At 43.1% G+C, this 144,179-nt stretch overlaps 1 pseudogene; it reads right to left on the bottom strand.

The window, feature by feature from the left end:
• Positions 1-35,193: 35,193 nt before the first annotated feature.
• LOC109701845 (metaxin-3-like) lies at positions 35,194-115,786 on the bottom strand (annotated as a pseudogene).
• Positions 115,787-144,179: the final 28,393 nt, after the last annotated feature.

Below are 144,179 nucleotides of genomic sequence, written 5' to 3'. Positions count from 1 at the left end.
AAACAGAAGTTGCAGGTCGTATTCATCTCAAATCTGCCTCTACTCTCACCAGGAAAGAATGTGGTAGATGCTTCAGCTTCTAACATATGTCATTTTATTTGGAGAGATGCATGTGTCTTTTCAACTGAGCTGAACAGGGCTATTTATAACAAAGGGAGCCTACTTTCACCCTGAATATGTGACTTGCAGGAAATTTTCTTGAAAAACTAACTCAATTCTCACAGGGAAACAAATGCTATATGGTGCAGCTTCAAACATAGATGGTTTTCTTTGTAGAGATAAACGTGTCTCTTCAACTCAGGGAAAATCCCTAGTTGTAGGAAACAGGGCCTTTCTCAATCTTGAAACACCCCAGTTGCAGTAAGTATTTCCTACTATATCTAATGGAAATGTCACTGGGAAACAATGTGCTAGTTGCTGCCGCCTCTAACAGAGACGGTTTTCTTCGAGATATATGTGCATTTCCTCAAGTCAGCGAAATACGCCTATTTGGAACAAAAGGAGGCTTTCTCCACCTTGAGAATTTTGATTTGCAGGACTTATTCCTTTCAGAAACTAACTCATTTCTCACACGGAAAAAATGCTAGATGCTGGAGCTTCAAACATTGATGATTTCTTTTGTGCACCACCTGTGTTTCATCAACTCAGCTTAATAGGAGTATTTGGAACAAAGAGAGCCTAACTCTACTTTGAAAAACAGAAGTTGCAGGTCGTATTCCTCTCAAATCTACCTCTACTCTTACCGGGAAAGAATGTGCTAGATGCTGGAGCATGTAACATAGGTCGTTTTATTTGGGGAGATAAATGCGTCTTTTCAACTGAGCTGAACAGGGCTATTTGTAGCAAAGGGATGTGCAGGAAGTATTCTTTAAAAATTAACTCAATCCTCACTGGGAAACCCATTCTAGATGCTGCAGCTTCAAACATAGATTGTTTTCCTTAGAGAGAAACATGTATATTCAACTCAGTGAAAATACCTATTTGTAGGAAAAGAGCTTTTCTCAATCTTGAAACACTCCAGTTGCAGTAAGTATTTCCTTGTCTATCTAACTCAATTCTCACTGGGAAAGAATGTGCTAGGTGCTGCTGCTTCTAACAGACATGGTTTTCTTCAAGATATACATGTATTTCCTCAAGTCAGCTAAATAAGCCTATTTTGAACAAAATGAGCCTTTCTCTACCTTGAGCACTTTTATTTGCAGAACTTATTCCTTTCAAAATCTAACTCAATTCTTGCATGGAAAAAACGCCTCATGCTGGAGCTTCATACATAGATGATTTCTTTGGAGCGATTCATGTGTTTCATTAACTCAGCTTAATAGAAGTATTTGGAAGAAAGAAAACCTATCTCTATCTTGAAAATTCAAGTTGCAGAATGTATTCCTTTCAAAAACTAACTTTATTCTCACAGCATATTGCTAGATGCTGCAGCTTCTAACAAAGATGGTTATCTTTGGAGTGATTTACATGTGTTTCATCAAAGCAGCTGTATAGGAGTATATGGAAGAATGAGAGCCTATCTCTACCTTGAAAAACACAAATTGCAGGACATAGTCCTATTAAGCACTAACTTTATTCTCACAGGGAAATAACATTCTAGATGCTGGACCTTCTAACATAGATTGCTATCTTGGAGAGGTACAGGTGTTTCTTCAACTCAGTGAACAGTCTATTTGTAGCAAACAGAGGCTACCTCCACTTTCCAAAACTTAAGTTGCAGGAAGTACTCCTTTCTCAAAGTACATCTATTCTCACAGGGCAAGAATGTGCTAATACTTCTGCTTCAAATACATTTTGGTTTCTTTCAGACATACATGTGTTTCTTCCACTGAGCTGAGTAGGTCTATTTGAAAAAAATAACCCTATCTCCACCTTGAAAACTATGATTTGCAAGAAGTATTCCTTTCAAAAACGAACTCAATTCTCACAGGGAAATAATGTGCCAGATGCCACTGCTTCTAACACACATCAGTTTCTTTCAAGAGATATATGTCTTTCTTCAACTTACCTGAATAACTTATTTGGAGCAAAAAGAGCCTATCAACACATTGAAACATTGAAATTGCAGGAAATATTTCATTCCAAAACTGACACTATTCTCACAGGGAAACAATGTGCTACATGCTCTTTCTTTTTACACAGAAGATTTTCTTTGAGAGATTCATTTGTTTCTTCAATTTAGCTGAATGAGCATACTTGCAGCAAACTGAGACTTGTTCTTCCTTGAAAACTATGGTTTGAAGGACGTATTCCTTTCAATAAATCTCAATTCTGACAGGCAAATGATGTTCTAGATGCTACTGCTTCTTACACAAACGGGTTTCTTTCAAGAGATACATGTGTTTCATCATCTCAGCTCAATAAGCCTATTTGGTGCAAAGAGAGCCTATCTCCAGTCTGAAATACCCAAAATGCAGTAAGTATTCCTTTCAAAAACCAACTGAATTCTCACAGGGAAATAAAGTGCTACATGCTTCAGTTTCCAACAGATGATTTTCTTTGAAGAGACTCATGTGTTCCTTCAACTCAGCTGAATATACCTATTTGGAAACACACAGCCTATCTTTACCTTGAAAATTCAAAGTTGCAAGAAGGATTCCTTATCCTGGGTGGTTTCCTCTTTAATGTTATCTATTTTTGAGTTCATTTATCTGTTTATTAATTGTGTTCTTTGTTTTACTTTGGTGCTTTTACAATGCTTCTATGGTTTCCTTTATTTCTTCTTTTGCTTTCTCAAGTTCTCTATTTTTGTTGTCTTGGCAATATTTGATTGTCTCCTGTACATTTTGGTTGACCATATCCAGTATTATCTCTATAAAATTCTCATTGAGTACCTGTAGTGTGTCTTCTTTTAAATTATTCTTGTGGGCTTCATTGGGTTCTTTGGCATAGTTTATATTCATTTTGTTGGAGTCTTGATCTGAGTTTCTGTTTTCTTCATTTCCCTTTGGTTTCTCTACTAATTTTTTCCTGTGGGGAAACTGGTTTCCGTGATTTTTCTGTCTTCCCATCATTGCCCTTGGTGTTATTACTGTCACTGTACTGTGTGCAATTAAGTATTTTCTAGCTTGTAATAATAACAATGGTGATATTTAGAATGGAAGGGTAAGAGGAGATGGAAAGCAAAGAAGTAAAGAAAAAGGGAAAAACAAATAAACAGACAAATAGGAAAAAACAAAACAAAGAATCATACAAAAATGTTTCCAGGATATAAAGAGGGAGCGTTAGTGTACTAATCAACAGTAAGCTGAACAGGCATTAGAGAGACAAGGAGAGGATTGAAAATAAATAATAAAAAGAATAAAGGTAATAATAAAAATAAAAAATAAGTAAATGAAAGAAAAAATATAAATAAAATTAAATTAAACAATATGAAAAATAGAAAAAAAACCCTCCAAGTCAAATGCAATGAAGTTTCAGTCTTAATAATTTTGGTGTTCATCTCAGCCTCCAATCCTGGAGATGGTGCCTCAGATGTTGTTCTGTAGTTGTCTCATCAAAGGGTATGCATAAAGTAGAATAAAACTGCACACACACACACACACACACAAACCCCACAAAGTGTCCCAAGTTCAAATGCAATACAGTTTCAGTAAGTTTTTCAGCATGCAGGTGTAGTTCGCTTGTTTTCTCATCAAAGGTAGGGAGAGAGAAAAAAAAGAGTGTGGAGAGAGTTCTGTGAATGGCTATCTGCAGCTGTGGCTTGCCTGCCTGCTGCTGTCAGCCTGCATTATTTATGCAGATCTATGGCATGAGCTCAACACTCACTTGGCCCTGCAGGCTTTGTTTACTCAGAGTTCTCCTGTGCGTAAGCCACTGCTACAAACTTAGCCTTTCCAAGCACACTGGGGGGAGGTGACACTATACCTGCTTTTTCTGGCCTGCGTGTTTGTTTACAGCTTACATGGGAAGTGGTTCTTCCTCCTTCTCCAGTGGAGATTTCCTCCCACTGTTGCTTTTACAAGCTTTCCTGCTCCTGATTGCTGGGCAGTGCTGCTGCTCCTGCCAGCCACCATGTTTAATGCAGCTCCCGTGGGAGGTGAGTCTTCCTTCTCTCCTGTGGAGCTTTCCTCCCTCAACCACTCTCACAAGCTTTCCTGCTCCTGGTTGCTGGGTGCATGACCCTGCTCCCGCTGGGGCTTCTCTCAGAAAAAAGAATGAAACAGAACTGCAAAACAAAACAGAAGGCCAATCCAGGCGAATAGAACAAACAGAAGACAGAATCTCAGAACTTGAAGATGAAATGGTAATTAAAGGAAAAACTGAAGAACTATTAATTAAACAACTCAAGACCTGTGAAAAGAAAATGCAAGAACTCACCGACTCCATCAAAAGACCAAACTTGAGAATCATGGGAATCAAAGAAGGAGAAGAGGTGCAAGTGAAGGGAATGCATAATATATTCAACAAAATAATAGCAGAAAATTTCCCAAATCTAGAGAAAGATATTCCCACACAGATGCAAGAGGCCTCCAGGACACCAAACAGACCAAATCAAAATAGAACTACCCCACGACATATCATCATTAAAACAACAAGTTCAGAAACTAGGGAAAGAATATTGAAGGCTGTAAGAGTGAAAATACAACAACATACAAAGGTAAACCCATCAAAGTCACAGCAGACTTCTCAACAGAAACATTAAAAGCAAGAAGAGCATGGGGTGAGATCTTCTGGGCACTGAATGAAAGTAACTTCAACCCCAGGATACTCTACCCAGCAAAACTGTCATTCAAAATAGATGGATCAATAAAAGTCTTCCATGATAAGCACAGAAACTACAACAATATGTGACCAGAAAGCAACCACTACAAAAGATTCTTCAAGGGATTCTGCACACAGAAAGTGAAACCCAACTTAACCATGAAAACACAAGCAGCACCAAACCACAGGAAAAGAAAAAGCAAGAAAGTAGAGAGTAACCTCAACTTAGGTACACACAATCAAACCTTCAAACAACGAAGACAACTAAATGACAGGAATCACCACATGCCTATCAGTACTAACACTTAATGTTACCGGACTTAATTCACCCATCAAAAGGCACTGCTTGACAAAATGGATTAAAAAAGAAGATCCAACAATTTGTTGCTTACAGGAGACCCATCTCACTGACAGAAATAATCATAGGCTTAGAATGCAAGGCTGGAAGAAGATTTACCAAGCCAATGGCATCCTAAAACAGGCAGGAGTAGCAATACTTATCTCTGACAAACTAGGCTTCAAACCTACATTGATCAAATGAGATAAAGAAGGACATTCCATACTAATAAAAGGGGAAATAGACCAAAAGGAATTAATAATTATCAACCTGTATGCACCCAATGTCAATGCACCCAATTTCATCAAACATACCCTGAAAGACCTAAAAGAAATAATAACACCAACACAGTGGTTATGGGAGACTTTAACACCCCATTATCATCAATAGATAGGTCATCCAAACAAAAAATCAATAATGAAATCGAAGATCTAAAATATACAATAGATCAAATGGACCTACTTGATGTCTACAGAACATTTCATCCAACTTCTACACAATATACATTCTTCTCAGCAGCCCATGGAACCTTCTCCAAAATAGATCATATCCTAGGGCACAATGCAAGCCTCAGCAAATATAATAAAATAGAAATTATACTGTGCATACTATCTGAACACAGTGCAGCAAAACTAGAACTCAACAACAAAAGTAACTCAAGAAGGAACACCATGGAAATCCAGGAAATCATCAGAGACTACTTCAAGAATCTATATTCAAATAAATTTGAAAATTTTAAAGAAATGGACAGATTTCTAGATACATATCATCATCCAAAACTGAACCAGGAGGAAATTATTCACCTGAATAGATCTATAACACAAAGTGAAATAGAAGCAGCAGTCAAGAGTCTCCTCAAAAATAAAAGTCCAGGGCCTGATGGATTCTCTGCTGAATTCTATCAGACCTTTAAAGAACTGATGCCAACCCTCCTTAAACTGTTCCATGAAATAGAAAGGGAAGGAAAACTGCCAAACACATTTTATAAAGCCAGTATTACGCTTATCCCAAAAGCAGGCAAAGACACCTCCAAAAAGGAGAACTATAGGCCAATCTCCATAATCAACATTGATGCAAAAATCCTCAACAAAATAATGGCAAACAGAATGCAACAACACATCAAAAAGATTATTCATCATGACCAAAGAGGGTTCAACCCAAGAATGCAGGGGTGGTTCAAAATATGAAAATCAATAAACATAATAAACTACATTAACAGAAGCAAACACAAAAACCACTTGATCATCTCAATAGATGCAGAAAACGCCTTTGATAAGATCCAACACCAATTCATGATAAAAGCCCTAAGAAAACTAGGAATAGAAGGAAAGTTCCTCAACATTATAAAAGCTGTATATGACAAACCTACAGACAGCATTATACTTAATGGAGAAAAACTGAAACCATTCCCTCTAAAATCAGGAACCAGACAAGGATGCCCACTATCTCCACTCCTATTCAACATAGTACTGGAATTCCTAGCCAGAGCAATTAGGCAAGAAGTAGGAACAAAAGGAATGCAAATAGGTAAAGAAACTGTCAAAATATCCCTATTTGCAGATGACATGATCCTATACCTTAAAGACCCAAAAAACTCTACTCAGAAGCTTCTAGACATCATCAATAGCTAGAGCAAGTTAGTAGGATATAAAATCAACATGGAAAAATCATTAGCGTTTTTATACACTAATAATGAGCAAACTGAAAAAGAATGTATGAAAATAATTCCATTTACAATGGCCTCAAAAAAAAATCAAATACTTAGGAGTAAACCTAACAAAAGATGTGAATGACCTCTACAAGGAAAACTATAAACTTCTGAAGAAAGAGATTGAGGAAGACTATAGAAAGTGGAGAGATGTCCCATGCTCATGGATTGGTAGAATCAGCATAGTAAAAATGTCGATACTCCCCAAAGTAATCTACATGTTTAATGCAATTCCCATCAAAATTCCAATGACATTCATTAAAGAGATTGAAAAATCTACTGTTCAATTTATATGGAAACACAAGAGGCCACAAATAGCCAAGGCATTTACTCAGTCAAAAGAACAATTCTGGAGGTATCACGATACCTGACTTCAAACTATATTACAAAGCAATAACGATAAAAACAGCATGGTACTGGCACAAAAACAGACATGAAGACAAGTGGAACAGAATAGAGGACCCAGATATGAAGCCACACAACTATAACCAACTTGTATTTGACAAAGGTGCTAAAAATATACAATTGAGAAATAGCAGCCTCTTCAACAAAAACTGCTGGGAAAACTGGTTAGCAGTCTGCAAAAAACTGAAACTAGATCCATGTATATCACCCTATACCAATATTAACTCAAAATGGATCAAGGATCTTAATATCAGACCACAAACTCAACAAAACCCCAGCAGCACCACAACTTTGAAATAACATAGGTACATGGGACCACATAAAACTAAAAAGCTTCTGTTCATCAGAAGAAATGGTCTCTAAACTGAAGAGAACACCCACAGAATGGGAGAAAATATTTGCCAGCTACAAATCAAAGGACTGATAACCAGAATATATAGGAAACTTAAAAAACTAAATTCTCCCAAAACTAATGAACCAATAAAGAAATGGGCAAGTGAACTAAACAGAACTTTCTCAAAAGAAGAAATTCATATGGCCAAAAAACACATGAAAAAATGCTCACTATCTCTAGCAATAAAGTAAATGCAAATTAAAACCACGCTAAGATTCCACCTCACCCCTGTTAGAGCAGCCAACATTAGCAACACCAACAACAACAGGTGCTGGTGAGCATGTGGGGAAAAAGGAACCCTCTTACACTGCTGGTGGGAATGTAAACTAGTACAACCACTCTGGAAAAAAATTTGGAGGCTACTTAAAAAGCTAAACATTGATCTACCATTTGATCCAGCAATACCACTCTTGGGGATATACCCAAAAGACTGTGACACAGGTTACTCCAGAGGCACCTGCACACCCATGTTTATTGCAGAATTATTCACAATAGCCAAGTTATGGAAACAGCCAAGATGCCCCACCAATGACGAATGGATTAAGAATATGTGGTATCTATACACAGTGGAATTTTATGCAGCCATGAAGAAGAATGAAATGTTATCATTTGCTGGTAAATGGATGGAATTGGAGAACATCATTCTGAGTGAGTTTAGCTTGGCCCAAAAGACCAAAAATAGTATATTCTCCTTCATATGTGGACACTAGATCAAGGGCAAACATAATGGGGGATTGGACTTTGAGCACATGATAAAAGCGAGAGCACACAAGGGAGGAGTGAGGATAGGTAAGACACCTAAAAAATTAGCTAGAATTTGTTGCCCTTAAAGCAGAGAAACTAAAGCAGATAACTTAAAAGCAACTCAGGACAATAGGAAAAGGGGAACAGGAACTAGAGAAAAAGTTAGATCAAAAAGAATTAACCTAGAGGGTAACACACATGCATAGGAAATAATTGTGAGTAAACTCCCTGTATAGGTATCCTTATCTTAACTAGCAAAAACACTTGATCCTTTGTATTGTAGCTTGCACTCTCTCTTCTACAAAATTAGAGATAAGGGCAAAATAGATCTGCTGGGTATTGAGGGGGTGGAGGGGACAGGGAGGTGGCGGAGTGGGTGGCAAGGGAGTAGGTGGGGGGAGGCGGGAGAAATGACCCAAGAGTTCTATGCACATATGAATAATAAAATAATAAAAAATTACATCAAATTAAATTAAAAATAAATAAATAAATAAATGCCTGATAGGGACAATGGACCAAATCCTAGGAGAAAAAAAAAAAAGTATTCCTTTCCAAATATAACTCAATTTTCACAGATGCTCCTGCTTTTAACATAGATGGCTATCTTTTGAGACAGAGCTGTGTTTCTTCAACTTTGATGAATATATCTATTTGGAACAAAATGATCCTTTCTCCACCTTGAAAATTCTGATTTGCAGGAAGTATTCCTTTCAAAAACTAACTCAATTATAACATGAAAGCAATGTGCTAGTATTGCCTCCTTCTAACACTCAGGGTGTTCTTTGGAGAGACAAATGTATTTCTTCACCTTAGCTGAATAGGTCTGTATGAACAAAATAAGCATTTCCCCACCTTGAAAGCTATGATTCACAGGAAATTTTCCTTTCAAAAACTAAAGCAATTCTCACTGGGAAGCAGTGTGTTATGTGCGGCAGCTTCTAAAATGGATGGTTTTCTTTGGAGAGATATATGTCTTTCATTAATTCAGCTTAAGAGGAGTATTTGGAACAAAGAGAGCCTATCTTTACTTTGAAAATTGAAGTTGTAGAATGTATTCCTTTCAAAAACTAACTCTATTCTCCCAGGAAAACAATGCGCTAGATGCCGCAGCTTCTAACAAAGATGGTTATCTTTGGAGAGAGACCTGTGTTTCTTCAACTCAGCTGAACAGCTCTATTAGTAGCAAACAGGCTACCTCCACTTTAAAAAACCTAATTTGCAGGAAGTACTCCCTTCTCAATGTACATCAGTTCTCATAGGGCAGTAATGTGCTAGATGCTTCTGCTTCTAATACAAATTGGTTTCTTTGGGGACGTCCATGTTTTTCTTCAACTTAGCTGAATATGCCTATTTTAACAAACTGACCCTTTCTCCACCTTGAAAACTGTATTTACAGGAAGTTTTCTTTCCATAAACTAACTTAATTATACAGGGAAATAATGTGACTGATGCTAATCTTCTAACACAAATGGGTTTCTTTCAAGAGATATATGTGTTTCTTCAATTTACCTGAATAGACCTATTTGGAGCATAAGATCCTATGAAGATGTTGAAACATCACAATTGCAGGAAATATTCCATTCAAAAACTGAGACTATATTCACAGGGAAACCATGTGCTAGATGCTCCTGTCTTTAAGAGAGATCAATTCCTTTGATAGATTCTTTTGTTTCTTCAATTTATTTGAATAGGCCTATTTGGAGCAAATTGAGCCTTCTTCTACTTTGAAAACTATGATTTGCCGTTAAGTATTCCTTTCAATAAAATTCAATTCTCACAGGGAAGCAATGTGAAACAAATATATTTCTTTCAAGAGATACCTGTGTTTCATTTTCTCAGCTTAATAGGCCTATTTGGAATAAAAAGAACCTATCTCTACTTTGAAAACCCAAGTTTCAGGAAGTATTCCTTTCAAAAACCAACTGAATTCTCATAGGGAAACAAAGTGCTACGTGCTTTAGCTTCTAACATAAATGGTTTTCTTTGAAGATATTCATGTGTTTCTTCATTTCAGCTGAATATACCAATTTGGAAAAACACAGCCCATCTTCACCTTGAAAATTAAAAGTTACAGGAAGGATTCCTTTCCAAAAGTAAGTCAATTATCACAGGGTAAGAATATGCTAGTTGCTCCTGTTTCTAACACAAATGGCTTTCTTTCAAGAGATATATGCATTCCATCAACTTAGCTGAATAGACCAATTTGGAGCAAAAAGAGCCATTCTCCTACTTGAAAATTCTTATTTATAGGAAGCATTTCTTTCAAACACTAACTCAGTTCTCACAGGGAAAGTATTTTCTAGAACCCCCTGCTTCTAACAGACAGTTTTCCTCAAGACATTCACTTGTTTCATAAACGTAGCAGAATAGGCCTGCTCAGAATAATATTAGCCTTTCTTCACCTTGAAAACTGATTTACAGGAACTGTTCCTCTCAAGAAAACTCAATTCTCACATGGAAATGATGGGCTAGTTGCTACTGCTTCTGACACAAATGGGTTTCTTTCAAGAGATACATGTGTTTCATCATCTCAGCTGAATGGACCTATTTGGAACAAAGAGAGCCTATCTCCACTTTGAAAATCCTAAGTTGCAGGAAGTATTTCTTTCAAAATCCAACTCAGTTCTCACAGGGAAACAAAGTGCTACATGCTTCAGCTTCTAACATAGATGATTTTTTTTGAAGAGATTCATGTGTTTCTTCAACTCAGCTGAATATACCTATTTGGAAAAACACAGCCCTTCTTCACCTTGAAAATTAAAAGTTGCAGGAAGGATTCTTTTCCAAATGTAACTGAATTATCAAAGGGTAACAATATGCTAGATGCTCCTGCTTCTAACATAGATGGCTTTCTTTCACGAGATAGCTGTGTTTCTTCAACTTTGCTGAATATATCTATTCGGAACAAAATGAGTCTTTCTCCACCTTGAAATTTCTGATTTGCTAGAAGTATTCATTGAATAAACTAACTCAATTATAAGACAGAAGCACTGTGCTAGAATCTCCTGCTTCTACACAGAAGGTGTTCCTTGGAGAGATAAATGTGTTTCTTCACCTTAGCTGAGTAGGATTGTTTGAACAAAATAAGCCTTTCTCCACCTTGAAAACTATGATTCACAGGAAATTTTCCTTTCAAAAACTCATGCAGTTGTCACCGGGAATCAATGCGTTACATGCTGCAGCTTCTAACATAGATGATTTTCTTTGGAGAGATACATGTGTTTCTTCAATACAGTTGAACAGTCCTATTTGTAGCAAAAAGGGTCTATCTCCACCTTGAAATACTTAAATTTCAGAAAGTATTCCTTTCAAACACTAATTCAATTCTCTGACGCAACAATGTGCTAAATTCTCCTGCTTTTTACATAGATGATTTTCTTTCAACAAATAAATGTTTTTCTTCACCTTAGCTGAATTGGCGTATTTGGAGAAAAATGAGCCTTTCTCCACCTACATAATTCTGATTTGCAGGAAGTATTTCTTTCAAAAACTCACTCTAATCTCACACAGAACCATGTGCTCATTGCTGAAGCTTCTAACATGGATGGGTTTCTTTGGAGATATACATGTTTTCTTCAACTCAGCTGAATAGGACTCTTTGGAGAAAAGAGAGTCTATCTCCTCCTTGAAACACCTAAGTTGCAAGAAGCATTCCATTCAAAAACTACCTCAATTCTCACAGGGAAACAATGTGCTAGATGCTCCTGCTTCTAACACTGATGGTGTTCTTTGGAGATATACATGTGTTTCTTCAACTAAGCTGAATAGGTCTATATGAACAAAATGAGCCTTTCCCCACTTTGAAACTATGATTAGAAGAATATATTCCTTTTTAACAGTAACTCAATTCTCACAAGGAAGCAATGTACTAGATGCTCCAGCTTCAAAGGTAGATGGTTTTATTAGGGGAAATACCCTTGTTTCTTCAACTCAGCTGAAGATACCTATGTGCAGCAAAGAGAGCCTATCTCTGCCTTGAAACACTGAAGTTGCAGGAAGTATTTCCTTAAGAAACTATCTCAGTTCTCACAGGGAAACCATGTGCTAGATGGTGAAGCTTCTAACATGAATGATTTTCTTTGGAGAGATACATGTGTTTCTTCATCTGTGCTGAATATACCTATTTGGAGCAAACAGAGCCTATCTCTACCTTGAAATTCAGAATTGCAGAAAGTACTCCTTTCAAGAAGTATCTCAGTTCTCACAGGGAAACAATGAGCTATATGCTCCAGCTTATAACAGAAATGACTTTCTTTGGAAAGATACATGCTTTTTTTTTTTCAACTGAGTTGAATATGCCTATTTGGATCAAACAGAGCCTATGTCCACCTTGAAACACCTAAGAGGCAGGAAGTATTCCTTTCAAAAAGTAACTCAACTCTCACAGGGAAGCAATGTGCTAGATGTTCGTGCTTCTAGCAGATTGTTTTCTTTCAAGAGATACATGTGTTCCTTCAAATCAGCTGAACAGGCCTGTTTATAGAAAACAGAGCCTGTCCCCACCTTGAAACCCCTAAGTTGCAGGCAGTACTCCTTTCAAAATACCTCAATTCTCACATGGAAACAATGTGCTAGATGCCACTGCTTCTAACACACATGAGATTCTTTCGAGAGGTATATGTGTTTCTTCAACTTTGCTGAATAGAATTAATTGAATTAATAAGAGCCTATCACCGCCTTGAAACGTGTAAGTTTCAGGAAGTATGCCTTTCAAAAACTAACTCAGTTCTCACAGGGAAACAATGTGCTAGATGCTCCTGCTTCTAGCACAGATGGTTTTCTTCAAGAGATTCATTTATTTCTTCAACTATGCTGAATAGGCATATTTGGAACAAAATGAGCCTTTCTACACCTTGATAATTATGATTTGCAGGAAGTATACCTTTAAAAAACTAACTCAATTCTAAGAAGGAAACAATGTGCTAGATGCTTCCTTCTTCTAACACAGATGGTTTTCTTTCGAGAGAATCATGTGTTTCTTCATCTTATCAAATAAGTCTATTTGGAGAAAAATGAACCTTTCTCCACCTAGAAACTATGATTTGTAGTAAGATTTCCTTTCAAATACTAAATCAATTCTCACAAGGAAACAATGTGCTAGATGCTAGTGCTAGTAACATACATGTGTTTCTTTTGAGGATATATGTGTTTCAGCAACTCAGCTGTATAGGCATATTTGGAACAAAAAGAGCCTTAGAAAACCCATGTACCAGGAATTTTTCCTTGCAAAAACAAACTCAGTTTTTACACTGAAACAATATTCTTGATGCTGTAGCTTCTAACATAGAAGATTTTCTTTGGATAGATACCTGCGTTTCTTAAACTCTGCTGAATATACCTATTTGGAGCTAACAGAGCCTATCTCCACCTTGAAACACCTAAGTTGCAGGGAGAACTCCTTTCCAAAACTAACTCAGTTCTCATTGAGAATCAAATGCTAGATGCTGCAGCTTCAAACATAGATGATTTTCTTCAAGAGATACATGTTTTTCTTCAACTTAGCTAGATAGGCCTTTTTGGAAGAAAATGAGCCTTTATTCACCTTAAGAACTATGATTTGCAGGAAATATTCCTTTCAAATACAAACTCCATGCTCACAGGAAACCATGTGCAAGATGCTGCAGCTTCTAACATAGATAGTTTTCTTTGGAGAGACACGTGTTTCTTCTAGTAGTTGAATAGGCCTATTTGGAGCAAACAGAGCCAATCTCCACCTTGAAACACGTAAGTTGCAGGAAGTATTCCTTTCAAAAAAACCCTCCATGCTCACAGGGAAGCAATGTGCTAGATGTTACTGCTTCTAACATAGATGGGTTTATTTTGAGAATTACATGTGTTTCAGCTTAAGAGGCCTATTGAAACAAACAGAGCCTATCCCCACTTTGAAAAACCAAAATTGTTGAAAGTATTCCTTTCAAAAACTTACTATATTCTCATAGGGAAACAATGTGCTAGATGCTGCAGCTTCTAACATAGATGGTTATCTTTGGAGAGGTTCATGTTTTTCTTCAACACAGCTGAATATACCTATTTGGAGCAAACAGAGACTAACTCCACCTTGAAAATCCTAAGTTGCAGGAAGTATTCATTTCAAAAAAAAACTTCAATGCTCACAGGGAAGCAATGTGCTAGATGTTCCTGCTTTAACACAGATTGCTTTTTTCGAGAGATACTTGTGTTTCTTCAACTTTGCTGAATATGACTATTTAGAACAAAATGAGCCATTCTCCACAATGAAAATTCTGATTTTCAGGAAGTATTTCTTTCAAAAAATAACTCAGTTTTCACAGGGAAACAATATGCTAGGTGCTGCAGTTTCTAACATAGATGGATTTCTTTGGATAGACACAAGTGTCTCTTCATGTCAGCTAAATAGTCCTATTTGTATCAAACAGAGCCTATCTCCACCTTGAAACAACTAAGTTGCAGGCGGTAATCTTTTCAAAAAGAAACTCAGTTCTCCAGGGAAACAATGTGCTAGATGCTGCAGCTTCTAATATAGATGGTTTTCTTTGGAGATACATTGTTTCTTCAACTCAGCAGAATAGGCCTATTTGGAGAAAACAAGACTATCTCAACCTTGAAACACCTAACTTGCAGGAAGTATTCCTTTCAAAAACTAACTGAATTCTAAGAGTGAAGCAATGTGCTGCATGCTCGTGCTTCTAACACCAAAACAGTTCTTTGGAGCAATACATGTGTTTCTTCAACTTAGTTAAATGGGCCTAATTGGAACAAAAGGAGCATTTCGGCACCTTAATAAATATGATTTGAAGGAAGTATTCCTTTCAAAAACTAACTCAATAATCACAGGGAAATAAATTGCTAGATTCTACTGCTTCTAACACAAATGGGTTTCTTTTGAGAGATATATGTGTTTCATCAACTCAGCTGAATAGGCCTGTTTCAAACAAAGAAAGCCTATCTCCAACTTGAAAACCCCAAGTTGCAGGAAGTATTTCTTTAAAAATTAACTTAATTTTCCCAGAGAAACAAGGTGATAGATGCTCCTGTTTCTAACAAAGTGTGGTTTTTTATGAGGTACATATGTGTTCTTCAACTCAGGAGCCTAGGCATATTTGGAGAAAACAGACCTACATACACCTCCAAACACCTACGTGGCAGGAAGAATATCTTTCAAAAACAACCTCAATTGACACATGGAAACAATGTGCTAGATGCTCCTGCTTCTAAAGATTATTTTATTTTGAGAGATACTGTGTTTCTTCACTGTAGCAAAATAGGCGGATTGAAGAAATGAGCCTTCCCCACCTTGAAATTCTGATTTACAGGAAGTATTCCTTTCAAAATCACACTCAATTATCACAGGGAACAATGTTGTAGATGCCCCTGCTTCTAACATAGATTTTTTTTAAGATATATATTTGTTTGTTCACTCAGCCAAATAGGCCTATTTGGAGTAAACAGAGCATATCACAGCATGAAACACCTATGTTGCAGGAATTATCCCATTCAAAAACTACCTCAATTCTAACAGGGAAACAATGTGCTAGATGCTACTGGTTCTAAAGCAAATGGGTTTCTTTTGAAAGATAAATGTGTTTCATCACCTCAGTTGAACTGGCCTGTTTGTAACAAAGAAAGCCAATCTCCACTTTGAAAAACCCAAGTTGCAGGATGTATTCCTTTAAAAATTAACTCAATTATCACGGGGAAACAATGTAGATGCTGCAGTTTCTAAGATAGATGTTTTTTTTTTTTTTGAAGAGATACATGTGTTTCTTCAAGTAAGCTAAATAGGCCCATTTGGAAAAAAATTAGCCTTCCACTACTTTGAAAATTCTGTTTAACAGGAAGTATTCCTTTCAAAAACTAACTCATTTCACACAGGGAAACAATGTGCCAGATGTTGCAGCTTCTAACACAGATGATTTTCATTAGAGAGGTACATGTGTTTCTTCAACTAAGCTGAACAGGCCTACTTTGAGCAAATGGAACCTATCTCCACCTTAAGGCACCTAAGTGGCAGGAAACATTGCTTTCAAAAACTAACACAACTATAACAGGGAAGAAATGTGTTAGATGCTCCTGCTTCTAACACAGGCTGGGTTCTTTGGAGAGATACATAAGTTTCTTCAGCTTAGCTGAATAGGCCTATTTGTACAAAATCAGCCTTTCCCCACATTGAAAATGATAATTTGCAAGAAATATTCATTTCAAAAACAAATTCAATTCTCACTGGGAAACAATTTGCTAGATGATACACCTTCTAACACAGATGGTTTCCTTTGGAGATACACATGTGTTTTTTCAACTAATCAAGATAGGCCTACTTGGAGCAAACAGAGCCTGTGTCCACCTTGAAACACCTAACATGCAGGAAATACTACTTTCAAAAACTAACTCAATTCTCACAAGGAAACAACGTGCTAGATGCTCCTGGTTCTAACACAGATGATTTTCTTCAAGAGATTTTGTTGTCTCTTCAATTTACTGAAAAGGCCTGTTTGTAACAAAATGAGCCTTTCTCCACATTGACAACTCTGATTTGCAGGAAGTATTCCTTTCAAAAACAAATTCAATTCACACAGGGAAACAATGTGCTAGATGCTGCTGCTTCTAACACAAATTGGATTCTTCCAAGAACTGCATGTATTTCTTCAACTGAGCTGAATGCGCCTAATTGGAACAAAATAGCCTTTCTCCACTTTAGTAATGTAATATTTAGTAATATGCAGGAAGTATTCCTTTCAAAATCTAACTCAATTCTCACAGGGAAACAATGTGCCAGATGCTACTGCTTCTAACACAAATGGGTTTCGTTTGAGAGGTATATGTGTTTCATCAACTCAACTGAATATGCCTGTTTGGAACAAAGAAAGCCTAGCTCCAACTTGAAAAACCCAAGTTGAAGGAAGTATTCCTTTAAAAAATAACTCAATTCTCACATGGAAACAAGGTGCTAGATGCTTCTGTTTCTAATACAGATGGGTTTTTGTTTTTGAGAGACACATGTCAACTCAGGTACCTAGGCATATTTGAAGCAAACAAAACTACATCGACCTCCAAACACTCAAGTTGCAGAAAGAATTCCTTTAAAAAAAGTACCTCAATTCACACATGGAAACAATGTACTAGACACTTCTGCTTGTAAAACAAATGATTTATTTCAAGAGATACATGTGTTTCTTCACCTTAGATGAATAGGTGTATTAAGAAAAAAATCAGCCTTTCTCCACTTTGAAAATTCTGATTTGCAGGAAGTATTTCTTTCAAAAATTCACTCATTTATCACAGGGAGCAATGTGCTTCATTCTGCAGCTTCTGAATGAAACGGATTTCTTTGGAGAGATACATGTGTTTCTTCAACTCAGCCAAATAGACATATTTGGAGAAAATAGAGCCTATCTCAGCTTGAAACACCTATGTTGCAGGATGTATACCTTTCAAAAACAAACACAGTTCTCACAGGGAAACAAGGTGCTAGATGCTACTGCTTCTAATACAATTTGGATTCATCCGAGAACTACATGTGTTTCTTCTACTTAGCTACTTGGGCTTAATTCTAACAAAATAAGCCTTTCTCCACCTTGAAAAAAATTATTTGCAGTAAGTACTCCTTTCAAAAACAAACTCAATAGTCATAGGGAAAGAATGTGCTACATGCTATTACTTCAAACACACATGGGATTCTTTAGAGTGATGAATTTGTTTTCTACAACTTAGCTGAAGAGGCCTATTTGAAGCCAAAAGAGCCTATCAGCACTTTGAAACAACTTAGTTGGAATAAATATTCCTTTCACAAACTAACTGAATTCTCTCAGGGCTACAATGTGCTAGATGCTATAGCTTCTAACAAAGAGGTGTTTTTTAAACTCAGCCAAATAGGCCTATTTGTAGTAAAGAGATCCTATTTCCACCTTGAAACACCTAAGTTTGCAGAAATATTCTTTAGATATCCTAAGTCAATTCTCACAGGGAAACAATGTGCTAGATATTCAAGATTCTAACACAGATTGTTTTCTTTTGCGAGATACATGTGTTTCTACAACTCAGCTGATTAGGCATATTTGAAGCAAACAGACCCATTCTCCACATAGAATATTCTGATTTGCAGGAAGTACTCTATTAAAGAAGTAACTGAGTTTTCCCAGGGAAACAATGCACTATATGCTCCACCTTCAAACATACTGTTTTCTTTGAAGAAGCACATGTGTTTTTTTACTCATCAGAGTATGCCTATTTGCAGCAAACACAGTGTATCTCCCTCCACATTGAAACAACAAAGTTGCAGGAAGTATTGCTTTCAAAAACAAACTCAGTTCACACAGGGAAACAATGGGCTAGATGCTCCTGCTTCTAACACAAATTCAATTCTTCCTACAATTCCATGTGTTACTTCAATTTAACTGAATGGGCCTAAGTGAAACAAAAAAGACTTTCTCCACCTTAGTAACTGAGATTTGCAAGGACGTGTTCTTTTCCAAATCTTAGTCAATTCTCACAGGAAAAAATTGTGCTAAACACTCCTGCTTCTAAAACAAATGATTTATTGTGAGAGATACGTGTGTTTCTTCACCTTAGCTGAATAGGTGTATTTGGAAAAAAATGAGCCTTTTCCACCTTGAAAAATCTGATTTACATGAAATATTCCTTTCAAAAATTCACTCAATTATCACAGGGAACATTGTGTTAGATGCTGCAGCTGCAAACATAGATATTTTTCTTTTGAAAGTTACATGTGTTTCTTCAATTCAGCTGAACAGGCCTACATCGAGCAAACGGAGCCTATGCATACTTTGAAGCACCTAAGTGGCAGGAAGCATTCCTTTCAAAAACTAACTCAATTATCACAGGGAAGAATAGTGTTAGATGCTCCTACTTCTAACACAGACTGTGTTCTTTGGAGAGATACATGAGTTTCTTCAACTTAGCTGAATATGCCTATTTGTACAAAATCAGCCTTTCCCCACTTTGAAAATGATAATTCTCAGGAAACATTCTTTTCAGAAACAAGTTCAATTCTCACAGGCAAACAATTTGCTAGATGCTGCACCTTCTAACACAGATGGTTTCCTTTGGAGAGATACATGTGTTTTTTCAACTAACCCAGATATGCCTATTTGGAGCACACAAAGTCTGTCTCCACCTTGAAACACCTAACTTGCAGGAAATAATCCTTTCAAAACTAACTCAATTCTCACAGGGAAACAATGAGCTAGGGGCTCCTGCTTCTAACACACATGATTTTCTTCAAGAGATTTTGATGTCGCTTCAACTTACCTGACAAGGCCTGTTTGTAACAAAATGAGCCTTTCTCCATCTTGATAACTCTGATTCACAGGAACTAGTCGTTTCAAAAACTAAGTCAATACTCAGAGGGAACCAATGTGCTAGATGCTGCACCTTCAAACATAGATGGTTTTCTTTCGAGAGATACATGTGATTCTACAACTCAGCTGAATAGGCCTACTTGGAACGACAGTCCCTATCTCATCCTTGAAACACATAAGTTAAGGAAGCATTCCTCTCAAAAATGAATGAAATTATCACAGGGAAGCAAGGTGCTAGATGCTCCTTCTTCTAAACAGATGGAGTTCTTGGAGAGATGCTTGCTTTTCTTCAACTTAGCTGAATAGGCCTATTTGAAGAAAAAAGAGGCTATCACCACCTTGAAAAAACTAAATAGCAGGAAGTATTCCTTGCAAAAGTAACTCTATTCTCACAGGGAAACCATGTACTTGATGGTACTGCTTCCTAGAAACACCACTTTCTTTTGAGAGATACATTTGTTTCTTAAACTTAGCTGAATAGGCCATTTTGAAAAAAAGAGAGCTTATCACCTCCTTGAAACACCTAAATTGCAGGAAATATTCCTTTCAAAAACTAACTCAATTCTCACAGAGAAACAATGTGCTAGATGCTGTAGTTTCTGACATAAATGGTTGTCTTTGGAAAGATACGTGTGTTTTTTCAACTTAGCCGAATAGGCCTATTTGGAGCAAAGAGATCCTAACTCGACCTTGAAACACCTGTTTCCAGAAGTATTCTTTCGACATACTAACTCAATTCTCACAGGGATATAATGTGCTAGATATTCAAGATTCTAACACAGATTGTTTTATTTTGTGAGATACATATGTTCCTACAACTCATATGAATAGGCATTGAAACGAACAGACACAATCTCCACATTGAAAATTCTGATTTGCAGGAAGTACTGCATTAAAGAAGTAGGTGAATTCTTGAAGGGAAATGATGCACTGTATGTTCCAGCTTCTAACATAGACTGTTTTCTTTGAAGAAGCACATGTGTTATTTCACTCACCAAAGAATGTCTATTTGGAGCAAACACAGCGTATCTCCACATTGAAACACAAAAGTTGCATGAAGTATTGCTTTCAAAAACAAACTCAGTTCACACAGGGAAACAATGTGCTAGATGCTACTACTTCTAACACAAATTGGATTCTTCCTAAAATTCCATGTGTTTCTTCAACTTAGCTGAATGGGCCTAACTGGAACAAATAGCCTTTCTCCACCTTTTTAACTATGATTTGCAAGGAAGTATTCCTTGCAAAAACTTACATAGTTCTCACAGGAAAAAAAAAGTGCCAGATGCTCATGTTTCTAAAACAAATTATTTATTTCAAGAGATACATGTGTTTCTTCACCTTGCAGAATAGGTGTATTGCAAAAAATGAGCCTTTCTCCACCTTGAAAAATCTGATTTGCAGGAATTATTCCTTTCAAAAACTCACTCAATTATCAAAGGGGACAATGTGCCTCATTCTGTAGCTTCTGACCCCAGTGGTTTCTTTGGAGAGATAAATGTGTTTTTTCAACTCTTCCGAATAGGCCTATTTGGAGAAAATAGAGCCTGCTCAGTTTGAAGCACCTATGTTGCAAGAAGTATACCTTTCAAAAACAAACTCAGTTTCACAGGGAAACAAGGTGCTAGATGCTATTGTTTCAAACACACATGGGTTTCTTTGAGAGATATATTTGTTTTCTACAACTTAGCTGAATAGGCCTATTTGAAGCAAAAAGAGCTGATCAGCACCTTGAAACAACTAAGTTGCAATAAATATTCCTTTCAAAACTAACTGAATTCTCTCAGGGCAACAATGTTCAAGATGCTGTAGCTTCCAACATAGAGGTTTTCTTTGGAAAGACACATGTGTTTCTTCAACTCAACAGAATAGGCTTATTTGGAGAAAATAAAGCCTATCTCCACCTGAAACACCTAAGTCACAGGAAGTAATCCTCTCAAAGTATAACTAAATTCTCACAGGGAAACAATGTGATAAGTACACCTGCTTCTAACATAGGTGATTTTCTTCAAGAGATTCATTTGTGTCTTCACCTTAGCTGACTAGGCCAGTTTGAAACAAATTGAGCCTTTCTCCACCTTGGAAACAATTATTTGCAGGAAGTGTCCCATTCAAATATTAAAACAATTCTCACAGGGAAACAGTGTGCTAGATGCTACTGGTTCTACAGTAAATGGATTTCTTTCAAGATATACATGTGTTTTCATCAACTCAGTTAAACAGGCCTGTTTTTAACAAGCAAAGCTTATCTCCACTTTGAAAAACACAATTTGCAGGAAGTATTCCTTTAAAAAGTAATTAATTCTCATATGGAAACAAGGTGCTAGATGCTGCCATTTCAATGATAGATGGGTTTTTTTGAAGAGTTACATGTGTTTCTTCAACTCAATTGAATCGACCTATAAGAGCAAACAGACTTACCTCCACTTTGAAATACCTAAGTTGCAAGAAGAATTCTTTTCTAAAATTGTCAAAATTTCACAGGGAAGCAAGGTGCTAGATGCTCTCGCTTCAAGTCAGATGGTGTTCATTGGACAGATACACGTGTTTCTTCAACTAAGCTGAATAGGCCTATTTTGAACAAAATTAGCCTTCCACCACCTTGAAAATTCTGATTTACAAGATGTATTCCTTTCAAAAACCAACTCATTTATCACAGGGAAGAATAGTGTTAGATGCTCCTGCTTCTAACACAGACTGTGTTCTTTGGAGAGATATATGTCATTCTTCAATTCAGCTGAACAGGCCAATTTGAAGGAAAAAGAACCTATCATCTCCTTGAAACACCTAAGTTGCAGGAAATAGTCCTTTCAAACACTAACTCAGTTCTCACAGCATCTGTGCTAGATGCTGCATCTTCCAACACAGATAGTTTTCTTTGGAGAGATTAATGTGTTTCTTCAAGTCAGCTGAATAGGCCTATTTGTAGCAAGCAGAGCCTATCTCACTTTGAAATACCTACATTGCAGGATGTGTTGCTTTGAAAAACAAACTCAGTTCACACAGGGAAACAATGTGCTAGATGCTGCTGCTTCTAACACAAATTGGATTCTTCTGAGAACTGCATGTGTTTGTTCAACTTAGCTGAATGGGCCTAACTGGAACAAAATAGCCTTTCTCAACCTTAGTAGCTATGATTTGTAGGAAGTATTCTTTTCAAAAACTAACTCAATTCTCCCAAGGAAACAATGGGCTAGATGCTACTTCTAACACAAATGGGTTTCTTTTGAGAGCTATGTGTGTTTCATCAACACAGCTGAATATGCCTGTTTGGAATAAAAAAGCCTAATTCCAACTTGAAAAACCCAAGTTGAAGGAAGTATTCCTTTAAAAAATAAATCAATTCTCAAATGGAAACAAGGCACTAGATGCTCCTGTTTATAATACAGATGGTTTTTTTTTTAATAGAAACACGTGTTTCTTCAATGCAGGTTCCTAGGCCTATTTTGAGTGAACAGACCTACATCCACCTCCAAACACCTAAGTTGCAGCAAGAATTCCTTTGAAAAAGTACCTCAAATCACACATAGAGACAATGTGCTAGATGCTCCTATTTCTAATACAAATAATTTATTTCAAGAGATACATGTGTTTCTTCACCTTAGCTGAATAGGCGTATTTGAAAAAAATGAGCCTTTCTCACCTTGAAAATTCTGATTTGCAGGAAGTATTCCTTCCAAAAATTCACTGAATTATCACAGGAAGCAATGTGCTTCATTGTGTAGCTATTGACCTACATCGTTTTCTTTGGAGAGATACATGTGTTTTTTCAACTAAATCGTAGAGGCCTATTTGGAGAAAATAGAGCCTATTTCAGCTAGAAACAACTATGTTGCAGGAAGTATACCTTTCAAAAACAAACTCAGTTCTCACAGGCAACAAGGTACTAAATGCTATTGCTTCAAACACACATGGGTTTCTTTTGAGAGATGCATTTCTTTTCTATTTTCAGGCCTATTTTAAGCAAAAAGAGCCTCTCAGCACCTTGAAACAACTAAGTTGTAGTAAATATTCCTTTCACAAACTAACTGAATTCTCTAAGGGAAGCAATGTGCTAGGTGCTGTAGCTTCTAACATAGATGGTTTTCTTTGGACAGATACATGTGTTTCTTCAACTCAGCTGAATAGGTTTATTTGGGGAGAATACAGCCTATCTCCACCTGAAACACCTAAGTTGCAGGAAGTAATCCTTTCAAAATATAACTCAATTCTCACATGGAAACAATGTGATAGGTGCTTCTGCTTCTAACATAGATGATTTTCTTCAAGAGATTCATTTGTCTCTTCAACTTAGCTAACTAGGCAGGTTTGAAACAAATTAAGCCTTTCTTCACCTTGAAAATAATTATTTGCAGGAAGAGTCCCATTCAAAAACCAACTCAATTCTCACAAGGAAACAGTGTGCTAGATGGTACTGGTTCTACAGCAAGTTGGTGTCTTTTGAGACATACATGTGTTTCATCAACTCAGATGGACAGACCTGTTTTGAACAAACAAAGCCTATCTCCACTTTGAAAATCCCAATGTGCGGGAAGTATTCTTTTAAAAACTAACTCAATACTCACAGGTAAATAAAGTGCTAGATGCTTCAGTTTCTATGACAGATGGTTTTTTTTTTTTTTTGAAGAGATACTTGTATTTTTTCAACTCAATTAAATCGACCTATATGGAGCAAATAGACTTACCTCCACCTTGAAATACCTAAGTTGCAAGAAGAATTCCTTTTAAAAACTAATGAAATTTCACTGGGAAGCAAGGTGCTAGATGCTCTTGCTTCTAACACAGATGGTGTTCCTCACATGGATACATGTGCTTCTTCAACTAAGCTGAAAAGGCATATTTGGAACAAAATTATCTTTCAACCACCTTGAAAATTCTGATTTACAAGAAGTACTCCTTTCAAAAACTAACTTAGTTCTCACAGGGAACCAATGTGCTAGATGCTGCAGCTTCAAACAAGATGGTTTTCGTTTGAGAATACATGTGTTTCTTCAACTCAGCTGAATAGGCCTACTTGGAGTGAGCAGACCCTATCTCAACCTTGAACCACATAAGTTAAGGAAGCATTCATTTGAAAAAGGAACTCAATTATCACAGATTAGCAATGTGCTAGATGCTCCTTCTTCTAACACAGACGGTGTTCTTAGAGAGATGCAAGTGTTTCTTCAACTTAGCTGAATAGGCCTATTTGAAGTAAAAAGAGCCTTATCACCACCTTGAAAAATCCAAATAGCAGGAAGTATTCCTTGCAAAAATAACTCTATTCTCACAGGGAAACAAGGTACTTGATGCTACTGCTTCTTACACACATCACTTTATTCTGAGAGATACATTTGTTTCTTCAACTTAGCTGAATAGGCCATTTTAAAAAAAAAAGAGCCTATCACCTCCTTGAAACACCTAAGTTGCAGGAAATATTCCTTTCAAAAACAAACTCAATTCTCACCAGGAAACAATGTGCTACATGCTGTAGTTTCTGAAATAAATAGTTTTCTTTGGAGAGATACATGTGTTTCTTCAACTCAGCCAAATAAGCCTATTTGGTGCAAAGGGATCCTATCCCTACCTTGAAACACCTAAGTTTCCAGAAGTATTCTTTTGATATACTAACTCAATTCTCACAGGGAAACAATGTGCTAGATATTCAATATTCTAACACAGATTGTTTTCTTTTGCAAGATACATTTGTTTCTAAACTCAGATGAATAGACGTTGAAGCAAACAGACCCAATCTCCACATTGAAAATTCTGATTTGCAGGAAGTACTCCATTAAAGAAGTTACTGTGTTCTCCAAGGGAAACAATGCACTATATGCTTCAGCTTCTAGCATAGACTGTTTTCTTTGAAGAAGCACCTGTGTTTTTTTTACTCATCAGAGTATGCCTATTTGGAACAAACACAGCGTATCTCCACATTGAAACATGAAAGTTGCAGGAAGTATTGCTTTCAAAAACAAACTCAGTTTGAACAAGGAAACAATGTGCTAGAGCTACTGCTTCTAACACAAGTTGAATTCTTCCTACAACTCCATGTGTTACTTCAACTTAGCTGAATGGGCCTAACTGGAACAAAATAACCTTTCTCCACCTTAGTAACTATGACTTGTAAGAAGTATTCCTTTCAAAAACTTACTTAATTCTTACAGGAAAACATTGTGCTAGACCCTCCTGTTTCTAAAACAGATGATTTATTTCAAGAGATACATGTGTTTCTTCACCTTAGTTGAATAGGTGTATTTCGAAAAAATGAGCCTTTCTCCACCTTGAAAAATCTGATTTGCAGGAAGTATTCGTTTCAAAAATTCATTCAATTATCACAGGGCACAATGTGCTTCATTCTGTAGCTACTGACCAAAATGGTTGTCTTTGAAGAGAAACATGTGTTTTTTCAACTCAGCCGAATAGGCCTATTTGGAGAAAATAAAGCCTATCTCAGCTTGAAGCACCTATGTTGCAGGAAGTATACCTTTCAAAAACATACTCAGTTTTCACAGGGAAACAAGGTGCTTGATGCTACTGCTTCTAACACAAATTGGATTCTTCTGAGAGCTATACGTCTTTCTTCTTCTTAGCTAAATAGGCTTAATTCTAACAATATTAGCCTTTCTCCACCTTGAAAAATATGATTTTCAGTAAGTATTCCTTTCATAAAAAAACTCAATAGTCATAGGGAAAGAATGTGCTAGATGCTATTGCTTCAAATTCACATGGGTTTCTTTCAAGAGATGTATTTGTTTTCTACAACTTAGATGAATAGTCCTATTTTAAGCAAAAAGAGCCTATAAGCACCTTGAAACATCTAACTTGCAATAAATATTCCTTTCACAATCTAACTGAATTCTCTCAGGGCAACAATGTGCTAGATGCTGTAGATTCTAACATAGATGGTTTTCTTTGGAAAGGAAATGTGTTTCTTCATTTCAGATGAATAGGTTATTTGGAGAAAATAGAGCCCATCTCAAACTGAAAAGCATAAGTTGCAGGAAGTAATCCTTTCAAAATGTAACTCAATTCACACAGGGAAACAATGTGCTAGATACTCCTGCTTCTAAGATAGATGACTTTCTTCAAGAGATTCATTTGTGTCTTCAACTTAGCTGACTAGGCTGGTTTGGAACAAACTGAGCCTTTCTCAACCTTGAAAACAATTATTTGCAGGAAGTGTCCCATTCAAAAATTAAAACAATTCTCACAGGGAAACAGTGTGCTAGATGCTACTGGTTCTACAGTAAATGGATTTCTTTCAAGATATACATGTGTTTCATCAACTCAGTTAAACAGGCCTATTTTAACAAACAAAGCCTATCTCCACTTTGAAAAACCCAATTTGCTGGAAGTATTCCTTTAAAAACTAACTCAATACTCACAGGGAAACAATGTTCTAGATGCTGCAGTTTCTATGGCAGTTGCTTTTTTTTTGAAAAGATACATGTGTTACTTCAACTCAGCTGAATAGACCTTCTTCTAGCAAAGGGAGCCTATGTCCACCTTGAAGCACGTAAGTGGCAGGAAGCATTCCTTTCAAAAACTCAATTACCACAGAGAAGAACAATGTTGGATGCTCCTGCTTCTAACACAGACTGTGTTCTTTGGAGAGATACATGAGTTTCTTCAACTTAGCTGAATAGGCCTATTTGTACAAAATCAGTCTTTCCCCAACTTGAAAATGATAATTCTCAGGAAATATTCCTTTCAAAAACAGATTCAATTCTCAAAGGGAAATAATTTGCTAGATGATACACCTTCTAACACAGATGGTTTCCTTTGGAGAGATACTGTGTTTTTTCAACTAACCCAGATAGGCCTATTTGGAGCAAACAGAGTCTGTCTCCATCTTCAAACACCTAAGTTGCAGGAAATACTCCTTTCAAGAGCTAACTCAATTCTCACAGGGAAACAATGTGCTCGATGCTCTTGCTTCTAACACAGATGATTTTCTTCAAGAGATTTTGTTGTCTCTTCAACTTAGCTAACAAGGCCTGTTTGTAACAAAATGAGCCTTTCTCAACCTTGAAAACTCTGATTTGCAGGAAGTATTACTTGCAAAAACTAACTCAAGTCATAGAAGGAACCAATGTGCTCAATGCTGCAGTTTCAAACCTAGATGATTTTCTTTCGAGAAATACATGTGTTTTTTCAACTCAGCTCAATAGGCCTACTTGGAGCAAACAGAACCTATCTCAACCTTGAAACACATAAGTTAAGGAAGCATACCTTTCATAAAGGAACTCAATTATCACAGAGAAGCAATGTGCTAGATGCTCCTACTTCTAACACAGATGGTGTTCTTGGAGAGATGCATGTGTTTCTTCAACTTAGCTGAATAGACCCATTTGAAGCAAAAAGAGCTATCACCACCTTGAAAAACTTAAGTTGTAGTATTCCTTTCAAAAGTAACTCAATTCTCACAAGGAAACAATGTGCTCACTGTTACTGCTTCTAAAACACACTGCTTTCTTTCGAGAGATACATTTGTTTCTTCAACTTGGCTGAATAGGCTAATTTGAAACAAAAAGAGACTGTCACCTCCTTTAAACACCTAAGTTGCAGGAAATATTCCTTTCACAAACTAACTCAATTCTCACAGAGAAACCATGTGCTAGATGCTACTGCTTCTAACACAAATGGGTTTCTTTTGAGAGCTATGTGTGTTTCATCAACACAGCTGAATATGCCTGTTCAGAACAAAGAAAGTTTAGGTCCAACTTGAAAAACCCAAGTTGAAAGACGTATTCCTTTAAAAAATAACTCAATTCTCAATTGGAAACAAGGCAGTAGATGCTACTGTTTCTAATACAGATGGTTTTCTTTTTCTTTTTTTTTTTGATAGACATGTGTTTCTTAACTCGGGTGCCTAGGCATATTTGGAGCATCCACCTCCAAACACTTAAGTTGCTGCAAGAATTTTTTTGAAAAAGTACCTCAATTCACACATGGAAACAATATGCTAGATGCTCCTGTTTCTAAAACAAATGATTTTTTTCGAGAGATACATGTGTTTCTTCTCCTTAGCTGAATAGGCCTATTTGGAAAAAATGAGCCTTTCTCACCTTGAAAATTCTGATTTGCAGGAAGTATTCCTTTCAAAAATTCACTCACTTATCACAGGGAACAATGTGCTTCATTCTGTAGCTTCTCACCTAAATGGTTTTCTTTGGAGAGATACATGTGTTTTTTTCAACTCAGCCGTACAGGCCTATTTGGAGAAAATAGAGCTTATCTCAGCTTGAAACAACTATGTTACTGGAAGTATACCTTTCAAAAACAAACTCAGTTCTTACAGGGAGCAAGGTGCTAGATGCTGTTGCTTCAAACACACATGGGTTTCTTTTGAGAGATATAATTGTTTGTTACAACTTAGCTGAATAGGCATATGTGAAGCTGAAAGAGCCTATCAGCACCTTGAAACAACTAAGTTGGAATAAATATTCCTTTCACAACTAACTGAATTCTCTCAGGGCAACAATGTGTTAGATGCCATAGATTCTAACATAGATATTTTCTTTGGAAAGATACATGTGTTTCTTCAACTCAGCTGAATAGGCTTATTTGGAGAAAACAGAGCCTATCTCCACCTGAAGCACCTAAATGCAGGAAGTAATCTTTTCAAAATAATTCAATTCTCACAGGGAAACAATGTGATAGGTGCTCCTGCTTCTAACATAGATGATTTTCTTTAAGAGGTTCATTTGTCTCTTCAACTTAGCTGGCTAGGCCAGTTTGAAACAAGTTGAACCTTTCTCCACCTTGAAAACAATTATTTGCAGGAAGTGTCCTGTTCAAAAACTAAGTCAATTCTCACAGGGAAACAGTGTGCTAGATGCTACTGGTTCTAAAGCAAATGTGTTTGTTTCGAGATATACATATGTTTCATCAACTCAGTTAAACACTCCTGTTTTTAACAAACAAATCCTATCTGCACTTTGAAAAACCCAATTTGCAGGAAGTACTCCTTTAAAAATGAACTCAATACTCACAGGGAAACAATGTGCTAGATGCTGTAGTTTCTATGATAGGTAGTTTTTTTTTTTTTGAAGAGTTACCTGTGTTTCTTCAACTCTATTGAGTCAACCTATAAACCTTGAAATACCAAAGTTGCAAGAAGAATTCCATTCAAAAACTAACGAAATTTCACAGGGAAGTAAGGTGGTAGATGCTGTCGCTTCTAACACAGATGGTGTTCATCGGACGGATACATGTGTTCCTTCAACTAAGCTGAAAAGGCCTATTTGGAACAAAATTATCTTTCAACCATCTTGAAAATTCTGAATTACAAGAAGTACTCCTTTCAAAAACTAACTCAGTTCTCACAGGGAACCGATGTGCTTGTTGCTGCACCTTCAAACATAGATGGTTTTCTTTTGAGAGATACATGTGTTTCTTCAACTCAGCTGAATAGGCTTGCTTGGAGCTAACAGACCCTATCTCAACCTTGAAACACATAAGTTAAGGAAGCATTTCTGTCAAAAAGGAATTCAGTTATCACAGATTAGCAATATGCTAGATGCTCCTTCTAACACAGACGGTGTTTTTGGAGAGATGCATGTGTTTCTTCAACTCAGCTAAATAGACCCATTTGAAGGAAAAAGAGCTTATCACCACATTGAAAAACCTAAGTTGCAGGAAGTATTCCTCTGAAAAGTAACTCAATTCTCTCTTGAGCTCTGAGATTCTGTCCTCAACTTATTCTACTTTGCTGGAGTGCCCTTCCACTGTGCTTTTTGTTTGACAAAAGGGACTTTTTATTTACAGGATTTCCATTTGATTCTTTTTTCTGAGATTTTCCAGATCAGCTACTCTTTTATATCTTGTGCTGCCTTCGTTATTTCGTATACCTCTTCCTTCATAGTGTCCTTTGTTTTACTTTGGTGTTTGTTGAAGTCCACTCTGAGTTCATTTAGATGTTTCTGTGTGTTCACAAGTTTTTTATTTGTAATGTCTTGAAATATCTTGAGTGCGTCTTGTGCTTTCTGGTTAACCCTATCTCATAGCTTCTCCATGTGTTTCTCAGTGATCTCTTGCATGATTTCCTCTTTGAGAGATTTTAATGAGAATCACTGGGCTCATCAGTGATATTTATCATTATTTTCATTGGATCAGGAACTGAGTATCCATTTTCTTCTTTTCTCACTAAATCCTCCATTGAATTGATTTTTTGAGTAGTGTAGTTTCCTTCCCTCTTCTCCCCATTGATCCAATTGGTGCTATGAAACTATGTTCTTGATTGACTACTTGGTGGTTTTAATTGCCTGTTTTCTTTCCCCTGATTTGCTCTTTGTATTATGACTGGCTTACTTTTTAGAGAGGTTGAAGTACTATTTCTGCCCCTGGCCTGGAGACGTAAGTTAGCAGTAACAAATTCATAGGTCCAATGCCAGACCAATTGTTTACATATTATATAGAAATCTCCTTAGTGATAATAATTATAAAAAGTGGAAGTTGGGAGGAGATTGTTTATTTGGCTACAGGTAGAAACTTGGGTAATTAGTAAAGGTGATGCTAAAAGGGGGAACTGAAAGAGATATGGGGGCTGCTGTGTGTTATGTTCCTTGTGTGTGTTTATGTGTATTTCCACTCTTGTTGTTGAGTGTGCTTATGTCAGTGATTGTAGGGGTTACAGGGGGTGTATGGTTGGTATGGTGGCCTAGTCAATAGGTGGTGAATGTGTAGGAGGGAGAAGAAATATGTTGACAAGTTGGGGAATGATAGGAGAAGAAGGCAAATATAGTGAGAAGAGTGGATGAGAAGGGAAAGAATGGGCAGTTGGAAGGGAGAACAATGGATTGCAGCAGAAGAAAATGAGAGAAAGCGAAGGGAGTATGAATAGGGAGAAGAAAATAATAATGGAATAGCTAATACTATAAGAAAAAAAACAGATACAACAACAACAAAAGGTACAGTCTGCTTGGTAAAATTTCTGGACTTATTGCTGTGGCATCCAGTCCTGATATTGGTGTTTGGTATTCTGGGCTTTGTCGAGAAGGGTGCTGTCCCTGTGGTCAGACAGTTTTGGAGGAGATGGCTTTTTCTTCAGCATTCCTTGGTCTTATGAGCTGTCCATTACAGGTGGAAGCTCTGAAATAATCTCACCAGATGACTAGCTTGTGAGCAGTATTTGGTTTCTTCTGTTCACAGGGCAGGTTGTAATTGGGACCCGAGGTTACTCAATGCCAGCTTGTATCTGTTGTTGTTTTCACAAAGTGGCAGTGGCATTGCCCTACTACTGCAACTCTGTCTGGTCAGTTACTCCTGCAGCAAGGTGGAGCAATTCAGTTTTGAGTACCATCCTCAGCCCCACCAGACTAGCTCAGCAATCCACCACAGCCCTGTTTTGGGAGGTTAGCTTATCACTCCACCTCCACTCACAGACTTTGTGCCTCAGCCTACCTCTGCTCAGTGATAGTCCAGTTCTTAGGGAAGTTGGTTTGTCACACCACCTCATTCTTAGCCCTTGTTCCTTGTCTTACCTTAGTTCACTGAGAGCTCATCTCCTTGTGCCACCAGCATTCTCAGAGGCAGGATCAGTGTTCCACTCCACTCCCATGGTCAATGTTTGACTACAATTCCCTTTTTATGATTTTCAGTTTTGTTTGGGGGGGTTCAATATGCCCAGGAGTTGCTCTGTCTTATGTCTTCAGGGGGAGGTTAGGAGAGTCATGTGCAGTGCATGTTGGTCACCTGTTGGATCTGCAGGTTATGCACGCAGCTTTGAAAGCAGATGATGGAGAGAACTGGCATGGTTCTTTTCTCAAGGGAGACACTTATTGGGTCTGTGTTCCATCCAGCAGGTGTAGGTAGGCTTTACATGTGTTACTGGTTCAGGGTGTTGCAAGGTTTGATTCTCATTGATGCTCTATCTTCTACTCATTAAAAAAGAAAAAAAAAAGGGAGAAACATCCAGGTGGCTTTTCCCAGGGCAGACATGCCATATTGGCTGTGCCATGCCAGGATTTTCCTGGCTTTTAGGTGCAATTCCAAGCTGCTTTAAGGGACTGTTCTTGAATTATTTGTGCTCCTAATGTATTGGCAGTTATTACCTTGGCTAGAAATAATCATAATTACCCAAGTGTATCTCCCACATCACATAGTGTTTTCTGGGGTTGTGGAATTCAGGAATTTTGACTCCCCATCCTACCTGTCATCTTAGGTCTCCTCCAGATATGATAATACTTTTATAATTTAAAGTAAACATACAGACACAACACTTAGTGATGTACTTTTCAATTGCATAATGTTAATGAGTAGCAGCCACATATACATATGGAATATTTCAGACTTAAAAATGCTATTGTGGAAATATCTATAACACTTAATGAAACTGAAGCAGCAATAAAGTCTCCCAAAAAAGAAAAGTGCAGGACCTGACATAGTCTCAGCTGAGTTCTACCAGACCTTCAAAGAAGAACTAATACCAACATTCCTTAAACTTTTCCATGAAAAGAAAGGAAAGGGACAATGCCCAACTCATTCTACAAAGCCAATATAATACTCATTCCCAAACCAGAAAAGGATAGATCCAAAAAGAAAAACTACAGGTCAATCTCCTTAATGACCATTGATGCAAAAATCCTCAAAATAATGAAAAACTGAATCCAACAACATATCAGACAGATCATTCACTTTGACCAATTTGGCTTCATTCCAAGGATGCAGGGAGAGTTCAACATATGCAATGCAATAAAGGTAATACAGCACATTAATAGAAGCAAAGATAAAGACTATTTGATCATCTCTATAAATGCAAAAAAAGCCTGTGATAAGATTCAGCACCACTTCTTTATAAATGCTGTAAGAAAGCTAAGAATAGAAGGAATGTACCTCAACATTACAAAGGCCATATATGACAAATATATAGCTAGCATCATACTTAATGGGGACAAACTGAAACCTTTTTCCCAAAACTCAGGAATGAGACAAGTGTGACTATTCTCCCCACTCACTCTGGAATTCCTAGCCAGAGCAATAATGCAAGAAGAAGAAATAAAAAGAATACAAATTAGTAAAGAAACAGTCAAAATATCCCCATTTTTAGATGACATGATCCTATCCTCAATGACCCAAAAAAGTCCCCCTCAAAACTCCTAGACAGCATAAATAGCTTCAGTAAAGTAGCAGGATACAAAATCAACTTCCAAAAACCAGTAGAATTTCTATACATCAAAAGTGAACAAATTGAGAAATAGTATAGGAAAACAACGTCAGATACAATAAATTAAAAAAACCCACAAATATGTAGGAGTAAACTTATCAAAGGACATAAATGACCTCTATAAGGAGAACTACAAACCACTGAAGAAAGAGACCAAGGAAGACTACAGAAGACGGAAAGATCTCCCATGCTTATGGATTGGCAGAATCAATAGTAAAAATGGCTATGCTATCAAAATCAATGTACATGTTCAATACAGTTCCCATCAAAATTCCAATGACATTCATCCCAAAGATTGAAGACCTATCCTAAAGTTCATTAGGAAACAAAAAGGAACACTAAGAACCAAGGCAATACTGAGCAAAAAGAGCAATCTGGAGGTATCACAATACCCAAGTTCAAACTATGCTACAGAGTCATAGCAATAAAAACAGCATTTTACTGGCACAAAAACAGATATGAAGACAAGTGGAACAAAATAGAGGACCAGGATATGAATCCACACAACTGTGCACTTGGTTATCTACTTTTTTAAACTCTATTTCTATACCTAAAATGTAATGAAATACATGAGTGCAAAATTGGGGAATGGTTTTGAAGTGGCAACCTGTGGGAGGGAGTTATGACAGGAGATAGTGAAGAAGGTACTGAATATGATCAAAGTACTTCATAGGCATGTATGAAAATAGATTGAAGAATTCCATTAAAGTTTTTAAAAGTGGGGAGATAAGAAGAGTAATACAGATCATGAATTTAACTAAAGTAAATTATATCCATGCATACATGTAAAAATCACAGTGAAACCCCTTTGTACAACTGGTGCATGCTAAAAGAGAGAGAGAGAGAAGGAATTTATTATTTATATTCTCTTGTGGAAAATTTTTCTCATTCTTTATTTCTTTGTACAATGGTGATTGTAGATAGATAGACCGATCGATATAGATGTATGTCTGTATATTACAGCACAATTAAAAAGCACATTCGTCATTGCCTTTTAAGGTTAAATACATGCTTTTCTATTGAAATAATTTATATTCTTCCTAGTTCCTAAAATAAGCATCAGATTTCTAAACAGAAAATATCTCAGCCAGAGATCCATACATGATGTACTTAGGTAGGTATAAGAAAACTAAGTTAGTAAACTGAAAATTTAACTTCAATAAATTAGGAATAAACATTCAGAATAGAAATGTAGCTTTTTGTCAGCAATATGTGAACCAAAAGCAAAAATCTATTAAGATTAAGGCAGTTTTTCTGTATGTATACAGTACAATGTGTTTTCCCCCACACCTTCATTTACCATTCCCTTTTATTTAAAATGCATTGCCAAGCTAGAATACTAGCTTCCTAATTAAAAACAAAACAAACAAAAACAGATATTATAGAGTTTTAGAGTTTTCCACATACGTAGGAGCAGTATTTTCTTTTTGCCTTCACATCCTCAGTGTAAGAAATTACCTAGACAATCATAAGATTTAGGTTACAAAACATGATGACTGTCAGGGTGATTGATAGCTGGTGTAAGGAATTACTCTCTTCTTCTGCTGGAGTCAGTTTGAGTGTTAGCAGTTTCCAAGGAGGAAGCTGAGGGCCTTGGTGAAAATTGTCATCCATCTCTGAGACTATGCCTAATGTAACTCTTTAGGATGTCATCACAAAAGTGACACAGGTTGGAGATCTGTTTCAGATGTTCTTGTAACTGAATGTTAGGAACCCATACTTTATAAAGAGGTGTAAGAAAAACAAGCACATAAGTATCAAACATAGAAGGCATATCTCCAAAGAAAAACTGAGATATTTCCAATCTGTTTTACAAGATTTAGGCACTCCTTGGCATCTCTGTATACCTGTGCTTCCACTTCTTGGACATGATAAAGAGGAGGCTCCCCTGTTGTCAGTAGAATCCTATTCAGTGCTCCCCTAGACATCCTTCCAGAAAGGATTAAACTCAAGGGAAAACTCAAGGGAAAAGGAATTCGTGAAGCAAGCCATGGCTTTGTACCAGTAAAGTAATTGTCACCCTCAACCCAGAATGTGTGAAGCACAGCAGGGAGAAACTTCTCAAGGAGAAAAATGTAAGCCAGTGTATCCACCCCTTGCTTTGTGAAAAGCTCATAATCAGCATTATATTTAAGTTTTCTTTAAAAATTTAGTATTTTTGCAGGCTGAGAAACTGGTACATCACCTCTTGGTCATCGGATATTCTTCTTATGTAAGAATAAGAAGGTGCTGTCTATCATATCGAGTTTCAAGGGTGCCTGAAACAGTTTGCAGTAAAACATTTTAGACTGAGTACATAACGCAAAAGTGCCCAGCAGCTTTACTTCATGGTCCCACCCCCAAGGACAGAGATGGCAGACACCCAAGCTGGCTCCCTCCTCTGCTCTCAGTCCCATATTGTGCTCCAACTTCCTGATTTTCATAGACCATGCTCCCTCAAAATTCCTGAGGATGCCAAGCTGGGTGGGTTTTTACCTCTACCACAAACATGGTTTTGAAAGCTAAGAAATTGTGAAGCCAGACAGAGAAGCCACAATGCTTCCACCAGACCAATGCGGGGTTACAAGCCAGGCTGTGACTCACTGACAAAAGTGAGCTCAAGGTAGGCACTGACCAGAATCCCAGCCTGCCATGATAACACAGTGCAGCGGGGAAATGCGTGAAATGGCTAAATTTTTTTCATATCATATTTTTTCTTCAACCTTCCACATATACTAAGAAACACAAAGTAGTAACCATTAAAATCAGATTCACTTCTCACCAGAGTTTCGTTATTGCTGCTATTCTTATTAAACCTTTGTTTAATGTCTTCCCTGGACTAATTCTTTTAGATCTACATTATTTTCATGTGCAACCATGATAGTCTCCACTTAGTGACCAGTTATTGATTGCACAGGAAAATGAAGACAAAGTTGACCTGCTTGCCTTCCAACCTTTGCTGAGTGTCCTTTGGGTGTACTGGTGATTCGCTGGGTGCTCTGGAAATTTACAACTTTCTTAGCCTTCATTTCCTGCTTGCATAGAGCCTTCAAGCCAATGAAAGCTATGGGTTGGCATGTTTTAAAGTCTCTCTGTGCTGTGCACACAACTCTGTGGCTATGTGGGGCATATTAGATCCCCAGAAATACGTTGCAGCTTCTCAAAGCCTGCTGCAGACAACACATTTTCCAGTTTTCCCGTTTCATATTTTTGTTTGTTTGTTTCTATTTTATTAGGATTTATTTGTTGTACAGGGGAATTCATTGTGACACTTCCAAAAAGCCTTGTGTTTTACATTGATTAGATTGCCCCACCTTCTCTCCCCTCCCAGCACAAGTCCATTCCCACTCCACTTAATGCAATTGCAAGAGTTCTGTTTCTTATGTATATGTATATGAAGCTTGTCAACCACATTCCCTCACCTTCATCTCCCTTATTCACCACCCCCTCCCACAAGTACACCCCCACACAATGTACATATTTTGCATTTACATACATGTGTGTACATTATTTGATCCCCCCAACCTCCAGACAAAACCTGTTCTGCCCTCTTGTTCACAATTTTGTATAATAAAAAGCATAAAAGATAAGAGAATCAGTGTTTTTGATAGTTTGTGATAAACATAGCTATACAGGGAGATTCCTTGTGATGTTTCCAAGCATATATATATTACCACCCAAATTGGTTCATCTCCACCAGACCTCTTCACTGCTTGCTAGTCCCCTACCCATAGTGGCCCCTGTCCATTGAAGATTACTACATTCATTCCTATAAGTGAGCACATCAACCACATTCAAGTATTTGGTTTCCTTCCTATTCTGTATCCCTCCAGTGTGCAGTCTCCCCTTAGTGTGTGACCCATGTCCAATAATATTACTGCATTTTTTAGGTCTATAATCTGCATATGAGGAGTACATGGAATTTTTGTACTTCTGAGCCTGACAAACTTCGCTTAAGATTATACTCTCCAGTTCCATTCACTTACCTGTGAATGACAAAATTTCATTCTTTGTGGCTGAATTAAATTCCATTGTGTATAAGTACCACATTTTCTTAATCATCTTGGTTGTTTGCATAGCTTGGCTATTGTGGGTAGTGCTCCAATAATCATAGGTTTGCAGGTGCCTGTGTAATAACATGAGTCACATTGTCACTTTTGTTGGTATGAAGTGACCTTCTTTGTCTCATTTGACCAATATAAGTTTGAAATCTACTTTGTCTGATATAAATATTGCTACTCCTGGCTGGTTTTGGGGGCCATTGACTTGGTAAATCTTCTTCCAGCCTTTGACCTTAAGCCAATGTTTATTTCTGTCAATAAGATGGGTCTCATGTAAACAACACATTGTGGGATCTTCCTTCTTAATCCAGTTTACCAAACAGGGTCTTTTGATGGGAGAGTTGAGTCCATTGACATTCTGTGATATTATTGATAGGTATGTGGTGATTTTGTTGTTTTGTGGTTTCAGGATTTGATTGTGGGCAGCCAAGTCACTGCTGCTCTCTGATTACTTGTCTTTTCTTCTACTGCATTTTAATACTTCCAGTTCACTCATTGTTTTCTTTGCTTTCATCTTCTGTGTAAAGATTTCCTTATAGAATCTCCTGTTGTGGTGGCTTGGTGATCATGTATTGTTTTAGTTTCTGTTTATTGTGAAAGATTTTGATTACTTTGTCAATTTTGAATTATAATATTTCTGGGTAGAGTATCCTTGGACTGAAGTTATTTTCTTTCTGTGCCAGAAACACCTCACTCCATGCCTTTCTTGCTTTTAAGTTTTCTTTTGAGAAATCAGCTTTTATTTTGATCGGTTTACCTTTATATGTTACTTTTTCTCTCTTACATCTTTAATGCTCCTTCTCTATTCTCTGAGCTTGTTATTTTAATGGTAATATGCCATGAACAGGTTCTATTTTGGTCAAGTCTTTTTGTGTCCTGGAGGCTTCCTTTACCTGCCTGGGCAAGTCTTCCTCAAGATTTGGGAAATTTTCTATTATTTTATTGAATATATTATGTATCCCTTTGGCTTGCACCTTTTCTTCAATGCCCATGATTCTAAGGTTTGGCCTTTTGATGGATTCGGTGAGTTCTTGCATATTTTCACAGCTCTTGTGTTGTTTGACTAAGGGTTCTTCTGCTTTTTCTTTAATTTCTATTTTATCATCAAACTCTGCTATTCTGTCTTCCACTTGTTGTAGTCTGCTGGAGTGGCCTTCCTCATTAGTGAAATTTATCATTGTTTTGTTGTGGTTAGGAACTTGGTGTCCATTTTCTTCATTTCCCACTATATCCTCTATTAAATTGTTTTGTTTTGTTTTGTTTCTGAGGGGTGTAATTTTCTTCCCTCTTTTTCTCCCTATTGCTCCAGTTGCTGCTGTGCAACTATGTCCTTGATTGGCTAGTTGTTGGTTTTAATTACCTTCATTCTTTCCCTTGATTTAGGTTTTGGTTTTGTGTTTTGACTGACTTGGTTGTTAGCTAGGTTGATATGCTGTTTCTGTCCCTTGCCTGGAGTTTACAATTAGCAATAACAAATTCACATGTTCAATGCCAGACCAGTTGTTTACATATTATACAGAAAATGCTTTGGTGATAATATCTATAAACAGTGGGATTTTGGGGGTTGTTCTAATTATTAGGCTACATATCGAAATTTGGGTAATTAGTGAAAGTAGCACAAAAAGGGTTGGAAATTATGGGGGTGATTGGGAGAAGAGGTATAGGGTCTGCCGGGTTTTGTGTGTGTTGAGGTGCTTTTGAGAGATATTGCAGGGGGCCAGTGGTGTGTATGTTTGGTATAGTAGTCTAATCAGTGGGTGGTGAGTGTGTAAGAGGGAGGGGTAATGTGGTGACAGGTAGGAGAAGTATAGTAGGGAGAGGCAAAGATTGGTAGAGAGTGGATGAGAAGAAGAAGAACTAGTAGTTGGGAGGGAGAAGAATGGATTGTACCACAAGAAAAGCAGGGAACATGAAGGGGGTAAGAGTATGGATAAGAAAATAGTGATGGTAAGGTTAATAATACAAAGAAAAAGAAAAATAAAGAGAAAAACCAGGTATGCCATCAACCATAAAGTTCAGTCTGCTTGGTAAAAGTTTTGAAGTTATTCCTTTGGTGTCCAATCATGATATTGGATCTTGGTATCTTGGGGTTTGTGGGGAATGGGTGGAAATTGTTGAAGGAATTTTTTTTCTATTTTTCCCCACTTTCCTTTGTCTTATAGGGTGTACATTACAATCAGTAACTCTGAAGTGGTCTCACCAGGTGACTGGCTTGTGAGCAGTATTTGGTTCCTTCTGTCTACAGGTCATGTTGCAAATGGGGTCTGAGGTAACTCACTTCCAGTTCATGCAAGGTGGTCAGAGCTCTTGTTTTCACCAAGCAGCAGCTGCATTGCCCTATAGCTGCAACTATGTCTGGTCATCTCTTCCTCTAGCAAGGTGTGGAAATTCAATTTTAAGTACCTCCCTCACTCCCACAAGACCAGCTCAGGGATCCACCACTGGCCCCATTTGGGGAGGTTGGCTTGTTGCCCCACCCCTGCTTTCAGCCTTTTTGCCTCACCACACCTCTCCTACATGCTAATTCTGCTCCTCTGTGATGTTGGTTCCCAACCCTGCTCTCAGCCTTTGTTACTTTTCCCACATTCATTCTCATCCATTACCACCCCAAATACTTGTTTCCCATGAAGAACTGATATCTGTGACTACTTCTAGCTCCATATTCTGTTTCACATGGTATATAGCTTTAGTTTAATTTTTCTTATCATTATATTGTTGTACTGGATTTATATAGTGACATTTACAAAACTGTTTTCCATATAAAATAGTTAAATTCACCCCTCCATGATTCTCCTTTATCCCCAACATCCCAATTCTTAGAATACTTTCCATAGGTCTCATTTTTCCATTTGCATAAATGAGTACATAATATTTCCACCATATTCAACCTTCCACACACTTTCCTTACATCTTTTCCCTTCCCACTGTACCAACCCTCAGACAGCACCTGTTTTACCTTCCTGTCCTCTGGTTTTGAAAGAAGATATTTGTTTCTTTCAGATACCTATACAGGGAGTTTTATTATGACATTTCCATGTATATATGTATTATAAACTGAAGTGGTACATTCCCTCTGCTTTTCTCTTTTCTACCTTAGTACTCTTCTTATAGTGATTTCAACAGGTTAAAAATTTCATATTCATCCTGATATAGAAAGTACTTCAATCATATTCACCTTCACTACTTCCTTGTATTATTCTCCCTCTTCCATTAGTGACCTGCCCCTAGCATAACCTGTTTTTCATTCTTTTCCTTCATTGTTTAGGTGTCTGTTCATTGTTCACTGGGATTTTGCATTGGTATTTATATCTGTACATGCACAATACTTAAGGCAATGTAAGACCCTCTACTGCACTTCCTCTTCCTTTCCCCCATATTCTGCATTGTTTTCAGAAAAGTGGTCAATGTTTTTCAGCATGTTTCCTTTGTCTTGTTCTTACATAGATGTGATGTACTTCATTATTAATTGCTATCTTTCTCAGCTTCTTTTCCTTCTTTCTTGGTCTCCTCTAGAAGTCCAAGTTTTGCATACTTTTTCTGTGTATATTTCTATGTATATATAATATTGATTTTATTTGTATTGATTTTATTCCACATATGAGAGAAAAAAAGTGGACTTTGGCTTTCTGAACCTGTCTAACTTCACCTATGATAATGTTCTTCCCTAGCAAGCATAAAGCCCTGAGATCAATCTCCAGTACCATCAAAGAAAAAGATGAACCTCTCTGGTCCCATGACTTTACCAACAAATGACAAAATTTCCTTCTTCTGGGGCATATCAACTGTTTCCATAATAGTTGGCTATTGTGAATAATGCTGCAGTAAATATGGGTGTGAAGACATCTTCATTGTAACCTGACTCACATTCCTTCACATATATCCCTAGGAGTGGTATTGCTGGATCATATGGCAATTCTATTTTTAGGTTTTTAAACAGCCTTCACACAATTTTGTATAGTGTTTGCACTAATTTACATTCCCATGGGCAGTGAGTGAGGCCTCCTTTTTCTCCACACCCCCCACAACATTTATTGTTTTTTGTGTTCTTTGTTATAGCTATTCAAGGGGAGTAAACTGGAGTCTTAATTTGGTTTTGATTTGTATTTCTGAAGGTCAGAGATGTTGAGCATTTCTTCATTTTTTTTGTCATTTGTACTGCTTCCTTTGAAAAAACTCTGTTCAGTTCATTTGCCCATTTCTTCATTGGATCATTGATTTTTGTGACGAGTTTAGTTTTTTTTTAGCTCCTTGTACTTTATGGTTATTAATCCCTTGTTAGATATGCACCTGGGAAAGATTTTCTTTGGGAATACTTATTTCATCTAGTGACCACTTCTTTTGTTTGCCAGAAGCTTTTTAATTTCATGTCCTCCCATTTGTCAGTATTTTCTCTTAATTGGTAAGCCATTGGAGTTTTATTTAATAAGTTCTTGCCTATGTCTAGTAGTTCCTTTGTATTCCCTACTCTTCTGCACTAGTTTCCATGTTTCAGGTATTACATTAAGGTCTTTAAACCACCTTGAGTTGATATTATATAGGGTGAGAGTCACAGAACAAGTTTCAGTTTTCTGCATGCAGATATCCAATTTTCCTGGGAACAATTCTTGGAGAGGCTGTATTTTTGTCATTGTGTGTTTTTGGCATCCCTTCTAGTAGTCAGGACCACACCTACAGAAGTAAAGAAATGCTAAAAACTAGAGCACAAATCAATATGTTGGAAACAAAAAGCAATAGGAAAAATCAACAAAACAAAAACTGTTTCTTTGAAAAGATTAATAAATTTGATAGACACTTTGCCAGACTAAACAAGGAAGAAAGAAAAAGAAAAAAGAGACACAAGAAACATGTTGCCAATATGAGAAATTAAAGAAAGGAGCTTACTACTGATTCTATGGACATTAAATGAATAATAAAATGTAATAATTAAATGAGCTACACTCAACCTTAAATAGCAGGTTTAAAAATTTTTTTCTTTACTTCAGAACTGTCTTCATGTACAGATATTATGAAATGCACATACACTGGAGATTTTACATAGAATAGATATGGAAATAATATTTAAGGGCAATTGGGAGAAGTGGAATTGTCCAGAGAATTACTCAGGACCATTCCTCCTTAAATGTTCTTGATTAATTCCCCTTGAGTTCTTCCTTTGTGAACATGTGGAAATTCTCACCAGGCCACACTATGGCTAGCTCTATGTTCGTTGCATTCAGGTTCTACTTCATTACTTGTTTGAGGATGAAGACTTCATGACTTACTTCAGAGTTATAGACTTGAAATCCTGAGGGAAGCAGATGAGCCACTAATAATACATAATGCCGTCTTTCTTCAAAACATTTTCCTTTCTCACTCTTGTGGTAAACTTTATACAATGATAAATACCTTATTTTTAATGCTGGGGAAAAGAAAGCCTATGTGATCCTGAACAAAGTAGAAAGGAAGAGATAGTATAGAATATAAGATTAGATGTGGAAGAAGACAAGTGCACCACAAATAATGATTTTTAAGTCTTCATTGTACAAACATGAACCTGTACCAAACTGAGATTCTTTTAAAGTCAGTAAATGAAATTTGATAAAAAAGAAGAAAGAGCAGGGGCTTCTCTTACTAGCTTTTAAGAAAAGCTCATATCATATGGAAGCAGGAACAAATAAATAGGCCAGTAAAATAAAATGATGTATGGGTGTGTGTTGAAAACTGACATGTGAAATTCATACCCAAAACAATGGAGAAATGAAAAAATTCTTTCATCAGATTATGAAGAAAAGTGGTTCACTAGAAGTACATAAATTTGTCCCTTCCTTATGCCTATACATAGGTAGATAGGCAGTAGGTAAGTAACACAGCTAATGAAAGAAATTATAGGTAAATATATTAGTGATTGGTTGGGCAAAGTCTTTCTTGACAAGACCCAAGCTAGAAGATGAAAAATGGGTGTTGGCAACAGAGAAAATATGGAGAAAAATCAACAATGTCTTCTCAAGGTAAGGCATTACAGATAAGTAGACAAGGGAATGACATAAAAGATGCTTGCAGTATTCAGAACCCAAAACTCATGGCTGCTGATGTGATCTGTGGTAGAAAAATCATCAAAATATAGAAAATAATGAAGGCATGTAAAAGAAGTTATAATTGAAATGATGGAATAATTGAAAAAACAGGCATGGAGCATAAGTTAGGGGTTAAAAATGATGAGTCCCAGAATCCAGAAAACATACTAAAATATTCCCAAAGTCACTGGTAACCAAGGAAATGGAAATTTTTAACAAGAGTTCATATGACCTTATTATGTGACAAAAATTATGAGAATAGATGATGCCAAATTTTGGCAAGTAATGGTGCACTGCTGGTGGGAGTTCCATTCTCAAAGCTCTAAACATGCTCAAAATATGTATATGTTTGCTCTATGACTCATTGATCCCATCTAAGAAAAATGTTTTAATGTGTTCTTAATGGGCTATTAATTGAAAGTATTCTCTGTGACATTGCTATAGATCATAAAGAATGGAACCCAGGGAATGAATGCATAGAACATGGTAGATGGATTAATATGCATCAGATACATACAAATAGAACTAACAATGTGTAACAATATATTCATATAACTTCTGTCATATAGAGATATTTGTATTCATTTTTACCTAGCTAAATGTTATATTTATGTAAGGCAATTTATATGGTCACCAGAAATTAGTAAAGGAATTGAGGAAAGAAAAAGATTCTCAATACAAGGACATTTTTCCTTGCAATCATTTTTAATTAGAACAAAGACTTAAGGTCAGAGTGCATATGAGTAAGAATATGAAGATATAACTACAATGTATTAAGAACTAAGAAATAAGATAAGCTCAACTCCACCTCTTCTTGGACCAACAAAAAATAATAAACAAATACTACAAATGCATAAGTAGAGTAGGAATATTTAATTCTTATGCATAAGAATTACATAACTCTTTAAAGACATTTTAAGTCTGTTCTGTGAGATGTAGTAGCTTAACAAAGCAAGAAAATTATTTTGTTCAAAAAAGTAATTTGGCTTGCTAGTACTGTTTATGTAAATATTATCACAAGTGATTGTATGCAGGCTCATTTGGAAGATTTTCAAAAGAGAATTACAAATTTCTTGCTCAGGAACACTGAACAGCAAATAGCTCTAATAAAGACTTTGTGAAATGGGTTTTTAATTCAGCTCTTGACCTAACTGATGATATTGTATGTGGGTTCTATGAAACACATAAGGAGTGCACTGACCAACTGCCAAGGCTCCTTGCTTTCCTCTGAGTTTTAGTGGATATTTAGTGGATATTGTGTTCCAATGAGAAAAATAAATTAAATATTGCTCAATTCAAATATTTCTGAATGAAATAAGAATATGTTTTCTAAAAGTCAACATTCTCTAAGCAGCAACAAAATATTTTGCTAAAACAATAATTAATGCACATAAGTGTGAGATAAGAGTACAAAAAGTTTTTTCAATCCTGCCAATGACTGGAGGAAACTATTTTCAAGACTTATTCCTGCCCAGTTGGGGCTTATTATTGTTGAAGAAAACGTGTGAGTTTCATCACTAGTCTTATTTTTATACCTTCTGTAGCATTTCAAGCATCTGGAATAATTGCAAAGATTATTGTAGTGAACAGTTAGAGAAATTTTACACACAATGGTCTGGCTTCTCTCCTTAGTAATGAGGTGATAGAGAAGTTACAGATGAGGAAGTGGATTGAAAGATTGAATTGGAAAGACACATAGAAAGAAAGGATATGATGGCACAATTCTTGAAATAAAGTAGATATCAAAACCTTTATTGACCAGTTTTCTCATATTGTTCTATCAAAAAGGCCCAGGAAAATTTTGCACTCAATTATCAACCCATAACTACAACAGAAAAGTTAGAAAACTGTCTTAAACCATTGACCTTGCTAAAATATTGTAAAACTCATGAAAGACAAGTAAGGCTGAGCTAAGCTATTTGCTGCTTGTATACCAAAGTTTTATCCAATAAATCCATTTTCAGTGGTGAAGAAAGCTGTTGTCCAGACCACTAAAGGAATACAATGCCTATAAGTTAAAATTCACACAAGGAAAAAGCATAGATAATTAAAAGATAGTTTCCATTTCATTATGAAAGAGTCCATCTTCCTCAGATGGAATATCAGTACTGAATTATGTGATGGACCCTGGGGTGGGCAAAAACACATGTTTATGTTGTTAAATTTTCCTAAATTTGTTGAGAAAAAAATAATATGCTGAGGATAATGGAATATTTATGCAGCAGAAAAAAAGTAAATTAGATGCTAAATGTATCATGATTTGTTTCGTGTCTAGAGGAAGATAGATGAGTTTCCAAAACTTAGTGTTATAGTTAGGAATCTCTGCCTCTCACTGCTTAAGAAATGCTGAGTTTTCAATAATTTGTCCCAAACATTAATTCATGCACAGCTGGTATCTCAGAAGTTTTCTTCAGGCTTGTGAAAAAACAATCTTCCTGAACCTATGATTCAAAAAAAAGGATGATCCTAGATCTTATGTTTGCACTAAGGTGGAAACTTTGACTTTTGTATAAGAAAAAAACAAGAGGAAAAACCCTGTCTCAAAAATGAGAATCAAGCCCCAGGAAGAGATGAACAAAGGAATTTTATGTTTCACTGTGTCAGTGGATCACTTCCTAGAAGTTATACAAATTAATAGAAGCAAAGAATGCTGACAGTCATAATACCTTAATAGTTCCTCCTTCTGCCTTTTCCTTCCTTTTCCCTTATGCTACCCTCACCCTTTTGCCACAAGCTTCCTACCCTGCTAGGGCAGAAGGTGTAGATCTTAGGGGCAGTCCTATTAAAATATTTCTGCACACTATGTTCCCTTCAGCTACAGTAGTGGTCGATAAACCAAGGTCAGGCTTTGTCCTCATCCTTCCTCTGTGAGAGGACCACTCTTTCAACAATAATGGGAACCATGCGGGTTTGGCTTACTTGCACACACGGAGCTTCTTGATAGCTCTCTTTCTCCCATGAATTGACTCTAACTATTTTAAGTTTTTCCTCATGCCAGACATTTGCTTTGAGCTTTGTCTATACTGCACACTGTCATTTTAGATATTTTCTTTAAAATTGATCTAATTTGCATTCTAATAACACAAAACCATTCCTGCAATGTCTTTGAATAGATGGGATTTTTTGGAAATTTTTCCTTCTTTTTTTAGTTCTTAATTGGCAGCACTGGGGTTTGAACTCATGGCCTTAAGCTTTCTAGGCAGGCTCTCTTATTAATTGAGCCATGCCCCCAGTCCTTCTGCTGTAGTTGTTTCTCTGAATAGGGTCTCCAGTTTTTCCCAGGTTAGTCAGGACAGTGATCTTCCTTATGACTACCATATAGCTCGGATGAGAGGATCATACCACCACACACTTAGCTTATTGGTTGAGATGAGGCTTGATAAGTTTTTGTCTAGGCTGGCTTTGAACCATAATGCTCTGAATGTGGGCCTTCCAAGTAGCTGAGATTACAGAAGTGTGCCTCCCTGCCCTGCTATATTTTTGTCCCTGATGCTTTATTTTAAGAAAACTTCAACCCCTCAGAAAGTTGCACAAATAGTAAAATTAACTATTTATCTGTTTAACTAACTGTTCTTTCAACCTGAGTTACCCAAGGTTAACATTCCTAAATAATTGAATAAGCTATCTACTATGGACTAAATGCACTTGGCTACGTAACCACAATATCATTATTATACACACAAAATTGAACACCAGCACATAGTCTTATCTAATATTCTTTCCAACACTCAGTTTTCTTCAAGTAGTCCCAAAATAAGCCTTCTACATGTTGAGTTGTTTTTCTATTGTTGTCATCCTGTGGATTTTTTTGCTTCTGTGGAAGTAGTCTTTGAACTCTGTTCTTCATGCTTTTGAGTCAGGGTATCTATTGCTTGAGCATGCGTCCAGCTTAGGCAATGAGTTCGGTTTCAGCTTTCATTTCTGTTCCACTATCCTAGATTGACCTCAAAATTGAGATTCTCGTGTTTCTGTTTCCTGAGCACTTGGGTTACAAGTGTGTACCATTACAACTGGCCTCAATTTGCCATCTCAAAGTAGGGGTCTCAAATATATATATTTGTGAAAAAAGTGAGGCCACCTGGCTCCTTCCCACATATTTCACTGGGCCTGGGATTCTCAGTAAACTAAGAGCTCTCTGATCTGCTACAGTTAGGTTCAAGATGACATTCTCCATGGAATGCAGAAAATCCTTTACAAATCAGGAAACTGCCACTGATGAGTGAGGACCAAGGCTGTGAACTCCTAAAAGGGAGACTGGGAAAGCACAGAAGAGCCAAGCCCTAGGCCGCCGACTGCAGAGGATTAGCCCAAGACAAGAACTTCCAGCATTCATAACTTTTTGTCCCAGAAACACAGTATATGAGGTTTCTACTGAGCACACAGTATATACTTTCTTCTCAGGACAAGAGCAAAGCAGGGCATTACCAAGTCTCAGCCATTAGTTGGGGAGCCATCTAGTTTTTGAGACAGTGCTCTCAATGTGTAAAACATATCCATTACTGCTGGGGCACAGTGTAATATCAGCTGATGGCTATAAATGTGGGGACAAAGATGATGTCCTCGAACATCACCAAAGGCAAAAGGCGGTCCAAAAAATTGTCCCTGTGCCTACCTTGAGGATCTCCTTGCTTCTGAGCTCAACCACTATGGATAAGGACTAAGAAAGGAGTTCAAACATGGAAAACTTGAATGAGACTGCTGTAGACTGAAATGAGCTACCTGCTTGAGACTGAAGGTGCCTGAGCACCAGGGTTCTATGTTGTCTGTGGTCCTTAATGCCTAAAGTGAGGTTATCTGTAAAGGTTTTCTCAACTGAGCCTTTGCCTCAGAAAAAACTTTTTCAAGGTCCACTGGTATGTTGATCCACCTACCTTTCTTCTCCAGGTGGAAATCTAGATACAGTTGGGTCCACACCTTCCACCATCCTGTCATAAGCCAGGCCTAGCACACCAGTGCCCCACCATTAAGGATACAGAGCCAGATTCACACTTGGCCCCTAATTCCAACCAGTTGCTTGACTGTGCATTGGTCATAGGGCATCTTGTTTCTTTCCCAAACTTCAGGTTTACTCACTAGGAATCATCCTTTTATCTCTTACCTAGGAAGTCCTCACTTTTACTTGCCTAATAGGCTGTATTAATCTTGAGGACAGCCCTGACATTAACACACTGATTTTCCCCTCTATTCAATTGTAGGCTCCAGAGAAGCTTCTTTCTCTGCTTCAGATCAGATTATATTCAGAATTTTAATTACCAAGAAAATGCTCATGAATCTCAATCTCTTTCAAACAATGAATTTTCTAAGTTTTGTCTAAAAACTGACATAAGCTTTCATGACCCTGGAGAGAACTGCCACTACCTAGTACTCCAAGGACAAGGCAGAAACCACAGAATACAGCGATGGACGTTGATGTATCATACTGTGCAGATTGTGGCCATCCAGTGGCTCCTAGATTAGATGGTACATGTACCTGCCATTCATCAATCAACTCTTTCTGAGTAGCCAGTGAGGGGCCGTTGAGCTGAGCTTTTCCAAGTAGTGTGTCATCTAGGAGGTTCCCTGTCTGCCCAGCCCCTCCCACCCCTTGATGATACAGAATAGCTGAGTTGACTAGGTATGTGGGGCATCATTCCTGGATGTGGATTCACTTTTCATTGCTGTCCACCCTACTGAAGGCTAATTGGACTTCATGCCAAACAGGATGCTGCCCAGAATCCATGACTTCCTCTAATGACAAATGCAATCCATTGGTTTATAAATTCTGATATCAAAGTCATCGCAGTATTACTCAAAAGTCCTTTCCTCAACCAGGGAGCTGTCCATTTGTCAGTCATGCTCACAGACTCCTGAGCCTGGTGAACACAACACCCGTCTCTTTCACACAAATTCCTGCACTCTAAATTCCATGTTATACTCACAAAAGGTGTGGGTCAGCCATATCTGGCCTCAACCAAAGGCCTGAGGTCCCAGCACAGGAGATAAATGTGTGCATAGCTGCATCTCTAGCATATCCTTGAGTTCACACAGTAACTGGAGGGAGTCCACATGGACAGTCCAGAGATTGACCTGAAGTGTTGCATTAAGGAAATGGCCTGGGATTCCAAGATGGCAGCTAGAGGGAGGAAGCAGAAAGCAAGCCTCCTATAGTGAAATCTTGGAGAGATGCTGCAGACACACTTTGCAGGCATAATCACTGAGAAAAGGAAAAACTTTGACATCTCCACATCTCCAGCCGGTGCAGAGAAGCTCCATCTCATATTAAATGGAGAAATAAGGAGGACCCCTGGGCCACCAGTGGCTGGCACCCAGACGGCTTGGAAAGACGCAGACCAGGTGAGCTTCGTGGTACCGTGGTTCTCCCACAGACAAGCCTGGGCCAGAGCAGCATAGCCCCCTGGACAGACCGACCTCCACCTGGGGAAAAAAAGAGAAACTGAGTAATAAGCAATAAGAACAATTAAGACATGCTGGAAAGAGGGTGGGGCGCCCTAAGCACTGAAGATTGGGGGAAGGGAATCCTTCCTGGGACTGTAAATAAACAAGCCGGGCGGGCCGGAGAGCCTCTGGCGGGAGCAGGGTGCGCTCCCAGCAACCAGGACCAGGAAAGCTTGTGAGAGTGGCAGAGGGAGGAAAACTCCACAGGAGAGGAGGGAAGACCCACTTCCCACGTGAACTCTAAATAAACATGGCGGCTGGCAGGAGGAGCAGCATTGCCCAGTAATCAGGTGCAGGAAAGCTTGTGAAAGTGGTGGTGGGAAGAAAACTGCACAGGAGGGGGGGAAGACCCACCTCCCACATGAACTGTAAATAAACACACAGGCCTGACAACGCAGGTGCAGTGTCACTTTCCCAGTACTTGGAAAGGGGAAAGCCTGTAGCAGAGGCTCCCGCACAGGAGAACTCGGATCAAACAAAGCCTGTGGAACCAAGCTCACCCCAGGGATCTGCATAAAAAACGACTGCAGCTACAGCAGGCTGAGAGCAGCAGGCAGGCAAGCCACAGTTGCAGATTCCACTCTCAGAACTGTCTCCAGACTCTTTTTTTTTCTTTTTCTCCCTACCTTTGATGAGAGAACAACTGAATTACACCTGCAAGCTGAAAAACTTACTGAAACTGTACTGCATTTGAACTCCAGACACTTGGTGGGGATTTTGTGTGTGTGTGCATGTGTGTGTGTAGTTTTGTTCTACTTAATGCATCCCCTTGGACGAGACAACTACAGAACAACATCTGAGGCACCATCTCCAGGACTGGAGACTGAGACGGACACCCAAATTATTAACACTGAAACTGCATTGCATATTAACTTGGAGGTTTTTTGGGTTTTGTTTTTTTTTTATAATTTTCATTTTCCATTTTATTTTAATTCATTTTATATATAGACATTTCTTTCATTTACTTAGTTTTTATTTTTTTATCTTTGATTTTCAATCCTCTCTATGTCTTTCTAATGTCTGTTCAGCTTACTGTCAATTAGTACACTAACGCTCTCTGTTTATACCTTTGAAATTTTCTTATCTGAAACCTTGTTCTGCTTTCTCCCTCTTGTCTGTGTATTTGTTTTCCCCTTTTCTTTAACATCTTGCTTTCCATCTCAGCTCAACCTTCCATTCTAAATATTACCATTGTTATTATTACAAGCTAGAAAATACTTAATTGCACACAGTACAGGGACAGTAACAACACCAAAGACAATGACGGGAAGACAGAAAAAACAGGGAAACCAGACTCTCCACAGCAAAAAATTAGTACAGGAACCAGTGGGGAATGAAGAGAACAGAAACTCAGATCCAGACTCCAACAAAATGAAGATAAATTATGCCAAAGGACCAAATGAAGCCCACAAAAATAATTTAAAAGAACACATATTACAAGTATTCAATGAGAATTTTATAGAGAGATACTGGATAGGGTCAACCAAAATGTACAGAGGACACTCAAGAAATTCCAAGACAACAAAAATAGAGAATTTGAAAAAGCAAAAGAAGAAATGAAGGAAACCATAGAAGCACTGTATAAACACCAAAGTGAAAGAGAGAACACGATGAATAAATGGATAAATGAAGTCAGGGCAAAAATAGACAACATTAAAGAGGAAAACAGCCAGGATATGGAAAACCTCAGAAAAAAGAACAAAACAGAACTGCAAAACAAAAGGGAAGGCCAATCCAGCAGAAAAGAACAAACAGAAGACAGAATCTCAGAACTTGAAGATGAAATGGTAATTAAAGGAAAAACCAAAGAACTATTAATTAAACAAATCAAGACCTGTGAAAAGAAAATGCAAGAACTCACTAACTCCATCAAAAAACCAAACTTGAGAATCATGGGCATCAAAGAAGAAGAAGAGGTGCAAGCGAAGGGAATGCGTAATATATTCAACAAAATAATAACAGAAAATTTCCCAAATCAAGAGAAAGATATTCCCATACAGATGCAAGAGGCCTCCAGGACACCAAACAGACCAGATCAAAATAGAACTACCCCATGACATATCATCATTAAAACAACAAGTTCAGAAACTAAAGAAAGAATATTGAAGGCTGTAAGAGAGAAAAAACAAGAAATATACAAAGGTAAAAACAAAAAAATCACAGCAGACTTCTCAACAGAAACATTAAAATCAAGAAGGGCATGGGGTGAGATCTTCCGGGCATTGAATGAAAATAACTTCAACCCCAGGATACTCTACCCAGCAAAACTATCGTTCAAAATAGATGGAGCAATAAAAGTCTTCCATGATAAGCAGAAACTACAACAATATATGACCACAAAGCCACCACTACAAAAGATTCTGCAAGGGATCCTGCACACAGAAAGTGACACCCAACTTAACCATGAAAAGGCAGGCAGCACCAAACCACAGGATAAGAAAAAGCAAGACAATAGAGAGTAACATCAAGTTAGGTACACACAATCAAACCTTCAAACAACTAAGATAACTAAATGGCAGGAATCACCACATACCTATCAGTACTAACGCTTAATGTTAATGGACTTAATTCACCCATCAAAAGGCACCATTTGACAAAATGGATTAAAAAGGAAGATCCAACAATTTGTTGCTTAACGGAGACTCAACTCACCGACAGAAATAAGCATATGCTTAGGATGAAAGGCTGGTAGAAGATTTACCAAGCCAATGGCCCCCAAAAACAGGCAGGAGTAGCAATACTTATCTCTGACAAAGTAGACTTCAAACCTACATTGATCAAATGAGATAAAGAAGGACATTCCATACTAATAAAAGGGGAAATAGACCAAAAGGAAATAATAATCATCAATCTGTATGCACCCAATGTCAATGCACCCAATTTCATCAAACATACCCTGAAAGACCTAAAGGCATATATAAACGCCAACACAGTGGTTGTGGGAGACTTTAACACCCCATTATCATCAATAGATAGGTCATCCAAACAAAAAATCAATAACAAAATCCAAGATCTAAAATATACAATAGATCAAATGGACCTAGTAGATGTCTATAGAACATTTCATCCAACCTCTACACAATATACATTCTTCTCAGCAGCCCATGGAACCTTCTCCAAAATAGATCGTATCCTAGGGCACAAAGCAAGCCTCAACAAATATAAGAAAATAGAAATAATACCATGCATACTATCTGATCACAATGCAGTAAAAGTAGAACTCAACAACAAAAGTAAAGACAAAAAACATGCAAACAGCTGGAAACTAAATAACTCATTACTTAATGAAGAATGGATCATCAAGGAAATAAAAGAGGAAATTTAAAAGTTCCTGGAGGTCAATGAAAATGAAAACACAACCTACTAGAACCTATGGAACACAGCTAAGGCAGTTCTGAGAGGAAAGTTTATAGCCGTGAGTGCATATATTAAAAAGACTGAAAGATCCCAAATCAATGACCTAATGATACATATCAAACTCCTAGAAAAACAAGAACAAGCAAATCCCAAAACAAATAGAAGAAGAGAAATAATAAAAATAAGAGCTGAAATCAATGAAATTGAAACCAAAAAAACCATACAAATAATTAATGAAACAAAAAGTTGGTTCTTTGAAAATATAAACAAGATTGATAGACCCCTGGCAAACCTGACTAAAATGAGGAGAGAAAAAACCCAAATTAGTAGAATTAGGAATGCAAAGGGGAGATACCAACAAAAACCATGGAAGTCCAGGAAATCATCAGAGAATACTTTGAGAACCTATATTCAAATAAATTTGAAAATCTAAAAGAAATGGACAGATTTCTAGATACATATGATCATCCAAAACTGAACCAAGAGGAAATTAATCACCTGAATAGACCTATAACACAAAATGAAATTGAAGCAGCAATCAAGTGTCTCCCCAAAAAGAAAAGTCCAGGACCTGATGGATTCTCTGCTGAATTCTATCAGACCTTTAAAGAAGAACTGATACCAACCCTCCTTAAACTGTTCCACAAAATAGAAAGGGAAGGAAAACTGCCAAACACGTTTTATGAAGCCAGTATTACACTTATCACAAACCAGGCAAAGACACCTCCAAAAAGGAGAACTATAGGCCAATCTCCTTAATGAACATTGATGCAAAAATCCTCAACAAAATAATGGCAAACCAAATTCAACAACACATCAAAAAGATTATTCACCACTACCAAGTAGGCTTCATCCCAGGAATGCAGGGGTGGTTCAACATATGAAAATCAATAAATGTAATAAACCACATTAACAGAAGCAAAGACAAAAACCACTTAAAAAGCCTTTGATAAGATCCAACATCATTTCATGATAAAAGCTCTAAGAAAACTAGGAATAGAAGGAAAGTTCCTCAACATTATAAAAGCTGTATATGACAAACCTACAGCCAGCATTATACTCAACGGAGAAAAACTAAAACCATTCCCTCTAAAATCTTGAACCAGACAAGGATGCCCACTATCTCCACTCCTATTCAACATAGTACTGGAATTCCTAGCCAGAGCAATTACGCAAGAAGAAGGAATAAAAGGAAGACAAATAGGTAAAGAAACTGTCAAAATATCCCTATTTGCAGACAACATGATCCTATACCTTAAAGACCCAAAAAATTCTACTCAGAGGCTTCTAAACATCATCAATAGCTATAGCAAGGTAGCAGGATATAAAATCAACAAAGAAAAATCATTAGCATTTCTATACACTAACAATGAGCAAACTGAAAAAGAATGTATGAAAACAATTCCATTTACAATAGCCTCAAAAAAAATCAAATACCTAGGTGTAAACCTAACAAAAGATGTGAAAGACCTCTACAAGGAAAACTATACACTTCTGAAGAAAGAGATTGAGGAAGACTATAGAAAGTGGAGAGATCTCCCATGCTCATGGATTGGTAGAATCAACATAGTAAAAATGTCGATACTCCCCAAAGTAATCTACATGTTTAATGCAATTCCCATCAAAATTCCAATGACATTCATTAAAGAGATTGAAAAATCTACTGTTAAATTTATATGGAAACACAAGAGGCCACGAATAGCCAAGGCAATACTCAGTCAAAAGAACAATGTAGGAGGTATCAATACCTGACTTCAAACTCTATTACAAAGCAATAACAATAAAAACAGCATGGTACTGGCACAAAAACAGACATGAAGACCAGTGGAACAGAATAGAGGACCCAGATATGAAGCCACACAACTATAAGCAACTTATCTTTTACAAAGGAGCTAAAAATATACGATGGAGAATTAGCAGCCTCTTCAACAAAAACTGCTGGGAAAACTGGTTAGCAGTATGCAAAAAACTGAAACTAGATCCATGTATATCACCCTATACCAAGATTAACTCAAAATGGATCAAGGATCTTAATATCAGACCCCAAACTCTTAAGTTGATACAAGAAAGAATAGGAAATACTCTGGAGTTAGTAGGTATAGGTAAGAACTTTCTCAATGAAACCCCAGCAGCACAGCAACTAAGAGATAGCATAGATAAATGAGACCTCATAAAACTAAAAAGCTTCTGTTCATCAAAAGAAATGGTCTCAAAACTGAAGAGAACACCTACAGAGTGGGAGAAAATATTTGCCAACTATACATCAGACAAAGGACTGATAACCAGAATATACAGGGAACTTAAAAAACTAAATTCTCCCAAAACTAATGAACCAATAAAGAAATGGGCAAGTGAACTAAACAGAATTTTCTCAAAAGAAGAAGTTCAAATGGCCAGAAAACACATGAAAAAATGCTCACCATCTCTAGCAATAAAGGAAATGCAAATTAAAACCACACTAAGATTCCACCTCACCCCTGTTAGAATAGCCATCATCAGCAACACCACCAACAACAGGTGTTGGCGAGGATGTGGGGAAAACGGAATCCTCTTACACTGTTGGTGGGAATGTAGACTAGTACAACCACTCTGGAAAAAAACTTGGAGGCTACTTAAAAACCTGGGCATCGATCTACCATTTGATCCAGCAATACCACTCTTGTAGATATACCCAAAAGACTGTTACTCCAGAGGCGCCTGCACATCCATGTTTATTGCGGCACTATTCACAATAGCCAAGTTATGGAAAGAGCCAAGATGCCCCAACACTGACGAATGGATTAAGAAAATGTGGTATCTATACACAATGGAATTTTATGCAGCCATGAAGAAGAACGAAATGTTATCATTTGCTGGTAAATGGATGGAATTGGAGAACATCATTCTGAGTGAGGTTAGCCTAACCCAAAAGACCAAAAATCGTATGTTCTCCCGCATATGTGGACATTAGATCAAGGGCAAACACAACAATGGGATTGGACTTTGAGCACATGAAAAAAGGGAGAGCACACAAAGGAGAGGTGAGGATAGGTAAGACACCTAAAAAACTAGCTAGCATTTGTTGTCCTTAACCCAGCGAAACTAAAGCAGGTACCTTAAAGCAACTGAGGCCAATAGGAAAAGGGGAACAAGTACCAGAGAAAAGGTTAGATCAAAAAGAATTAACCTAGAAGGTAACACCCACGCACAGGAAATCAATGTGAGTCAATGCCCTGTATAGCTATCCTTATCTCAACCAGCAAAAACCCTTGTTCCTTCCTATTATTGCTTATACTCTCTCTACAACAAAATTAGAAATAAGGGCAAAATAGTTTCTGCTGGGTATTGGGGAGGGGGAGGGGAGGGGGCGGAGTAGGTGGTAAGGGAGCGGGTGGAGGCAGTGGGGAGAAATGAACCAAGCCTTGTATGCACATATGAATAATAAAAGAAAAATGAAAAAAAAATTTAAAAAAGGACAAAAAAATAAAAAAGAGAAGTACCTGGAGCTCAAGAGCCATATACTTTGATTAAGGTGGAAATTTGTATGCTTATATGCAGGGTGAGAAAGATGGGGAGAATTTGGGTATTACTTAGGAGTAGCTTTAGGTAAATGATGGATTTGATTGATAGGCATATTGTGCATGTGAATTCACTCATTATAATAGTAGGCATGAGTTGCAGTCCATACCCATTAGGTTGTAATTAGGTGGTCTGGGACAAATAGGTAACTTTGCACCAAGAATTTTCCCTTATGTGCATGACTTTCTTGGGCTAAACCCTTGTAGTCATCATCCTTCTCACTCTGGATGCTTCAGTTAGTTGTTACTTTTACCACAAAAGGGGCATTTTTGAGTCATTTTGGGGGGAAGTAGACCACTTGTTACCTACCAGGCAATCTTCAACAAAGCCACCTGTTCCCAATGTGCTGGTTTGTGTACTCTCCCTGAATTTGCTGCTTCAGCAGCAACATACTTTTACTTTATCCAATACCAAATGATTGCTATTCCTTATAGGAGAACTGTTTATGCTCAATCTTGTAGTGTGGTATTAAGTAACACCTTAATTTTCTTTTTGGTTTTCCAGGAAAACAAAATTAAAATTCAAACTTAGCTACATGATTATGTATAACAAACATGTGAATCACCTATAACCTATTTTAATTTCATTAAAACTCTAGCATTTTAATATTTGAAAAATAGCAGATAAATGGCAGTGAATGCTATACTGTATTTTGTTAAACTCAGACTTTCCCATCTATGGTTGGGATGATGGTGTTATTATCCTTTTGTCTTTTCATATTCATGTTTAAATATATATGTACTGACATAATGTTTGTAACTCTAGTGTACAGACACAATTTGTATTAAAAATTAAAAATTAAGAATCAGACACTGTTCTCATTTGATACACAGTAATAAATATGCATTCACTACTTCTTGAGTACCTTCTTTTTACTGTCATCTTTCTAGTCATATATCTCTGTAACTTAGGGATAAAAGATTTAAAATTTACATAGAATCAAAGAATGAAGTGTTAGGACTCTAAAACTTTTTAAAATCATCATTCAAAATGACAGCATAATATTTCATCAACAGGATCTACAGCAATGTACTTAACCATTGTCTTCTTCATCTGCTTTCAATGCTTTCTTCTTTTATGTTTTGGTGCTGAGATTGAATCCAGGCCTTGTTCATGTTGAGCATACACTACACATCCCCAGTATCCTTCCCAATATTTTCCATGTAATAACTCCTAATTTAGCTCTCATGTACAAATTCTTGCTCTTGGTCACTGTTCCAAAGGACTTCTTGTCCTTTTCCCATGAAATAACATGTTTTCTCAGCCCTTTGCGACCTAGTTCCAATAAAAAGATGTGCTGTTGCTGGGCAGCAGTGGCTCATGCCTGGAATCCTAGCTACTCAGAGACTAGGAAGAGTGTGGCTCAAAGCCAGCCCTGGACAAATTATTCATGAGACCCTATGTTGAAAAACCCCATCACAAATAATTGGCTAGTAGAGTGGCTCAAGCGATAAGAGTGTCAACTGTCTACCTAGCAAGAGTGAGGCCCTGAATTCAAACCCTGGTGCTGCCAAAAAAAATCACATAAACAATAATTTATACCTTATACATAATGTATCAAAATTATACTGTTTTTACCCCATCATTCTCACAGGACTTTGGCTGTGTTTTATGCACTGTGGGCCACCTCTAATTCTAAATTGGGATTACACAAATTTTGTCTTGTACAACTGTAGAAATAAAGGGGTCTGTTAGCTGGGTAGTGTTTAATCTTTGTGTTCTTTACTCATATCTTACTATGGCCACTAAAAATTCCATTCTAGTAGTCAATTCCTGGGTATGTGAAGAAATTGGATGTGTGTGGAGGGGGGTTGGCAATCCATTCTCCCTAGATGGTCTTGGCAAGTATCCAAGATACTCACAATGATGTAGTAGTTTGGCGGCTTTGATCATACAATCAAGGAGCCATTTCAGTTTGCAAAAAAAAAGTTTCCTGGGCTGCCTATCACCAGTGTAAATCCTACACTACAGCAATCACTGTTCTTTTCCAGGACTAACATCAGTCAATGTAGATAATCTGATGCTGAAAATATCAACTCATTTTTTCATGTCATCAATAACGTGTCCCAGGCTTGTTGATGAATGACCTCTGGTAGGATCTGCAATAACAGCACTTTTTTCCCCAACAGCAAAAAACAAATTTATTCAGCAGACATTTTAATTAAAAAACACTATAAATCAGACACTCATTTGTGAAGTGTGTGCTCAATAGCTACACCTGGAAGATGAACAAACTTTAAAAAATTGGCTTAGCTACATTAAAGTTGGGAAGGGGGATAACTTACTAAAGGGTTAAGTTGGTATAAAACCAACCCAACTCCTGCTTTCCAGTCTCCCTCAGCTGGCAAGCAGGTGGGTGGTGCACAGCAGAGACTCCATCTGTCCTGGGCATTTTTGTGAGCTTTGAGTGACTGGGTCATGATGAATTCTAGGATTCTGATATTATAAGGCTTCAGAAGGCAAGTAGTTTACTGTTTGTAAAAATAAGAGAGGTTCCCAAACTTTCCTGGTTTGTGGTGTCTCTACAGTCTCAGCCCACGTAAGCCCACACCTATACGCCTAGCTTCTTGGGAGACTAAGATGGAGAAGCCAGGGATTTGAGGTCAGCCCCTGCAAACAGTTTGAGAGACCTCCTCTCCAAAATAAGCAGAGCAAAATGGACTGGAGGTGTGGCTCAAGTGGTAAGCCCTGAGTTCAAACCCCTAACATGGGCAAGGTCCTGCATTCCATATCCACCACCACCAGGAAAATCCACCCCACCAAACAATCCCCCTAAAGGAAACCTGACACTTTTCTAAACTGATAAAAATACATTGCATTTTCCTAATGTGATAAACAATGGTGGAACTGGATGATGCATAAAGGAGTGCCACTCACTCTAATTTCTCTTCAACTTTTTATGCATGTTTAAAATTTTCACGATAAAATGTTGGAATTTTAATTGAAAACTGTACATAAGATCTGCGTTGTGCTGTGTTAATGATATCTAAGAGAGAGCAAGACAGAGAGAAAACTTGGACCTAGTTAAGGGGTGGGTAAAAAACTAGTGAAAGGAAAAGCATCCTATGGGATCATAGGTATGGTTGTCCTGAGTAGGAAATTCGTTTTTATGTGCTCTGTGCCTGGGTTTTTGGAGTAGGACTAATGTTGGTGCAAGCAGCTGTGGAGAATGGTGCTGACTTCTTCAACAGGGCCCTAGGATGGCCTCCCTTTCCCTACCCTGAGAAGCTGAGTCCCAAAACCCACCAGCATTCCACACTGACAGCACTACAGTGCAAGCAGAGGACTTGAAATAAGGACTCACTTGACTTCAGCCTCTGCATCACCTAAGGTGCTCCCCCACCCACCCCTTCAGTGTAACACCAATCCTGGTTGTTCTGCTCCGTGCCTACCCACCCCTCTCACCCCACCCTGTTTTAAGAAAATTGGCCATTTGATCCTTATAAAAATGAATGGCTAATATTTTCCCAATCTCACCAAATGGAAAAGAGAAACATTTTATATAAATGACATATCTTGCTTGGTGACAAGCTAGATCACTGTTTGTTTTTGTGTATCACAAGATGTCTGCCTTCACTTTTAAATTTCAAAGTTCACTTATTCTCTAACACTGAGGTACATATTTTAAATTCTAGGCACAGACTATTTTTCTTCTCTGGATTTTTGGATTTTAATACATATATCAAATATAGTTCTGGACAAACTTCCCAGGAGAAGCATTTCTGTGACTGCACTGTTTTTAGGTTTTCATTTTACACTTACCTTCATTGTTGCAACAAATAGCCCCAAATGTCAGAAAATCACAACACTAAGTATTTGCTTTTGTTACTGGAGGGACATGGGTGCTGGAGTATGTGGATTGTGCATAGCTAAACTGACTTCTGCAAAGCTCCAAATAATCTTATGCTGATCTAATGTCAAAGAAGGGGAAATATAAGAATATGTCTAGGGAGTGGGTACCAGTGGGAAGGAGGAGGATGTAAGGAAAGGGGGGTCAGAGGGTGAATATGGTGGGAATATTCTGTACATATGTATGTAAATAGAAAAACGATACCTGTTGAAACTGTTCCAAGAATGGGAAGGGGGGGATAAAGGAGAAAGATGGAACGGGTTAATTAAACTATGAAATATTGTAAGAAATGTTAATGTCACAATGGATGCCCAGTACAATAATAACAAAAATAAAGTATTAAAAAAGAATATCTCAGACATCTATATGATTATATTTGCTGAAAATATGCAATGCATTCAGGATGGTAGGTAGACCCAAATTTTATCTAACCACAAATGATAGCATGATCTGAGTCCATATATGGGTTTTATATTCATTAAAAAACTAAGCAGCACCACAACAAAATCCTTCAGAATCCTAATAACAATATAGGGTGGAGAAAGTTAAATTGTGGAAATGAATCTGGAAGAGGAAAAATTACTAATGTCATCAGACTAACATATCATAGTCAATTAATATTCACTTGCTCTCTCTTGTCTTTTTTTTTCTATATTCTGATTTAAATTACTTACTAGTTCCAGCCTATGTTAACTTTCAGGTACTATTTTCAAATTAAGTATTATTAGTTCTGCAATTTTTATTTGCCACAAACAATGGAGTCCTCAAAGACCTTAAGTGAGTTCTGAAATACTATGCATGTACTTTAATAGCGTGCATTCAGGGACTTCTCTATGGGTTGGTTCAACTGAATAATTTTTTAGACATACTCAAATTAATTTATGAATATTTTGTTTTACTAAATAGTTACATTGAAGAACTAGCAATCTTTGGATAATCTCACAATTTAATAAAAAATTTAAAATTAGCAAAAAGGACTTGAGTAGTTTAGATAGACTTTCCACTTAATATTGAATGATAATCTGATTGAACAGTGTTACTTCTCAGTATCCTCTGTCTAGTGCCCTCAGCAAAGCCTCCCCCAAGATGCATCTAGTTAAATGTAATCAGCTTCAAATTCACAACCTCAGAGTTTTGTTTTGTTTTTTTAATATACATCAGAATATCTCAGGACAAAAATCTTCTCCTACGGCTTCACCTAATTATCTGGGCAAAAAATCATGATGTGTTACATGGACTACTTCATAATGATTTTGTATAACAGCCTTCCTTGATTGGAGGAAGCCAAAAAACAAAATGAAACAAAACAAAAAACAAACAACAAATAAGCAGTACCAAACTGAAAGAATATTCTTTACATACACAACATGGATTTATGCTTGTGACTGAATACTGTTGAAGAAATTATTTGCCTTTGTGTTTAGAATTTTACTCATAAAGATCTTAATATTTGTGTAAGGCTGGCTGTTTCAGAAAGGGATAAGAGATTGAATATCCACTGAATTTTATACTATGTAACTTGTGATTCCTTAATAAACAGTGCTTTTAAAAGTCTAAGAATTCAGCAAGCTTCAAAGTTACCAGGATCATTAACTGTTCATGGAAAAACAGCACTTGACCTCACTTTGCATATGTCACTTTTGTTTCATTTTCTTTTATCACATAAATGTCAATTTAAAATTAAGATGTTATATCAAATAAATATTTATACTGATTCTTAGAGGCCTTAGTAACACAAAATTTGGAAAATTTGTTGCTGTTCAGGTCTCCACTCTGACACATTACTGCATGTTAAAGCAACCAACACAATATGGAAGCTGTGATTTTGGTTTTCATGATATTTGGAGTTTGCTCATCTATTGCATGTTGCTTAAACATAACCTACCAGCAGTTATTTCTTTAGGATTAATTGTGGTGAAAAAGTAAACATAACAGGGTCAAACAACACTAAATTTCATTCAGCACATTTCCTCATGTGTAAGCAAATCAATTTGAAAAATGTTAGTGACAGAATCAGGATAACATTAACAGAAAGTGTTTAGCAAAGAAATGGTGCTTACTCTTCATGGTAGCAGGTCTTCATGACTGTTAATGATGGAGCCTTTAAACTGTGAGATCTTTTAAAACAAAGCCAGTGTGATTTTGTTTGCTAATGATTATATACATATATACTGATACATTACCTTCTAATAAGACTGTTTATAATTTGTACATATGATTTAATAACCTCTAGCAACTCTCCTATTAATAAATTTAAGGCTACAGAAACACATGTACATATATGTATTCATATACACAATACATATACATATATGCAAACATGAAAGTTTGTAGCACATTGATTAGATCTTCAACATATTATTGACATTGAATTTATTATTTTGTGATATCAAGAAAATAAAAATAATTTTGAACAATTGAATACAAACTGAAATGCTTAAGCTTCTTTTTTGGAATAAATGAGAGATATTTCTTAAATATAATTTTAGAAATATTATTTGCATTAATTATGGGAGGCTAGATAGCATCATAATGATTGAGGACATTTAACTCATATAATTTATGGGGAAATGCAGATTTTTTTCTATAAATGATATATATTTCATGTTATATGTTATTTAAATATATGACAAATATATCATTAAATATTAATATAACAATATATGCCATATTGGTTCAATATTGTAACCACACAATAACATGGTAAACATTTTTATATTGTTTACTATAAACTATTACACATTTAAGAATAATATATTTAGCTAAATTCATCTTCTGGTTTCATGGTGTCCTTCCATTTTTACTTTCTTCTTCAAAATTTGCCTCCTGATTTCAAGTCATGACAACTAGGGGTGTCTCTAACTCATGCTCATGTGATTCCCTAATCTCTGCAATTTCTTTTATGATCAATTGCCATACTGGTCTAGTGATTCAGGGTTGTGGGGCAAGTGATGCTATTCATTGTCAGTTTCTGTATTTATGGAGCTCTGCTATGACCAATGTCACTATTTACATTGAATAATTTCTGACTCCATTCACTGAGCTGACATTAAATCATCCTAGGTATTGTGATACCCAGTACTGCTATCATATTCATCACTATCACTAACAGTCTTGATCCTCTACTTGTATCACAACATAGGGGTGTAACTTTGGCCCAATTATTTCTGTTGAATTACAAACTAATTGGGTTACTATCTTGACTCTGCTATCACCAGTCTTGTACCATCTACTTTCTTATTCACAGCAAATTTTCTGCCACTTAGAAAAATTATTTTTAATTGACACAAATTAGTTGTAACATCCTTAGTTGGTACAGTAAGATGATTTCATACATGTACACAATATGTTATGATCAAATCAGGATCATTAGCATTTACTACTCTTCAAACATCATTACTATTTGTTTGAAAACTTGTATATTTTTTCCAATGATTTTGAAATATATTATAAATTGCTATAGGCTATATTCATTTTACTGTTTTGAAACATTAGAACTAATTCCTCCTACCTGACCATATTTTTGTACTCATTGTCTAACCTCTCTCTATCACCTCATCCTGCCTTTCCTGTTCTATAGTAGACCATGTTCTACTCTTTTTTCCATGACTTTGATTTTTTGTTGTACTGGTGATTTAACTTAGGGTTTCACACTTGGTAAGCAAACACTTTAGCACTAGAGCACTCCCCTACCACATATGAGTTTAACACTTTAAGCTTCTATATTAGTGAGAACATTCACTAGTCATCTTCCTGTGCATGGTGTGGGTCATTTAATATGATTTCCTACTTTTGTGTTCACATTGCCAATAGTAATAAGCTTTCATTTTCCTTATGGTTGAAAATATCACATTTTCCTTATCTTCTTATCCATTGATAGACACATTGGTTGATTCCTTATATTTTCTTTTTTGAACAGTGCTCCAATAATCATGCTAATGCACATATCACTTAACATAGTGAATCTATCTAGTGATAGATTTTTGAGAAAACCACATACTTTTATCTATAATGGTTGTATTAATTTATAGTCTGGTAAATAGTGCATGTTAATTTCCCTTCCTCCACATCCTCAACAGCACTTTCTAGTTTTGCTTTTGATAATAGATATTCTAATGTGGTAAGACAGTTTTAGGTTTTGCAGTTTTAAATTGTTTTTACCTGATGATTAAGGGATGTTAAACATATTTTCAAATACTTATTGGTCATTTGTATCCTTTCTCCTGAGATATGTCTATTTACATGATTTGCCTATTTCTAATTGAAATTTTTCCTACATTTTTTTGGCTGTCTGGTTGATTATATATTCTGAATATTAGCCCTTTGATGGATGAATCAATTGCAAATAACTTGTCCCATTTTGTATTGTGTGTCTTAAGTGTTGTTTTCCTTACTGTGCAGATGCTTATTAGGCATAATCTTATTTGCCCCTTTTTGCTTTTGTTTCCTTCACTTTGGGGTTTTATGTAAAATCATTACCCACATCAATGTATTGAAACGTTTCCCCTATGTTTACTTCAAGAAGTTTCATCACTTAAGGTCTCACATTTAAGTGTTTGATCCATTTTGTGTTGATTTTTTGTATTTAGGGAAAAGTACGAATCTGGTTTTATTCTTTTACATATGTATGTCCAGCTTTTCCATCAGAGTTTATTGAAGAGAAGGATCCTTCCCAAGTGTGTTTTCTTGATGCCCTTTTGAAAGTTAGTTTTATTTGTTCAGACTAATTTCTGGGTTCTTCCTAAACCTAGCCGTCTCTCACTTGACCTCTTTTCTCAGCACATAGGTTTTTAATCTTTTTTTTCATAATAAACTTTCAAATCCAGATTGATCTTTATTACTTTTTTCATTTTATTTACTTTTTCCTTTATTGTGCTGAGTGAGGGTGCATTGTAGCATTTACAAAGGTTCTTACAATTTATCAAATATATCATTCTTGAATTTATTACTTTTTATATCTTTTATTTTTCAATAAACTCTGTGGGAGGAAAATATGTATGTAGATGTATTCCAGTTGCTATTTCTATTCTTTCATGTAGTTTGAACTCCCAGTTGCATCACAAGGAGTAAAAACTTTTATTTTTCTTGGAATACCTCATCATGATACTTCATTTTTTATTTCATTTTGTTCTCCCTAGCTCCTCTACTTCAATGACTTTGTTAATTCCATCTCTTCTTATTGTTTCCTAAAACTTAGAAGCACCAGATTTCACTATCTGCTAATGACTCAAGTTATTTCTTCACCCTCTTCTATTGTTGTCCTCCACTATAGGTATGGGTTCCTGTCACAATTTTCAATCGTTCTTTTGAAAATGGCATGCTCACTCATACTTTAAAGGTTTTGTAGTGTATTTTCTCTAACTGGTTGATGTGTTCCCTTTCTCTTTGAATGTGTTCCTCTTTTTTGTCTTCTATGATTTTGCTTAAATGCTAGCATCTCATTATGGCATTTTCTCCCATGTGCAAATTGAGTAGGACCTTAAGTTATGTACTGCTGTATATTCTTATGATATTTGCATATTTTGCAACACTCTGGTTTGATGTATTACTCATTTTCTTTCTGTTTTTGGTGTGTCTCATTACAGTAGAAGTACTAGAAACCAGTGCTTTGTAGAAGCAGGGATCTTTTCTATTATACTTATTTTTTTTTATCTGGAGTACAAAGGAAATCTTGGTGCATTTCAGCTTTCCTGTACATTTGTGTTGAATGAATTAATGAATAAAGACACAAATGAATAGGAATGTATTTCCCATTTTAGTTGAACTATCAATGATATTTCTACTCTTTCACTATGTGATAAATTTGTTCAGGAAAAATAACTAATTTTTTGGTAAAGTTATGGGTTTAGAATACAATTCAGGTGTTCAGGAAAAACTAAGAATTACTATAGGACTAAATTTAAATTATGTTTTTTGAATTCTCATTTCAATATAGAGTAGAACTAAATATCAGTTTTGCTGTCCCTTCAAGTTTCCATGTTGTCTTTAAGTGTAGGCAATTTTATGTAAGGCAATGGAAAGGTACACTATTTTTTTTTACTATTCAATTCTGTATTCATAGCCTATCCATTCCAACACCTGCTGGGAAATCTCTGTTTCTATCTCAATGATTATCATGAGTATAAAAATGACCTGGTGTGTAAACCATGGAGTGGATGCTTAAAGAATTGACTATAAATATTTGCAAGTGAAATTATTTTGCAATTTTTCTAAGGAATTTAGAAAATACTCAGATACAGAGGGTAACAGTTCATTATATCTCAAGCTTAACATGTCTAAAATAGAGCTCTTCATTCCTGTCCCCAACCTCCTCCTGTCCCTCTTCCTTGGCTTAACTACTCATGAGACCACCACACATCACTGCCCTTTATCTCTCCTTCATCTAGAACTATCCAGTGTGTCTTCCCACACTAACTACTGGGCCCCACAAGACCCTTCATCTGGACTCAATGTGGGACCACTCTCTATACTTCCCCTCACCCAGACACATCATCTTTTTCTCTCCACACTGCCAAGGTTCATCCTGCCTTAGGGCTCTGACATTGAGCTATTCCCTTTGCCTGGAATCCTCTTCTGCAAGGTCTGACCCTTTCTCGTTTAGGTGTAAACTTAAATACGATGTCTGATAGTGGCTCTTCCTTGACCACCCAAACTAAAGCAGGCCCCTATGGCTCTAGTCATGTCATCTTGATTCTGTCTCACCACAATGCTCATCATTATTGCAACTCTCTTGTGTCTTTCTTCCTTCGTTTATGGACTGCTTCCTTCTCTTCCCCTAAAACTGAAGCTTCATGAAAGTGAGTGTCTGTCACTGCCTTCCCAGAGTACCACATGGCCTCCTGTGCATGCATGAGAAAATGCCTGGATACAAGGAGTGGGTTCTGTGCCCCAATGTTTTACCATCACATCCTAGATACACTGAAACAGGAAGACTGGAAACCATCAGGGGATCAAATGCTAGGTAGAGGAGACCCTGAAGCACAAGAGGGGAGCAAGGACACAGTGAAGAGAGGCAACAAAAACATTTGGTGTGGAGGGTGGGGGACAATGAAGGAGACAGGAACAGTATGGAATAGCTCTAAGATGGATTCTAAAAAAACGCATCTTAAAACACATGAATGGCAGCACACAGAATAGTGTCTCAGTGCTGGCTCTGTGCCTTCATGTGAAAGGACGCTTTTCCTGGTAGAGATGCCCTTGGCTCTGGTGTCCAAGAGTCTGGTTCAGAGGTTGGGGTGGGGCCTATGTGCCTGTGGCTGTGGAATACTTCCAGGCAGGGTTCATTCTAGGACAGCAAGGCTGCAGTAATGCTCACAGCTGGGAGGGAACAGTGGGAACAGAGGCTCTGTTAACCACCACATAGTTTATATGAAAAACAATCTAATTTTTATATTAATAACAATGAAGAACAAATTTGCTTCTGTGACACTGACAACGTGGCTCAGACATCTCTTCTCACACTAGGTTGGATTTGAGTAGTTAGGGATGAGGGAGGAAAATATCATTGGTGCTCAGGTTAAAACAGAAAAAGAAAAGAAAGGAAAAAATAGTGCTGGGAGTGGCGGTGTGCACCTGTAATCCAAGCTATTCAGGAGGCAGAGATAAGAGGGTGGAAGTTTGATGGCAGCCTGGGCAAAGTTAGCAGGAGACCCTGTCTGAAAAACAAACTAAAAGCAAAGGGGCTGGAAGTGTGGTTCAAGTTGTTCAACACTTGCTAGTGTGAGGCTCTGAGTTCAAACCCCAGTACTGCCAAAAAAGAAAAAAGAAAGAAAGAAAGAAAAAAACCTGGAGTGTAGACTTTCATCCTTTCATGGAATCTTACTTTCTCCCCATTGGTTAGTCCACTTCCTGCCTTCTGAGCACTCTTTCTTTTTTTTCGTTACTGGGATTTGAACACACGGCCTACATCTTGAGCCACTCCACCAGCCCTTTGTTGTGTATTTTCAAGATAGGGTCTCATGAACTCTTTGCCTAGGCTGGCTTTGAACCATGATCCTCCTAATCTCCACCTCCTGAGTAAATAGGATTTCAGGTGTGAGCCACCAGTGCCCAGCCAGATTTTCCTTATATGTTTGTGTACACTGGGGTGGAGTGGGGTGGATTTGCACACATCCCAGGTTCAGATAAGATCTTGGTATGAAGTGCTACACAAAGTCAGAGCTGGAAGAGATGGTTGGGGCTGCATCATTTTTGTTTTTGTTTGTTTTTGTTTTTTTTTTTTGATACAGGGCCTTGCTAGCAGCCCAGGCTGTCCTCAAACTCCCAGTCCTCCTGCTTCCACCTCCTGAATGTTGGGATTATAGGTGTGCACCCCCATGCCCAGCTGGGATAATCTTGATATACATAAAGGAAAGTATGATGTGGCATGTTTTCATAATGGTGACTACACATGAATTGAGTTATCTATAAACCCATTTCACGTGTTTATTAATAAATGGTGACATTTTTCAACGTGTCCACAGTGTGCCAGGCACTGTACCTCTTATGTCAGTTCCTAGTCACAACACCTTAAAGTAGCTATTAACAGCCGTTTTACAGATGGGGACACTGAGGCTCAAGGAAACACGTTACCTACAGGCAAATGGCAGAACTAGTACTTGACCTGTCTAACTCAGAAGTGTGTGTTGCTTCTGTAGCACCAAGCTTGCTCCCTGACTTTTGTCAGGCCTGTGGTCTGTGCTGATGACTCAGAGGTGTAAGGCCAGTAAGCTCACTCACTGTAGTGCAGGGGCCTCCAGAAGAACCTTTGCTCATGCCATCACCTTTCACTTCTCAGTGGTACCTCCTTGTGCCTCAAGAATCATTGAGCTGTGTTTCTGAGATTATTAACTTAGTTTTGTCTTTTGAGACAGGATCTCGCTATGTGGCCGAGGCTGTCTAAGATCCTCCTGTCTCTCCTCCCTAGTGCTGGGTTACAGGTGTGCGCCATTATGTGTGGCTTCGGAGGCCTTAAATGAGTCAGGATGGACCTGGCAAGTTTTGCCTTTGGCTCCCAATAGAGGAGCAGAGAAGGGAAGTGGCATGATGCCTGCCTGCTCTGCTGGCTGCTCAAGGTTACTTCTCTCCACCACCTGACCAGGGGCCCGTTACCTCCACCAAGCTCCTGAGGAAAGCAAGGCTCGAGGAAGTTCCATGGCAGGCCCAGAGCCGCCAGTCAGTAGACAGCTACACAGAAGTGGATCCCATATCTGAGTTATTCCAGTCTCCAGTGCCCCCATGACCCACTAGGTGCAGCTGCCAGAACCCACTAGGTGCAGCTGCCAGCTGAAAGAGACTTCCAAAGTGATCATGCAGCGTAAGCCACAGGTAGAGGCTGTTTATTGCTCAGATCAGCGGAGAACACCCGTCCATCAAGACCTTTCCAGACAGACAGCAGAAATCATCATCCTCAGCTTGATAACTGCCTGAGTGCCTCTTTTCCCAGAGCTGACTCTAACTGACAAAGAAGTCTCTGCAGAGTCTGTTAAAGGTCCTGGGGCTGCTTCCCTACATTCTCTCTTGACATCCATTGCAAATTTCAACTTAGTCATTTTTCTTAAGATTTGGCTTTCTGAAAACAATAGAAGGAAACAAGGACAATCATTACATATGATATTATGATGATAAAATGTAGCTTTACTTTTCAATAAGCTAGAAGGCAAAGTTGGTCATTTCCCCTGCTGTCTGGCACAGTAATTGACAATGCTGTCAATGTGATGGGATGAGGATGAGGCTCTCCTTGTGTTTGCTCCACAGAAAGGACAGCAATATGGTTCATGAAGGGGGCGGGCCTTTCTCCATCACTGCCTCCCAACCTGGAAAACTCTGAGCCTTATCCCTCCCCATCCCAGCCCTCTTACATACCATCCCTAGGACAAAAAAACAGTCCTGAGAAGCAATGCTTTCTTCTGTATGTGGCTCAGTCTAACACACTATAGTAAGAATGTAGGCTTATTTTACAAAATTCTTAAATCACAGAAAAGCAAAAGAGAATAGGAAAAATAAGACATGTTTCTACCACGCAGAGATAACCACCACTGTTGATATCTTGGTGGAGTTCCTCATGTTTTCTATGTGTATTGTTACAAGGTTTTAATATGCAATTTTACATCTCTCTTTTTACTTAACACACTTATTCTCAAGAGTGAATACCTTTTTTAATAGCTGCATGCAATCACATCTCTGATGTGGACCATTTAGCTGGTTTTCTATTTTTTTAAATTATAAGTAACTCTGGGATAAACATCCTTATATGTGCATCTTTGCTGATACTGCTGCTCATTCCTTTAGGATAGAGGCTCAGAAATGTAATAACTCATTCTAAGAGTCGCAGACTCTTAATATGTTTTGTGAGATTTCATTTTGATTTGTAAAACTGTTCAAATGTGACTTCTATAAAAGAGCTCCAGAACAGCAGACTGCCTGGAAGAATTTACTCCTAACATTGAAACACTTCAGGCCCACAGCCTTTATGCCCCGGTTTAAATGAGCCCAGAAATCTGCTGCAGATGACCTCCTCTTCAGGCCTCTTCCCTCGCCAATAAAATGCATCAGTGGCACTGTAAAATCTTTCTTTGGTAAACAACATCCTTTTGGGTTCTCAAGGATTGTTTTCTTCAGGCTTTCTGGCAGATATTGGGTTTTCACCTAGAGTTTCATGCCTGTTTAAGATGTTGTCACAACTTAGTTATGGTTTATGGGTTTGGTTTTTTTAATTGCTAAAAGGAAGTTCAGATTACATGGCAAACAGACATACTTTTGCAAGTCCATCTAGGTCTTTCCCAGAAGTCCAGAATCACCTCAGCAAAGGCCTCTTTAGAACATTGTGGGGGTGGGGATAAGGAGTCCCCTCCTTAAGACTAGGAAAATTGCAAAGGACCTTGCTAAAGATGGACAGCTTACAAATGTCAGGAAACCATGACAGTGACAGATAGGAGGAGTCAAGGATACAGGATGGCTTGGAAGATTATGTCACAGTCATACCACATCGTATCATGTATGCAACAGTATTCAAAAGAACATCAGGTATCTCTACTTGACTCAAAAAATGTCCTTGACATTTTGTTCATTCTAAGTGACAAGTGGTAGATGAACATACATGGTTCCATCGCATATTTGTAAAAAAGGTAAAATCATGTGACTGTCTATTTGAACCAAAAGACATGTGTGGAAAGACATGTCAGTCTCATAACTTGGGATCACTGAGTGTGAGGAAGCCTTTGCCTTCTACATCTCTGCTGAATAATGTATTATAAGAACATGCATTCCTTCTGCAATTCAAGAAAAGGAGGAAGGGCTGAGGATGTAGCTCAGAGGTAGAGCACTTGCTTAGCCTGTAAAAGTCCTGGGTTCCATCCTTTGTACTGCCAAAAAAGAAGGGAAGAAACCTAGAAAGGGAGGGAGGAAGGGAGGGAAAGAGGGAGGGAGAGAAGAACGAAAGGAGAGAGGAACAGTGCAACAGTGCTGAGGAATGGGTGAGAGAGGGAGACTTGGAGGTGGTTCTTGGGTGGGGCCTGTGCAAGGTGGGTTTTCTCCCTTGCCATTGGGACATGCTCAGGACAGTCAGTCCCATCACCTAGCAGAGTGCAGCCAGACTGGGCATGTACTTCCCCTGGCAGCTGTTAGAAAAATCCAGTGTGTTGGCCTTCATCTGAGATATCACATTTGGGAACAAACAAACAAACCTCAAAATGATCCAGAGAGAGCCTGGTGCTGCCTTCCTCTGAGGCCTTGAGACTGAGGCCCAGAGGACAGAGAGGAACACACTTTAAAAGCCCCGGATTAGACATGATTGATTGGGCCTCAAAGCCAGAGTGCTCTTCATAGCCATTTGTGAGACAGGCCCCAGGCCTTGAACTAGAGACAGTGCCTGAGACTTTCATTAACCTTCTTCCCCTGGGAGTGAGTGCAGAAGTGTGTGTCTTGAGGAGGCATGGCTCAGAATCTACTCAACTTCCAAACATGATGTGCTTTCTATTTCATTTGTGAGTTAGGGAGTGTTTATGGAGAATGGGTGATTTAGACAATGATGAGCTCGCTGCAAATCTAAAGAGATAATTGAATCTAAAAGTCTATTAAAGACTGTTGTCTTACATCTTGCAGGATGACATTTTATTACAGGGCTGACTTGGCTCTTGTGTTTGGTTTCTTCTCTTCCCTTCCTTATCTTTCAAATATTGGATTTTTCCCTCCCCAATCAGAAGTAGCAGAAAAGACTCTGAGGAAGGCAGGATGCCAGAAAGGAGAGGGGGGAAAGGGTGAAGGGGGAAGGGAGTACGGACAGAGGGAGGAAGGGGTGAGAGGGGAATGGTGAGGGGGGAGGGGGCATTGCATGGTGGTTGGATGCATGGTCTCTGGGTTGCCACTTGCTGTGTGACCCCTAGCAACAACACTGTCATCTTCTCTTGTAAGCCTGTTTTCTTATCTGTAAAGCATGGCTGGTACAGTCCACTTCTTAGTCTTTATGAAAATGAGATAAGGCGATGTGTCGCACTGTGTCTGGCACTTAACAGCAACTGCAATGACCAACACTTATAATCAGGATTCTTGTCATTCCCTGCTCTGTTTCTTGGGCAAATGGGTTCATTTCTGCCATCCCTGGTTCCTCATATGGCAACTGAACCCTCAATACAGAAAAACTCCAGTGAAGTCCCAATTCCTCTGGAGAAGTTCAATGTCATTTCACTAAGTTCTTACCCCAACACATGGTCTTTTCTCTCCCAGTTGAGCCTGGGATCTGCTTGGCCCTTTGAGCTGCTAAAACTGGCTTTGTTTCTGTGTCCTGATCTGCCAGTGACCTCTGCCTACACACTTCTGAAACTGGCGGGGTCCTTGGGACAGTCCCTCTGCACAGCCTGCCAAATTGAAAGGCTCTTTCTTTTGAGCAAATAGCATTGTACACATAGCCATGGAGTGGCATGGCACCAGCTTCTATCTGTGGTCTTTGGAAACAATTTTGTGAGCAGAGAATGGCTGGGGACAAAGGTCTTTGTATCTGATTTGCTCTCCAGGCCTATGTGGGACCTTGGGGGGCCTGTGTTCTTCCCTCTCTGGCACCACATGGGTTGCTGTCACCATTTTTCTCCTCTGTGTGTTGGAAAAGGCAAGCAGACAGGCAGAAAGATATATTTCAATTGCTCTTGACTCTGTTTATAATAACAAACATGAAAGGAAGGGAAAAAGATTGAGTTTTTAGGACAGGCTCTTTGTGTAACCTAATTTATCTCTCTTAGGCAGCAGTGGGCTGAGCATGTTTCCTTTTCATTTCCAATGCGGGAAACTGAAATATGAGTCTATGTTGATGAGAGAATAAAGGAATTGGAAGAGGCATAAATCTTATCTTCTCACAGCCCTCGAAGATCAGCTTCTTGTGAAGAAGGGGATTATACTTCTGTAATTAACTGCTTTGTGGCTGCTGGTGATGGCTCAGAGCTGAAGAATAGTGTCAGGCAAAGTTAGATAAAAGGCTGGAGGGCAACACAGTGGCTTATCATGAACAATAGTCCCAGGCTTGATGTCCCCTTTCAGGACCCAGCTCTCAGAGCCACCCCAGGAGGTATTTGTCCCATTTGTCAATGTAGTTGGTAGCAGAGAATACAATCCCAGAGTGGATTGCTTATAGAGAGCTGTTCTGCAGCAGGCTGGTCTCGGCAGTGAGGTTCCTTGAAGGCCAGGCTTTGCACCCATATGTTCCAACCATGCTTAATGAATGCTTCTTGGTGATCACAGCCATCCAGCAGCTGTGGGATCCTGGGAGAGTTGCGTTGCTTCTCTGATCATCAGTGGCACCATCGTCAACAAGATGCAGGGGCTCTAGAGGAATTCTTGTGGGGAAAAAATCAGAGCCTGAGTGTGAACAAATTATTTATCACAGTGCCTCCCATATCAGGCGATCAATAAATGGTAGCTTTATTATTACATTGTTGAATACAAGTGGATTGGGAACACAGAGCTATCACAGTGCTTATGAGACTTACCAAGCACATGCCCTACATATTAGCCCAGGGAAATCCTATGGCATCCTTGTCCCACAGGCAAGAATGTCTTCCTCCACCTTATGATGACTGAATAGGCTCCGTGAGGAACATGGCCTGCTCAAGGCTAGTGGTCACTAGTACCCAGTCCTTTCCCCTCCTCCCAGCACTGAACACAGGTGCTCAGCCAGCCTCACCATACCTGACCTGCACCCACCACACTCCAGAATTCACCAACCCCAGCATGGAACCTCTGAGCCAGCTTGACTTCCACACTCCCTCCTTGCCTTATGGGCATTACTGCATCCTAGAGATGTCTTATTTTGAGATGTCCTCAGAATTCTTCCATCCTCAGTGCCATTGCCATTTTGGTTGACCCAGGCCCAGCTTCCTTCATCAGCCAACATCTGAGAGGTGTCCCAGGTCTAGGCTATCTTTTCATCACCCTCCACACCAGTGCCAGGTAAGTGGTCCCTACCTTCCATCTTCTATCCTCCCTGCCATGTGTCAGATCAACTCCACATTCCTTTCCTGGCATCCAAGGTCCTTCAGTGACCCACCCCATCTCTCCTTGCTGGGCTCAGTCAGATCCCCTGCTCTGTCTAGGCCTGCTTCAGTCTCCCCCAGGACAGGCACCCTGCAGCCAGTCTGAGGTCTCAGGGGATCAGACCCTTGATAAAGAAACAGACATCCAGGGAGGGCACAGCAAAATCATGGGTCCTGGAAGTCATCTCTTTTGCCACTCATTATTCTACACATGGAGAAGCTCTATGATGTAGCCAAAGTGCCATAAATTAGTTTCAGACCTGAGTCCTCAAACAGGACCTTCCAGCTTAGAATTCATTGTCCTTCCACAAGAACCACAAGCTGTGCCACTCCACAATTGACTAACAACTACTGGCTACAAGTGGCAGTTTATCAACTGTCTCCACAGGGGTCTGAGAGTCTACCAGGGACCAGAGGGGGGAAGGTGACAGAAAGGTGTTGGGTGATGGCAGCAGTGGAGTTGGGGATTGGGATTGAGATTTGGGTGTTGTCATGGATGCCAGCAACTGGAAAGCAGTTGGAAAGGAAGCTGGTCAAGCCATGTGCCTGGGACTTAGACCTGAATTCTATTGGGGTGAGAGGTAGAACCAAGCAGGGCTTCCAAGGAGAAGTAGCTTGTGACTTGGGAATTAAGAACTGGAAGAAGCCAGATAATCCTAGCTACTTAGGAGGCAGAGTTCATAAGCCAGCCCAGGCAAATAGTTCATGAGACCCTATTTTCAAAAAATCCATTGGAAAAAAAAAATGGGGGCTGGTGGTGTGGCTCAAAGTGTAGGCCCTGAGTTTAAACCCCAGCACTACAAAAAACTGGAGGAACTCTATGCACAGCCACCAGGGCAGGGCACTCTAGATGGAGAGAACATCATGGGTGGAGGCAGGGAGGCCAGACAGCCTAGGCCATGTGTGGCAATAGCAAAGCTGGCACCAAAGGCACCCATGAAAGACAGAAACCTGGACTCAAGTTCCAATTGTGCCTGGTCTAACCAGCTCAGGGTTGGGGCAAGTCATTTTGCTTATCTGGACCTCAGTTTCCTTATATGTGAAACAGGCATAATGATACCACCTGTCTCCTGGAGTATTTATGGTGGGTGAATGTATGGTTTGTGAGGATTAGCTAAAACAGTAAAGCACTAAATCCAGGGCCTGACACAGAGTAGGTATTTAACAAAAGACTCAGTGTGGCCCAAACTCAGGTTGTTGAACCACAGGGATGCTTGGGGTCCAGCTGACACTATGTGTTTTCTTTTGTTTTGCATTGGGTCCTTTCTCCTCCCCCTAGCTCATCAGCTGGTCTGGGAGGGCTTCTTGCCCATGCACGGTTGCCAGGATGTTGGTGGTTTCCAAGTTCAGAACCAGCTTCTGGCCTGTCATCATCCTTGAGCCTGAACACAACTAGGGCTGTGCTCCAGGTCTGCTAGTGTTGTTGGCAGAGCCCATGTTTGGGAGTGAGACTATGTTTTTAGGTGGGGACAGACACTAACAGCAGCTGCTGGCTTCTCTGTGTGTTAAACATGGAGTCCGCCCTGCAGTCTGGCTCTACTGGGGAGCAGAGCATAGGCAGGCGCCACTCCTCTAGCTGGGTATAGGATCAACCCCTCAGGTTGGCGTCAGGTACATGGAGGTCAGAAGCCCTCCTCTCCCTCTGGGCTCCTAGATGTTAGGACTCAACAGACACTTTCTGCCATTTACTGTCTTTGGGACTTTAGCACAATTCCTCAACCTCTCCTGGGTGGGCCCATCAGCAAAGGCAATGGGTGGCTCCTCTGCTTTGAGTGGCTGTCAAACACATCCACCTACCAGAATCTCTCAGGTAGTGCTGAATTCAAAGCTCAAATTCCTGAGCCCACCCCAGATCTCCTCAATCAAAATCTCTGAGGGGAAGTCCCAGGAAGGTGCATTTTAACAAGCTCTCCAGGTGTTCTGGTGCAGGCAAGAAGAACTGCACCTAAGACCCCTGTCTGGTTTCCAACAGGTTCTTTGGGAAACAGTGGATGAGGTAGTGAGGAGGAGGGTGACTCTCCTTCACACATACACCCTGCTGTACTTTCCAACTTTGGCTCAGAGATGAATGCTCTTAGATGTGTGTCATTAGAATGAGATACCATCCCTATCCTGGGATATCAAGAGTGATTCCCCATCCCTATTGTTACCTAATTTGCCATTTATCCATCCATCACCCATCTACTCATTCACTCACCAATCCATCAATCCATCCATTACCTACCCCTCATCATCTACCAATCCATCTGTCCTCCATTCATCTATCTATCATCCATCTACCCATGTACCCACAAATCCATCCATCCATCCATCTATTCATCCATCCATCATCCATCTACTCATGCACTCCACCAATCCTTCTATTCATCGATCCATTCATCCATCCATCATCATCTACCCATCTACCCACCAATTTATCCATCCACCCATCCATTCATCCATCTACTCATCTACCCACTAATCCATCTATTCATCCATTATCTATCTATCTATCATCTATTTGTCCTCCATCCATCCATTGCTTTCTGAACAACTATGTGCTCTGTGCCTGGTTCTGGGCTGGGTTTTGAGACACTGAGGAAAATGTCTGGTTCCTGGCCAGAACTCTCCATATAGATAAACAGACACACAAATTGTCATGATACAGGGGAACCCATCCAGAAATCAATGTCTGGAATGTACACTGGTAGGGAGAAGGGGTCAGAGAAGGCCTTGAAAACATCAATTATAAGTGGATTTTGAAGGGTGAGTGGAAGTTTTGCAGAGAGAAGGGGCGAGGGGAGTGTAGGAAGGTAAGTGACTCCTAAGCATGATATCTCTTCACATCTGCAGTGAGAGGAAAGGTCACTCCTCCAGGCCTGTGGAAGCCATGTTCTGACACTCATCTGCAGCTGACAGCTCTAAATTTGGCCACCTCCTGACGTTTCTGTGTGAAAGGGACTACTGTTTATTGCATGCATTGCAGGCTGGTGTGGCTGTCTCTACACAGTAAGGTTATTGTGGAATTCACAGGAGACCATCCATACAAGCCAAAAAGCATAGAGTACTTCAAAAACCTGGGTTCAGTTCCTCACTCAGCCTCGAGCTCCCCATAACTGTGGACAGGTTTCTGAGCCTCAGTTTCCCCATCTTTAGAACAGGATATTGACTTTTAGCTCAGCCAGTTTCCTGCCTGGAGCACACCCCGGGCACCCTGGCTGCAGTATACTTGTTAGCAATGACCTTTCTTTCCACTCTGGGCTCATTGTCGGGGCACATGGTGACACAGCATTTGCAGATTGGCCCATTTGCTTTGAGCTCCCACCACCAGCAGGTGACCTGTTGCCCAGAAGTGGCCTTTGGGAGGGAAACTGCAGAGCAGACATGAGCCTGAAGGTGGCGCTGTGACTCCGATCGTGGAGCTGTCTCTAGAGGTCTTTGTTTTCAGGGTCTGTGAAAATGGGCCAGGGTTGATGACAGGTTCTAGTTCTTCTTAGCATCCTCTCAATCCAGCAGACCATGCTTATTTGCAAGAAGCCAGGCCAGCCCTCGGGCTTCCCACCTCTTGAGACCCTTCATGCATTTTCCAAGCTGTTTCCCACTGGGGCCTTCCTTTAGGACAGGAGGAGGATAGCCTGTCAGGGGTGGGGATGCAGAAACTGGTTTCTCCAAGCCTTCCTGTCCTTTGCTGGTTGCAGGCAGCCTGAAGCTGCAGTGTGGATCACAGCCTCTTTGACCGCCACCCCCATGGACTCCACACTTGGAGTGATTCACTTGATATTTTAAAAACATTTGGTATTTAAGAACACTCTTCCTGCTGCCTTCTCTCCCTTTCTCAGGGTTTGTTTTTTAGCTGAGCCATCTACTAAAGGATCCAGGGGGAGAGAATGACAGGGGGCAAGAGCAGGACCAGGGAAAGTGCTAACATTTATTAAGCGCCAGCTGGGTGCCAAGCACTTCAACAATAACTAGAGCAGTGATTTTTATGCTTTCAGCTCCATGACCCTGTTGTTCATTCACACCATGCCAAACCTGGGCATGTAAAATGGACACCAGGGAAGCTACTCCAGTCCCCTCTGTCCACAGCCCTTTAGGGGCTTCTGTGAAAACTGCATTAAGAGCACTCTGCTCATTTAATCCCTTTGTAATTATTAGAGTAAATAATGTCACCAGTTTTCAGATATAGAGGTGAAGCCAAGAGGGTGAGGCCGGGATTACATGATCGACAAAGGGCAGAGAACCAGGCATGGACCCAGGCATGCCTGACTCCAAAGTCGAGGCTTGTGTGACTCTGCTGGGAAAATAGCCAGTGCTCTACTTCTGGAGGGAGGCAGGAAGGGCTTCCAGGCCACACACATGGACTGGTTTGGTGCTTGGCTGTCTGGTGAATGGCCTGCAAAGAATGACCCCCAATAAGACAAGAGGACCATCCAGGGTTGCAAAAGCTCAGAGTGGGTTCTGAGCCTTCATTGAGGTGGTTGTTAGTTGTCAGGCAGGGTCCAGCTTGACTTCAGAGAAAATCAATCAAAGGCAAATTGTTAACCATTCAGACAGGAGCCTTCTAAGCCCTGACTGGACTTTCCTTTCAAGACAGATGGGATTTGGGTCTGAAAATATGAACCAGATCTTGGTTCCCATTTTGCCCCTAAATGAAGAATTGTAGAAGCATGGTTTGAAAAGCAAGATGCTTTAAAAGAATAAAAAAGGAAGGGAGGGAGTGAGGGAGGGAGGAAGGAAGGAAGGAAGGAAGGAAAGAAAGAAAGAAAATAATTTACTGGTATTTTTGGTTTGGAATATTCTCACCAGTGTAGATTTGGAGTCAGGAATGCCTGAGGTCAGAGGTCACCTCCCTGGCAAAGCCTAACCTCTCTGTGTCTCAGCTGCCTGCTCTGGAAAAAGGCATCACAAAGAGCACGTGAGGTTGGAGCAAACTGTTGGGTGTGGAAATAGCCCAGGGCCTGTGAGGGCAAAGGATGCAGTGGTTTTTCTCCCCACTCCCCCAATGTGGTATACACTTCCCAGGGGCATGCAGAGGATGGTTGTCGCTTCTTATTAGGATCCACTGGCTGGGACACTTACTTTTCCATCTTAATCTGTGAGGTATGACACTGATGTTCAGAAGTGTAAACTTAGAGTGTCTGAGAGCTCAGTACAGATGACTCCAACCCTTCATTTCAGAGATGAGGAAAGTCACTCGACAGATCTGTAACAGAGCTGGAACAGAAACCCACAGCTGCTGCCTCCAGCCCACTGCTCTGTCAATCTATGTGAGAAGGAGCCATAGAGTAAGGAGCACAGGAATGTGGGCATAGTCCCTCTGGCCTGTGACCCTACATCTGAGAATGAGGCTCCCTGCTCCATGAACTCATTGGATGGGGCTCATGTGTTGGGGGTGGGTGAAGCATGCATTAGAGGACTGAGACCCCACAACGCAGAGCAGTCCTGTTGTCACCTCAGGCAGGAGAGTGCAGGCCCCACCCCCAGGCATGATGGGGAGCAGAGACCTACCAGAAGTGGAGTTAAGTCCCATTCCCACCTCTTGCCAGCTGTGTGACTTGGGCCAGGGATTTCTCTCTCTGAGCCTGTTTTCTTACCTGAAAACTGAGAAAAATATGCACCTCACAGGTCACTGTGACGATCGCACAAGTTAAAATGCTAATAACAGGTGATGATTCATGAGTGTTTACTGCAGCTAGCTTGGGTTCTAAACTCTGTAGATAAGTGCACCCCAGCCATGGGTTTATTACATCCTGCTTTGACCAAGTGAGGTCAATAATAACAATAATAAAAAAGTAAAAGAAATTTCAAAAACAATATTCTTAAATTCCTTGGAGCACATTACTCAGCTCAGTTGGTGCAGAAAAGTTCTCAGTCCTTCATTATCATCAGTTATTTAAATGGTTGAGTGACCTGCTGAGTAAAACCTGCCCTTAATGTGACAATATGTCCCCCAAAAGCAAATGGTGCCCCAAAATTATGGCAAAAGTTAACATCTTACTTGAAGGGGTAGAATGAAAATTTTAGGTTTGTCAGAAGGCACAATGCTTTAGGGATGTTGGGTGGTGTTATGGGAGAACTGCATCAATCCTCTGCAGCACAGCACTGAGCTCCATGCATCCTGAGACTGCATGGTTTTTCTCAACAGGGGGGCTTTTTGGAACCAGAGCCTCTCAGATACCAAGTGTCTACTGTATACGTTTTCTCATTTAATTATAACAACTCATACTTTACTATGAAGAAAGCGGAGGCTCAGGAGAGGTAAGTAAAGCCCAATGACAAAACTAAAGAGGATGCTGCTGGATTTGGAACCCGGGTAGACAGGTCCTGGCACCCTGCTCTTAACCACAGTGCTCTCCAGCCTCTTGATTTAGGCAAAACCCAAGCATCCCTCCCTCCCCATCTCTCTTTCCCTACTTTTTTTCCTGCTTCTTCTCTCACAAGTGGGCCTCAGGAGCAGCATGCTATAGCTTCTGACACCCCAAGTCCCCCCAGCATGACTCTTCTGCCTTGAACTGGTTTTGTTGTTACGTTAGTGTTTTATATTTTGTTTCTTAGTTGAAGCCATCCTGAATTGCCTACCAAGCAAATCATTTGAGTCCATGCTTACAGGCACCAGTTATACTCGTGGGCACCAGCTAAGCTCAAGCTCAGCTAAGCTTCTAATACCAGCCAGGGAAGGAGCACGACCATTTGGCTTCTCACTGCACATGTGAGTGAGTGACTAAACCCCCAGCCCACAGGCAGCTTTCTGGGTACAGATGACCAATTTGGTAGAAAATACTCCTTCTCATTTGTGGGTTTTGGGCAACACTTGCTCAAGTTCCCCATTACTATAGAGACCTATCCACACATCCAAATCCTTTTCTTAGCATAGAAACTTGTCTTTGCTGGTCTCTGTGTAGCCCCAAAGAACACATTGTCCCAGGAACAGCGGGAAAGTCTTAGCTGCTGACCCCTACCCTATATTCCAAGGTTCTGTTTCCTTCCTTCCTTCCTTCCTCTCTCAGGCCTTGGGATCAAGGGTCAGATCAAGGAAAATTAATCAGAGCAATGGAAAATCTGGACCAGGGTTTAAATGTTCAAACTTGTTTCTTCCTCCAGTAGCCTAAGGGGAAGACTGGACACCTTCCTATTATGGCTAGAAGGGCAAGGCCAGAGTCCCTGGGGGATTGGGTGCTCAGACTGGTGGCAGGCTGGCTCCTGACTTGGGATATGCCAACATCTATAGTGTGTTCTACAATTGGCAGAGCTCCTGAACTGGCTCTGGTCCTTCCTAAACCTTAACCTATTTCTTCCGACCTCTCTCAGATGCCACCACCCCAGAAAGACCTGGACACAATCTCTTCTTTCTCCACATAGCTCTCTTTACAACCATTTCTCACCACCTTCTGTCTGGTATCATGGCCGCTCATGGGCTGGCCTGCTTTCATTCCAGAGATACTCATCACTTTCTCTTCATGTGTTAGAGTTAGTCACCGGGAATGAGAAAGCTTCACCCTGTTCTGACATATGGGGCTCCCATATGTGCACAGCCTGACAGAGACAGCCACATCAGCACCAAACTAAAGACACCATGGAGAGACATGCTGAGGTTGTGTGGATAGGCTAGGGCACCTCCTTCAGGTGGGGCGGAGCAAGTCCAGGAAGACTTCCCAGAGATGATGAGGCCTGGCTTACCTCTTCCAGGATGAGACTCATAGAGGGTGGGGGATGGGGAGAAGGGGCAATTCAAGATGGCAGAGTAGCATGTGCAAAACCAGGGTGGTGTGGAGTGCAGCTCTTGGGAGGAACCTCAAGGGGCTTAGAGGGCTGTGCAGAGTGTCCTGGGGGCCCTTGGCAGGAGGCAATGAGGAACTACTGAAAGATTTTGAAGTAGCCAGATCCCCCTTTAGGATTTACATTTTAAAGAGACAGCTTGGGCTGCTGAATGAAGGGATAGTTAAAAGTCACAGGGGAGGCAAGGAGACCAACTAGGAGATGATACCTTTATCCAGGCTAGGGACAATGACTTGGACTAGTGGTCACAGTGGAGGTATGAGAAGTTGAAGATTCAAGATCAGTTTAGGAGGAAGAATTGGCAGGCCATAATAGCTGGTGGGATGGGTGAGGGAGAGGGTGAGGGGAGGGTGACTCCCAGAATTGCTGCATCATTGGCAGAAGTGCATATCCAATCTGAGAAGGAAAGCCGACAGGTTCGATGTAGGAAATGCTGACCTCAGAAGCCTGGATAATACCTCAAGGCCACTTTGTCACTCCTCCTTCCCCTGCTCCCAGACTGGATCCTTCCAGTGAATCTTCCTGAGACTGTTCTCTAAACCCACACTAAGGTGGTGGCCTCAAAGTAGGCCAATTCTTTTCTTTCTTTTACAAGTGCCAGACATTTGAAAAAAGTCACCAGGGAAATGGTACTGTGCTGAAGATGTCTGAATTGGACATGTGTGAGCTGTATCTCTCTGGGCAGGAAGCGGATGCACTTCGAGGAGATCCAGGACACAAAGGTGGCCTCCTACAATTGCTGGGAGGGTGATACATCAGGAGTCCTTCAAAGGCCCTGAAGACACAGGGCCTAGCTCTGACTGATGGGTGGGCTGGTGGCCAGCCCGGCCTATGCCCTTCCCTCTATCCCCTCCTCCTCCCTTTCCTTGGTGGTTGGAACAGGCAGCTAGGGAGACTGGGGCATTTCTCTTCTACCCTCTTCTACCTTAGTTTCCCCATCTGTAAAATGGGATAGTAAGAGTACCTCTTTCCCATATTTGACCATGTTCAATAGACATGAAAATAAGACTTGGAGGGCTCTTAGCTCAGTGCCTGGCAGCCAGGAAAACTCAAAAACTGGCAAGGTCATGGCTGTTGTGGTCATCAGGATTCCTCCCTACCTGGATTCTTCTCTGATACTCCCATTACATGGGTCACTGTGGTCGGGATGCTAACTGTCCAGTCTGGAGGCAGAGGGCTAGAGTGGATGGCCCTCTTGGTCTCTTGGCTCAGGGGGGCTTAAAAGCATTCTCCCTGAACTTTTCTGGTCTTGGTTCTTGCATGATTTGGGAGCTGGCCTCTGTGGGTCTCTGTCTATCTTTGGTTTATCCCAAAGGCCCTTCCGTCCTCTTGTTTCAGGCTCCCTTCCTGGGTGCGGACAGGTGGAGGCCCATATGTCAATATGTCAGCTATTCCATAGGCTCCTGATGACTAGCTTTTTGGCTTGACTTCATTCTGCAGTTCCCAAGAGTGTTCTGAGGAGCTTCCGGTCCATCTGCCTGTCTGGGTGCCCAGCATCTCTAAAGCTTCAGAGCAAAGGGCAATGGCTTTGTCAGAACAAGCTTTCAGGTTACCAAGTTTTCTCAATACCTGGCAGATCCTGGTATTGGCCACAGAGGTGGCCTTTGTGAGTTTCCTCTATTCACTGCCTGGGGACATCTCCTTGTGCATTGGTGGCAGGTCTCCAGAGAAGCAGCCAAAAGGATATGTATATATAGAAAGATTTATTTTAAGGAATTGACTCATACAATTATGGATGCTAGCAAGTTGCACATTTGCAGGGTGGGCTGGCAGGCTGGAGGTCCAAGGGAAGAGAGAGCAGAGCTCAGTTCAAGTCCAAAGGCCATTAGCTGTAGAATTTCTCCTGCACAGGTGTCACTAGTCCTCTGCTCTATTGAGGCCTTCAGCAGATTGGACAAAGCTCTACTGCATTCAAAGACAATCTGCTTTACTCAAAGCCTGCTGATTTGAATGTAAATCTCATCCAAAATTACCCTCATAGAAACATCTAGAACGATGTTTGGCTGTATGCCTGGACACTATGGTCCAGCCAAGTTGACTCATAACAGAAATCATCATAAAGTTACTGGAGAACTCCAGGGAAATGGCCCAGCCCTCAGGGATGCTGTTCCTCTAGCTGTGTTCCCAGCCAGACAGGGCCAAGACTTGGTTCTCATTTCCTCAGAAGATCATGGTGGATGGGGTAGCCACCAGGTGTAACCTCTGATACAGCCAGTCAATGTCTCTTGGCCTGCAGCTGTGCAAGAAGGGGACATGGGAACAGGTGTATATGGGTGGGGTGGGGAGAGTATTTGCTGCCCATGACCTTGTATGCAGTGATTTTCAAACTTAATCATCTCAAAATGAAGATTCCCAGGCTCCACTGGGGAAATTCCTCATTTAGAAGATGGGGCACCTGAATTTTTAGCAAGTCATGTAATGCTATAGAAAACTTCAGAGTGAGAGCAGAGGTATCTATGAGCAACTCCTGGGACTGGACATTGCCACCTCTCAGAGGCAAGGCACCTGGCCCAACCTAACTTGAGGGGCTGCTGCTATGGGGCCTTGTTCCCTCAGAGGCAGCCTGTCAGGTTTTGAAAGGGACACATGAGGCCTGTCTTGCCATATCTTCTGGCTGCTGGTCCTTGTTCCAGCTCTCAAACCAGAAGGAATCTTAATTGCTCATCCACTGAAGAGCCCTTGAGGGCTGATGACACTGTTCACTTCCCGCCATGTCTTCTCTGAGCTACCGATCCCCAGCCCCTCACCAGGCAGCTCCCTCAGTATTGGGTTCTAGCAGTAGATACCTCTCAGGCTGGTTTGATTCCTGCAATGTCTATCAGAGTAATCACCTCCCTCCTCTGGATAGTCCACCCTCACTAATGTGGCCAAAGGCCACACTGCCTCGTGCATTAGCTCCATCACTTTGTGGATAGAATTCATCAGGTCTGAGCCCCTGGCCTGGATCTTCCTTTTCTCCTCCTCTCTCTTATTTAAGGCTTGATCTGGAGGAGGGGCTTCCTCAAAGACCAGGGACTCCAGAGCTGTCTCCTCCACTATAAAGAACATTCTAAAGGCACTTGAAAATCAGGGTCTGTTGTCCATTTGGACTGGCTGCCCCCAAGTCACACTGACTTGGATTCTTGTACCTTTCCTCAGAGAAACCTTCATAACACATAGAAAGCCCATAGTCTTGGGCAAGGTTGGTTTGGGTTCAAGCCCCATATCTACCTGTGGGCCTGGGGCAGTTGATCCTCAGTGTCTTCAGATGTCAGTAGTACCCCCCTCCTAGGCTGTGCTGAGTCTACAACATATATTAATCAATTTTATTGTCACTGTGACAAAACACCTGACCAGAAACAATGTAAGAGGGGAAAGGTTTATTTTGGCTCATGGTTTAAGAGAGTTCATTCAGTTCATTGTTGCTTGGCCTCAAGCATTTGGGCAGAACATTATGGTGACAGGAGTGTGTAGAGAGAAAGCTGTTTACCTCATGGTGGACAGGAAGTAAAGGAAGACAGGAAGGGGCCAAGGCAAGATATGCCCTTCAAAGACATGCCCAAGTGACTTACTTCCTCCAACTAGGCCCCACCTCCTAAGGTTTCCACCACCTCCCAAGATAATGCCACCTGCTGGGGACCAAGCATTCAACCCATGAGTATGTGGGGGCATTTTACATTCACACCATAACAGCAGCCAGCCCAGGTCCCTGCAGAGCAGCTGCATGGGAAGTCTGAGTTCTCATTTCCTCTTTAGGAACTTGGAGCTTCCCCCAACTTCTCTACCATAGGATCCCCATGTCCCACCCCTAATGTTGAAGAGCCCTATTTGATAGGCTGATTGAGGCACTGGCCAAATCCCTGGGCTTTGGGGGAGTGCTCCCATTGAGGTTTATGACACAAGACAAGCTCTTCCTTTCCTCTGATCCTGGATCCCTCATCTCTGATCTGAGAAGGGCAGACCAGGAAGAAACTCTAATGTCCCTTCAAGCTCTGCCTGTCCTATCTTCTCACAAGCTTCATACTCATTAGGGACCCTGGGCCCTGGAAGGGTTTGGCAGATGTGAAGCCCATCTACCTGCCAAGCCCCCTAACATCAGGCTGGGCCATCCCTCACCACTTGGCACCCCTTCACCCTCCCTCCTCATTCATTCCTTAGATACCCACTGTTCCCCTCATTTAGTACTGTGGCATGCAGAAGAGAAATGTAGGATGTCTTACTTCAAGACACTAACAGTCAGGGAGGTGGTCAGACAAGCCAATAAGGGCAATCCAGAGTGCTAGGATCAGTCTACACAATACATGCCAGGGGAGAACAGAATAGGAGACAAATGATACAGCCAGGAGGGGGTGGGGCTGCGTCCAGGGAAACTAGCAAGAAGTGAATGCTGGTGTTCAGGCTTCAAGGACAGGCAGCGTCTGACAGACATTGGGCCAAACATTGGAAATTTCCAACTGGTTTGGAATGACCTAAATTCAGCAAAGCTTGAGGATGTGGCTGGGAGAAGAAAGTGGAGGCAGGGAGACCTGCTGGGAGTCTACTGTAGAGGTCCAGACTTGAGGCCATAGGGAGATGAGTAAAGACAGTGGCCTGGTCTCTCCTGAGCAGTTTGGGGGTGCAAAGACCAGCCAGATGTGAATACTCCTCTCGAGGGACTGACCATTCAACCACTCATTCATCAGTAAATGTTTGCTGACCACCCACATTGGGTCAAACAGTGTACTTTGTCTGAAAGGAAGAAAGGGCCTGGCCTCAGTGTTAGTTTCTGAGGGCTGCCAGGACAAAGGACCATAAAGTGGGGCTTAATACAGCAATGATCTAACCTCTCCCAGTCTGGAGACTGGAAGTGTGAAAACCAAGGTGGCAGCAGTGCCCTCTCCCTCTGCAACACAGGTGAAACTCGTCTTTGCCCCTTGCTGGCTTTGGTGGTGACTGTAAAGCAGCTTGCAGCTACTGTGGTTCATCTTCTGCCTCTGTCACCCCACAGCTTCTCCCCAGTGTCTGTCTCAGTGTCTCTTCTCTTCTTATGATGACATCAGTCACATTGGATCAGGCCCCACCCCAAGGAAGGATAACCTGGTACTAAGTACACCTGAAAAGACCCAGTTTTCAAGCAAGACCCCATTCATAGCTAGGGGGCTAGGACTTCAGGTGTGTAGAGTGTATATAACTCAGGCTGCAATGCCAAGTAACCACAATGCACTGTGGCAACTGTCTTAGAGGAATGGGGGTGGGCTGTGGGAATTCAGAATAGAGCTCTTGCGAAGTGAAGGCAGCCAGTGGCTTCTTGGAGGGCTTTCTGGCATCTGTTGATAGGATCAGACACAAAGAAGGAGGCCTCCTGTGGGCAGACTGGGATGCAGGAGCATGGCATGGGGAAGGGAACTGCCCTCTCCCCAACCCTTCCATCTGCTTGTCCCCAAATCTCATGCATGTTAAATTCCACCCAGCCCCAACCCACCTCACTCTTGCATTTGGTGGAGTTTAGCAGAAAACTGCTATTTGCTATCCTTGTGACATCCTTATTCATGTCCAAACATGGAATTGTTTTTCTTGAGTTGCAGTTAAGAAAAATAATAATAATAAGCTCTGTGTTTATCAAGTAGCAAACCAGTAGAAAATTATAACCTTCAAAATAAATATGTATCTAATTATAGGAAGGCACAATTTGCTTTTGCAGCCCTGTCAGGATTGCTTGGGTAAGCTGAGTGCACAGATACTGTCCCAGCTCCCGCACCGCAATCCCACTGGACATCAACTTCAAAGATGCCAGGGCTCTGCAGACAGCGGTCAGCAGGACTGAAGGGCCTGAGCAGGCCAGGCAGGACCTGGGCCCATGGGTTCCTTTTAGAGCCAGAGGTCCCACCTCCCAATTAGATCCTGACCTCAAACCACAACCCTCAGACTGTCTGGCCTGCTCAGCACATGCCTGTGTGGTTTCCTCCCTTACAGGAAAATCCACCACCTCAGGCAGAGCACGGTGTGGGAGGGGAGTACCATGGAAATGTCATGTATGAAAATGGAAAAATGAGACCTGTGCAAACTGTTCTAAGGAGAATGTTGGAGGGGGTGAATTCAACTATGATACTTTGTAAGAACTTTTGTAAATGTCACCTTGTACCCTCAGTACAACAATTAAAAAAAAAAGTGAGCTATCTTGGGGGAGGAGCCAACATTTATTTATTTTTCCTCTTTTTTTAGTTTCTTGTGCAAAATAATGGGTCTCATTATAACATTTTAATACATGTATACAATGTTCTTCAATCCCCCCCACCACCACTATCCTCTCTCTCTTCCCACTGGTCTCCTCCTCTCCCCAAATAGTTTCCCTTCTATTTTTGTCATTTTTTTAAGATTCTGCATACTAGAGAGAGCATGTGATATTTGTCATTCTCAGTCTGGCTTATTTCGCTTAACATGATAATCTCCAGGTCCATCCATTTTCCTGAAAATGACATAATGTTTTTTTTTTATGGCTGAATAATACTCCATTATGTATGAACCATACCATAATTTCTTTATGCATTCATCAGTTGAGGGGCACCTAGGCTGATTCCATAGTTTGGCTATTGTGGATAGTGATGCAATAAACCTGGGTGTGCAGATAAGTGTCTTTCTTGTTTGCTGACTTACATTCCTTCGGATATATGCCCAAGAGTATAAAGTGTATAAGGGTTCCTTTTCCCCCACATCCTTACTAACATTTGTTCTTTGTTTCCTTGATGGACTGGAGTGGAATGATACGCCTAACTAAGGAGGTGAAAGGCCTTTCTAATGAAAACTATAAAACACCAAAAAAAAAAAGAAATTTACAGATTGGGAGGTGGCTCAAGCATGAGACCCTGAGTTCAATCCCACACTAGAAAAAAAAATCACAACAACAAACTCTCGTGTTCATGGAGCAGCAGAATTAATACTGTGAACATGGTGAAACTACCAAAAGCAATCTACAGATTCAATGCAATCCCCATCAAAACCCCAATGCATTCTTCCCACTAATGGGAAAACAACCCTAAAATTTATATGGAAATTCAAGAGACCCCCAAACAGTCAAAACAATCCTGAGCAAGATGGGCAATGCTGGAAATTCCACAATACCTGATTTTAAATTATCTTATAAAGCCATGGTAACAAAAATAGCATGGTACTGGCACCAAAATAGACACACCAGACCAGTGGAACAGAACAGAGGACCCAGAAATAGATCCATCTGATTCTCAAAAAAAGGTGCCAAAAACATACACTAAAGTCAAGACAGCCTTCCCCACAAATAGTGCTCGGAAATTGGATATCCACATGTCAGAGACTGAAACTAGACCCCTGTCTCTTATCCCATGTAAAAATCAATTCAATATAGATCAAAGACCTTCACATAAGACCTGAGACTTTGAAAGTACTGCAGCAACACAGGGGAAGCACTTGGAGATCTAAGTCTGAATGGGACCCCAATAGCTCAGGAAATAAGAGCAATAGTTGACAAACAAGACTGCATCAGGTTAAAGCTTTTGCTCAGAAAAAGGGAACAACCACCAGAATGAAGAGACAAGCTAGAAGATGAGAGGAAATCTTTGCCAGCTATTCATCTTGTAGGTGATTAATATCCAGTATATATAAAGAGCTCAAAAAATTAAAGAACAAATAATCCAATCAGTAGATGTTCACATGAACAGACAGTTCTACAAAGAAGTACAAATGACCAATAAATACCTGGAAAAACATTCAACATCCTTAAGCCATTGGGTTGGTGGAGTGGCTTAAGTAGAGCACCTGCCCAACAAGAGTGAGGCTCTGAGTTCAAACCCCAGTACTACAGAAAAAGAAAGAGTCAACACAAGCTCACAGATACTGTGTTGAATGTCATGTCCACACATCGAGAAGAAAGAGGAAGAACAGAAGTGTGTAAGATGTCAAAAGTTGCCCAGCATGTGCAAGGTGCTAACACATGCCACCAAGTGTCATTCAAGCATGTACCCATTGCACCCACCAGGTCGGGCTACCTAATGATCCACTCTTTCAGGAAGTGTCTCTGAAGCACCTAGGACATGTCAGGGACTGCCACTCCTCTGGTTCACCCTCACTTCCCTCAAGTCTTTGCTAAAAATGTCAATTTAGCATGAAAGCCTCCTCTTTCTACCTGCTTTATTTTTATTTACACTTTAATTTTTTTTGTTTGTACTGGGATTTGAGCCTCATGCTTGCTAGGCAGGTGCTCGGCCACTTGAGTCCCAAACATAGCCCTGTTAGTTTTAGTTGTTTTTTTGAATAGTTATTATTGGAAATAGGCAATATTTGAAGTTATTGCCCTAGACTGAAATCCTGCTATTTAAGCCTTTTGTGTAGCTGGGATGACAGGTAAGTACCACCATGCTCAGTTTTTATTTATTGAGATGGGGGTCTCTCTAAATTTTTGCCTGTGCTGGTCTTGAACTAAGATCGTCCCTCTCTGTCTTCCCAGTAGCTGGGATTACAGGTGTGAGGCACAGCACCCAGTTCTCACCTGGGTGCTGTGCCTCACACCTGTTCTTTAACACCCATTAAAGAAGACTCTGGAATACACATGTCTCCAGATAGGGTTCACTTACTCAATCCAATTGTGCTCCAGACTTGCCCAACCTCACTTACCCAGCACTGCCTTTTACCTGCTCTGACCACCTCCTGGGGGCCTGGTGATCATATATTGTTTTTGTATGTTTCCACCTGAGGAGGAAGCTCTGTGAGCTGGAGTATTGATTTTGCTCACTACAGTCACTCAGCACCTAGGCTAAATCTTGGAACATAGTAGATAGTCAACTAAAATCCTTTGTCTTAGACAAATTCAGGCCAGATTCCTGCTTCCTACTAGCTGTGTGACACTGGACCTGTGACACAACCGCTGGGAGCCTCAGTTTCCACTTCTGTACAGCAGAGGACTGAATGTCTGGGGAACAGAGCAGTACCAGCCCAAAGACACATCTCTGTGTCTGGTAGATGGGCTGTAGAGGGTCCAAGATGGAGCTAGAAGCCTGTGGGCCACGACACTGTTAGCAGGCCTGGATTTCAATTCTGGCTGCTGTCCCCTCCTGCTCTGTGGCCTTAAGCAAATCACTGAAGTTCCCTAAGCCTGTTTCCTGTTTACGAGGTGGGAGTCAAACAGTACCCCACCCTTACCTCAGGGAGTCATTGTGACATAGACTGTGTTAGTGAGCCTTTCATTTCTGTGACAAATACCTGAGAGAACAACTTAAAGTTGTTCAGAGGTTTTGTCCATGGTTGTTTGGTCCCATGCACCATGATGGCAGCAGGAGAGTGGTAGAAGAGGTTCTTTATCTCATAGCAGTCAGGAAGTAGAGAGGAAGGGCCCAGGACAAGACAGAACCCCCAAGGCCACACCCCTAGTGACCCACTTCCTCCAGCTGGACCCTACTAAAGAGCCCATCGATGAACTTAGCACCCTCGTGACCCAGTCACCTCTCAAAATTGAGTCCCACTGTCAGGGACAAAGGCAGGGACACTTCTTATCCAAACCACAACAGGCTGTGCCCATAAATCAGGACACAGTAGCTGCATGTGGTAGGTGTCCAGGGAGTACTGGCTCCTCTTCTCCCTCCTTCCACAGGAGCTCTGAAGAGCTGGGCCTCAGGCCAGTGAAGGCCCTGAAGCTTAGACTAGGGGTGGGACCACCAGTGTACATTCCCTTCCACGCCAGGTTACCCAGCCTAAACCTGCAGGATGTGCTCCCTCCCCCAGATTGGCTTCCCCCAACCCCATCTCTGCTCACCTCAGCACTAATGGGCTCTGTATGTCTCTGAGATAAGATGATGACACCCAGGACCTCCAGCAAGTTCCAGATAAGGAGGCTTCTCCTGGGGAATAAAGAACTCATCCAGGATTCAGGGTGCTGCCTGCTAGGGGCGGCATTAAGAGCAGAGGATGGGAGGAGGTGCTGTGGTTCACTGTGTCTCCCTCCAGGACAGAGTGGGCCTGGGTGGGGAAAGCAGAGGATGCGGGTAGCTAGGGTGGCAAGCAAGATCAGCCTCTGTGCCAGCCTTACTCCCTGAAGAGGTTGTGGTTTTTGAGTACAGACTGGGCCCCAGCCCCACCACAGAGCTAGGGAATCAGGTGGGGCTCCCAGGCCCCTCAGTAGACCCAGGGAGCACCTCTGAACACTCCAAGTGAGAGTTGGAGACTTATTTATAATGCTTGATGTGCCACTTCCTTCTGTAACAGTGACATCCAGCCACCACATGGCCTCGATCTGGTTTCCCCATCAAAGCTGCATGTCAGGTGCTAGTTTGAAAGGGACTCGGAGCAACCTCAGTCCTGAGATATGTGCCTGTAGTCCCAGCCCTCTTAGCTGGGCACTGGTGGGAAGCCACAGAGGCAGGGACAGAGGACACACATGGGACAAAAAATGCCTATGTGTTGAACATCTGAGGTCCAGTGGAGGAGACTCAGGTGTCAACCTGTCCCACTGGGTGGCCCCAGGTGGATGCTGAAACTCAGGTTGGTCCTTGGAGTTACTGCAGTTTAAAATCTAAGAAGCACCTTTGCTGGCTGTGTTGTCTCATCCAAGCCCTGAAGCAGTCTATGAAGGGGTCCTGCAGGAACCCCCTTTTCCAGCCAGTAAATGGAGGCATAGAAAGGCCTGGTCACTTTCCAAGGGCACAGCAACTAACAAAGCCACTGTCACAGCCAGCACAACTGGCCTTTAAAGCCCACTCTGCAGATGAAGAGTCAGAGACCAAAGGAGCCAGAACCACTCAGCTAGGATGGATCAGAACTGTCAGCCTGGAGGCCAGAACCCTAGGCTCTGGGTGGAAGAAAAGTAAGCAGTACCCCGATCCCCTCTACTGAAATCTAGCATCTCCTTCAAGTGCAAATGTAAGCAACACTTTGGTTCTAGTTGGGCACCTGTAGCAATCACAGCATTTTCATACCACACTACAGTTGTGGTAGACAGGTTGGAACACTGTGTAGCATCTCCACCTTGAAACTGCAGTACTTATTAGACCTGATGCATTGATAAAGAAAGACATGTATTGCATATTAAATATTGAAAGATTTAACTTTTGTAGAAAATATAACTGGGTTGTTTTGTAATCATAATCATGTATATACATATATACTTTTAGCTAAGATCTTAGTAAGTTGCCCAGGCTGGCCTGGAACTCACCATCTTCCTTCCTGCCTCAGTCTCTTTAATGTTGGGATTACAGGCATGTACCACCATGTCTGGCCTTAATCACATATACTTTATATGTTTAAAACATCATTCTAAGAAAGGATCTGTAGTCTTTACCAAAGGACCACAGGGGTCATGGCACAGGAAACATCTTGTCCCCTGGCTCACAAGCCTGAGCTCCTCCCCACAGGCCTCCTGCCCCCCAGGTGCTGAGCATGGGTGACCTCCCAAGATACCATCTGAGACAGACCCAGCAATGAGCTGGGGCTGGCCTCTGGGAACGCAGCACCACTGGCTGGGTCACGCCTCTCCTTACTCTCCTCTGTCTGACTGTCCCACCCTTTCCCAATCCTCGGCCATGGCAGAGTTAAAATGCCACATTCTCTGGAGAACCCAATTCTCTGTTTTACAGCCAAGTCAGGTTTGTATTGATTTCCAGGGACAATTACGGGCCAGCTCGCTTGGACCAATTAAAATGTGCAGGTGTGGTAATGTCAGCATCAACAGTCTGGGGTTATCTCAGCAGATATTGTCCATGAAATATTTATAAGAGCCTGGGAACTTTAACCAGGCTCCCTTCCCCTCTCTGGCAGAGCTTCTGCCAGTGGAGCTACAGTCAGCAAAGGGCAAGGTGGTGGAGGCCACAGGGAGGAAGGGTGGGGGAGGGGCTGAGAAACCTCAGATGGGTTAGGGAGGGAGGACTCAGGACCCACTTGGGTTTCAGAAGACTCAGTTTGCAGTAGGGACTCTGTCGTGCATTTGCTGTGTGACCTCAGGCAAGCAAGTTAATTGGCTTCTCTGGTCTTTGTGTGTTCAAGGGAGGAAATGTCCTCTGTCCCGTCCATCTTGCATGGCAGAGTGGATGGGTGGGGCATCACCCACATGGAAGGCTCTTCACCAAGGAGCGCTGGCTCCCAAAGCAGACCCTGGGAGTTCTTCAGCCACCAGGAGGAGTGGGGTCAGTCACACACACCCCATCCCAGTTTCAGCACCTTGCTCTGTGACTGGTGCACAGTAAGTACTGGTCAGTGTGTGTGGAATGAATGAGTGGCTGGACTGGATGCCCTCTAGCTTTGTGACTGGCCTTACTGTCTGCCTGCTTTGGTCTCTGTGCCTGTAATGGGGTTCAGATTCCAGCCTTTTGTTGACTGTGATAGGACAATGGCTCCCTGCGAAACAGAAAGACTTCTGCCTTACAAGGGTGTCATCTGGGAGGCAGGATTAGCCCCTGGCCATGCTCCCCCAGGGGGCCTCCTAGAGCCCACTGGTCCCTTTATTAGACAGGACTATGGCTACGCAATTTTTCATGCCTCCCTGTGTCCTTGCCCTTGGGTGGTGTTCTCCCACACTGACTGGCTGGTTCTGGTATGGCCAGTGGAACAGCAGCAAATCTGAAGCAAACAGAGCTTGGGAAAGCACCTGGGTGTTTTCATGTCCCCCTGGCTTCTCTGCCCTTATTGTAAGCATGTGCCCTGGCTATCATGCTGGGAGGATTCAAGAACCTGCGCAAAAGAATCAAGGCATCCCATACCAGCCTCTGTCTCACCACACAGAAATCACCCTGCCAAACTAGAAGTCATGGGCAGTAATGCCTGCTGGTTGTGTGAGGATACTGGTTTGGGGATTGCTTGTTATGCAGCAGTGACTAACTGTTACAGTGCTTATGCCCATCCCCACAGCCTCACTAACCTGCATGCTCTCCCTGAAGAGAAAAAGCTACTCTGGTGTCCTCTCTCTGTGGGCCACCAGGGCTGCTGCCTAAACAGAGGCAATTCACTTAGTGGTGGAGGGTATGCTCTCCAAAGCTGTGTGATCTGAAGTTAATTACTTAAGTACTCTGTGCCTCAGTGTGCCATCTGCAAAGGAGTAGTTTCTATATTATAAAGTTGTGATATAAAGTACCCAGGAGAAATGCTCCACTGACATGTTTTGATGTGTTTAATTGTGATGCCAATGTCCATGCTCCCATCTGATAGACTCGCAGGGGTCCTGGGAGGGTGGAGTAGGCACCGGCAGCCCCATTGTACAGATGAGGCTCAGAGGGTGTCTGACTTATAGGAGCTAAGGTTACCAGGTGAGCTACTCAGAGGAAGCTGCCTCCTACCCTGGGTCACTCACCTCTCCCACAGGGGCTGATCTGTTCTATGGCGAGCTGGACAGAGCTCTGGAACCCCTAAGCAAGGGGCTACACCCTTTCAATCCACAGTTTCCAGGGTACCTATGTAGGAACATAGCTTTATTCTCCATGGGGAGAAATCTTTTCCTCTCCTTGAGCCAAACTTAGGGAGTAAGCATGGCAGTGATGGTGGGAGATTCCTTTAGTATTCATCAAAGTCAAGGTTTTTAATTTAAAATTCACTAGGCAGGCTCCCTTTACTCTTCCCTTCACCTGGATGGAGTTAAATGGTCAGTTCAAGGCTGCTCCCGTGGAGATCCCCACCCCAACATCCTGACACACTTGGAGACTGGGTAGGGATGCAGCTGTCCTGATTCCTGACCTTGTCCTTGGAGGCCTGAACCTCCTCCTGGGCTGGGCAGGTGGGAGCAGGAGTGAGGCGCTCTGCTCTTGTAGGGACTTCTTACTCAGCTTCTCTACTGACAGTGGATGGTGCCCCTCTTCTTCGCCTCTTCCCAGAAGCAACTTGCAGCATTTGCAAAGAAGGCCAGAAGGTTGTTAGAGCTTTGAGAAAGTCCAAAACACAACTTAGAAACAAAAACCAAAGCCACAGTGCAGCAACAATATTAAAGGGTATGGTGGAGAAATGGCCTGGTTAAATGGCTTTCAAGCTGGCTGCACCCTGCCAGGGCGGGTGGACTACTAGTAGGCACAGCCAGAATGAATGGGCCATTTGCTGTCTGCTCTCTTCCCTCCCTCTCCTACCATAAGCATTTTCCCTATTGCTGTACATTAAATTATGGTGTGTGTGCTGGTAGAATTTTAGATAGTCATGGAAAAAAAGGTGATTACAAAGATGGGATGTTTCTTGGAGTGTGCCAGCCTGGTGGGTGAGGCAACACCCTTCTCTTTCTGTGGCTTCCTGGCCTCACATGGCCCCTGGAGCTCCCTGTCTGATGGCAGCGGGAGGTGCAGATCACCTCAGGGGTTGCTGAACTCAGAGTGTGAAGGGTCCTGGCACCTATATGTAGCTGCCCTGCTGCACAGGGCCCTTCCTCATGCCAACTGAAAGGTTGGGAGTATTCCTAGTTTTAGCTCTGAGACAAAGGACCACAAAGGTCAAGAGTTCCTCCTGACCCTTCTGTGCTCCCCATTAGTGTCTTCAGAAAGGATGGGTACAATAAAATGATAGTGGCAATGGGAGTGCCAGGAAAAGTATTCTGACCACAAATTGTGGTTAGGACCCCAGGTTCTTCATGGGCCATCTTGTTTTGGTGCTCTTGACCTTGACTTACACGTACATTACCTCACTGGATCTCCATAACAGACTTAAGATGGTGGAATTTGAGTTTGATGCTGAGAAGATGAAGGCTGGGGTGCATAGCTTCCTCTGGTGTGACAACGAGATTGTGAATCAGAGAAACCAGGATCTGAATCCTGCCTCTGCCACCCACAGTTGGGCTGTCAAGGTCAAGGTTTGAAGTCCTCACAGTGCTGACCCCTGCAGCTGCCCATGAACTCTGTCACTCCTTCTCAGACATGGTGAACAAATCAGCACTGAGGCAAGGCTGCTGGGGCTCTGGTAGGGAGGCAGCCCAAGTCATTGCAGTCAGCTTGGACTGGGTGGACACATGGCACTGGCAGCTGCCAGGACATGCATTTAGGGTCTCCCTGTGTGTCCCCCAATTTCTTTCCTCCAGCTTCAATCTGGTCCCACTACAGTGGTAAAGACCATGTCCCACTTTCTGTGCCATGATCCCCTGCAACTCAGCACCCACATTCTCATTCCCTTGCCCCAAGCAGGGTCTCCACATAGGGGGTGCCTTTGTCCACATTACTGAGAGAGCCAGACTGGAGGGAGCTGACCCTTGAGGGGTCCTGGAGAGGAGGATCCCATGGGAGAGAGAATGCAGGCCAGGAGAGGGGTATAATGGAGAGGGAGGGAAGGAACAGACTGGGGGATCAGGAGGCAAACCCCACAGATCAGGGAATGAGGGTCAGGGTGGAGCTCAGGATAACCCCCAAAGCTCAGTTCTGAGCCCATGAAGAATGGGTTTGAGTGGAGAGCACTACTTGATCCCCCACACGTGGGAGGGAGGCACAGGAGGACCAGGCTGGTGCTCAGGAGGACCGCTGTACTGGAAAGCCAGGTTTAGCCTCCCCTGCCAAGTCTTGGCCTGGAGGATGTGAGGTAGCAGGGAGGACATGGCTGAGGGAGGACAGGTTAGGGCCTCTTTGTTGTGCTTTTTTGCCCCTTCAGGTGGCTCAGGGGAGCAGCAGGGCAGTCAGTCACTGGCTAGGGTAAAGTCTCAGCCCCTCCCTCACTTTGCAACCTCTGGAGCCCACATCACTCTAGTCTGTTTATCCTAACCCTCCACCAGCAAAGGCAAAATATTTGGTGTTTGGAAATGGCCTGTTTGCTTTTTGGCTTCCTGAGACAGCCAGAGCTTTAGAGGCCCATCCAGATGTGGGCTTGGCACAACCAGCCCCCCATCCTAGGACCAAGCCTCCCAGGCGGGAACCAGCAGATCTGCTGAGACCTGGGCCTACAGGAGGGCCCTGCTTCTTTTGGAAACGCATAAGAGGCCACTGGCCCTGCAGGCCCACCCGAGGCCAGAGCAGACAGCCCCAGGAACATGCCTTTCCTGAGACTGTGTGTGCTGGTGGAGCAGGGGACAGAGGGGCCCCAACAGGCTGGCTCCCCTGAGCTGAGTTCTCTGCTTCCTTCTACCCCTCTGTGTTCAGCCATCAGTTGGCTACCTTGCAGAATTCATCCATCCATGTTTTTGGAGTGATTCTACCTGCTAGGGATGCTGGAGATTGGGTCACAGTAGAAGCCAGAATCCTGCTCTCCTGGGGATTTTATTCCAAGGAAGAGGGAAAAAAAGGCCGACCAGGAAGCCCCTAAAATGATCAGATGATCAGTTCCCCTGTGGTTATGGAGAAGAAAACCTTCCAGGGGAAGAGTCGCATAGTGTGCCTGCACCCAGGGGTCTGTCCTCCCCAGCAGGGCTCCATCCACACCCCTGCCCTCTGTGCTGCTGGAAGAAGTGGAAGTGGGTGGGGACACCTTTGTACCTGGCTGCTCTGTGGATCTTGTCCTGGGGCCTCCTTCCCCAAGGAGCCTGGCAGGGGGCTGCTGGCCTGGTATTAGTAGTGGAGTCATGCACTTCCTGGAGGTGATGGTACATGAAGGGGCAGAAGCCACCTTTCTGTTTCAGAACACCCTGCTGGAGGCAGAGGCAAGTCTTCCCTGGGCCCTGACCTCTTGATTCACTTTCTCTGGCCAGCTCCTGAGAAGGCTCCCCTACAACTCTGAACCCCTGAACATTGATCTCTGAGGCTCTGTGACTAGGGGAGGCCATTGTGGTATTTCCCCCTGCTGTTAGGTTTTTATAGCCCACAGCACTTCTGGATAGCATGTCCCCCCTTAAATCAAATTTTTTTTAAAGAAAAAAAGAGGCATCGTAATCATCACCATAAATCCTAAGTGACAATGTTGAGAGCCAAGAGCTTCCTGGGATCCATGAATCTGGAGCTGAGTGTGGGAAAGCTGGCTCTAATGAAGTGACGGGGGAGGCTGAGTCTTCCCTGGGGTAGTGGGGAAGGGGTCCTTCACCAGCCAGATACTTCAGAGCCCTGCTCTTGATGACTTCCACTTCGGGGAGGCAGAGGAAAGTGGGGGCCCACCAGGGGAAGCAGATGTATCTATAAGGGGCAAAGCGCCTACCCCCTCCCCAGGGCCGCCCAGCTGGAATTCTGGCTGGGATGCTTCATGGGTCACTGTGCATGCTTGAGAACCCAGGTCCATCATAGATGAGAGCTCACATGGGCGTGCATTGGAGGCTCCCAGGCTCAACCAGCATGGCCTCTGTGATCCAACCCACTCTGCACTGAGTGTAAATAAATCAGCTGTAGAGGACATAGGGAAACCTGAAGGGGAGAATTTGTTAAAAGGCTCTGGGTAAACAGAAAACATAAAGTGCTTGGGAACTCAGGAAAGGCCAGCTCTGAGGAAAGGGATGAAGAGGGAGTTAAATGTTTCAGAGCAGATTTAAGAAAAGAGTTGAGCACAGAGAGGTTTGGGAGTTTGTCCCAGACCTCACAGCAGCCCCAGATCCAAAGGCTCCTCCCCTGCAGGGAGGCCAGCAGAGGCCAGGCTGAGAAGGGTCTGAAGCCAAGGATTTTACACTTCATCCCATAAACAGCAGTGGAAGGGGGTTAAGCAGCTGGGGGCGGGGGGGAGGACAGGTGTTCAGTAGGGACATTATAGGAAGGGTGTTGTCAGAGTGAGGTGGGTGTTCAAGAAAAATCCCTCCCAGAGCAGTGTGGCTGATGGGGTGGTAGGCCACCAGGAGGCTTTGGCTGTGGTTCACAGTGGGGGAAAGGATCAATCCAAGGGACTGGTTGTGGGGACAAGGATAGAGAGAAGACTTGGTCTGGATATTTCTGGGAAGGGATTGACTGGGCCCTGGGGATGAAGGGCATGAGGAAGGCAGGATTCCCCACTGTCTCTGAGTTCCAGCTTAGGGAGACCCCAGAGGGTGGGAAGTGTTCAGTTTAGGACTTCTGGGCCCTGAGGTCTCCAAGACATCCTGGAGGACCTGGCCCACTGTTTCTCTATAGGAAATCTGATTAATGCAGCGATCCAGCAGGTGAAGGTTCTAGTCCTAGCTCCCTCTGCACCAGCTGTGCAACCTTGGGGAAGTCACTACCCCTTTCTGACCATCTTCAGCTTCCTTGTCTGTAGATGAGTGATCTGGAAGGATAGACATATGGGTTATAAACAACATAGTTGTTTCAGGTGATTCCAGCTCGATCACAGGGAAACAATGGCCCTGTGTGTTGCATTCAGTGCTCTTACACCTACCTTATTTTCAGTTTTCTATGGGTCCATTGGGGTGTGGTACCAGCGAAAGCAGAGGAACATCTGTATTTATGAAGATCTGGATGGATGTAGGGAAAGCTCAAGGGACTGCTTAGTGCCCAGAGCTGGGGACAGTTATCCTGGTGACCTCTGGAGGCCCATGTAGGGAAGATTACCTGGTGGGAGCTGTAGCCAGGCCTAAGGAGGTCTCAGTGGCCAACACCCCAAGGGACTGGGGCTCGTGAGTGTGAGGGAAGCAGTGGGTAGCTCCAGCCCACACCAGCCTCATGTGGAGGTCACATGCATTCACATCCTGATCCCAGCCTCCTGGATGCAGACAGGACCAGAAGGAGAGGCGAGGCAGGCTGTGGGTCCAAAACTCAAATATGTCTAAAGATCTCACCACAAGAACCTCAGATACCTTTTTCTCTCTCTCCTTTCTTTACATTTCTTCCTTCCCTTTTCTTTTCCTTCCTTTTACCTCCATCTTCCTCTTTCCTATCTTCCTTTCACCTCTCTTTCCCTTTCCTCCTTCTTCCTCCTTTTTGTCTGTCTGTCCCTACTTCCTTAGAGGCCAAAACCTTGAAAGAGCCACTCTCCAGTCAGAATTACCCTCACTTTTTGACTTGATATCTTGACCTTTGGCAGAGGGAGGTGTGCATTTGTCTAGATATTAGGAACCATGGTTACCTTGGTGGCTCTTAGTGTCCAGGGAGGCAGAAGCTCAGGTCTCTTGGCCATTGAAATAACTGGTAAGACAATGTTGCTGACCCTTGCAGCAGGGCGGGATGGGACAGTCCTGGGGACAGAGAGGGCAGCTGCTCCCTGGGTGAGTGCAAGTGAGGATGGGAGGAAGGAGGGACCAGCCAGAACAGAGACACTGTTTCGGGTGACCAGTGAAGAGGGTTGGATGCTAGACACAGTGTAGAACTTGCACAAATTTATGTCTTCTCAAGCTGTCCTTGCATGGTACTCCCACATTATCAATATTGTCCCCTTTTAAGGGCAAGGAAAGCAAGATTGAGGAGCAGCCAGTGGCTCATGTCTGTGGCAGGTCCTGTGAGGAACAGGGAAGAAACCAAGTCAATAACTTCATCAGCTGGACAAGTACTAAGTGCCGAGCACCGTTACAAGGCAGGCTATCCTAATCTCACACAGTTCCAGAGTGGAATCGAATTAAGCTGGTGATCACAGCCCAGATGTCAGTCTGGAGACCACTTAGCCATCTTCTAGAAGCCCAACTCACTGAACAGATGGGCAATTGATGCCCAGAGGGAGGAAGTGGTTCCCCCAAAAGCCACATGGCAAGGTCTTTCCGCTCTACCTCGCAATGTTGCTTTCCTGGGATGTTAGTTCTGCTACCAGGCTCTGCCTGCTTGGAAGTTTATTTTATTCCCTCACTTAAACAATTAAGCTTTAATACACCAAAACCACATCATTATCCTCCTAAAGTTTCAAAAGCAAGATTACTATTTGCAATGCAAGCAATTAGCTACCTTCTGGTGTTCCTCACTTGCTGCTTCCCCACAAGACTCTGATTCATTATTCTTTTTATTTTTAGACAGCAGAGGGCCAGACCATAAGCGTGTTGGCCACAGCTGTCGCCCTGAGGCAGGTGGACAGGGTGCTGGGGAATTAGGAGCTGGAAAAGCCCCAGGCAGGAGGGAAGGGTGCTGAGGGTAGCTGTGGGGTGCATGCCAATGTGGAGAACTGTTCTTTCCAGTGCTGTCTTGGCTCTGACAGCATTGCCCATCCTGCTCTGTGTTGCTTCCTGGGCCACATTGCTGCTCTGGTAGGGCAAAGATGACCCTCACCTCAGGGTCTGTGATGTGTAAACAACCAGCCAAATATGCACAATATATGTGCTCTCCCCCAGAGAGGATCTTTGAGGGGTCTGTGAACTATCACAGTAAATGGGATGGTGGGAGAATTTTTAATTGTTCCAGAAGTAAGGTCTATAGATTTCATCAGATTTTGTTAATGGTAAAAAAAAAGGAAGATTGATGTTTTTTTATATTTCTTGTGTTATGAAATCTATGTAAAGAAGCATGTGTAAAGTACATGTGCATTCTGAAACAAATGCTTTGTGCGTTACTGTCCACATTGAGAAACGGGACATTGTTAGAAGCCTCCTGAGGGCCCCTTCTACCTCTATCTCTCCCTCCTCCACGGGTGACTCTTACCCTGACATTTATTAAAATGATCCTTTTCTTGCTTTCTTTCTAGTTTTCCCACCTATGGACCTATTCCAAAACAACATATTGCTTGGTTGTGTCTGTTTCTGCAACTTTGGTGGCTTTGTTCTGTAAACATTGCTCCTCCAATTCATGTGGCATGTCTTTGAGATCGGTCCCTGTTGACCAGTGACCTTGTGGCTTGTTCCTTTCCTTGATTCAACTGCAGCTCATGGCTTCTGGGCATTTAGGCTGTCTCTAGGCTTTGCTTCTTATGAACAATGTACTTGGATGTTCTTTAAGACCAAAGGGCAGGGCAAGGGCTGTTGGGTTGTGAGACATGGACAAGACAATTTTGCCAGACAAGCTTAAACAATTAAGCTTTGGTTCACCCAAACCCAGTCATTATCCTCCTAAGCTTAGAAAAGCAAGATTACTGTTAGTAATTAAACAATTTTCCAGAATGTTCCTACCAATATACTTTCCCCTATTCGTGCATGAGAGCTCTGGCTCTTCCACATCCTCTGGGGCATTCAATCCCACCCAGAGTTTGCCTTTTGCCTCTTTGGTGTGTGAGGATGAGGATCCTGTGGTTCAATTTGCACGCATTTATGATCAGCAAGACTGAGCTCTTTCTGTGTTTATTGGCCCTTGTTGCATCCTTCTTGCAGAGTACAGTTCAAGTCTATCACCCACTTTTCTCTCGTGGTATATTTTTTAATATATTGATTCATAAAGTTTGTTTAGTTTTTTTAGAAAAAATCTAGAAATTAATTCCTTGCAGTTCTGTGAGTTACAAATATCTTTTCATGCCTGGGCTTTTCTTTGGATTGCATCCATTGTATTTTCAAAACATCCATAGCCCCAGGGGAGGTTGAGAACCTTTTATTTATATTATAGATTAACTTAGTTTATGTTATAGGTTCTATAAACAGAAGGCCCATGAACCAGAAACCTCAAACTTTTGTTAAACTCACTGGAATCACAACACATTGAACCAGAAATCAAGAATGTCATGTTCAAAGTCAAGGTATTTGGCTAATTTTAAAATTTCAGACTTCCTGGGCCTGCAGTTCCTGGGTAGCAACAGCAGGCCAGGGCTGGAGGGCAGGGGGAGCACCAGCTGGAGACAGGGTAGGGGCCCTGCTTCATCTTGGTCTCTACTTCTGCCCAGACACCGAGGATCCAATGCCACTTGCCATCCCTGGCCTCCTACAGTTTCCCTTGCATGCCTGAGTTAACTGTGTGTAGAACCTGTAGGCTTTTACAGCACACGCTGGGTTCCTGCATCTTACTATGCAGAGCTAAGTCTCTCCCAGAGAGAAAAACCAAACTGTTTTTGATATTGCCACACACCACTCATCACAGAACATATCACCTCTTGGCACTAGCACTTCAATGGACACCACCTGGGTGTCCTCTGAGTCAGTTCATTTCTGACAGACCTGCTCTGAGACAGTAGCACATTCCACAGGTTAAGGGCTCTATCTTACCAGCTGTCCCCCACTACAGATGCCAGTCACAAGCTCTAGGTTGTGACCTGTGCTTCTGCCATGGACTGTGTATTAGGGTCACACTTCCGACCTCCTCCATGGGTTAAATTGATCTTCTAAAGCAGCCCATAGAACCCAGGTGACACTTGATTTACGGTGACCACTTACCATGAAGTGTGTTTCAAAAGACACAGATGGACAGCCAGAGGGAAGAGAGGCAGAGGACAAGTTGTGGGAGAAGTCACCTCATTAGAATAAAAGAATTTCCTGTCACCCAAGAAGCACCCAGCTCTGTGTCAAGACCTGGGGGCAGAGACCTAAAAACAGAACAAAAGATTCATCAAGTATCCTGATTGCTCAGGAAATGACAAAGGTTTTAGGAGTTCCATGATGAAAATAAGGGCAGAGGCCACATATGTATTTTTCATCCCACCCCAGTAGTGCACTTCCAGCTCCTTACTTGTGGAGAACCCTGCAGGGATTTTCACTGAATGCTGAACTCAGTCCCTGAGTCCTGGGATTCCCTCTGTCTTCTGACCTGAAGACTAAGGCCCCAGAACAACACATTCTAAAGAACAGAGCCAAGAACATCCTCAGGATCAACCCCTAAGGGGCCTTGGCTTGGCCAGTGGCTGGAATGCCATAATTTGTCTGAGAGACCCAGTAGTGACCAATGACATGGACAGCTGTGAGCTATGGGATGTCTTCACAGAGCCCCCCACCTTGATCTGCAGAAGGAAGAGAGGGGAGAGGAGTAACCAGGCATATTTGCTTTCCTGTTTACCCAGGGACAACTTGATCTGTATTTCATTTTCACCCATTTGTGTGCTGAATCTTGAAGGGCTAAACTCTGGGTGTATAAGATAACATAAAATTCTACAACCCAGTTCACTCGATAGTGTAGTCTGGACAGGGCTGGAAGCCAAATGAAGTGCTAAGCTGCCTCCTACCTTCAAGGGCAACTCATGTCCCCGTGTCCATGTCCCTAACACTTACTATATACTGGCTTTAAGGCAAGCCATGCCCTGTCTGATTCTAGTGATAACATGAGTCTGAGTGTCTTAGCTGAGGTGGAAACTGGTCCAGGTGACCTAGTGTGGTGGAATAACAGTGGTGGCTGCTCAGGCTCTGTGGGAGGCCAGCTCTGGCCTTGCTATCTGAGCATTTCTGGTACCCACTGTGCTGGGAGCCCCTGTTACCTCGTCAACAGAATGAGAAAAAGAACTTGTTTTTCTCTGAAGGTTTGGGAGGATGCAGGAAGCCATGTAGGGAAGCTCAGCACAGGGTGCCCACCAAGCTGGCAGGAAACAGCAGGCTTACAGCCAGGCTAATTCTCACTTCTCTGGGTCCACCAGGCCCCCCCACTAATGCGCTCTCTTTTGCCATTAGCCACAGGCACAAAATGCAGGGTTCCTGCCTAGCCTGCCAGCAGTCACCACTACCCTGGCCAGGACATGCAGACAGCGAGAGGCTGGGAGTGATGGATTGGGTGTCTATGTCATGGAACTGCCACTCATGGGGGGCACTGGACTGGAGATGGTTTTTCCTGTTGTTAGTCATCATCTAACACTGCATTTTCCAGTGTTTTCCTTCCTCTTCTGAGACGTTCCTGTTCCCACACAGCTGGAGTACACAGGACTGCACATGGGGCCCACAGAAAGGTGTCCCTGGAGTGACCTGTGGTGGTAATGCAGAACTTGCCTAGTTGTCACCACCAGACTAGAAAGTGGTCACATACAGCCCTTTCTGACACTTTCCCCTCTGTTCCTAAATTTGATCTGCCCACTTGGGTTGCTTGGTAGATTTTGTGTCTCTGGACACACCCCATAGACAGAACCTTCCACATGCAGACCCTAGCCTGCCTGGGAGAGTGCCATGGGAGAGGGTCTTTGAGAGCCAGACAACCTAGGGTGGAACCCTAGTTCTGCTGCTCACTAGCTGTGTGACCTTGAAAAGTTACTGAATGTCTCTGTGCTTATTTCCCCATTATTAAACAGGGATGATACTAGCATTTGTCAGGTGGATTGCAATTAAATGACTATACAAGCACTGCTGAGACCAGTGCCTGGCTTGGGGAGGGTGCTTAGCACTCTGTTTTTTATCACTGGAGGGCAGCTGTGTGCAAGAATCAAGGGTTTTGCTTGGTTCAAACTAAATTATCCCATGACCTTGGGTATCTCCTTTAACATCATGGCACCTCAGAGGTCTCAGAATCCACTGGCTCTTGGCAGCTGTGCCAGCTCCCTTCCCCTCCCTGGAGATGCTCTGAGAGGTACAATTCACACTACAGCCCTCACCTGGCATGTCTCCTGCCTTTTATCAATCTCTTTTGTCTCCACTTCTCATAAAGGAAACCTTGTGTTTTGTCACCTCCTCTGGGGTGCTCGCTCCCCAGTCAGACTGTGGGCTCCTTCGGGGAGGCATCACCTCTACACACTTATCTCTCCAATCTCATGCCTCACCTGGGCTGGGTTGGGTGCTGGGGCCACTAACACTTTGTACCAGGCCACCAGTGTGCAGCACTTAAGGGGTCCTGCCAGCTGTGGCTGGGTCCTGGTTGGGTTCACCTGGCTTTGGGCCCCCAAGGGCAAGAGGGGCATGACACATGATACATGGAGCTGTGTTCATTGGAAACCATATTGGGTGGAACTGTAACCTTGGAGTGGGTTGATCTAGGCTACTTGCTGCTGTGGAACTGACCATCTAGTTTCTGTATATTAGGTGATTTCAAGGAAAAAAATCAATGTTAATAGCAACAATCAAATCAAAACTGCAGAAGCCTGTGACTGAAGTATAACTTACTTTATACCTGGGTTTATGGGATGGGAGGCCAAAGGGCTTGGGTGAGGGGCAGCACTGGGGCTGGGTGGTGTAAGGATCGGGGAGGTAATAGTGAGTAGGTCTCATTGGGGGCAGAACAGGCGTCTCTGTCAGCTGTCTGCCAGAGTTACACATTCTTACAGTAGCCTATTAATCTCAGCTGTCTGCCAGAGTTACACATTCTTACAGTAGCCTGTTAATCTCTAGGCTTTGGTTACTCTTTATTTTAAATTCACATATAGTAATGATAATTCAGTAATTATTTTTTAACAGCTAACGATCGCATCTTTGTGGTTGAAAATGCAAAAGGCACCCAAGAACGTGGAGTTAAGTCTCCCTCTGCTCTGTTCTCCTTCCTGGAGACCACCATTGCCAGGAACCATGTGCATTCTTTCAGACATGGTTAATTTATATTCAAGAAAAATATTTATGTTACATGTTTGTATATTTACATTCCTGAGTTCCTCCACTGTCATTCAAATAGTTGCACACAGCACCTGCCATTCTGCATCCAGCTTCTTCACCATGTCTTGAAGACATTTCCTTATTAACCTGTGAAGAACTGCATGCTTCTTTTACACTTGCCTGGTATCTATTGTGGAGAGACCTACTTTATGGAGCCTATCCCCTGCTGATGGCTGTGTGGCTGCTCCATTCTTCAGAGGCCTGGTCTTCCACAAATCCTCCTCTCCCTCAGCCCACCATTGATAGCCTTGTCTAAAGGGGCAAATGGTGTCATTGACAGGTGGACTCTTCCCCATCATTCACTTGGCTTCCCTGACACACCATCCACTCCAACTCCAGCTGCTTTCCAGACTTGCTTTCTTAAGATATGAGCCCTCCTTCCTTCCTCCCTCTCTCCTTCCTCTTCCTTCCACCCTTCCAGAAACCTCCAGGAGTCAACTTTGACTCCTGCGCCTCTCTTAACTCCCCCATCTGGCACCTCCATTTTCATTCTACAATATATCACCATGCACCTCTTGGTCCTCCTTCCCCATCACCACTTTCTTCCTTGGCCCAAGGCTCCATCATAGCTTGGACCATTGCAGTAGACTCCTCTGTTGCCATAGAAACCAGACTGCATCACTACTCTAAAGCCTCCCATGGCTGCATGGTGCTCAGGAGATAAAATCCCAAATCCTTTCCACTGCCTGGTAGATCTCCCACTGCTCTGCCCTCACTCATTACCCTACAATCACTCAGCAAGCTCTTTGCAGGTGTTTACACCTATTGTCCCTCCTGCTTGGAGCACCATCCCCACCCCAGATGCCTTCCTTCGCCTCCCTAGCTCTGCATCCCTTGAAGTTTAAATGGCACTTCCCCAGGGAGGCCCCATGACCCTCCCATCCTACAGTGGTCATGCACCCAAGGGGCTCTATCACCTTGTCTTGTCCATTTCCTTAAATCACTTGTCACCCCTTGTGGCTACACATTTGCCATGTGTTTGCTTAATGTCTGTTTTATCTACTTGACCTTCTACTGCCTGAGGACAAAGATGTATATCTTATCCATTCTCTGTCATGTCTCTCTACTGAGGTCTAACTGGTGTTTGTTGAATGAATGACCAAACTCATTTGAGCACTTGTTCTTTGCCAGGCCTTGTGCTTAGACCTGGGCATTCAAAATTTAACAGGATCCAAACAGATGACAAAGAAATGCACACCTTCTTGGTAAAGTGACATGAGGAGGAGGAAGGGTCACTCCAACCACCACAGATGTCTAGGAGGGTGGGGAGCTGTTTGCCAGTGAGGAGGAAGGGAAGGGGCACTTCAGGCCATGGGTAAGCATGGACAAAGGCACTTGCGGAGTGCAGCCCAGTGTGGCTGGGCCACAGGGCACACGTGAGATGGGGTGAAGTGTGAGCCAGGAAACTGCATGGAAACCCAACTTTGAAGGCTCACACTAGTTGGATATTTTTGTTATTTTCTAGTTTTTAGTATCCCTCATATTCCAGTAGAACTGGAGATAAGGTGTTAGTTCAATGAAACCCTAGCTGTAGATGGATTATACCCCATTTTATGAAAGCGAATCAACACTGGTAGACTCAAAGCAACTTGCATTGCCTCCTCTTATTCTCTCCAGTGTTTTTTCCCCCTAGATTTTTAATTTTGAGACAGGCTCTCATTATGTCATCCAGGCTGGCCTCAAACTCAAGATCCTCCTGCCTCAGCCTCCTGAGTGTTGGGATTACAGGTGTGTGCCACCATGCATGGCTCTCTACTCTGTTTATTAGATAGCTCAGCTGCTATAAAAAAGAAACAACACTCTCTCCAAAATCCGGTATCTTAGAGAATAAAGCAATGTCTTTCTCTTTTGCCTAGTGGCTTCCCATGGTCATTTGGAGACTCAGGATCTTTTACTTCTCCCCAGTGGTTCATCAATGTCTCCATGAGTGCATCTGGGCCTCAGCCATGTCCTGCCTAGGAGTAGGGAGGGAAAGAGGACAAGGAGGAGATGGGCCCCTTGTCCAAAAGGCTGTGACTTGGAAACTGGACACCGGTGGCTCATACCTGTAAATCCTAGCTACTCAGGAAGCAAAGATCAGGAGGATTGTGGTTGTGGTTTGAACCATCCAGGCAAATAGCTCACGAGACCCTATCTTGAAAAACCCATTACTAAAAAGGGCTGGTGGACTGGTTCAAGGTGTAGGCTCTGAGTTCAAGCACCAGCACTGAAAAAAAGAAAAAACAAAACTGTGACTTGGATGGAGCCAAATATCACTTCTGCTCACATTGTGTCAGTATGAACTTGACCTGATACAAAGGCAGCTGGGAAGTCCTATACAGCTGGGCAGCCAGGTGCCCACTCCCAGTTCCACTGCTCTGGAGGAAGGCAAGCATGGAATTTGGAGGACAGCAAGCAGAGGAACCTGCAGTGGCAGGCCCCAGGTGACCACTGTGAAGGAGTGGCTGGATGAAAGGCAGAGGGTGACTCCAGGTCCTCAGGCTTCCATCACCCAGGCAGTGAGCCATGTGCTCTGTTTTCTGCTATCCGATACAAGGGAGAGGGTCTTGAGGTTACCTTGGCCTCAGTCTCCCCTTCTCCTGACTGCTGTCAGTGACAGTCTCCCCTCAGCCCTCTCCTGTCTTTGATTCCCTGCTGGTGATATCTGACCCAGACCTGGACCTCAGCAAATACAAATCAGGGGCCGCGTCCTGGTGTCTCACAGGAGCACTAAGAGATTATTTTAGGGACTTGAGAAGTAACTTTTAAGACCCAGAAACAAGCCACTAAATTGCAAATCATAGCCATTCTGTTACAGGCCCCTGAAGACGATGTGCTAATTTTGGACTTGCCCAATAGGGGTCACTCTATGAACCTAAAGGTAATAAAACTGCACATAAAAATTCCGTCATCTAAATCCAACTTTTACTGGGCTTTTATTACAAATAGCATAAAATCTCCTTAATATTAAAATTAATGATCGCTAATATTTATTGAGTATTACTGTATCGAGCACTATATAACATGTCACCAGCAACATCTCCATTAAATCCTACTGCTCCAAGACCAGAATACTATTATTAGCTTTATTTTCAAATGGGGAAACTGAGGGTCAGAGAGCTTCAATAACTTGACCAAAGCCACACAGTTAATATAGAGCAAAGCCAGGATTTGACCCCAATTCTGCCTGGCTCATAATGAAGCCACCAGCCTAAACCTCATTAAAGTGACTTACTGAACACCTGCAGGGCCTGCCACAGATTCTCATCCTCATGGTCCCCCACCCACTCCCCACCCCCTACTCCTCCCTGCTGCCAGCTCACCTCTATTACCACAGGGAACGCACAACTTGGGAATCTTTCTTTTCTTTCTTTCTTTTTTGCGGGAGTTTGAACTCAGGGCCTATATCTTGATCCACTCCACCAGCCCTTCTTCATGAAGGGTTTTTTTGAGATAGGGTCTTGTGAACTATTTGCCAAGATTGGCTTTGAACTGTGATCCTCCTGATCTCTGCCTCCTGAGTAGATGGGATTACAGGCATAAGCCACTGGCTCCTTTTTCTTTCTTTTTCTTTCTTTCTTTCTTTCTTTCTTTCTTTCTTTCTTCCTTTCTTCCTTCCTTCCTTCCTTCCTTCCTTCCTTCCTTCCTTCCTTCCTTCCTTCCTTCCTTCCTTCCTTCCTTCCTTCCTTCCTTTCTTCTTTCTTTCTTTCTTTCTTTCTTTCCCTTTCTCTCTCTCTCTCTCTCTCCCTCTCCTCCCTCCCCCTTGCTAGGCAGATGCTCTATCACTTAAGCCCCACCCTCAGCCATTCTTGCTCTTAGTTATTTTTCTCATTGGGTCTCAAATTTTTGCCTGGGGCCAGTCTGGACCTCAATCCTTCTATGTACATCTGTGTAGCTGGAATGACAGGCATACACCTGGCTTGATAGCCATTCTTATTGGTCCTGCTACCACCAAGGACTGGGCCATCCCTGCTCTCCAGGGACTGCTCTCCTACCTGGGGGAGGGGGCAGTCTCCACACTGCTGGAAAGGGAGCCACCCATCACTGTTCTCCATGGGAAAAGCTAGCAGGGCCTGTTGTCACACAATTCTCCCTTCTGAGCCCTCTCCTTGCTGCTCTCACCTCCTCTCACTGTTGTAGAGCCCACCTACTTCCTCACCCCTGCCCCTTCTCACTCTTCCCACTGTCCTCTTCAAAGTGCTAGCAACCCTATAATGTCCCCCTCTGTCTGGAAACCTTTGGTATTCCCACTCTCCACAGAGCAGAGCTGCTGCCCATGGATCCCTGCTGGACCAGGCTTTGATTCGTTACTTCCTCTACCTCCCCCACCAGAGCCTCCAGCTGCAAAGAAAAAGGGAGAAGTAGAGGAAGGGGCTGTGGACAGATGTGGGGAATTCTGTACTTTCTCTTCCTTCTTGGAAATTCACAGTGCTTATTAGTAAAGCTCTGAAATCCTACAGACAAACCTGTTCAACTTTTACTCAACCCAATCTTCCCCGTGCTTGTTTGACTACAGAAGGAACACTGTTGTTTGTGTGTGGTATTGGGGGATTTGAAACTCAGGCAGGCCCTCTACCACCTGAGCCATGTTCCCAGCCCTTTCTGCTTTAGTGATTTTTGGATAAGGTCTCACGTTGTTACGCAGACAGCGTGGCCCACAATCTGCTGACCTATGCCTCCTGTGTAGTTTGGATTACAGGTTTATGCCACCATGCCCAATGACTTGTTGAAATGGGATCACATTAAATTTTTGCCTGGGCTGGCCTTGAACCTTGATCCTCCTTATCTCTGCCTCATGTGTAGCTGGGATTACAGGCATGTACCACCACACCTGATTTAAGAAGCCACTGTTGAAATGCTCCTGCAGCCAGGTGGGACCCCATTCCCTGCTTTTTGCCTCTTCCCTGCCCCATCAGAGCACCTTCTCTGAACACCTCTCCTGATTAAAATGTTTTAAAGCCCAACTCAAAAGCCGCATTCCCCATGAAACCTTCCTGATTTCATCATGCCTTAGTGTTACCCTGAGCTCCTCCATGACTGTAGACACAATGTCCACCCCGTGTGGGGTCAGCGTGGTCTTTCTCGTCTTCTCTCTGAACATCGGGATCTTAAGGCAAGAGATCACATCTCAGCCACTTTCCCCTCACCTAGGCCTGGCTCATCACAGGCTTCCTGAAAATAGATATGGATCAGGAACCAACCTGGAAAGCCTGCCTCAGCCCAGCCCAGCTTGGGTTCCCATGGCAACCTCTGTGGAAGGTCAGCCCTGAGCCCAAAAGTGCCTAGCCTGACTCCTTGAGCATGAGGGACTGCCCAGAGCCTTCCCCTGAGCTCAGTAGCAGGCGATGGGGGATCCATTTGAAACTGACCAGTGCTGTATGCCCAATTTGAGTGCCCCCTGGAGAAATATGTCACCTGTTATTTGCATATGGTGGCAGCAAACGGACCCTGGGTACTCTTCCTCACTTGCAGCAAGCTGGTTCCATGTTTTCTGAGCTGGAAAGTTGATCAGTTCTTGGCAAAGCCTAGAAAGAGAGTGTCATGAGGCCCCAGGCATGGGGCAGACCCACATCCCAAATCCCAGACTTGTGGGGCCAGGAGGTCAGTGGAAGTGAGATAAGTGGGTGGGAGCAGAGGTCTTGGGGAACCAGGAAAGTGCTGTCCAGTCTGAAAAGGGTCCCTGCTGTCCCCAGACCCCTAACCTGGAGGAAGAAGGCACCAGGAAAGACAGGGCTTTGTATTTCCTGATTTTGAAAAATTAGTTCAAAAATTTTAAAGCCATTAAAGGTAAATGAAGACAAGCTGCTGCCTGATCTTTCCTGTACCATTGGTTTAAGTGTGGGGGAGTGTCCAGCTCAAGCTGAGGATGCATGCCTGTCACACAAGCATGTGAACACAGGACTCCTTCATATACAAACATGTAACTCTCAACAGCACTTGTGTGTGTAGCTCGGTGAATGTTCAAATGTCCTCCTCCTCCACATAACTCCTCAAAGGCATGGTGGCAGACATTTCAAAGTCACCACTGAGCCAGTGAACAGGTAAAGGCACATGTGAGTCACAGATCAAATGAATGGTGGTGAGTGGTAGAAGCCTTTATCTGAGGTTCATCCTTGCAATTGTGACACAGTGGCTACAGGGGCTAAGCTGGAGGTGGTGGCAGGGGCCCACAGCAGCCACCTTGAGGTTATACCTGATGGACTTGCTCACAGAAAAAGCCATGTGACAGCTGTTGTTGTGAGTTACACGTGTGTGTCAGAGTTCACACGCTGTTGTGATGGGTGACCTGCCTGGCTTCCAGTACCCCCTCACACACCCCACTTTGGGATGAACTCCCTTCATCTCAGGCCTGTCCAAGTGACACTGCAAAAGACCCTACTTTCTATCCAGCCCCATAAGGTTGGGAGCTCAAGGTACATCTTAGCACAGTCCCTCAGTCAGGGGCTATGGCACAGACTCCCTGGGCCTCCAAAGGCCCCGTGCTCAGGCAGTCTCACCTCACCTCTCTGTGGTCTGCTGTCAAGAGCAGGACCTGGTGCCATCCACTCTTAGAGAGAGCCCCAGCTGGCAGGGAGAGAGACACAGGCTGCTGTTATTACAAATGCCACCTTGGCAGGCTGCATAGGTGTGGAAATGTGGCTTACACTCCCCTGGCCTCAGTTTACCTCTCTGTAACATGAGAATGGGGTTGTTGTGCTAGTGAACACAAAACTCATCTGTGGGCCCGCCTAGCACAGGCCAAAGGAGGCAAAAGATGGTCACATGCTCTCCCTGTCCTTCTCTGCCTACAGCCAGCATACCAGGGGTAGGGGACAGGAGGCAGTGGGGAGTCTTACCTCACTGTTTCTGCTGCTTTCTCTATCTCTGTCTCTGTCTTTGTTTCTGTATCTCTGTCTCTCTCTTTCTGTCTGTCTCTCTGTCTCTACCATTCCCTCCTCACCTTCCCTTTCCTATCTCTCAAAGTGGACACAGGCACAGGGAGCTGCATTCCCAGCCAGTGACTGCAAGGCCAGCTCCCAGGGCAGTCCATTCCACAGGCCCTCTCCTCCCCCCTCCCTGTCCCCAGCCTCCCCACTTCTGGGCTCAGACAGCACTTGGGCTGCATCCTCACCAACTGTCTTTCATTGGAACCCGCACAAACCGTGTCCACCTGCTGGAGGAATTGATGTGACCAGAAGCTGCACAGGCCAAGGTGTCAGGGCTCCTCCCAGCTGGGTACATGGGAACCATAGTGACCTGTGTGACCTCATGCATCATCAGGACAAGAGCGATGCCCCTTACAGTGCTGTTAGGAAGACCAGGTGACTTGACATTCCCAAGGCCCCTGGTTCAGCGATCTTTTGTACCCATCCTTCACCCCCATAAATGTTTCCTTCACTTTCTGCAAAGTGCAGAGGCTGCTGCTCATTATTGTCAGGCAGCAGCTTCAGGGTCCCCACTCTAGTGGGCATCGAGGCCTTTAACAGACCTACTTCCTCCTGCCAGGTGGGAAGGCCCTCATCAGATTCCTCTTCCCCTACCCTTGTCACCGCTCCAATCACACAACCAGGCCAGATAATGACAAGGTTTGCATTGATTTTCTCACCCACACTCTTCCCCTCCCAAGCCTGCCTCTCCACAGGAACCCTGTATTGCAGAGAAAGAGTGCCAGATGTGAAAGCAGTGGTCCCTCTTCCATGTTCAGCCTGTGTGGTGTTTGATCTCTGGCTTAACAAGTCCAGCCATTTTTCTTAAGAGAGCAAAAAAGAGATTCAGACAGAGAAAAAGGGATGGAGACAAAGAATGAGAGAGACAATGAGAAAAAATGAGCCAGAGACAGGCCGAGAGGGGAAAGGGAAAGAGAGAGGGAAAGGGGCTGGAATGAAGAGAGCCCTTGTTTCTCAGAAGCCACCTCTGGCCCTCCCCACACACCTCTCCCCCCACCTTCAGTCCTGCCTCACCAGCCTGCAGCCACCACATCAACTGAGCGATCAAGCTCTCCCTGGGGAAGTGACAACCTCTTGCTCAGCTTGACAGGGCATCTGCTTAAGTTTCAGGGGCCTCTAGCACAGGGAAGACTTCTCTGGCAACCTGGCAAGAGCATCCTTGTGGCTGGAGTGCTGGCTGACAGGGAACAAATGGACTGCCAGTGGGGAGCCAGAGCCCCTGCCTTCCTCACTCCAGGGCTAAGTTGTCTTTCTGGGGGTCCCAGGGAGCCAGCCATGAAGGCCTGGCTTAGCATTAACTCCGAGTTTCTTTCTTGCTCTTCCCCTCCTATCTCCCCACCCCTTCCTGCTCCCCCTTTTGTCTTCCTGGTCTCGATTTCCTATCTGAGAACCGTTCCAGCCCACACCACAGCTGATCCAGGCCTCTGTAACAGTGAAGGCTGTTTTGAGCCTGAGTCAGAAACCAGCACTGGTTTTTACTAAAGGCAAATGGAAAACAACCTTGTTTTATAAAAGCAAAATGCCCTGTTACCAACCAAGTGTTCAGTGGGACCCTAACTACTAAGATAATATGTGTAAACATGGTTTTACCCCTGATAGCCCCTGACCCCTCCCTGCCTGTAGTGGGAGTGGGAACCTGCATGGGTTAGTGTTCTTTCCCCTGGCTAAGTGTTTCTAGGTCATTGGACTCCTCCTCCCCAACTAAGAGCTCCCATCCAGGAAACACCATGGATTCCACTCCAGCCCCTGGGCCTCCATAATTAATGGGACCACTGGAAGCTTCTGGAAGGATGCCCCAGAAGGAAGGATGGTAGGATCCTGAGGACCTATCTCTCTGGGGTCCAGCTAGATGAGGAATGGAGCCCAGCCAGCCCCAGGGGCTACCTCTACTGTCACTGATCCTGCTCCCTTTTGGCCACCTGGGGCTGGCAGTCCTGGGGTATCTTTCTCTCCCTGCCCCACCACCCTCTGGACCTGTCTCTTTCTATAATTCTCTTCTCATCCAGTCTATTAGCAGGCTCCGGCAGGCTCTGCCAGGCTCAACTGCATCTCCTTGTCTGGTTTATATTAGAAGAGAAAGCTCTGGCATGTTTTCCCCTCACCTGAGGAAAGAGATGCTTCTCTTTTTCAAGACACTTCATAGCCTCTGATGAAACCCAAGAAAGACTTAAATTATAATGAAATGCTATTGTCTTGAGATGAGATGGTCTAAGAGTGCTTCTGGCTGCCCTGGGAAACAGCCCAGCTTTTGAGCAAAAAGGCAAGCTACTCTGCATGCCTGTTGCTGGCCTGTCTCCCCACCTGGACTGGTGCAGTAGCCTCCTAACTGGTCTCCCTGCCTCCCCACTCCCCTCCCCTCCTTTAGATTCTTCCTGTTCTGATCTTATTACTTCCTCCTGGGTGGCCTTCAGTGGCTCCTGAATTCCTAGTTCCAGTGCCCCCACCCCCCCTTAACAGAACTACCTTCTAGGCAGACTGCACCACACCATCTATCTGAACTCCTATAGCTGTGTCTGTAGCCCAGTGGAAAAAAACACTTCACCCTTCCTGCCGAGGAGTATCATTATTTGTATACTTGACAAAAGAGAAATGAAGCACACCCTGTAAAGAAAATCCACTATGTGCCAGGCACAGTGGAAAGCGGACTTCGAGACCCAGGGACCTGGGTTCAAATCCTCCCTCCACCCTGCTCACCTTGAGCTCACCTCCCTGCTCTATGAAATAGGACTGTGACACCCACCTGATGGGCTGCCATGGAGTGCAGAAAAGACCTAAAACTCTGAGAGTCTAGAAGCTGCTCAATCAAAGCTAGCAGCTCTGCTTTGTTTTGTATCCCTCATGGTGAGAAAGGACATATTTGCCTGGTTTTTGGAGGAAGAAGTGCTTCTCAGTCTTGGCTATGTTTTGAAAACACATGGAAAGCTTTACCAACTACAGACACTGGGACCCACTCCCAGACCTCTCTTGGGATCCATGTGTCCCTGTCCAGGCAGAACAGGACCACTGAACCAGGGCTAGTGAAGCAGAGGCCAGGGGATCCTGCTGACTTGGAAGATGAGTCAGCAGCTCTTGCAGGGGTCCAGTGGACTCTGGCAGGAGGACAGAACGGTGCCTGGGCTTAGGAGAGTCTAGGTCAGGATGGTAGGAAGGGCTCATGGCACCTCTTGCCCACCCAGCACAGGGAGTGCCATTGGTTCTGAGAAGACTACAGAGCAGGGGCAGACTGGCTCTCTGCTTGCCCAGAACCAGGCCTGTGACCATAGTCCAAGAGTTTTCATGGGGTGGGGAGTTCAGAGCACGGAGCTAATTAAGGTTGTCAGGAACAAAGTCTCACTTTCCACAGCTGAGAACAAAAGGGAAATCTCCCTGGAGTTAATTAGCTTCCTGCAATATGGCTAGTGCCAAGGCCTTACGCTGCCTGGGGTCTCTGTCTTCCAAGAGGCAGTTCTTGTGGCCAAAGGAAAACACTTCTCAGACAGCCTGGGCAAGCCCTTCCTGTTGCCTGTCACATGCTCATTCATTTGCTCAGCCATCAACAAATGGGTGTTAAATTCCAGGCACTGTGCTGGGGACTAAGATCAGTATGGTGGTGACCCAAAGAGAGAGGTTCCCTGCAATCCCAGAGATCAAAATCTACCTTCATTCAGTAACTCTTTGAGCCAGCATGCAACAAACAGCTCCCTCTGGTGGGACCCGGAGGCTACCTGTGTTGGATTTGTTTATTTTCCCCAGGAAATTCAGCCTGCCCCTCCTAGACCTACCTTCTCCTCTCTCTCCTCCCTCCAGCTTTCCTTCCCCCATCTCCATCCTTGGTTGACTTAGAACATACAGGCAGAAGAGCTCTTCCACAAGCTCTGCCTTCTATGCCCCCACCTCCTCCATCCAACCATTCCTGAGCTGGGTGGTCCATGTCCATGCACCCGAGGGCAACTTTTTTCCTCTGATCCCATCCCCTGCACCTCCCTGGAGCAGGGTGTGGAGACTGTTGCATTACCCTGTATCACTGGTTACCTCACTAGTGCCCCATTCTCACCATCAACACTCCCTTTCTAGAAAGCTGGAGAACAGCTCTTGACACTCCTATCTCCTCGAGTACTTCCCATTTCTTTTGACTCCTCCCCAGCCAACTGCCTACATGGACTCTCTACAGGAGTCTTCCATAGCCGCCTCTCATTTCTCTTCTCTACTTGCTTTTAATCCCATACCAACCTGCTTGCATCCACCACTCCATATAAACTGCTCTTGCCAAGGACACCCAATGCCTCTAAGACACCAGAGTCACTCCTCAGTGCTCTCCTTACTTGCCTTGATAGTAGTGCTGACATAATCAATTCCCACCTCCTTTTAAAAATCACCCTCCATTTGGTTCCTGAGATGCCTGTTTTGGTTCCTGGTTTCCATCCTGCCTCGCTGGCTATACCCTTCAGCCCACTTTGATGGGCCCCCTCTTCAGTCTCTTAGTGTTGAAGTAGTTTTGCAAAGGCTAGTCCCTAGGCCTCTTTTCTGTCTGCATTCCCTCCCATTATGACTTTGTGCACTCTCATAGATTTAAATATTGTCTCTATGCTGACAACTCTCAAATTTATACCTTGCAGCTCAGGCCTTGCCCCAAACTCCAGATCAAATAGCCATCCATCTAACCATCATCTCTTCTTAATTGGCACCTCACCCTCAACATGTCCAGAACTCAATTCTTGACCTTTTCCCATAATTTCACTCCACCTTTGGCCTTCTCTAACTCAGTTAATGACTTCATCCCTCCTGTTGGACACAGCAAGACACCTGGCTCTTATCTGTGGCTCCTCCCTTTTTCTCATCTCCTGCATCATCTCACCTGCCTTCAAAATGGATCCTAAATTTCACCCGTCATCCTTTTCTCCACTACTGCCACCTGGTCTGAGCCACATCTTCCATTGCCTCCTTACTGGTCTCCATGTGGCAGCTAACATTCCTGGTTGTCCAAACCTTCCAGTGGCTTCCATCTTGCTCAGAATATAGTGCCCACTGGGCCCTGGATGACTTGGGTCTCACCACTGCTTGGACGGCCTCCCTCCTTCCCTTCCTCACATCTGTTTCTCTCCTGACATGCTCTCTTCTTTGTGCTTCTACACTGGCTGGTCTTTCTTCCTGGAACATGTTTCAGGAAGTGATACCCACATGGCCTATTCTGTCCCTGCCTTCACAGAGAGCCCATCCCTGAGCATCCCATTAGGACTGCAATGGCTGCCCTCACATATTCCACGTCCCTTCCCTCTCCCCCCTTTGGCATAGCACGGATTACAATCTTACATGCTATATAGCTATTTGTTGTTCACTCCCTCACATTCCCTGGAATGTGAGTTGGTAGAGTAAGTTGACAGAGCGGACTCTGTCCAACACTTAACCCCTAAGTGCCTGTGATTTGACCTTATTTGGAAATATGGTCTTTTCGAATGTGATTGAGTTAAGGCCTCAAGACTAGTCCATCCTAGCTGGCTGCCAGTGGCTCACACCTGTAATCCTAGCTACTCAGGAGGCAGAGAACAGGAGAATCATGGTTCAAAACCAACCCAGGCAAATAGTTTGAGAGATCCTATCTTGAAAAAACCCATCACAAAAAAGGGCTGGTGGAGTGATACAAGGTGTAGGCCCTGAGTTCAAACCCCAGTACCGCTATATATATATATACACACACATATATATGTAAATAAAAATAAAAAGACGAATCCATCCTAAGTTTAGAGTGAGCCCTAAATCAATGACTGGAACCTTGTAAGAGAAAGGGGAGGAAGATATGAGACATAGGAGCTCAGGGAAGAAGTCCACATAAAGAAACAGACACTGGAATTCTGCTGTCAAGGCACACCAGAAGTCAGAAGAAAGGAGGATCCTGCTCTCCAGCCTTCAGAGGGATGGTGGCCAGGCTGACACCTTGATTCCAGACCACTGGCCTCCAAGACCCACAGGACAAGGAACCTGGATTGTAAACTGCCAAGTTTGTGATAGCTTAGGAAGCTAAGATAGGATCTTTGAGCCATTCCTGCTACATTCCAAGTTCCACCACAATGCCAGGCAGAGGGGGTTGCTCAGCTTCCAGGCACCAAATGATGTATGCCCACAGAGCACTGTGCCAGGCACTTTGAGGGACACCAAGAAAAGACAGGCATGGGGCACCTCTGCCCTCAGCTCCAGAAGGCTGTGCAAAGCCAAGAACCCTGGAGCCCCAGGTTTAAGGTCTCAGTCTGTGACTGGGAAACTGGAGCCTACACCTGTCCCCTTCATTTGCAAGATGGGGAAGCAAGATCTGTATCCCAGGGAGCCTGGGAGAATGAGATGGTGAGTAACTGGCTGTTGAACTTTTCCTCTCCCCACTCTTCAGTGTCCCCCTTATCTGTAGAATAGTGCCCCCACTTGTCTGTTTGGAGAGCTGTTCTTAATGATTTTTTCTATAACACCGTGTGGTAATATGGGAAAATCCACGGGCTCAAGGGAGGGCTGTCTGTGACAGCTTCATTGCTATGCTTGGTTCAGAACAACCATTCTTCTACTCATCCCTCCTTCCATCCCATCCATCCATCCATCCATCCTCCATCCAATCACCTGTATATACATTAACTCATCCATCTACCCATTCTCCTATCAAATAGTCTATCTATCCATCTGTCCACCCACCTAACCATCAACACATTCATCCATCTTTCCATGCATCCATTCACTTCTCCATTTATTATGGTGGTGATAAGTAAAAAATTAGAGTGGCCAGTGTTCATTCAGTCCCCTGTGCCAGTTATTTTGTAAAGTGTGTCACAGGAATAGTTTAGTCTTCTCAATAAGCTTATGATGAAAGTTCTATTATTATTCCTATTTAGAGAAGAAAGAGAGAAGTTCCCAAGAGCATGATTGATTTTCTTATGAATTGCAGTCAGAAAAATATCATAGCTGAGCTCTAACCTAAGACATCTGGTTCTAGAGTTCCTCCCCCAATCCATGTACATGGCCTTCCATATACTTACCACCAGTCATCCAACCCCCCCACCAGTCTCTTTACCCATCCTTCTGTCCACCTCCCACCTGTAATCCTGTTCTACCCACCAGCTCCCCATGCACCCTTCCACTCACCCATCCTCTATATCTCATTCCTAACCAGTTGTCTATTCCCCTCCCTGTACTTCCATGCCCCCATAAATCCATCTACCCCACCCACCCTTTCTTACACTACCAAATGTACATTTAGCTAGTGAGCATTTTCTAAGCACTTTAAAAAATAAAAAAAAATTTTGGTGGGACTGGAGTTTGAACTCAGGGCCTCACACTACTATTTTAGCCACTCCACCAGTCCTTTTTTGTGTTGGGTATTTTCAAGATAGGGTCTCAAGAACTATTTTCCTAGGCTGTCTTCAAGTGGCGATCCTCCTGAACTCTGCTTCCTGAGTAGCTAGGATTACAGGTGTGAGCCACCAGCGCCTAGCAAAGCAGTTTTATTCAAATGATGCTTAGAGATGAGCAATGCTTCATCCCCGACATCAAAGCCTCACTCTTTGGTGAAGGGACTGGGCAGATGACCCAGTGGCTGTGACCCAGTGGTGTACCTGCTGAGGAAGAAACAAACCAGGATGCCATGAGTACAGGGGGCAAAGGCACATAGCCATGGAGTTCCACATAGGCTCTTGAGGACTTAGAGGCTGACTTGGAAGATTTAGACAGAGGAGGTGGCATTTTTAAGCAGCAGAGCTTCCATGCCAGTGTACCCACCCAGCTATTTCCCAGTTCAAGTGGGACTGGGAGCAGGATGAAGTCCCTCCTCTCTCACCCATTCTTCAGAAAGTACCAGGCAGTACCAAGTCACAGGCAGTCCCGTCTCCATTCTCCAGCCAGGATGGGGACAGTTCCAATCAGGATCTGGCCAGCACTGGGATGTTGAGCTGAAACTCAGGCTAGCTGCCTGAGAGTTCAAGTTTCCTTTGAGACTATTCACTACACTGTTTGGCTTCTCCCAGAGCCATCCCACATTTGCTATTCTGTGCACTCTCCACGTATTTGCAAGTTCTGATTGAACAAACACTGGCTGGGGCACAGTGAACCAAATAACTGTGTGCCTGTCAACAGTACTTGTTAATTGGGTAGCTGGAGAGTCCGCAGGATGGGTCACAAGGGAAATGCCAATTACTTCGTGTACCTGTTTGAAAGGCTCAGGTTCCTGGAATCCTGACTGGCATTAGAACACCTGGTATTTGTCTTTGTTATTGATCTTCCTCCCACCTCAGTTGATGGGCTCATTAATTGACAATTACCTTTTTCCTTGTGTAAGGAGAATTGCCAACAGTGACCCAAAGCATTCGAGTTTCATTTGAGCTGAGCTAAGCCTGTACCTGTTTAACCTATAACAAGTCCCAACAGGCAACTCTGGGGAGCTAACACTCCAAGGAGGCACCAAGGACATGGGTGTGAGTGTGGGTGCTGATAGGCACACTAGAGTGTGCAGCCTGCTGGGGACAGGCTGACCCAGGCTGATACACAGAACCTCCAATGGGACCAATTCACACTGGTTCAGCAGGCAGTGAAGGAAAGAATGACCACCTACTATGTGCCAAGCACTTTTTCCTAATTGCAGTCTCCATAAACTTTTAATCCCACAGATAAGACACATATCTGCTGTCTACTGCATGTATGCTCTTTATGTAAAAAGAGGAAGATTTTTTTTTTTGCTATATCCCCCAGAATACCAATTGTTGCTCCTTGGGGGTGGGGGAGTGGTATTGCCCCCCATGAGAATATATGATGCAGGGAAGGCAGGGCAGGAGTCATGTGACCTTGATGAGGCTGAATGTCATCTACATACACTGAGTCCAGAGACAGTAGAGCTTGATCAAAGTTAAACGTACAGCAACCAACTTGGGTTCAAGATTGTGTGCTACTTACCGTTCAATGTAACCTCTCTGGATCTCAGTGTCCCTGGCTGTTAGGAGGAACTAGCAGTTAGGCTCCCCTTATGTTGGGTGACAAAGTAATGAAGGCAGCATGTAGTATGCTCTGGGGAGTTGCAGGGGCTGCCACCATGGCTCCTTTCAGAATCCACTGGCTGATGGGATGGAGTCCTGGCACGTTCTCTGCATCTCAAGGGCACAGACTATATCTTATTGTCCTTGGCAGGAACTGGTCTTTATCCACTGCTGCATGAACTGCCTATGCTTGGGCAGGTTCACTCAGGCTCTGAGCAGACCAGGCAGCAGAAGACAGGTCAGGGACAGTGGCAGCTGCCCACCAACACCTGGGGACCACGTGTCCCTCTGAAAATGCCATGTCCAGTTGCCAAGAGGAAATTGCTGTTTTAGTCCCTGCAGATGTCCAAGTGACTTCAGAGACCTCCTCAGACTTCCACCTCCCTCTGAATCTGCCCAGCCAGACCATCAGTCCATGGCTGACTCAACATGCTTGAAGAGCCTCGGGTATTCTACTCAGGTGAGGGACACCGTGTCACCCCAGGCCTGTGAGTCAGTGTTCCAAGGCTGGGTGCTGGCTGGTGGAAGTTTCTGCCTCTTAGTCCAGTCTGGAGGTCAGACCCACTGGTCTGGAGTCAAAAGCTGACTCCTCAGATCAGGCACCAAGCTTTACAGGGACCCAAACCTTCCCCATCTTTGTCCTAGCAGGTGGCCACTTGCGTTTTGCAATTGGCAAAGGGACTACAGTCCATTTTTCAATAGCCAGCAAAGAATCATTGTCCCAATCTCTTGCATATTTGAGAGTTTCAAGCCAGCCCAGCAAGCACAAGCTGCAGACTTGACTTGGTTTGGTGCTCCAGCTTGTAATTATTTTTAAGCTGTTTATCCCTTTCTTCAAACAAAATCTGATGTGGCAGCCCAATTTATACCTAACAGGAACAAACATTCCTAATGTGTAACAGGAACAAAAATTAGCCCATGTGTGACTATCTCCAGCTCCCTGCCTCCTGTGCTTCTCACTTTCTAAGCAGCCTTCTAGAAAGTTCATGGCTCTGCTTCATGCCTGGTCAGTGCAGCCACTGAGAGGAAGAAAGGCAGAGGCCACCAGAGACCCTCTGACTCTTCTTCTGTGCAACCCTCCCTGTAGCACCCCAAAGCCCTTAGGATACAATTGGAAGTGGCTAGTTGGTGGCTACAGTTCAAATTTCATCCCAGCTCTCACTAGCTGGGTAACTAAGGATAAGTCACTTTACCTCCCTGAACCTCCATCTATTAAAATAAGAGAAAGAATCCTGTTAACATACCCACTACATTGCCATGAGGACAGAAGAGATTTGTGACAGTGAAAGCAAACTCTGGAGGGCATCCTGGGAGTTGGAAATATACCCCATTGAGGTCTGTGTCCTTTGGACCCTGTAAGGTGACAAGTGACAAGTGGCTAGGATAAAAGCAAAAAGAATAGTGTTTTCCCTCCACACTTGGTGTAGCAGACCCTGCTCTGTGCTCTGTTCTGAACATTTGGTTTTCAGAGTTTTCAAAACATTCCTGTTTTGGTTTATTTGTGAAGCGACTGTGCAGACAAGCAATTTCAGCCACTGTGCTGGGGATTGGAGCCCCTCAGGGGATTTACTAGAGCTCAGAGCAGGCTGGTTTCAGGTACTGGCCAAGTTCTCCCTCCCCTGGGTGCCCTTTCATGGCCACAGCCTCCCTGGAAAGGCAGTAGTAAGGGGTAAAGGGCCCTCACTGTGCAAAGAGGTGGCCTGTGAGGAGCTGATGGGTCACTCCAGCTGATGTCCTGGGGACACTTGGAAGGGGTTTAGCTTAGTTCTTATCCCACTTCCAGTGGAGGGGGCCAAGAAGGAGGCCCTGCAAGATTGGTCTGCACTGGCTGGAAACCAGGATAGAGACAGCAGTGGAGCCACATGGCAGTCATTTGATGTTCACAACTTGGAAGGGAAGAGCCCAAGGGAGAGCCAGTGACTCTCAGAAGACTCCTATGCCAAGCCTTTCTAAATGGCAGTTTATTATGTCCTCAAATGACTCTGAGCCAAACATAGAGATGTCAGAGATGAGGAGTCGAGTGACTTACCTAAGACCCCACAGCTCATAATGTGGTGGAGCCAGGATGGGCAGGAGGAAAGAGGGGTTTAATGGCTAGTGAGGTGGGAGGAGGCATAGGAATGGGGGTTCATGGGGACCAGGCCAGGTCTTGGAATTCATGTGCTCCACAGGTTAATGTGAGTTGGACCAGATGGTTCAGCTGGCTATCAGGGAACATTGTCATGTTGTGAACCATGGCACATAGATTCTGGGTGCCTACTCTGGGCTGGACATGGGGGAGGCAGGGATGCACAAGAACAGCCCCCACCTCACCCTACCTTCCCTAAAATGGTCATGGAAAGCACCACATACTCTGTGTGGAGGACCCTGCGTGCTGAGCTCCCTGGAGTCAGAAGAGGCATCCTGAGTCAGCAATGAGAAACAAGCAAAGGAGGACATGGGGTCTCAGCAACGCTCCCACCAGTGCACTACCCATCCAGTGCTATGAGATCACTCCTGTTTGGGGTGCTTTGCTGGGTAAGGGGTTTCAGGTCTACCCTTGGTGTGTGTGGGGGTCTTCCCCTTCATGCCACACAGCCATCACTTGAGGTGTCCAGTGCCCCTCCATCTGGTTGGAGGGAAAGGAAGGTTTACAAGCAGCCAAGACTTGGGGGTGGTTGGAGGACTCTGGCCCCAGTGGGTGGCACTCCAGATGGGATGCTTGGCCACAGCCTGCTGACCTGGCTCCTGGTAATGCATGTGGACAGTAATAGGCAGGAAAACTCAAGACCCACATGTCTTACCCCTGACACTGATGACTGCCTTCCTTCTCCAGCCAGGACTCATGGTGTCACCATCTCACAGTCTCCTTGGAACTCTTTCCCTGCTGGTCATTCTCATCTGCAGAGGATTCCCACTCTGCCAGGGACATCAATGTGTCCCCCAAAGTTCATGAATTAGAAGCTTAATCCCAAATTAATTATCTAATAGTATTTAGGTAATTACAAGTAGATGGAGTCACAAGGGTGGGCTCCTGTGGTGGTATTAGCGGCTTTATGAGAAGAGCCATGCTTGCTCTGTCCCGCCAAGTGAAGCCCTCCACCACGTTTGGATGCAGCACAAAGGCCCTCACTAGATGCTAAGCAGAGGCCAGCACCAGGATCTTGGGCTTCTCAGCCTCCAAGAGCCATGAGCCATATAAAACTTCTATTAACAAATTGCTGGTTCTCAGGTACTTCACTACAGTGAAATAAAATAAACTAAGCCAGTGGTTAAGAGCCTGGACTCTGGAGCAAGCCTCAGGGCTTGAGTCCCATCTCTGTATTTGACTGTAGGCAAGTAAGTTGACCTCTCTATGCCTCAGTTTCCCCATCTGTCAAGAGGCAACGGTGATAGAGACTTGCTATGAGGACTAAGTGCTGGCACACATGATTCCTCTGGGACTTCACACTGTCCTCTGGGTGATGAAAAGTCACAGATATCATCCTCAAGGACTTCTCCAAGGAGGTGGGATTGATGGTGAAAATAAGGCAATGACCAGTGCAAAGGAGAGACCCAGAGTGCAAGTGAGGTAAATGATTGGAGGAGAAAGAAGTTCTATTAGAGGATTTAAAACTTGTGTTCTAGGAAGAAGAAAATGCAAAAAGAAAAATAAGCCAGTAGATCTTCCGCCTGATGTTGGCATCAGGGCGAATAAGGTGTGGGTGCACGGGGGTGCCAGTAAGGCACCTCATGGGGAGGGACCTGGTTTGGGAAGGTCAGGAGACAGGCCAGCATGGGGGGACACAGGAGGAGCATACACCTGGTTGATGTGGACAGAGGGGCCTTGAAGGGCTATTGCGTAACATATCGGTGACGTGTGCCTGGCACTGCATGGCCACTTGCCTCATTGATTTCGTATCCTTTTCATGCTACCCATGAGTTCTATAATTAACAGCACTGTAGTGACCAAAACAGAGAGGGTAATTCCTTGCCCAAGATGACTCCTGAAGAGGTGTCTCTAGAGGTCCAGCCTGCAGAGTCAGCCTTCCCAGTGGCCGGCCCTTCCACATATCCCAGGCAACAGAGCAGATGATAAAGGAAGGGGAAGCAAATTCAGGACCAAGCCTGGAGAGTGCCTCAGCTTCCTCCTCCAAGGGACAGCCGGCCACCCACAGAGCCTCCGATACTTAGAGAGCAATGAGCATCAGGGAAACCTGGATGCTCAGCAGCCTGATTTCTGCGTGGAGTCCTTTGAGGCTGAGTTCTGTCGGCTCCCCATTCTCCCACCAGAGGCAAAGCTTCCATGGACCACACTCTTGTCTACACAACTCCCCATCAGAATGGCAGCTACCATGCTTTTAATTCTACCATGATGGCAATTGGGCCACATTCCAATTTGTCATCTAGTCCACAATCTTCCAAAGCATCACTTCTCAAAAAAAGAAGAAAATGAACTAGAGAGCTTTTAAAAAGAACAATGCATAGGCATTCTGCTCTATGTGCATGAGGTGTGTGCAAAGCTCCCCAGTGTTGAGAAGCATGACTTTAAAGGGGTCCCTGGAGTCATCTGGAACCTTCTAAGCTTTGCTGGGGATTTCCTTTGGACTCACATCAGCACAGCCCATTCTATGAGTACTCGCCAAGCACAAATCAAATGATTCTTGGAGCCACAGAATGGGCCATTGGAACACAGAGCTCAGCTGTGGGGACATGTGTCCTGGGGCGAGTCCTGACTATGTCCCTGGTAGTTCAGCTGCTGTGGCTTCAGAATACCCTGTACTGACTAGCATTATTGCTGTGCTGTCTCTCCCACACTAGCCAAAGAGCCCCACTGGGAATTTTATTGTCCATGTTATATTGTTCAACAGGAACCTTGGATGCTTGTGGTCATAATTTTAAAATATTAAATTACACAGAACATTAAGGGCCATGTTTTCTGTTAGAAGACAGGTTAATTGCTACTGTTCATCTTTAATTTTGAGATCGAAGCTGGCTTCCCATTTAGCTGTAATAGGTATTGTTCTGCCAGCCTTCCCTGACCCCAGAAGTTTTTGATATGGTTTAGAAACCCTTTTATGAAGCCCCTTTTTCTTTTGCCCTGCACATATAATAGATTTGTATTTCCTCAGTCAACTCTCTATCAGTGCAGCTATTTCACACCCCATGGGTCTGAAGGGAATAAATGCTTTCTCACCAGCAAGTGTGTGTGTGTGTGTGTGTGTGTGTGTGTGTGTGTGTATTTACAGTGATTGGCAAAAGAGGATTAATTGCTCTATTCACATACACACCTCTGGCTCCCAGACTCTGTTTTCACATGGGGATTTTTAAGCCTTTCTTCTACAGCCAGGCTGGATTGTCTCTAAATGTTCATGCTCTTAAAGAGATGTTTCTGGAATAGACCTTAAGAGAGAATCCACTCCAACCACTCTATGTTAAGGATAATAATGTCACCAGAATGATGCTTTATGTGTCAGGGGAGAGTGCCCACTGAGGGACAGGCACAGGGCAGTAATAAGCCCCTTGGTCCTGGGGCTGCTCAAGTACTTTGGAAGCTGCATGTCAGGTGTATTTTAAAGGCTTAAGAATAAAGAGGTTGTAAATCAGGAAGGCCTGGGCTGAAGCCCCTGCTACCTCCCGGTCCTGTGGCCCTGGGCAGCTATGTGCCACCTTGAGCCTCAGTTTCCTTGTCCATAAAATGGATGGAGTGAGTGAACACCTGGCCTTTACAATGAATATAGGCTATTGTTGTTAAATATTACAGACGACAGCCTAGCTTCAGTCTGTGGGAGGGGTGGGGACAAGGAAGAAACCAAGACAATGACTTTTTAGTTATCTTCATTTCTCACCACTCAATAGCCCATGAGACTTTACAAAACACTTTCACATATAAAATTTCAATTTATCTTCACCACTGTACTCTACCTAAACTAATAGTGTGGAGAAATGGAGGCTCAGAGAGGTGAAGTGACTTGCTAGAAGTCACACAGCATCCAGATAGAGCCATTAAAACCCACATTCGTAATTCTCTTTCTTCTGCTGCTTCCAGGAAACACTGGTGTCTATCTGTCCTAGTGTCTTTCGGCTGTATCCTAAGGATGATTCTCAGTGTCTTGGGTCTTTGTTGGCTTGGGGTGTGCTCCTGGCTTCTCCTGGCTTCTCCTGGCTTCTGGTTCCACAGGACAGCCTGCCATTCAAATGCAGACTGTGGAGCTGTTTCTTTTACTCTCAAGTGTGTGGGGCAATCACGCAGTCCAATAATAATAATGCATGATGTTGGGTACTCATAATACACTTGTCTCCTGTGGCAGTCTCAGAATTTTAATTGGATATGAGGAGCATTATTACTCCATAGTCATTAAATCCCATGTTAACCTCTCTTAAAAACTCTTTTTTCTGGCAATAAAAAAGACAGTTTTACACAAGGAAAGTCATTTGGGGAAGAGAATCTGCTCAGTAGTTTTTCCTGCCATCCTTATGGGCAGACTGACCACTCTGTCTTCTCCCCTCCCTCAGGTCTCGTGTCCCCTGCCAGGGAATGATCAGGAGGCCTGCTTGCAGGACAGGTTGCCCAGAGGTTCTGAGCACAGCTCAGTCCCAAGTGAACCCTTGGCAGAAAGAGGCCCTGAGAAGTCAGTTTTTTTACACCAGTGTTAAGATATGGAACTCAGTCCTCAGAGATTTAAGTTAGAAAAAAACAAAGAGGGTTGGGAGGACAGGAAAGGGATTAATCAGGACATAAGTGGAAACCAGGGACCCTGCCTCTCTTGATAGGAATTGAGCTGGGGAGGGGAGAGAACTTGGCTGTGGATAAAACTCTGTTTCCTTCAAGAACTGGGCCCTGTCCAAAGACACTGAAGTCCCCCCAGCCACCTGCTCTGGCCCTAGCCCTCTGGTGCTAGTCTCAGGCTAACCCATCTCAATACCTGCCCTAATGCTCTTTTGGTCCCAGGTGAAGGTCCCCAAGCTGCCTCCAAACCAGGCATCCCTCCCTCTGTTTGTCACATCCGTTCTGCACACACCTCCGTGCAAAGAAGGAATTTTGAGCCTGTGAACCCAGATCCTGCTCTGTCCCCTCCTTTATCAGGAAGCCAAGGTCTGGAGAAGGAAAGGTCTCATTCCAAGTGTGTGGACAGGTGGGAACTGGGACCCATTCAATGTCCAGTGCGTTAGCCCCATGGTAACACCAGCCTTGTGCCATCCATGTCCTGAGGCTGAGGATAGCTGTGGGGTCCCCCGTGGCCCCACGCTCTATTGGAAGCTTGTTCTAAACAGTCTGCTTGATCTCACTTACCCCCCACAGCAGTTCTAGAGGTGGCTGGGCTCAGCGCATCAGCCAGGCAGTGACAGAGCTGGGCTCCACAACCCCGCGCTTCACCACTGCACTCTGTTGCATAGAACCAGGCACTTGGAGCATCTGTTTATTTCTCTAAGACACAGAAGTGGACTCATTCCCATCCTGACAAATTTACACTTATGGCTCAAGTCAAGGGATAAAAGGGAGATAAAAATTCTTGGGCACATCAAAAGTGCTATAAAAACGCAAGACCCCTTACTAATGCCATTATAAAATGTAGACGAATTCTTTGGCCTGGGACCTTTTTTTTCTCTTTTAGGCAGTAAAATTCCATCAGAAAAGAAAGGGTTTTTGCACCCATAATGTATGAGGCATTTATGGGTTATAGACACGCTCATTCAAGAATTTTTATGTGGAAACTTTTCTGGGCTCATAGGGATTTACAGATAAATAAATGTACTCCCAGCTTTCAAGACACTTGAGGAGTCTGAGAGTTACAGCCCAGTCTCATTCTTTGGGGATAATGCCAGGTGGAAGAAGAGCCTGAGTGTCTACAAGGGCCAGGGGACTGGCCAAGAGGATAGGCTGTGCTGTAAATTCTCTTGAGTTCAAATCCTTGCTCTTCCATTACTAGCTGTGTGCCCTCGAGCAATTTTCTGGACCTCTCTGTGCCTGAATCTCTCTCTTCCACAAAATAGAAATTATGACAAACCATCCTTGATTCCTACCTCAAAGGATTACTATAAATATTTCATGAGCCAAGGACCCTTTGGAAGTGTGAAGAAACTTATAGATCCATCCGGGAATATTGTTTTGTTCAATGCATGCAATAAAAACACATCAGATTATGAAGTGTACTAATTATATTAAAATAGTATTAAAATATTAAAACCACAAATTAATAACTTGGCAATATATGTGCTGCCTTATTAAGGCATTAAATAACAGGCGTGGGCAGAAGGTACAAAAAACACCAGATTTCGAGGTGATGCTGGAAGTAGATGGTACTTTGAAGTATCTGCAATGACCCAATGTGATGAAAACATTTTTGTGTCTTAGATGGGTGGCAACAATTAAAGGAAATGCTTGATTTTCATGAAGATCAGTGACACAGGGATGTAATTTTTGTTTTCCAAGTTCTCCCACAGTGTGAATTAAATTCCAAGGATGCATGGAGGCTGGTGCCCCCAGGTGATAAGTCCTGTCCGGGAGAGGTTCTGGCGGGTGGACAGAGAAGCAAGGGTGGGTACTGGAGTGGCCTAGTGGGAGGGGCTGCCAGGTTCCCGCAGGATCCTCACCTTGAGTGACCTCAGGAAGAGGTTTGCAGACTGAGGAAACTGCTGTCTCATTGTCCTGCTGTTGCTTGCACCACGCTGAGTGACAAACAGGGTCAGTTTCAGTTGTGTGTGCATCTTTGACTTGAAACAGCCAGTGTGGAGGTCAAGGGTGGGCTCTGCCTACATTCCAACCTCACTACTATTAGAAAAACAGTGGTGTGAACTGCACAGTGTGGCTGGAAAGACAGAATGAATGGATGCATGTAAGTGCTTAGAAGAGTCCCCAGCATGTGTCAAAGGCTCACCCGGTAGATCTGATATTATTAGGAGTGAAATCCATCCCCATGAGTGAACCCACCACCCAGCACTCACACTTTGCTACTTGTCAAACTCTGATACTCTTTTACCCCCTCCCCACAAATGCCTAGGAAGCACTTAAGCAGCTCAATGTTATTTTCTTGATCTACAGAAGCAATGGTGAAGATCAGAACTGGGGAGGGGCTGGGGGGTTACTGTCACCCGCCACTTATGTAAGCTAATTTAATCCCTGCAATGGTCTTGCCACAGAGTTCTCATTTTAATGTTGAAGAAACAAGTGGAGGCTCTGAGGTGAGGCAATTGACCCAGACAAACAGGGGAGGGAGGATTTGAACTCAAGTCCATGCTGCACCCAGAAGCCTCAGCTGCAGGGAGAATTTCTCACTGAGACAGGAGCTGCCAAGTTAGCCCACCTTCTTGATACTTTCTTTCTACATTTCTCAAATAGAAAGGCCCTGGAGGAGAGTTGCACCTCACCTTTATCAAGCAACATAGTCCTACTTAGTCAGGAATGACATTTAACCCAGCACAGCCAGGGTGGCACTGGACACAGCATGCGGACTGCCTGGTCCCTGGTTTTCTTTCTCTCCTCTCCAAGAGTGAGGCGGGCAATGTTAAAAGGATGAAAGGAGATCCTGTATTCTGAGAAGCCCAAGTGTGCATGTGTGCAGTCATTCATTCATTCATTTGTTCACATGCTCACTTCCCAAACATGCACAGAGTACCCACTCTGGCCAGGTCCTGAAGATGAAGCATGAATGAGATGCGACCCCTGGGTGCAAGGACCCACACTGTTGGAGTCACACAGGTACACAGTAAGTGGCTGTCGGTGTCCTGGGCTGATTGAGGTATTACAGAGGGCTGTGGGAGCTGAAAGGGTCGGGGGACATTAGCTCTTCTTGGGACATGGTTGGGGGGACCCAGGGAAGGCCTTATCAAAAGCTGTGTCATAGAAAGCAAGTGTGCATTCACCAGGCAGAGAAGTGGGAGGGGACCAGTCAAGAGTGGAGGGGACCAGGACCAAGACAACACTGGCCTTCCAGTACCAGCAGGCTCTCTGCAAGTACTTTACCTGTCTGTCTGTCTATGTATCTATCTTCCCATCCATCCATCCATCCATTGATCTCATTTCATCTCCACTGCAGGCCTACAGGGAAGGCCTTAGCATCCTCCTCAGCAGAAGAGAGAATGAGGTTCAGAGAGGCTAAGAGACTCACTCAAGGCCACACAGCTGGGTGTAGTGGAGCCAGGTTACCACCCAGGGCTGCCTGACTGTGAAGTTTGCGTTCTTGTTCACATCAAAGCCTGCCAGAAGGGGCCTCTGACAAAGACCCTGAGATAGAGAGTCTGAATGTTCATAGGAGAAAGCTGGGGATAGAAGTGCTCCCCAAGGGTATGAGGATATTGGAGGCTGAGAATGAAGGCTGCGAGTGTCACATCCTAGAGGATGTTCTGTGTTGCTGAGAAGGGCTGTCATCATCACGGGCCTGACAACTCCCCTGTCCTCATGCAAGCATTCTTTGCTCTGTGCCTTGCCCCTCCTCCTTCAAGAGATAGTCTTGACCTCTGGTCTCAGCTGAAGCTCCAGAAAGTGGCAACCATGGATGGGCCCAGGTGAAACTGCCAGCTGGAGGTAGCCACATGAGGGTGATTCCAGATGACCCCAGTGGAGCAGAGATAGCTACCCTACTGCACCCAGCCCAGCCTGGACTGTAGAATCAGAACCAAATAAGAGGCTGCTGCCATTTTAAGTCACACTGAGTTTTAAGATGGCTTGTCACACAGCAGTCATTCCAGGGACAGTTGACACTTGAAGTGAGACGGAGTTCAGATCAATGACTTTAACACCCTCCATAGTGAGGGTAGTCATGCAAATTCTGGACCACCTTCTGGGGACCCAATGCATCTCCTTCTGGGAAAAGCTGGGGTCTCCTTTGGATAGCAGAACCAACAGCCTCCCTTGTCAGGGATGCGTCTGTCTCATGGCCAATGTCTCCTTCCTTCCTTTTCTTTCACTGATGATGGAAGCAGCTGCCAAAATAAATTGGGGCAGAGCTCACAACCAGAAAGCACCAACTGCCAGAGCATCTTTGCTCCTGTCTGCTCTTTCTGTGAACTACACTGTCATTTCTGTTCCTGTGGACTCTTCCCACGGGTGACCCAGGGTCACTAAGGGATGGAGTGGGTCTCAGACATCCACTGAATCCTGGTTGGAGGCCACAGAGTAAATTCCAGAGGATCTGACATCTTCAATTCCAATTTGCAACCCTCCACCTCCATAACCCCAGCATCTCTACAGCTGTCTCTAGAGGAGCTCTGGTTCCAAGTTTTCACCAGCTCATGTGCAAGGAAGGGCACAGGGACAGGAAATGATATTTGAGAGCTCCCTTCACCTTTCTTTGATCAACATGAGAGTGTAATATAACACTTTCACAACAACTCTGCTGCTAGAATTTATTTTTATTTTATATCTAACAAACCTGAGACCCAATTTTGTCCAGGAGGTAGACACAAGGTAGGTTGGGGCCCACAACCTTTTCTTGTAACAAACTAAACTTCCACTCTCTAAGCCCCAGCAGGGGGCAATGGTATAAGGGAACTCATGGCACATGGGGAGGTTTTGCAATTTAAGAACAGGAACTAGAAAACAATGGGAACTCACAGAATAACTTACCACCAATATTACTCAATGCCTCTAAATCAGTACTGCCACAGAAACATGCATTCCACCTGTGCATGCAGAAATTCACATTTTCTACTGATTGTATTTAAAAAGTAAAAACAGCTGAGTGGTAGTACACATGCTTTGCACTAATGAGTGAAGCCCTGGGTACAATGTCTAACACCAAAACATAAAACAAACAAACAAGTAAAAACAAACGTGAAATTAATCTGATAACATATTATTTAACACCACTCTATCCAAAATACATCATTTCAGAAAATAATCAATACAAAATTATTAGTAAGATATTTTACATTCCATTTTGTGTACAGTCTTTGGAATTGATATTTACATCCTACTTTTATCAACTTGACTCCTTTCAAGTGTTCGTTGGCCACGTGCCATAATGGATAGCACAGTCTTCACTTTTTTGTGGTTGCCTAGATGTGTCTAACCCTGGGAAGTGTGGATTAAAATCTCCAACTTAAATTGCCTTTTGTTTTTTTGGCAATTCTCCTTCCAACTCTAATACTTTTTGCCCTTTGCATTTAATTGCTATGTTGTTTGGTACATACATGTTTACAACTATCTCTTCTCTGCAAGTATGTCCTATCCCATATGATATGATATGATATGATATGATATGACATGATATGATGCAGCTCTTTGTCCTCTTGAGCACTTTTGTCTTTAATTTCACTTTGTATATTGATAAAAAGTCACATTGTCCTCTCCCTCTTGCTTACGTCTTTGTTTCTGCTTTTGCATTTGTGTGGCACCTTAATTCTGCAGCCCCCCACTCACCTGACCTGGACATTCTCAGTCCCTGCTGCTTTTCCTGGGTGGATCTGTTTTTCCTTTCATGATGAACTGACGTTCCACTTTCTACTGTCTTTTTTCTATATCAAGATATTTGCTTATCTATAGGTTCTGCCATCCTATACCTCTCAAAATCCAAACCAACCTCTTGGCTCCTCTTATACATTGTTTACATCAGGCACCAAGATTCCCACATTTGCTGGGGACAAATGGCCCTTTGCCCTGGAGATTCTTTTCCCATGGGCAGAGCTGAGGAGTCCATATTTTAGCAACTTTCTTAGCAATTCTGACCCCAGCCACTGGGAACTCTGTGCGCTCCTGAGCCTCTTCCCTTCCACCACATGGAAAAGTGTCCTGGTATCAAGTCAGGCTGGCAGAGGAGCCATGTCACACCAAGTATCAGGGAAGGCTGCCCTTTCTGTGTTAGATGGTTTCAATTAGTTCCACTGCTCAGTGACTTGTAGCAGGAGGTGATGGATGTGCTTTTCCTAATAAAGCTTCTATATGGTACAAATGTCCCACCCATCTCTATTTAAGTGTTGTTTTGTTTATAAAATTGCAACATTGGCTTTTTTTCTCCTTTTTATATTTTTGGGTGGTGATGTTTGCTTAGGCAATGGAGAGGAAGGTTTCTGTTTCCCTTTAATTGAAATGTTCTAATGTGCAAACAGTCAAAAATTAAGCTTCAAATGCTCCTCTGTAGAATTGAGGGGTAATGACCCCAGCTGAAGATAGAAGGCGATGATCCATTTTATTGTCTAAAACCATAAGCATCTGTCACATGCAGAAGGTTCTGGGGGAGAGAAGGGCTCTCCTCTCCCTCTCCCTCCTTCCATCCTCCTTCATCTCTCTTCTCCATTTCATCTCATTGTCAAAGAGGAGAGAGGCCAAATGTTGGCAACATGGAGGAGGGCAGGTTTGTCCCCGAGGGTGGCCTCAGTGAACAAGCCTTTGAATCTTTAAAGGTCTTTGCAGGCCCCAGTCACAGAGGCGAGATGCTGTTCCACCCTGTGACCCGATGTCAGTGTGTTGACCTTCCTCCTGCTCTGGAAGATGGAGTGGATTTCCCTCACTCTCAGGGCTGAGCAGAGAGCCAAATGCAGTGCTGTGTGACATGCCCTGGGAGCTGCAGGGCACGTCCCATGCACGGGCTTGGCCCTGCTGGAACTCTGACTCCATTACCCATTAGCTGTGTGGCCTTAGCCAGCTTTTGTCGTGTTCTAAGCCAACAAAATGGGGACAATGATGGCCACTTCGGTCTCACTGCCATCAGTGATTAAACGTAATATGTGTGGTTTCCAGCACAAAACAACGCTCCTTCAAAGGGGACAGTGTGCTTCCTGCCTTGCAGGACCACGTGAATGCAAACTAAGCCAAATTCCTATCCTCATCTCATGCATCATGTAGGTTCACACTCTGGTTCAGTGAGGATATGGATTAAATCCAAGCTTTCCTCACTGCTGGCCCCCCTCCATTCACAACTAATTTGCTTGGTGACCTTGAGAAAATCAATCAGCCTCTCTGGGCTTTAGCTCTCCTCCCTCTAGAATGCCCACTGTGATAGTTAATTCTATGTGTCAACTTGGCTGGACCATCATATAGAAATACATGGGTCAAAAAATCATTTCGGATGTTCCTGTAGAGATGCTTTTGGATGAGATTAGCTCTAAATCAGTGGACTTGGAATAAAACACAGTGCCTCCCATAATGTGGGTGAGCCTCATTCAATCAGTTGAAGGCCTGAATAGAACTAAAGACTGACCTCACCTGACCAGAAGGAAATTCTACAGCTGACAGCCTTTGGACTTGACCTATGGCAACATCAACTCTTCTTGGGTCTCCAGAGTGTCAGCTTGTGGACCCAGAAGCTTGTATAATTGCATAAACCAATTCTTTAAAATCTCTATAGCCAGTCACATCCTCTGGGTCTGGTTCTTGATGGTATATGCACTCTGCCCCCCCACCCCTAAAAGTCCAGGGTATAAGGACATCTGTGCACTGGCAGACCCAGGTGTCCAAGAAGAGTTGTGGTGCTGGCCCTGTGCCACTAAGTCTGGAAGATCAGAGGGCACAAAGTTTTCTCAGCAGCAGGCAGTGTTAGCATGATGGGCCAGGGCTCAGACCTGCCTTCCTCTGAGTTTCCTGGCACCTGGCAGGACTGCTAGTGTGACAGCAAAGGAAGGAGTGTGTCTCCACCATGCAGCTCATGCTGCCCTCTGACCTTCTTCATTCCTGTTGTATTAGCCTGCTAGGGCTGCATAACAAATGACCACACAGGGGATGAAAACAAAAAAGGTGTATTCTCTCACAGGTCTGTAAGCTAGAGACCCAAAATCTGGGTGTCAGCTCCTTCTCGAGTAACTGGAGAAAGCACCAGTTCCATAGCCCCTCCTGGCCTCTGGCCTTTGCCCACCATCCTTGGCACTCCTTGGCATATAGCCACATCCTCCAACCTCTGTGTCCACCTTCACGTGGCTGCTCCCTGTGCATCTTTGTCTTCTTATAAGCACACTCATGTTGAGTTTAGGGCTTACTTCATACCACTATGACCTCATCTGCAAAGATTCTATTTGAATAAGATCATGCTGTGAGGGTCTGGACGGACATGGACTTGCATGTTTACTCTTCAATCCAATACCCCTGCAGTGAGACAGCTTGGTTCTAGGCCAAATGGAGGACAATCCTTCACCTTCCTCAGTTCCACTCATCTCTGCAGCCCTAAACTCACAGGCTGCCCTGGGGACTGGCTGGGGTTTAAAGCACTGGAGAGGACTGGTTGGAGTCTGTGTGTCTGCAACAGTCCCCTTTCTGATAGGCTTGGGAGGTGGGGTTAAAATGGCATTAGTGGTGATCCAGCTCCTTTTCATAACAGCAGAGCCAGGAGGGCCCTGCTACCCAACCCAGATGTTGGTGGCAGGGATGCCTGGCTGGAGTGGGCATGCGTGGCAAGGCCTAGAGCAAGCCTGCCTGTCCCTGTGCCCACTAGTGCTGGCTTTGAACCAGGGCCACTGGGACAAATGTATGTTCCCATCTGAATGCGAAAATGGGGGAGTTGGGCTGGGATATTAGAAACCTTCTCACTCCAGGACGTGACTCCCTTCCCTGCCCCAAGAAGCAGATACTGTGAGCCCCAGGCCCAAGTCTGCAGGTCCTTCAGCCCTGCTTGGGTCTACAGCCACAGGAGGAAAGCCAGACAGGAGGCGCAGTGGCCTCTGTGCTGCAGCTTCCAGCAGCCCACCCTGCAGGGCTTTTGGAGGACCTCCACAGGGCTGCTGGTACTGCCAGAGCAGAGAATGGGTTGCCTGAAATTCACACCCTCTGCCCCCACCAGGCACACTTAAGCAGTGACTAACAGTCTCAGGTATGGAAGCCCAGCATCCTGGCTCAGGGGTGACTTGTACTCCACAGCTCCCCTGCGTGGGACAGTGGCTTCTTTGCTTCCTTTCCTACTTTCACAACTCGCTCATTGCCCCCATGCTGCCCCTGCCCCTGCTCTCCAAATCACTTTCTTAGTAAATCATCTGCACAGGTTGTGTCAGGGGACTCAGCCTAATACACCCCATATCTGCATTGTCATTTGAATCTGCCCAATGTCAGGCAGACCTGCTGATCCCAGTCACTGGCAGCCACCCTGGAGTGTGATTTGAAAGCTCTCCCTTCTGGCCTCTGTCTGCCCTTTGAGAGTCCTTCCCCTGGAATGTGTCCCTTACTGCCCCTAAATTGGAGTGCCCGTGGGAGACCAGGCTTATTCAGCATTATTAGTGCCCCTCAGAGTGGCTTCCCAGTAAATCAGAAGCATTTGCAGCACAGAAGCTGCAGCTGCACCAGCCTGCTGTGTTGTTCCCCCAAGGAGCCCTGGGCTCAATTCTGAGGTCAGAATACCATGCCTTGGCCCTGCCCTGTCCCCATACCAGCTCACCCTGCCTGGCTCCTTCCCATATCCTGTGCTGATGGCCAGTCCTGCACTCGGCAAGATGATCCTGCACACTCAAGGTCAAAAATAACAGCAGTGATGATTGCAGAGGTGGTGATCAAGAGTGTTACCGTTTCTGACTATGCATCCTTTCCTTTCACATGGGGTTTCTGGACCCCTGCAAATGACCATGAGGTCCATGGAGGAGCTTGAATGCTGGAATTTAGGCACCCCAGATGAGAGGTAGTTTGGAATCCTGTCCTGTACCCCTCAAATGACAGTCAGAGCCCGAGGGGCTGCATTCTGCTGTGCCTTTGTGCAAATTAGGAAAGGACCCCTCTCTGGGTAGATGGCTTAGAAAATGGCACCAAGAGTACACAGCTTGCATGAAGGGAGCTGGATTTCAGCCCCACTTATCTGCCAGGCACCATTGTGCAGTGCACAGTCTAGTTAGGCCATACAGGGTAGCCTGAAGACCCCCACTACTAGTACTAGTAGTGGGTAGTAAGGAGTTTACTCTGCACCAGCCTCATGCACTATCTCATTTAACATCACACCTATCCTATGATGTAGATACAATTTGCCTCGTCCCTATTTTACAGATGAGGAAGTTGAGGCTCAGAGAAGTTAAGATATCCCCCCAAAACACACAGCACATAAGAGAACTGCCCAGGCTTGAGCTCTCACAAGCCAAAGAATCGCCTCCCTCTGTGGATGGCTCAGAGATGAGAAGGGTGGCCAAGGGCAGTGGAATCCAGTTAGCAAATTAAATCAGCAGAAAACAGGAAACATATTTGGCTGGAGTGCTATGGGGCAAGGCAGGGTGGCCAGGAGGTAAAACATTGGCCTGGGGGTCATGAGGTCCAAGTAGGCCTCTCAAGACTGCATCCTACCAGCTGCAGGCCTGGCATGCCACTCAACATCTCTGGCTTCATCATCCTCACTTGTGAGTGATCTCCAAGGCTCCTTCAGAGCTCCTGGAGCTCTGTTCCCACCAGCACCCCAAGAATGCTGCAGAGGGGCCAGAGTGACAAGCTCTCTCAGCAGGATGGATGCTGGAGGACAGGGCTGAACTCCTCATCCTCAGCCCAGCTGCTCTGTGCACCCAGCTTCTTCTTCGTGGTCATTTCTATATTGATCTAGTCTGCAGCTGTCATCCTGAGCAGATCCAATCTGATAGTCATTTGTCAAACACACACAATGGCTGAGATCAGCTGAACGGATTTATTCCAGGAGCTGGGAAGAGCCTGGGGGTGGGAGTGGAGGGAGGGAAAGTGATGCAGAGGGGTGAGAGATGGAGGGGCTGCCTGAGAATGCAGGCCTGTGGCTCATGGGGCATCATCTGTGTGTAAGTCCTGGGAGCGTGTGCCCCACTGCACAGATGAGGCCAGCGATGCAGGGAGGCAGTGTAATCTGAGCACTGTCCCACTGCAGTGAGGTGCAGGCATTCCAAACTTGGCCCAGTTTAGGCCATGCCATTTAGTCCACTGTGTACCCCGGGGCAACTGGCTATTATCATAGGAACTGCTACAGAGCACAGACCCTGGAGACGCAGAGGCCATAGCCATAAGACACCAGGGATGGGGAGGACAATGGCCAGAGGCAGGTTCTGGTTGGGACCAGGCTCCATGGTTCTTGGGCTCCTTGACTAGATCAAGGTGTAAAGGGAAGGGCGAGGGAAGGCTGTGGAGATTTTTCTTGGAGAGTCCATGTGACACCCACTCCTTAAGGGGTCTGAGGGGTTACTCATGAAATGTGGTCCCTATTTGCACTGTGACAGCCACAGTGGCCTGGGTGTGTGTGTGTGTGTGTGTGTGTTTCCTGTGCTGACCGTGTCATGCAAGGTGAGGTTGTCACTGATGAGACAGTGGATCTGACAAGAAGACTCTAGAGTTAGCTCCAGACAACTAGGTACCAAGGAATGAGGCACAGCAATGGTTTGAGATGGCAAAGTGACCTCTCAGGTACATGTGGCCACAGGAGGGAGGTCCCCAGCCCTGCCCCCCCAGTGAGCCAGCATATGTACCTCACAGGGGACTCAGGATTGAGAGAAAATGACAGCCAACTCCATGTGTCCCTGTGTTCCTGGCCAGAGAGGGGAGAAGAGAATGGTTACCTATGATTGAAGACTGGAGTGGAAATTCAAGTAGTGGACCAGACACAGTAGGGATGGAGAAAGCACAAAACCACAGATCAGTCACAGGGTGCTGGGGATGGAGACACCCATGTTGGATATTTCAAAGGGATAGTGGAGGGAAAAGTAAAGCCAGGCTGGGAACACATCTTGAGAGAAGCATTGGCCACCCTGGCCACCTGGCACAGGGGCTGGAGGGGCCAGATCCAGAGGACATTGTCTGAGAAGGCACCTGGCATTCTTCCTGGCCAAAGCTGGTTGTCCTGATTCCTGCCCCGGGTGGTCATCAGGCCATCATGGGTCAGATCACAGCTTTCACTTGGACCCCTCTGCTGGCCTCCCACCTCGGGGGTGGCTCCTCACAGGAACAGATGTTCATAGACTGGGAAAAGGAGTTCCTACTTGGTTTGTGTGCTTTGGCCTGTCCTTGTGGGCAGGTAGTGGATACAGGGTGTTAGCCAAGTCCCCTCCAGGGCTAGGACATTCATCCCCCAGCTACCAGAAACAGTACCTGCTGATGACTCTCAGCCATGTCCCACTCTGGCAATGGCCCTCAGCTGGAGAGAGCCACCTTGTCTCAGTGTACACTCCTCCTCCCATGACAGGTCCTTACAGGGACACAAAGGCCATGCACCTTCACTCCATCTCTCACATGGCCTGGGGGCTCTGTGGAGGTCCTGGCTGCGACCACATCACAACTTGGCTTCCCCTCCACTGGCTGTGCCTCCCTCACACCTGCAGGTGTTGCACCACAGGCTCTTTGCAGTCAGCCTCCATGCAAGGTTCCATGTCAGATCTGCTCCCAGGAATTGGAGCTACAACAGGGCCTACCTGGTGTGGGCACTGGGTGTGAGCCTGCTGCCCAGGAGACACCAGAGCAACCCTGTGATTGTGAGTGGAGTGTGTGAGCTCAGGTGAGGTAGGCGGGGGTGTCAACAGGCAGGTGATACTGGATGGAATTTATATGAAGTTGTTATGATGTGTGTACATAAGCATTTGTGTGAGGGTGATACCTGAGCTCGTGTGAGTGTGTGTGCATGTGTGTGTTGTATCTGTGGTTGAGTGTGTATGTGTTCAGGGTAATGGTAACATTCTTCCCCTGGCACTCTGCTCCTCTCCTGCTCACCTTTCCCCTTTCCCACAAAAGACTGTCCCCTACTATAAAGACAACCCCCAGGGAAGCCAGTGTAATGGAATGTCCAAGGGCTCCCAACAAGCCCACCTTCATGACACCCCCCCACCCTAGCCCCAGTGGTTGTCCCATTACCTCTCCCCTCCAAGCTTGGCTTCTCCCTCCTGCCCAGCCAATCCTTTCACTGTGAGATCCTGTTGGCCCCTCTGGACACCGGTAAAGATGTGGCCAGCCAGGGCCAGGAGCAGAAGGGAAAAAGTCCCTCCCCTGTCCCACCACAGCCACTGTTAGAAATTACATCTAGATCATTGTTTTAATAGCTAATATTGTTTTGTGCTAAGATTTACCTTGGAGGTAAAATAAAAATGACCAGATCATTTCATTTGGAGTTCTGCCAAGCCGGCTCCATCCCCTACTCTGGGCTCTT

Source organism: Castor canadensis, chromosome 5, assembly GCF_047511655.1.
Source record: "Castor canadensis chromosome 5, mCasCan1.hap1v2, whole genome shotgun sequence".
Classification (NCBI taxonomy): domain Eukaryota; kingdom Metazoa; phylum Chordata; class Mammalia; order Rodentia; family Castoridae; genus Castor; species Castor canadensis.
This window is presented reverse-complemented; position numbering and strand designations above follow the sequence as displayed.